This window comes from Ruditapes philippinarum, unplaced genomic scaffold (genome assembly GCF_026571515.1).
Source record: "Ruditapes philippinarum isolate M1 unplaced genomic scaffold, ASM2657151v2 ctg1752_1_1_1_1, whole genome shotgun sequence".
NCBI lineage: Eukaryota > Metazoa > Mollusca > Bivalvia > Venerida > Veneridae > Ruditapes > Ruditapes philippinarum.
Genome location: NW_026863776.1, coordinates 1 through 116220, shown reverse-complemented (window position 1 = coordinate 116220; position 116220 = coordinate 1). Strand labels below are relative to the sequence as shown.

General features: G+C 34.1%; 1 protein-coding gene and 2 long non-coding RNA genes across 5 annotated transcripts; 2 read left to right on the top strand and 1 right to left on the bottom strand.

Annotated features, from left to right (window-relative positions):
- Positions 1-24805: 24805 nt before the first annotated feature.
- LOC132723303 (trimeric intracellular cation channel type 1B.1-like) lies at positions 24806-102130 on the bottom strand. 2 transcript variants are annotated; one of them, XM_060707981.1, is made up of 6 exons: positions 101909-102130; positions 72911-73067; positions 62177-62361; positions 54718-54805; positions 51026-51355; positions 24806-27654 (listed from the first exon to the last, which is right to left on the bottom strand). In XM_060707981.1, the coding sequence occupies exons 1-5, from the start codon at positions 102039-102041 to the stop codon at positions 51052-51054; spliced, it is 867 nt and encodes a 288-aa protein (XP_060563964.1). In that variant the 5' UTR covers positions 102042-102130; the 3' UTR covers positions 24806-27654; positions 51026-51051. The 2 variants fall into 2 exon arrangements, with proteins under 2 accessions (XP_060563964.1, XP_060563963.1); XM_060707980.1 differs by lacking the exon at positions 24806-27654 and having other exon boundaries at positions 49801-51355.
- On the top strand, positions 73091-75931 carry LOC132723304 (uncharacterized). Its single transcript, XR_009624728.1, has 3 exons — positions 73091-73614; positions 73867-74027; positions 75402-75931. It is a non-coding gene; the product is annotated as an uncharacterized LOC132723304 (long non-coding RNA).
- Positions 77934-88973, top strand: LOC132723305 (uncharacterized). 2 transcript variants are annotated; one of them, XR_009624730.1, is made up of 4 exons: positions 77934-78755; positions 79535-80469; positions 80696-82387; positions 88123-88973. It is a non-coding gene; the product is annotated as an uncharacterized LOC132723305 (long non-coding RNA). The 2 variants fall into 2 exon arrangements; XR_009624729.1 differs by lacking the exon at positions 88123-88973 and having other exon boundaries at positions 80696-82810.
- Positions 102131-116220: the final 14090 nt, after the last annotated feature.

Here is a 116220-nt window from a genome sequence, read left to right as displayed (position 1 = left end):
AAGCAAAAATGGGAAGTGGAGAGCGACATACCTGACATCGAAGGCCATGGTATGTGACTACATATTAATGCTGTATACCAAATATTGTGACGAAAATAGCCTGATACCTATACTTATTATTCAGAGTTATTATGCCCATTTCGAAGAAAAGGGGGTATATTGCTTTGCACTTGTCGGTCCGTCGGTCCGTAGACCAAATGGTTTCCGAGTGATAACTAAAGAACCCTTAGGCCTAGGAACTTCAAACTTGGTATGGTGATTGGTCATGACCAGTAGATGACCCCTATTGATTTTGGGGTCAAGGGGTCAAAGGTCAAGGTCACATTGACCTTGTAAGCAAAAACGGTTTCCGATCAATAACTAAAGAACCTTAAGGCCTAGGAACTTCAAACTTGATATGGTGATTGGTCATGATCAGTAGATGATCCCTATTGATTTGGGGTCAAGGGGTCAAAGGTCAAGGTCACATTGACCTTGTAAGCAAAAACGGTTTCCGATCATATAACTAAAGAACTTTAAGGCTTAGGAACTTCAAACTTGGTATGGTGATTGGTCATGATCAGTAGATGACCCCTATTGATTTTGGGGTCAAGGGGTCAAAGGTCAAGGTCACATTGACCTTGTAAGCAATAATGGTTTCCGATCAATAATTAAAGAACTTTAAGGCCTAGGAACTTCAAACTTGGTATGGTGATTGGTCATGATCAGTAGATGACCCCTATTGATTTTAGGGTCAAGGGGTCAAAGGTCAAGGTCACATTGACCTCTTGGGTAAAAACGGTTTCTGATCAAGAACAAAAGAACCTTAGGCCTAGGAACTTCAAACTTGGTATGGTGATTGGCATGACCAGCAGATAACCCCTATTGATTTTGGGGTTAATGGGTCAAAGGTCAAGGTCACATTGACCTTGTAGGTAAAAACGATTTCCGATCAATAACGAAAGAACCCTTAGGCCTAGGAACTTCAAACTTGGTATGGTGATTGGTCATGACCAGCAGATGACCCTATTGATTTTGGGGTTAAGGGGTCAAAGGTCAAGGTCACATTGACTTTGTAGGTAAAAACGGTTTCCGATCAATAACTAAAGAACCCTTATGCCTAGGAACTTCAAACTTGGTATGGTGATTGGTCATGACCAGCAGATGACCCTATTGATTTTGGGGTTAAGGGGTCAAAGGTCAAGGTCACATTGACCTTGTAGGTAAAAACGGTTTCCGATCAATAACGAAAGAACCCTTAGGCCTAGGGACTTCAAACTTGATTTGGTGATTGGTCATGATCAGTAGATGACCCCTATTGACTTTGGGGTCAAGGGTCAAAGGTCAAAGGTCACATTGACCTCTTAGGTAAAAACGGTTTCCGATCAATAACTAAAGAACCCTTAGGCCTAGGAACTTCAAACTTGGTATGATTATTGGTCATGACCAGTAGATGACCCCTATTGATATTAGGGTTAAGGGGTCAAAGGGCAAGGTCACATTGACCTTGTAGGTAAAAATGCTTTCAAATCAATAACTTAAGAACCCTTTGGCCTAGGAACTTCAAACATGGTATGGTGATTGGTCATGACCAGCAGATGACCTATTGATTTTGGGGTCAAGGGGTCAAAGGTCAAGGTCACATTGACCTTGTATGTTAAAATGGTTTCCGATCAATTAACTAAAAACGCTTAGGCCTAGGAACTTCAAACTTTGTATGATGATTGGTCGTGACCAGCAGATGACCCCTATTGAGTTTTGGGTCAAGGGGTCAAAGGTTAAGGTCATGACCAGTAGATACTTGATAACCCTTATTAATTGTTTGATCACTGGGTCAGAAGTCATAATAACCTGATCACATGACTAATTGGCTGCTGATAGGGGGCATACATGTTTTACAAACATATCTTGTTTCCCTTTGTTTTAGAAACCCATTTGTATGGTTGACTGATATCATGACGTAATTTGCATAATAAAACATTAACATTTACATCGTTCAAATTGTTATCGACTTTCTTTTTCACTGTACTGTACACAATTTTTATGCTCCCCGAAAAATTTCGGGGGAGCATATAGTCGGCGCCTTGTCCGTCTGTCAGTCTGTCCGCACTCACAGGACAGTAATTATGTGGCTAGAGGGACAATAGGTAACTGTTTTTTCTCTTTGATGTCATTCATTCCGTAATGCTTTTATGTGGCTATTTTCTTTTGCGTGGCTAAAAAGAACAATAGGGAGAACAATAGATAAGCCACATAATTACTCTCCTGTTAGAACGTCCGTCTGTCCGTCCGTTTTCTTGTCCGGAGCATAACTTGAAAACCCTTGGAGATAATTTGTTAAAACTTTATACAGTGGTAGAGGGCATTGAGGGGAGTGCAGTGTCAAAGAACCATAACTCTATTTTGGCCGGTTTTTTAATTATCTCCCCTTATGGAAAAATCTTGTCCGGGGCATAACTCTAAAACTATAAGAGATATCAACATGAAACTTTGTAGGTGAATAGATCTCAATGGGTAGATGTGCAGTGCATAAGAACAATAACTCTTTTTGTCCTAATTTTGGAGTTATTGCCCTTTGTTAATTTCAACACTTTGAACTTTGTCCGGAACATAACTCTAAAACTATAAGAGATATCAAGATGAAACATTGTAGGTAGATAGATCTCATTGAGTAGAAGTGCAGTGCAAAAGAACCATAACTCTGTGAAGCCTCATTTTTGAATTATCTCCCCTTATAGAACAATCTTGTCTTGGGCATAAGTCTAAAACTATAAAGAGATATCAACATGAAACTTTGTAGGTAAATAGATCTTAATGGGTAAATGTGCAGTGCATAAGAAAATAACTCTTTTTGTCCTAATTTTGGAGTTATTGCCCTTTGTTAATTTTAACACTGAACTTTGTCCGGAACATAACTCTCAAATTATAAGAGATATCAAGATGAAACATTGTGGGTAGATAGATCTCATTGAATAGAAGTGCAGTGCAAAAAAACATAACTCTGTTGAGCCTCATTTTTGAATTATCTCCTCTTTTAGAAAAATGTTGTACTGGACATAACTGTAAAACTACAAGAGATATTAACATGAAACTTTGTAGGTAGATGTATCTCAATGGGTAGAAGTGCAGTGCACGAGAATTATAACTCTGCCTTGCCTAATTCTGGAGTTATTGCCCTTTGTTTAATTTTACTTTTTGAAGTTGTCCGGAACCTAACTCGGAAACCGTAAGAGATGTAAACAAGAAACTTTGTAAGTTGATAGAAACAGTGATTAGAAGTGCAGTGCAAAGAACAGTAACTCTGCCTTTCCTAATTTTGGAATTATTGCACTTTGAACTTTTTCCAGGGACATAACTCTGAAACTACAAGAGGTGTACTTTCCTGTGTCCAAAACCTGCTCCCCCCGGCTCAAACCGGGCTCTTTTTACTTTGTATATGTGATTCTATGTAGTATTTAATGAAGTATTGAACCTGCGCTCATTCAATATCCTTTCAGTTTAAACATATTTAATCACTTTTTCCAGGTAGCATTAAGAACTTAACTTAAAAATACATGTTTTAAAAGATTTTAACTTTTTGTTCTTAAAACTTACAAAACATAAATATGGTAAATATTTGTCCGTTTCAGATGACTGCATATCAAGACACGGGTAGTTTTTGGGGGGCTATGCCGACCCAATGTTAAAGGGATATTCAGGCAAAATAATGTCAAAATATTAAAATGATCTTATGTACTCAAATCACGCTAAAATGACTTTTCTTGAAATTTCAGCATGAACTTCTGGTTAAATTCTATTCATTTAGGGTTTGAAGCGTAAATATGTCTTTATAAGTTGAACAAAACATAGACGCCAATAGAATCACCAAATAGTTTTTGAAACAAGTCAGGTGACTTGAACAAACCCTTGAAGTTACAGTAACAGATATTGTGGATATTATATGATTGAAACAAGCCTAAGTCATTCATTTGACATGTTCTTTAACGTTTCCAGAGTTCACTTTGACAACTATTGTGAAATGTTAGCGCTCTAACCTGACCCACGCGGGTCAAGTTAGGAAACCACCATTTATTCTTTATATGGAGAAAAATTGTGTTCCTTTGACTGTCTAATATAATTATTTTGAGGGCATTTACATAATAATGAATGACAAATTCAAAACTAAGAAATGAAAATTTTGCCTGTGTATTTAACCGTCCGTCAAATCTTACTGCCGCGGTAATCAGGTCAAAAAATAGTACCTTGATTTTTTCTAAGCTGACTCATCACTCATCACAGACATTTACAATATGAACTTTTATTTCATATCTGCGATTTGTAAAGATAATAATTCTCTGAAAAATTCTTGATTTTTGTTTGTTATTTTTTCAAAATCAGTACTCCGTGACGTCATACTGCCGCGGTAATCAGGTTTAGGCATACGTACGTTGGAAATAAATAGTTCTGGTATGAAAACCCTTCTATATAATAACTTTATCAATATTTTTTAAACAAAAAGCATAAATGAAAATTTATAGGTAAATGCTTTAATTAGGTGGCAAAAATTCTTTATTATTTTTGATAACAATTTTCCAATTACTACGCAGCGACCAACTGTTTATGACGGGTCATTAACTAGAACGTTGCAACACCGTAGTCTCAAAATCATGCATGTTCTTTTGTTGTTATAAACCATTAATAGTCCTTAATATTTTTTTAAAGACAAATAATGGTAAACTGTCGCTTACATCAGAGACATGGATCATGCTTACGTGATAACTAAGGAAAACTAACTTATTAGTACACCTTAGGAGGCTGTACGCGGAAAACGCTCATAAACCGCTATATCATATAGCTGTTAGTAAATATTTTGCATACATTTAACTAAAAATTCACTAATGGTGATGAACATATAGTTTGAAAACATTATATTCTTAAACCATGTATCGCCGAAAAAAAAACTATTTAACTACAAAATCCGTAAGGACCCTCCGACAAAATTTCACCACAAGATTACATTTAATATTAGCAAAAAAACAAGCAATACTTATATTTTCATCTTACATAATTCATTAATCAAACTTTTAACATAAAAGTATCTTTTAAAAATATGTCTGGCAATTGACAGATCCCTACTCTGATCTTTTATTTGTAAAGGAATAAATTTAAACATGTGCTCTTTTGTTTAGGAATATTTTGTAGTGAAAGTCTTAATATATCCACTAATCTCATAATTAGAATTAGACAGGTCAGTGATTTATACAACCAGCAGTTTAGTTATCTACGCTCATTTTAATCCCAATAGAAACATTCAAATATTTGGGGTAAAAAACATGACCAAAGTACCTAGTAGTCGTTTACCCGGTGGTGATCCCATTAAACTGATCATAGATTCGAATAGAAAACACAAATAGAAACATGTGTTTCGGTACAACAAAAATCGGAAGTAAAGTGAACAGTTAAATGACAGAAATATGTGGTCAAATATGTTTTAACAAGGAAATAATTATTTCAGAGAAAGACGCAAAGATCAGTCTTCAATCAAATGAATGACCCCGTATTGTGTAATTAGAAAGTTTATTCAATTCTAGGGCAACGAATCATAATTTGATAGTTCGTGTGTGATAAAATTTTCAATACAGATTATGAGATACATAAAAATATTAAAGAATAAGAAACTTTAAAAAACAAAACATAAAAAACGCATATATATATACCAATGACTTACAATCGAGCATGGGAAATTCATCAACATACCTTACGAAATTTTAATTTGAAAATGATATTTGCGCGCGCTGAAGTGATTAATGTTTATTTGAATAAATCAAATAAAAAGAACTTATATGTTTGTGTTCTAAAAAGAATTGGCGGCATAAGACGAATTTCGTTTTCATTTTACAACACTTGAAAAATTACTACAGAAAATATGTTGTTGTTTTATTGTTTTGTTTTCAACAAGAGTGTGTGTTTTAAGTTCATTCATTCTCGGCACCGGAATAACCATATGTCCGAGATTATAGCATCGGGGACGTCTTTTTTCAAGCAGAATCTTCCTTGTAGCCCATTCTTCGTTCGTTAGTAATAAAGGAGACGACAGTATTGTCAAGGCATCAACTTCCTGACTGACGACAACAAAAACGGCATTCATTAGCGTCAAACCTCCAGAGTAAGTTACGACAGGTCAACCAATCACCTCTGGTACTTGAGATGACTTGACCTTGACCTGCCGTGTGCCTTCTCCGCGACGTGCATACCTCTGGAGGGATTTGGAGAAGTTTCAACAAAAACCTCCAAAACACGCTATTTATACACCATTCATAGCACTGACGCTTCGATGTTCTCATCTATTTGCGGGAAATGGTCGACAAGGAAAACCCAACGTAATAACCGCACACTCTGTTAACAACAGATTTTCCGCAGTAAATATTTCAAGCTAGTGAGGTTTCAAATCCATAAGTTGGTTGAGTGTTGGCGGTAAAAAAAGAAGATAAAAAAAAGAAGATATAACTTCCTGATCAATTTTTTGCGGTAAAAAAAGAAGATAAAAAAAAGAAGATATAACTTCCTGATCAATTTTCACTTAGGTTGATTCAATTTTGAATACGCTTTGCAGATATGTATTTTTTCAAGAAATATTTAGCTTTAATATTATCCGAAGCCGTCAAAGTCAGCGACGAGTAATGAAATGGGAATAATTTTCTGAAACGTGATTTTATTCGAGATTTGCTTCGGGAGAAGGCAACTTTCTGTCCGTATATATAGAGCATGAATATTAATACTCATCACAAGACAGTGTCTTATTGATCTCAATTATGGTACATGTAAATATGTATAATTTTTATGTTCAATTAAAATGTTGCTTAACTTGCAGTTGTTATTACCATTCAATGATATTAAAATGACATAAAGTATTTATGATGAACAGTCCTAGAATATTTTGATAAGGAACCGTCAGTTGTAAAATGGTATTATATGATCTTATAATGAACATATAGTCGTCATACCTGCTGGTATGTCATTTATAAATGGTTTTTAGGTTTTTCTTTAACAATCCGAATGCAGACCTCAATGAAATGTTCTGGAATATTAACAAAATGAATAGTCAACCATATTAACCATTTATATGAATGGCTGAACGATAAATGGCGCAATGTGCATATCTTCTTATTTAACAGCACATTTTAAGCAAAAAGAAAAGAAACTATAAGTCTGAAACATTCTGTCATAGCCTCCCCATCAGTACATTCAGTGCTTTGATTCTAATGTGTCGGGTACACCGATATAAAATATGATCAAGATCCATAATGTAATATATACGATATTGTATTTTAAGATACGACGAACCTCAAAAGTCAGATCGAAATTCTCACGAATGATGTTGAAAAAAGCATTGTCATGAAAATATTTTTGACTAAAGCTGAAAGAAGATATTGTGTGACCAGAAAAGAGCTTTTAGCTGTGGTTAATTTTGTAAAGTATTACAAACATTATTTATACGGTATAGAATTTGTTGTTAGGACAGACCATGCTTCCCTTAGGTGGTTGACAAATTTTAAAAACAACGAAGGGCAAGTTGCCCGTTGGATAGAAATATTATCTTTCTATTCAATTAAAATAGAACATAGGCCAGGTAAACAACATACTAATGCAGATGCTTTAAGTCGTATACCTTGTTAGCAATGTGGTCGAACAAATATGTCAAATGAAGAAGCAAAATCTGAAGAAAATACCTCAATTTCAAAACTGACCAAGAACAAGATACAGATATATCAGAGGTTAAAACGCGGTTGAAAAATGGAAAGCGGCCAGAATGGAAAGACATATCACACAGAGGTTATTTTCTTAAATCACTTTGGAGTCAAAGATGATATTGTTGTTCGACGTTGGGATGTTGGAAATAGTAAGGTTATATACTGGCAAGCTATAGTTCCATTAAAACAAAGAAGAATGGTTTTACAATTGTCTCAAGACATTAAAGCTTCTAGACATCTTGGAGTTACAAAAACATGAAATAAAATAAAACAGCGTTTCTACTGGCCAGGTTATCAAAACGATGTAAAACTATACATTTCAGGGTGTGAATTATGTTCAAAACGCAAAGGTCCCTTAAAAACAAAGAAGGCACCAATGAAAACAGAACAAAGTGGTTATTCTATGGAGAGAATAGCAACATATATTTTAGGTTCTCTTTGTAGAACAGATAGTGATAATAGGTATATTTTAGTAATTGGGGATTATTTTACTAAATGGACCGAGCGCTTTCCATTAGTAAATATGGAAGCAAGAAATGTGGCTAAAGTGCTGGTCGAAGAAGTTATAGCTAGATTTGGAATACCTGATTTAATTCACTCTGACCAAGGTAAACAGTTTGAGAGTAATTTGTTTCAAGAAATTTGTTATATGTTAGAAATGAACAAAACAAGAACTACAGCTTATCACCCAAAATCTGACGGAATGGTCGAGAGATTTAATAAAACGCTTTTAGCCATGCTTACCATGTTTGTAGATGAAAATCAGAGTAATCGGGATGAAATGCTTCCTTATTGTATGATGGCGTATAGAGCAACCCAACATGAGACAACGGGTATGTCTTCATATATTGCCATGCTAGCTAGAGAAGTAACAACTCCTTTAGATATTTCATATGAATGCCATCTTCAGTTAAACTAATTCCAATAAGTCAGTGGGTTTGGGAATTGCGAGAGAAATTAGAGTCTGTTCATACTTTTATTAGACCACATACGGGTCAAGCGATATGTAAGCAAAATAAACTACATGATCCTAAACTTTACTATGAAAAACTAAATCAAGGTGATAAAGTGTACATTTATTTTCCAGTTAAAAAGGTAGGTCTTTCTAGTAAACTTACATCTTTTTGGAAAGGGCAATTTAGAATAACAGAGAAATTATCAGATTTATTGTATAAGGTAGATTGCGGTTATGGAGGATCCATACAAATAATATATATAGATAGAATCAAGAAAGCTAAGGAACAAGTTTTGACAGGTGATTAAGAAATAGAATAAAATTAAAATATCCAAAATGTAGATGACAAGTATGGTGAAGAAGAGATAGATGAATGCTCTAGTACATGTACTTCTAATGAGGTATGTTTTTCGATACTGGAAAACGAATCATTCGAAAACCCATATGGATGAAAGATTATGTTATGTCTATTTTCAGATCAGAGATGCCTAAAGTAAAGAACACACCTAGAAAACCTATTTTGTGTCCTTTATGTGAGACTGCCATTAAAGCAAATGAAGACTTCCGACAACATGTTATACAATGTAAGGGAGTTGTGATTAAGTGTGAGGACTGTAATAAAACCTTCAAAAAGAAAGTTTATTTGCAAATGCATAAGCGGAAGTTTCATACAGAGAAGCAGCCGGACGTGACAAAGGTTTATACAACAGAAAATGTTGAAAATTCTGAGAAAGATTTTTCTGATAACAGTGAGGTCTCTGATCCAGATATAGAATTAGTTGAGGATACAAGGGTTCTAGATTATCTTACTCTGCTTGGTCGTACAATTAGAAAACAAACAAATCCAAGGGCTCTTATTACTCCAAAAGCTAGATCTCATATTCAGCAAATAACGGAGAATGAAGAGAAATCGTAAGATGATGAAAATGAAAGATCTGAGGATATAATGTGTGATCGTAATTTGTCTAATGAGAATAAAAATGAAGATGTAAAGAATGATACAGAAGAACAGAGTAAGGAGGAGAGTTTCAAAATTAAAGTGGCAGATGAACAGATAAATGACAAAAAGTTATATGATTCAGAAAATTCAGATGATGATTGTCAGGTTATTGAGATTATTGTGTGAGCAGGTAATTTTCCAATACGGAAGAAATTTACAATGATTCTGCTAAATGGAGATAAGTTAAGCCTTCAGATGTAGTACGAGGCAAAGAAATAAGTGGTGAAACAATAACGATGTTATGTTTTATTTTATATTGATTATTTTATCAAAAGGAAATATTAGTAGGTAACTGGTTGTATTAGGAACTCTTATTCTATAATAGTAACGTTTAAATCTGAAATATGTGTTCAGTTAAAGTGAATGATGAAACATTTATAGTTATTAAAAGTTAATATTTGTCTATAAATAAAAGTGAAATGTTGGTTTCGTTTTATTTGTTTAAAATATAAAAAAAAAGAAAATCATGCGGGACGCATGAGCCCGGGGGCGTGGGTAATGTGACGAAAATAGCCTGATACCTATACTTATTAACCCATTACTTCATGAGCATTTTGTGAAAAATGGCTGTTTACATTGAAAAGTCTCCCGTTACAAGTTCAAATTGCTATAAAACCATAAAAACTTCTTCAATACTAATCAAACTTGGCACAAATGTTGACTTGACCATTGCCTTTGCAACAACATGCTCAGGCTTAAATTTTCTGTTATCATGGCAACGAGGGGACATCTCAAAATTGCCAGAAATCACTACAGTCTAACTTGCCCATGCGACCACGTGTATTAAGCGACTTTTGTCTTAAACGACCACTTTAAATTCCCCCCGATCATTTTCTCTCTATATCTTTAATGTATTAAGCGACTTTTGCTCAACGCGACCAGCGACCGCTAATTAGTCACCTAATTGACATCAATCTTTTCATTAAACGACCACCTTTACCTGTCAAGTAATTGTATTTTTAGAGAACGCCACCTCGTTATGTCACAAGTGTCAGCAATCAAAACACAACAATAAACGTGTGAAAAACTCTATTTCCCATACCGTTTTAGCGTACGCAAGTGAAGTTAAGTATACGCGTGACGTGTATTATCCAATAATATCGGATAAACAATGCAACGCTCCGCCCATACTGAGATGGTGTATACGCTTCGCTTGTTGACATTTAGACTGCATTGAATTGACCTTGAACTTGATCAGCCATTAAATTAATCGTAACAAATACATGTAGTTTGTTTACTTTAAATGAAAAAATGCACAACAGAAAACATATTCACTAATAGGGTTTTCGTGTTGGAGACAAGGAAAAACAACGGAGAAGTTAAAAAATTCTGGAAAAAATGTCAAACATGTACGTAATGGATCAAAACTGTTTTGTCAATAAATATCAGAACGTTATTTTTACATTTGCATCCGTTTAGATTATCGGAGCGTACTTATTATTCAACATTTATATAAAAATGAAGTTGAAAAAACAATCCCATCGAATAAAAAAGATGTCATTTATAAATTTTGACTTTTATATCATGCTGACTGTCTTAAGAGACCGTTTCATTAAGCGACCGTTTTTGGTGTTTCCCTTGCCCGGTCGCTTAATACACGTTTGACTGTATTTTGCGTAATTTTTTCCATCAAAATTGATTTCAAAGTGCTGCAACTTCTCAGAGATAGAGTCAAATGCTTTTCAGCGTTGGTTACACGTTACCTTGGTCATTTATTCATTTATATCCTCTCACAAGTCCAAAATTTTCTTTGCGATGAGGGGGACTGCCGCCCTCCTTCTGGCAACCCCCTGTTGTATCTTTTGGTTGGGGGCCGCGCCGAAGAAGTGGTCACTTTTTTAGCATTTCTCAAACAAAAACAAGTGTTTGGGGCCTAAATTTTTTCATCATTAAGGCATTTTTTCACCATTTGAGACAACAAAAAAGGGGGGGGGGGTAAAAAAGGCGTTAAAAGGCGTGTATATCGCGTAATGGGTTAACAGAAAATAATGGAAATACTTGAAATTACCCAAAATCGCGTTTTTCCATGTTTAAACATGGCCTATCATATAAATTTGAAGAAAAATTGTTGTTTTGTAGACTTTTTGATTTTTTTCATTAACAGAGTTGTTTTAGAAACCATATTTGTATGGTTAAAAACAAACGTATCTGAAACGTAGGTAAATAGTATTCGCTTGATATATTGTGATTTGTTTATGTTTTAGATCTCTTTAAGACTTTAGAATTAGTTATTTAAGGATGATTATTGTTTATAAGTATTAGATTTTTTAGACACCTGTAAAGCAAGTAAATCGTTAAACTTTTAGTTGCTCTTGGAGCAAGAATAGTTCTTAGCCAGCCAATCAGAATACAATAAGGTATATGTAGATTGATTTCATTGGTTATCAGAGATCACGTGGTTATTGCATTAATATAAAAGCCGAGACACAGACAGGTTTGAGGAGGGGGCCTCCGTGGCCGAGTGGTTAAGGTCGCTGACTTGAGATCACAGGTCCCTCACCAGTGTAGGTTCGATCCTCACTAGGGTCGAAATCTTTCATGTGAGGAAGCCATCCAGCTGGCTTACGGAAGGTCGGTGGTTTTACCCAGGTGCCCGCTCGTGCCTGAAATAATGCCCGGAGGGGCACCTGGGGTCTCCCTCCACCAAAAAAGCTGGAAAAATCGACGAAAAATCTCGGCGGGACGCTCTAGGATGGTCCGACTTGAGTGTACGGTCGCCCATATGGGCTTTCCGGCGGCGACCTTAAATAAACGCATTAAAAAAAAAGGTGTCAGGAGTTGCAGCTGAGTCATCGTCTAGGAAGGTCAGACAAATATATAAGTATTTATTATTAGCTAATTAATATAATACTTGGGACTTTGTGCCGTAAATACAACATTATAAGATTGGCCCAGATATTTTGAGCATTGTGTTCTGATATCTTAACATGAAAGCATTGCGCTTTGTGTTAAGGGTTTAATCTTAGTTTTATTTTAGTTGTACGGGTCGCTAGTGATATTAGTGAAAAGCAGAACATAAAGAATGTAAAGTAATTCTTATAGGTTGATGTGTAAATTTACTTAGGAATATTGATAAAAAGCTAACCATAGGAGTGATATAGTATTTCCCATTGGTTGTGTTATAAATGTTTTTTTATTTTGTTTGTTTGTTTCATTTTACGCCTTTTCCCAACAGTATTTCAGTCATATAGGCGAGTAGTTTCCTAACCATCGTTCCTGGAGAGTTACACCAGTACTAGACTGCCTTCCTCCGTGCTAAACTACCAAAGCATCTCCCGGGGACCGAACCCACGCCAGAGAGGTAACTGGATTAGAAGTCATCGACTCTAATCTCTCGACCACGGAGGCGGTATTTGTGTTTCAAATAGAAGACATTGACTTGATAAAGTAAACTGTTTGAGCTATATTGAAATATCGTATCTTTATTAATTCCCATTAATTTTACTTTTATTTAAATCATTTGAGAATAATTTATTACCAATCAAAAGGCAAAGTAGCCCGAGGAAAATTACATATAATAGCCAAAGCTATAATTTTGCATAGGTCAAACGCTACCGAAATTATAAGACAGAAGCTCGGACACGTCGGACACGTTACAATATCAAGAGGCTGTGATAAGTAGTTGCTGAGAAAAAGTGTTACGAAAAATTCCTACCATTGACCATTATGAATTTAACTAAAGCAGTAAACATGAAGTGGATGAGCAAAAGACCTGAAATCGAATCCCACGTGTTAATGCAGTATACTAAATTATCATGAGTAGTTGCTGAGAAACCTGTTACGAAAAATGGCCCAACCATCGCCTGCCTGCCCGGAATCAAGTCTCAATACACGATGGTAAACAGTATTTGTTTTTTCATATATGTAAAAAATTTTGAAAACCAGTATTATAGTCGTAACAGATATCCCATAAGTGTTTAAATATTAAAATGTATTTTGATAGAGTGTTTACTCAGGAGGTATCATGTTGGGGGCAGGATCTGACCTCTAAGCATCTGTGGTTTATCATATTAGAAGACCCCTTTCTACAAAACCTTCTTTCTGTTAACATGAGTGGCTCTATACACAGGTTTAAATGTAAAATTAAATCTTGTAAAATGTTATAAAAAAACAACAAACAAACAGAAGGGATCTCAGTAAGGTCAGAATTTCACGTGGCAGACTGTTTGGCCAAAATTTTCATGAGTCAAATCAGTTTTTATTTGTTTGGGTCGTCAGACCAAACAAATAATGGTAGCGAAATTTCAGAGTCTAATGCTGTTAATTGCAAATGCCGAAAGTAGTCCACTTTTTTGAAGGGGTTACTTCCCTTTATATGTACACTAACGGTGAAAAATTCAGGGGAGATCACTGCGTAAAGATGGTCAAAGGCAGGCGCATTAATTTTCAAGCAAAATAATTCACGAATGGTCGAAGATTTCTAATATTGTTTTATTGTATTTTCTGATCGAAAAAAAGTAAATACAAAGCGGACATTCAATCTCTGACACAGAAGTTTCACGACAAACCTAACAACAAGTAGTTCTCAAAACAGCTTAAAACTAACGATTTAAAAGAAAGAAATATTTTTATTTTGTTACAAGTATCCAACAAATTACAACGCATTCAAAGTTTCAAAATAGCGTTGGCTTATAGAATTGTCAATAAATGCACAATCACAAATTACGCGGATGAATATGATTTTATCAATGAAAATACTATTTTTAGCGATGTCGATTACCGAATACTACACAAACCGAGTAGTGGAATATATAGATTCTAGCGATGTCGATTACCGAATACTTCACAAAGAAATCTGACTGCCGAGCAGTGGAATATATAGATTCTACATGTCGGACTGTTTGGGCGAGAAGATTTTCGCTAAATTATTTACTTCAATTTTAAACAACAGGTTTATCGTGAACAAAATACCTCGAAATTAATAAGGATTACAAACCTGAAATGCAATGGAAGTTCTTAATTTAGAATGGCTTGATTTTATTCAGGCATGGTACGTACAACTTCTCCGTGGTGCAGGGGTAACGCGCTCGCTTAGTGAGTAAGAGGTCTGGAGTTCAAATCCCAGTCGAGGAAACTTTTTTTTTTAAATTCTTTTTTAAGTGTCTTTGTTAAGGAAGTAGCCATGATATGCAAGGATAAAGTGTGGCTGTCATAAAAAATGAACATAAATGATTTTTTGATGCAACTCTAGTTATACAAAATTCCATATGTATCAAACTCTGGTGCCTTGCAAGATGAATTATAGTACATAAAAATAAACTTATACAGGAAAATACATACAGATATACAGCACGATTTAGATTGCAAAGATCAGAAAATACCACAGAGCTTGCAGCCCTTTGATTCTTTATAAATATACATGCTTATAGTAAGCTCCAGGATTATTTACATCTGTGTTAAACAACAGTTAAAGTCGTTACAAGTCCTAATTTAGAATAATATGGTTTTCTTCAGGCCGTTCACATATAAATTCACCGTGGCTGAGGGGTTTTCGCGCTCGCTTAGGAAGCGAGAGGTCTGGAGTTCAAATCCCAGTAAAGGCAACTCATTTTTTTCCAAATTGTTTAAGTCAAATAAACATTGGATTGAATATCAGTGCAATTAGTCTAATAGCCAATTTACTACAATTAAAACGCTTGAAAGCATTGGTGGCACTATACATATAATCTCACAACCTGTACCTTTCTTACATTCCGAGACCCAAACAAATTCAGCGCCTTCTGTGCTTTGATTTTCTTGTGTTATGAATCATTTTCATGTTGTTTGGGAAGTCATTTTGAGAAGATTTTCAAGTTTAAATTGATAATATTGTGAGGTTAGTGTAATATTTGGCACTTTGTATAGACAATAGTCTATAATATTCTAATGACATATAAGTCATAGTATAAACAACTAACACAAAGTGTGTCTTAACTGTTTAATTTACTAATTCCAAGTGCGCTGTAGCTGCATACAATTAGGCGGGAATACATGTTACAGAGAATCATGGGAAGTATAGACTTGCTATAGTGATAACATAAATGAATTACAAGTTCATAATTCTACATCTCCTTTGTTTTGAAATTAAAAATATTGAATTATTATGTATGCCTTAAATTTTCTTAACTTATAAAGTTAGATAAATCATAACAATAAAATGAAATTATTAAGAAGACAGAGTCATTATAATTATGAAGATATTAACAAGTATAAGGGTCTACATTTTTATAATGAAATCAAATACATATCATATAAACATTCTCAAAATAAAATATCGGTCAAGTTTAGTATATACTGTCCGAATTCTTTTCATTTTTCCGAACTCTCACACATTTTGTGATAAATAATTACTTTATTGCTCCGCGCCCACAGGCGCGGAGCTATTTGTGTGTACTATTTTTTTTGTCCATGGACCCGGATTTGAGCAATAAATCCTTTCGATTAACAGCTAAAAGTAAATCCGCATTCAAAAACTCCTTTCAATTTCTATATTGGTTTCCCCGTCGGTGATTCGCAGCATGTCATATTAATGAATGAGAACCGGAAAGCAGTTCTGCTGTTACATAAATTCGAAAGCTATAAATAGCTATAGATGTACTTTCGGTTATAAATTTGTTATTTCCCTTTTTTAGTAGTACATGAAATTATAATTTGTTACATTTTGAAATACATTTACACACAGCATATCAAGTATACTATAAGTGATTGAATTTGTCAATATAAACTAGATTTCAGGCGAAAGATTTTAACAATTTTGCTTTTGATAATTATTTGTAATTTATATTTATGAAATAAAATGTTTAATAATAATATGTTGATATATAAGTTGTTTTGAAATAATTAAACTTTAGTATATAACGTTACATTTCATTCGCGTGTTTGGAACAGCCTACCACTTTGTACAAAAAATGTAAGTGGTATGACTGGTGATATATATGATCGAGGGGTCCGTAGCGAGACTCTTTAAAAAGGATTTTGCCATTCATGAAATGTGCATAAAACTTTGCAACAGAATGTTTTTGGTCTTCAGTAAATGTAGCACATTCAAGGTAAATATTCTTATTGTTATCATTTTTATTTTTGTTTATAATTGTCCTTAAAATATAAACCTGGAAGTGTACTTTCAAATGGTTCATCATTTTACAATAATTAAGAGCTTTGTTGTTATATGAATTTGGCCTACTTTCACTTTGGACAGACTTTAGTGAAAACAAACATGGCTGACAAAGCGGAATCACCTTAAGCATAGGCTATAGATAGATATCATGACAACAACAGAAACTTTGATCTGCAGTTTGAACATGAAGTGTAATGTTTTTTATGAATAATTTTAAAGCAATTCAACAAAAAATATATATTGATCTCCCTAAAAATTAATTAACAATAGTTTATATATATATATATATTATCAATGTCAAATAGCTTTCATATCTTTGTCTCGCACGAATATATTAGTGAATTTCCTCACACCTACCTAAAATTCAGGTAACAATCTTCTCTTATATTGATAAATACTAAATCACCATGTAAGGCGTGTATAACAAACAAAAAAATCCTGAATTTGATCTTTTAGAAATTCATCCCATTTTTTCATTCCAGAGTGTGTTCTACTTTCAGTTTTGAAAGAAACCATTTTTTTAATTTGACATGAAAAATATGCATGTAATATTACTATATTATAATATTAGTCCCTTTTGTTACTATTTGTATATTTGTTGCAATTATAACAGACTAATGATATTTCTATCATCTTCTAGCTGTTAATGACTACAGTAGTGCACAGTACAGTCATGTCACATAACATTTACAAGTCTTGTTTGTATTCAATATAATGACTTTCCTTACCAGGTAGGCATCAGTGAAAGCATTTTTATATTAAAAATTTTTCCCCTCTTTTTAATTATGGACAGTGCATAAGATAAGTATAATTATGCAAAAAAATGGTTTACAAAACATTCGGAAAAAATCTACAATAGTACTTAATCTGAATATAATATGACCTGTGCGTAGGAATAATTTGGTAAGGTATCTGTAATGAGCACATTTTTTTGCGCGGAGCTTCTCAATTGCTGCATTGCAGCAACATTTGTACTTGTGTCATAATCAGTTTACACTTGCCACATGGGGTTGCTGAGGTATTTGTTTGGGATAACATTGCGACCTGATCTTGTGGTGTAGAGATTAACTGATTTTTCTGCTGGTAAACTTTTATCAGAACTTTGTGAGGCGACTTGTGGGGAAAATTGACCGGTTTATCCGATGGAGATTTTCAAGGGGTAAACAGGGGTCATCCTGATCTTTAGATTTATGTAAGAATTTTCTGTTTCGGCGGTAAATACCACTTACAACATATGATCTGTCAGTCTGTTTGTCAATTACTGTCCCTTTTTTCCATTGTTTGTCAAACTGTACTCTGACTGTGTCACCTGTCGTCAATGACTTTAAAGGTTTTGTCATAGTACATATGTTCTTGTTGAAGTTTCATACGTACATCTTTTATGTCAATTTTTTGTGGCATAAGTTGCTCACTGTTTATGGGCAAAACTGCCCGTAGTCGTCTGCTCATTAATAATTGTGATGGAGATTTACCACATTTCAAGGGGGTTGTTCTGTATTCTAAAATACTCATGTAAGGGTCTGTCTTACTGTCTTTGGCTTTTCTAAATAGCCGTTTAATTGTTTGGACTGTTTTCTCTACAAGTCCATTGCTTTGACTGTAAAGTGGACTGCTTGTCACATGACTGAAATTCCAGTCACTTTCAAATGACTTAAACGTTTCACTTACATAATAAGGAGCATTGTCTGATATCAACTTTTCAGGTATGCCATGCCTTGAAAAAATAACCTTGAGTTTTTTAATTATAGAAACACTTTTGCTCCTAGTCAGTAGGTCAACTTCAAAGAATCTACTGAAATAGTCAACTGTGACTAAATAGTCATCATTTTCCCATGTGAACACGTCTGTGCCCACTACCTGCCATGGTCTGTCGGGTATAGGGTGACTTTTTAAAGGCTCTTTAGTGTTTGAATTTCTGTGTTTCAAACAAATATCACATTTCAGTACATAGTCGGTAATGTCTGAACTCATTTTCGGCCAAAACATTATATCACGGGCTCGTTGTAAGCATTTATCAACGCCCATATGGCCTACATGAACAGCCTTTATCATTTCCTGCCTAAGTGAAAGAGGTATGAGTAATTTCTGACCTCTGAAAATTAGGTCTTTTCCCACGTACAATTCATCTCTGTGATTCCAGAAATCTAGGATTTTGGCGGGACAATTTGCTCTAGATTCCGGCCAACCACTTAAAATAGTATCTGTTAGCAACTGACATTGTGAATCATTGCTAATTGCTTGCTTGACCTGTTCTAATTTTTGGTCGCTCACAGCTATGCTTGATAGCACTGTGTGAATATGTAGGTCAAGATCTGCTGATAGCTGACAAAGATTTTCGAGACAAGAGGTCTCCTACAGGGATATCTTTGCCTGGGACATGGACAATATTCAAATAATATTTTTGCAACTGTAACAACATTCGTTGTAACCTTGGACTTGCATTGCATAATGATTTTTTCCTAATAGATGAGATAGGCTTGTGATCAGATTCTACAGTAATTACTTTACAATTACCGTAAATATACTGATGAAAACGCTTGCATGAAAAAACTATACTTAACATTTCTTTCTCAATTTGGGCATAGTTTATTTCAGCTTTTGTCAGGGTTTTTGAAGAATATGCTACGGGCTTTCCGTCCTGGAACAAAACACTACCTACCCCAGCCTTCGAAGCATCACACTGTATAGTAATTGGCTTTGTATGATCAAAGTACGCAAGAACTGGGCAGATGACAGAATAGTTTTGACTTCCTGAAATGCCTTATTTTGTGCATCTTTCCACTCAAATTCTACATCTTTCTTAAGTAATAGGGGCTGTGACCGTAGCTAATTTTGATGAAAATTTTGACATGTACGTGCACATTCCTAGGTATGTTTGTAGCTCAGTCTTATTATTGGGCGGTTGCATTTCAGTGATAGCACTGATTTTTTGAGGATCGGGCTTCACACCAGTTTCAGATAGAATATGACCAAAATAGGACACTTGTGTAACTCCAATTACACATTTGTCAGGATTGAATTTAACACCACACGTTTGTGCACGTTTTAAGACTTGTCTCAAATTTGAGTCATGTTCGTCCCTTGTCTGTCCGTATACCAAAATGTCGTCAACGATTCCAGTCACGCCTGGTAATCTTTCGAAGGCTTCGTCAAGTTTCTGTTGAAATATGTCCTGTGAACATATAAGTCCAAAAGGTAATCGCTTAAAACGATACCTACCAAATGGTGTGTTAAAGGTTTGTGTAATATGATGAAGTTTCATCCAATATCACGCTCCAGTAACCACTTGTGGCGTCCAGTACTGAGAAGTACTTTGCACCTGCTAGTTGCGAAGTGACTTCTTCGAAAGTTCTCACAGGGTAATGAGGTCTGTACAGGGCTTCATTGAGTTCCTTGGGGTCCAGACATACCCTAAGTTTTTTAGTTTTGGGTTTCTCTACAATCACTAGATTGTTAACCCATTCAGTTGGATTTTTGACCTTGTCAATGCCATCAAATACAGGTTTAAATTCATTGAGTATAGAGGGCTTGTAGCCAGTCTCAGGAGATATTTCCTGGCTATCTAATGAGTAAACAATCTTGATTAAATTTAGGTCAGTGGATGCCTGGAGGGATAACAGGTGTGAGGATGTAGTTTCTACCACATAAAATGTAATAGGCATAGTGACTTGTTTACAGGTTACTTGTAACCTAATTGTTCCTTTGACCTTAAGGCGATTGCCAGTATAATGAAAGCTTTGCACTTGAGGGTTCTAAGGGGTACTTAATACTAAGGTGTTTGAATTTTGATTCTGGCAAGATATTGACCTGACTACCTGTGTCAGTTTTAAATAAGATGTTGGTACATTTTGGACCTATGCTTAAAGTGGCAAATGCTTGATCTTTTTGAGATAAAAAATTATTTACCGTATTTACATAGAAATGAACATCAGAATTTTCGGAACTATCATAATCCGTATTTGCCTCAATGTCATGCACTGTTTTTGAACGGCATACACTCTTGAAATGATTTAATTTTCCACATTTGTCACATTTTTCCCTTTTGCTGGGCACTCTCTGTCATTATGTTCATAACCACATTTGTCACATTTTTTACCACTGACTGCCGACTTCTTGGGTTTTCCATTTCTAGACTGCTTCTGTCTACTTTTACCAACTTCTGCACGTGCGGCTGGTGCACGGTGTCTGTACTCACGTCTGTTTGTTACAGCATGTACGTCATCGCGGCTCATTTCTTTCATTTGCTCCCTGGAGAATTCATAATTTTGACAGATTTGAATAGCTTTTTCTAAGGTTAAGTCCTTTCCTTGATTTATTAATTTCTCTCTAATTTTGTTCGAATTTGTCCCAAATACAATCCTGTCACGTAACATTTCATTTAAATTTGGAAAATCACAATCTTTAGCTTTAAGTCTTAATCTTGTTACAAATGAGTCTATTGATTCGTCTTTTTGGATTTCGTTGAAGAACTGGTATCTGGCAAAAATTGGATTTAGAGTTGGTCTCAGATAGTTTCTAAATTTTTCATTAAATGTATATATCTAGCTTCTTTGCGTTTTCCTCTGTTATGTCTGTCCAAGAATGACGTATGTCGCGGCCTTTATCACCAAGCCACAAAAGTAGGTATGACACTTTTTCCTTTTCTGGTTTGTCTGCTAGAGGTCCACTAAATACTAAATTTGCATGTCGTACAAATTTTTCAAATGCCTCTGGTAAATTGGTGTCGTCCCATCTCATAGATGGCGGTACAATTCCTTCCATTTTTTTACTGTTAATTAATTAGTCCATAATTAATTATCCATCATAACATATATTGAACAGTATTTAAACCAATATATATTAAAACATAGTATTGTTTATGTCCAAATTACTTCTGACACCATGTAATATTTGGCACTTTGTATAGACAATAGTCTATAATATTCTAATGACATCTAAGTCATAGTATAAACAACTAACACAAAGTGTGTCTTAACTGTTTAATTTACTAATTCCAAGTGCGCTGTAGCTGCATACATTTAGGCGGGAATACATGTTACAGAGAATCATGGGAAGTATAGACTTGCTATAGTGATAACATAAATGAATTACAAGTACATAATTCTACAGTTAGGTAATTTTTATATTACGTAAGCTTCTTGCTTAGTTAACAAAATGAAAAAGATAATTAAGTATTACTAGCACCATGGATAATTACCAAAATTATTGTTCCATTTTCACTTACATTTATTGAGGTCAATATCACATGCGTATATGTATAATTACGGGAGGTGATATTTACATAAATACTGAATGTCATGCCTTAATACTTCACAAATAGTTAACAAAATACCTGTTTTAACGATGCACACCGATAATTGTATTCATCTTCACTTCTTTGTTATTCAATACGAGTTTATGTTACAAAAATTTTCAATTTTCGTGTGCATGGCGGGCATTTGGTCAGGGTTGTTATACTTTCGGTTTAGTTCTATTTGTAATCTCAACACGAGGTCAGACTGATACAGATGTTTTCTATGGCAAAGTTGTTGAATGGACTAATTGATATGCATTATTTATTGATTTGAATTGTATGTTTGTTCTTAGAATAAAATATTATGACATATTTATTTTATATTGTAACCTCGAACCACATAATTTGCATACCAAAATATTTTGGTACTTATTTGCATACGCAAAGCTAATACCAGCGTTCGTCTTTGCCTCTGTCCTTACTGTAGAATAGATGTACAAAATTTTGTCTCATCGAAATCTTTCATAAATTTCAATAAAAGTTTCATTCATTGAAAAAAATCATCTTGAAAAGGTATCTTTCCCGCAAACCGGAAGGATGTAAAAATAATATCCATACTGTAAATTAAACTTTTATCTTAATCAGCTAATTTTTGTGACAAAAATACAACATTTTTTGTTCACTTTCGTTTCTTTGTGAAATATTTTACACATAAAATGTGCAAGTCATTGTCAAGAACCGAAATATTTTACATTGTATTTCGGAAATGACACAGTCTCTTTTCTGATGGTGTTACGAAATTAATTGAAGAATCCATTATTGAATACGGAAATCAACGTCACTGTAGCTCTCAATTTGTGCTATTCTGATTGACTCTGTTCACATTCAACACCTTTTCATCTTTCTAATGCTTTAACAGAAAAATCTTTATAACAATGTCTGTTGAGACAAACAGACAAATACAAGATACAATATCTCAATTTATCCCTACAAAGAAAGTCTATATAACCTTGCAATAAAAAAAACCATATAACCCCCAAAACAGAGACCAATTTTCAACTCTAGACCATAATTTGAATATACTTTGTAGAAACCAACAAACTAATGCCTTGTGAGAAATATCTAAGCTCTAGCCCTTTCCATTTTGAAGTATAAGAACTTTTAAGTGTTTTCTTTTAGTTGCAATAGCAACCAAAGTTTAGCATGGAATGGAATTATTTGAACAATCTTGATAGAGCTTCATACCACAGATGTATAAACAATATCATATTTAACTCCATGTTCATACAAATAGTATTCCTGCCAAGTTTCATTAACATTGGCCTTGTGGTATCATAGAAGATGTCGTTTGAATAAAAATAGGACGGACGCCGGACGACGGACGCAAATGATGGGCCATCCTAATAGCTCACCTGCACTATGTGCAAGGTGAGCTAAAGGTCATTTAGCTTAAATCTAGGTCAGCTAATATTAATGTCCAATTCTGTATCTGAAACATTGTACAAATTCCATAGTTGTATCTAACAAAGGGGTCATTAGCCCAAAGCACTCACCTGAGGATAGACTTTTTTGTGTAGAAAGCAGTGAAAGTAAGTGTTCATTACAAGAATTTGAAACGATATTGGTCTCTAGACCATACTTCATGCAAAATATATTTTTCAATTATACTATATACCTGGCCCTAATTTCATAGCTGTACATCAGCAACTAGAAAGGAAGTAGGTTAATAGGTCAATATCTAGGTCATTTGATATCAAATTTAAACCCCTGAAATTATGATCATGGTCAAAATGTCATAGCTGTATATAACAAGATTGCATTTGAGAAAAATGCTATGCCACCGCATGGTTCAAATTTCATAGCTGTACATCAAAGGACAAGAAAGTAGGTCACATCATCAAAATCTAGGTCACCTGATATCAAAGTTCAATTTTACAACTAAAACTGTGCACATGGTCAAACTGTCATTACTGTACATCAAAGGACAAGAAAGTAGGTCACTGTCCCCTTGGGCAAGGCATAATTTTGACCCAAGGGTTTAATTCAAAACAATTTTGATACAGGTCCACAAAACAACATTTCAAGTCAAATATCTAAGCTATAGCTTTCTCCCATTCAGAAAACATTTGTTTTATTTTCTGTTTTTACTATGTGTACATAATGAGAATCACTGCCCCCGGGCAGGGCCAATTTTGACACCAGGGGAAATTTTTTGAACAACTTTGGTAGAGGACCTATAAATGATATTATATATCAAACATCAAAGCTCTATGCCTTGTACCTTCAGACAAAAATATTTTTTATTTTTTCACTATATGTACATAATGAAAATCAATGACCCCCGGGGCGGAACCAATTTTGACCCCAGGGCTATAATTTGAACAATCTTGCAAGAGGTTCACTACACAATGTTTCATGCAAAATATCTTAACTCTAGCCTTTGTAAATTTAGAGAAGATGATTTTTTAAGTTTTTACTATATACATTTAAGGAAAACCTATGGCCACTGGGGGCGGGGCTAATTTTGACACAAGAGGCAAAATTTAAATAACGTTTGTAGAGTACCTTTAGATGATATTATTTAACAAATATTAAAGCTCTAAGCCTTGTACCTTCAGACAATAAGATTTATTTATTTTTTACTATATGTATATATTGAAATCAATGACTCCAAGGGCGGAGCCGATTTTGACCCCAGGGCTATAATTTGAACAATCTTGCTAGAGGTTTACTACACAATGTTTCATGCAAAATATCTAACCTCTAGCATTTGTCAATTGCTAGAAGAATTTTTTTTAAAGTTTTTACTATAAGTTTTTACTATATACATATAAGGAAAACCAATGACCCCCGGGGCGGAGCCGATTTTGACCCCAGGGCTATAATTTGAACAATCTGGGTAGAGGTCTACCAGACAATGCTTTATGCAAAATATATAAGCTCTAGGCCTTTTGGGTCTTTACAAGAAGGTGTTTTAAGTTTTTACTATATGTACATATAGTGAAAATCAATGACCCCGGGGCGGGGCCGATTTTGACCCAAGGGCTATAATTTGAACAATCTTGGTAAGGGTCTACCAGACAATGCCTTATGCAAAATAACTAAGCTCTAGGCCTTTTGGGTTTTTACAAGAAGGTATTTTAAGTTTTTACTATATGTACATAGTGAAAATCAATGACCCCCAGGGCGGGGCCAATTTTGACCCAAGGGCTATAATTTGAACAATCTTGTCAGAGGTCTACCAGACAATGCCTTATGCAAAATATCTAAGTTCTAGGCCTTTTGGGTCTTTACAAGATTTTTTAAAATTTATTCTTATAATTCCTTTTGGTTGCCATGGCAACCAGATTTCTGCATGGAATGAAATTCTTTGAACAACTTTGGAAGCCCTTCACCCAAGGAACAATCCTGCCAAGTTTGGTTGAAATTGGACTAGTGGTTTTTCACAAGAAGATTTTTTAAGTTCACTATATAATCTATATAACACACACACAAACACACACACAAACACACGCACAAACACACACACACACACACACAGGTGAATCGCTATATGCCACCGCATCGCAGATGCTGCGGTGGCATAAAAAGGTCAATTACCTGATCAAAACAAAATTAATGCAAGTTGATTTTACATCTAAAACTGTGTGCATGGTGGAAATTTCACAGCTGTACATCAAAGGATAAGAAAGTAGGTCACTGGCAATATCTAGGTCAGCTGATATGAAAGTTCAGTTTTACATCTCAAACTGTGAACTTGGTCCAAATTTCATAGCTGTACATTAAAGGACAAGAGCAGGTCACCTTAGGTGGAGATTTATTGTCCCTAGGGACCTAAATTTGAACAATCTTTGTACATGTTCACAAATTTTTCATCACAAATGTTTCATGCCAAATATCTAAGCTCTAGCCTTTTAAGCTTCAGCATAAGATATTACTTTACTTGTTTGTCATGGCAACTGGATTTCTTCATGGAATCAAATGCTTTGAACAACTTTGGAAGCCCTTCACCCAAGGAACAATCCTGCCAAGGATGGTTGATAAGTTCACTATATATTCTATAACGCACGCACACACACACTTTATGCGACTGCATCACAGATTCTGCGGTGGCATAAAAAAGACTAGCATAATCTTCAGACTGCCATCTATCCATATATTTTAAGTTTCATAAAAATATTTTCAGTTCTTACAAAATGGTATTGATGCTATTTATCTTTTTATAGGCATGAAAGAATTTCGGCGTATATTGTTATGCACCTGGTTGTCCGTCTGCAGGTTTTCTTGTCCGGTCTGTATCTTTTGAACCGGTGGAAGAAAATTGAAACTACTTCGCAGAAATGTTAACCATAATTAAACAATGTGCAGAGCGCATATTAGACCTTTCTCAGGTAGAGGTCAAGGTCACACACAGTCATTTTGTATCAAGATTTAATTTGTGTCCGCTCTTTTGAACTGATAGAAAGAAATTGAAACTATTTCGCAGAAATATTACTTATATCAAGACAGTGCGCAGAACATAAGTTCGAACTTCCTAAGATCAAATTGGCGCCGCCCAGGGTATTAATTGATTGATATAGACTTATATAGTAGTTTTTTGTGTCCAGTATGTATCTTTTGAACCGGTGGAAAGAAATTGTTTACCATAACATACATTGGAATGATGTGCAGAGCGCAGGTTTGACCCTGCTCAGGTCAAGGTCACACCTAATCATTATGTAACAATTTCAAAATTTTGTGTCCACTCTGTTTCTTTCAAACCCATAGTATGAATGGCAGAAATATTTATATTACTAAGATGATGTGCAGAGCGCAGTTTTGGACCCTCAGGTAAAGGTCAAGGTCACACTGACTCATTCAAAATTCTAACATAAGTGTATATGTTACAAAAGGAGATTACAGTGTATGAATTTTTTAATATGTTTCCTTCCAATATACATGTATATGTATTTACCTCCCTTTAATTTCCAAAATCTATTACTTGATAATTATCAAACTTCATATTTTTAGATTTTTCCTGTAAAGATTGTAATAATTGAGGAGCTTTTATATGATTAAATTATTTTGTAATAAGACAATCTTATTAATTGATGCCGACGTTTTAATTTCTGATATGTAAATTCACTAAATAACAAGATTTGTGCTTTTGAATTTTTGGTATAATATTATTAATATGTTTCTTTGAATTTTAATCATTTAAAAACCAACATGATTGAAAGAAAATGTACCATTACCTATTTTTCTCTTAGTCACACAAGTGTAACCTCTGTGTTTGTATGGACAGATGGTAAACCTAGTCCCCACCCGTTAAACCAGAGGGGACTCATAAGGATAACAAACACATAATTTTGAACACAGGGGCAAATTTTATTTCTGTTTCATAATGGAAGGTAAAAAAAGTCAGCAATTAAAAAAACTGGTTACAACTCAAAAACTTTCCGATATCAACTTGCTTCTATAATCAAATATTCATGTACAAAAATAGAAATTCTTCCTCTCTTACTCATTCTTCCACTAAAAAAAGAACTTTCTCTTTAAGGATTCTAGGAAAAAATTTAATCACTTGTTTGCCATCAGAATGAATAAGCAAATATGATATGATGTATTCCACTGGCTCTGGTATATCCTTTGATATCAACTTAAAATGCAACTGTTCGATCCCTGAAATTTCAATATAAAATGTATAGCCTCATACGAGTTGGGCAGTTTTTATTGAAACGGCTGTATTAAAAAATATGAAATAAATAGCATAGCTAATGTGATCTTATACAGCCTAATAAACCATGTCTTATAATAATTGTGAAACAAAGTCGATAGCAGCATTTCCTTATGTCTCTAAAATGATTAGAGTAAACTTGGTTCAATAATACTCCTTTGTCTAATATCATTGCTGTGCCTCTGCAGTTAACAAAATTTTGATTGAATTTTGAAAAGCCAATAACTCCAAGATGCCTCAATGAAAGAAATAAGGTGATAAATTTGCTTTTGCGCAAATAGCCCATGCCTGAAATAATTGCTAAAATGGTTAAAACCTACACCATAATATTTTGTTCGGGAACATTTTAAAGCTGCAAGCTCATTTTCGTGTAAATTTTGAAAATCCATTTGAAAGTAATATGTTGTGAATTGAACAAGGAAAGTTATAAAGACATTGGAATCTAAATAAATTACCAAAGATGTAAAAATATGCAAAAGAAGCATGTACACACTTAGAAATATGGTGATAAATATTATGAAATGAGCCATCAATCCTACATAGCATGTAAATTACAACTTGAATCTTTTTACTTTTTTTAAAGTCATAGTACATTATTTTCAAGTTTGATTTTCTTGAAATATTTTGGCTCATCTGGAGGCATGCAGCTTTAATCTGTTTATGCACAGTTATCATGGATGCTTAATAACAGAAACATTCTGTAGAATGGACTAATCATTTTATGGAAATAACATCTATAAATTCAATAACATAAAGCCTTTTACCATAGATTAGCAATGAATAAACCATAAGTATCTAAACACTGTTAATATCAACTTCATTACAATAGTTCTCTTATTCACAAAAATTTTTAACATTTTTTAAAAGTAACAAAAAAGTAAGCAGTTCACAAATGCATAGAAAATACCATAAATCTTTCAAATACATGCACTATTGTTTCCTTAACCCTTTACCTCATATATACGCGAAACAACGCACTTTCGACCCCCCCCCCCCCCTTTAAGGCCTCAAATAGTGAAAAAAGGTCCTGTTTGGGCCCCAAACACATGTTTTTGTTTTGAGAAATGTTGTTAAAAAAATTGACTACTTTTTCGGCACGGCACCACAACCAAAAGATACATCAGGGGGTTGCCAGAAGGGGGATGTGCCCCCTTCTGTTTGGGGGGTTTGAAGGGGGGCAGAAGTCCCCCTCATTGCCAGAAAAATTTTGGACTTGTTAGAGGCTATAAATGACCCCAGATCGATCATAAGGTAACATGTAACCAACGCTGAAAAGCATTTGACTCTATCTCAAACCATTAAGAAGTTGCAGCACTTTGAAATCAATTTTGATGGAAAAAATCAGCGCAAAATAGTGATTTTTGGCAATTTTGAGATGTCTCCTCATTGCCATGTTAACAGGAAATTTAAGCCTGAGCATGTTGTTACAAGGGCAATGGTCCAGTCAACATTTGTGCCAAGTTTGATTAGTATTGAAGCAGTTTTCAAAGTTTTATAGCAATTTGAACTTGTAACAGGAGACTTTTCAATGAAAACAGACATGTTTCACAAAATGCTTATGAAGTAATGGGTTAAATTAAAAAAATCTAGAAACTTATCTTTAAAGCAGCAGGCCTCCAGAACAGAAAAACTACCATACTTATATTTGAAAATCCCTCCTAAAATTTTACATTATCTAGTTTAAAGAAATAGAAATAAAAATAAAAAGGAATAAACTGCTTTGGTTTGGATGTGTGTATTATTTTGTGGCATTAAAAATTATAATGAATTAATTTTATAATATATAAGATGACCAGTATATCGATTTAAACTTTAGCTTGAACTACTCATTGACGAAAATTGATATCTGAACCTGGGCGTACCGGATACCGTGATTTTTCTGAACCACTGTTGTTACACCTGACCATGTTGAATTATCTTCTATTTATATTGGCTACTGCTTTTTAATGTAGTAAATTATGCAAAGAAAAAACACTATATATTCATGCTTTTGTCAACATTTTTTCTTAATTAAGATGTTAGTAATAAAGGATTTACACAATTAACCTAACAAAATCATAATTAACCGTTTACTTGAAATTTCTTTTCATTTTACCATCTTGAGGCGAGTGGCTTTAATCACACAATTGAAAATAAATTGATTTCTAAGTAAACATGACATACATTGTATTTTACAATGACAAAACATATAGCAATGATGGTCAAAGTAAATCCATAATGCATTATTCACCTTTAAAAAAATGTATAACAACAAGTATAGCCTATTTATTCTTATATTAACAAGTGGGTCATGATGGCCGTTATATCGCTCACCTGATTATGAAGGCTCAATCCCATTTTATTTGGGCTGTGTGACCTAGTTTTTGACCACAGATGACCGATACTCGAACTTGACCAAGAAATCACCAAAACAACATTTCTGACCTATTTTCAGGATATTTGGATCACAATAGTAGCCTCTAGGGTGTAAACAATGTTTTCCCATATAAGGGCTGTGTGACCTAGTTTCTCAACACAACTGACCCATATTTGAACTACACCTGGAAATCATCATAATAAACTTTATCCCCTTAAGTGTTAAAAAGGTTTTCCAATATTTAGGCTGTGTGACCTTGTATTTGACCCCAGGGGAGCCATATTCAATCTTGACCAAGAAATCACCAAAAATTAACCCCTGGTCAAAATTATAAGTCTGTATTTCAAAAAAAAACAAAAAGAAGAAATTAGGTCAAATGGTGTCAAAAATATCAAAAGTAGGTCAGTTGATATCAAAATTCAATTCAACATAAAAAATTACACTCCTGGTCCAAATTTCAAGTCATTACATAAAAATGTAGGTCAATTGATATCAAAATTCAATTCACAGGCTGTCCAACGTCCCTAATATTCCTAAAAAAATCCTATTTTTTTCAATTTTGCTAAAATTCCTAAAGAAATAAAAAAATCAAAGGAAATTCCTAAAAATGCCCTATTTTTTCACTCAAATTCCTATATTATTTGTCTTTTGTTATTAAAGTACTTAACTTTAAAATGTTTTCATTCTAATTATGTTTTAATGTAGTTTTTCAGCTCTCCATATTCAGAGTAGACAGTTCCATTGTGAATCCATTTATTCAGGTTGTTTTTGGTTGTGACTGGGTGACAGAGATTTAATTTCTTAAAGGAGCAGCCAACAACTAAAGACTATGGAACACTGGCAGACATCTTTGCTATAAGCATTATTTATGAGTTAATTTTATGTCAAATATACAAAGGTAAGCCCATATCATGGTCTTTTTTGGGCCATTGTTTAGAAACAAAATTCCAAATTTTAGCCGGAAAATTTCTTTTATGTACCCTATAATTTCTAATTTTAGACCTAAAATTTCTCAAAAATTGCCCTAAAATTTGCCCTAATTTTTGTCAGAAGGTGCTGAACAGCCTTAATTCAGGATCAGAAATTACACCCAATGTCAAAATTTCAAGTCTGTACATCAAAAAACGAGAAACTAGGTCAAACCATATCATTAATATCAAAAGTAGGTCAGTTGATATAACAAGAGGGCCATGATGGCCCTAGATCGCTCACCTGACCCATCAAACTCATCCAAACAATTACATAGACAAGCATTCTGACCAAGTTTCATGACAGGTGAGTCAAAAATGTGACCACTACAGTGTTAACAAGGATCATCCATATTTGAGCAGTGTGACCTAGTTTTTTACCCAGGTGACACATATTCAAACTTGACCTAGAAATCATCAAAACAAACTTTCAGACCAATATCCAGGATACTTGGATCAAAACAGTAGCAACTAGAGTGTTAACAAGATTTTTCTATTTTTAGCTCCGGTGACCTAGTTTCAAATGCGATTTCAATTACCTAGACAAGCATCCTGACCAAGTTTGATGATAATTGAGTCAAAAATGGCTTTTCCATATTTGGGCGGTGTGACCTAGTTTTTCATTCAAGATGACCTATGTTCGAACTTGACTTAGAAATCATCAAAACAAACTTTCAGACCAATTAACAGGATATTTGGATCAAAACAGTAGCCACTAGAGTGTTAACAAGATTTTTCTATTTTTAGCTCCGGTGACCTAGTTTTTCATCCGAGATGACCCATGTTTGATTTAATCCCAGCAATGACCTAGACAAGTTTCCTGACCAAGTTTGATGACAATTGAGTCAAAATTGTGACCACTAGAGTGTTAACAAGGTTTTTCTATTTTTAGCTCCGGTGACCTAGTTTTTCATCCGAGATGACCCATGTTCGAACTCATCTGAGCAAGTACCTAGACAATCATCCTGATAAAGTTTGATGACACTTGTGTCAAAAATGTGACCGCTAGAGTGTTAACAATATTTTTCTATTTTTAGCTCCTGTGACCTTGTTTTTCATCTGAGATGACCCATGTTCGAACTCATCAAAGCTATCACCTAGACAAGCATCCTGACCAAGTTTGATGATGATTGATGCAAAAATGTGACCACTAGAGTGTTAACAAGGTTTTTCTATTTTTAGCTCCGGTGACCTACTTTTTCATCCGAGGTGACCCATGTTTAAACTCATCCAAGCTATCACCTAGACAAGCATCCTGACCAAGTTTGATGATGATTGAGGCAAAAATGTGACCGCTGGAGTGTTAACAAGGTTTTTCTATTTTTAGCTTCGGTGACCTAGTTTTTCATCCGAGATGACCCATGTTCGAACTCATCTGAGCTATCACCTAGACAAGCATCCTGACCAAGTTTGATGATGATTGATGCAAAAATGTGACCGCTAGAGTGTTAACAAGGTTTTTCTATTTTTAGCTCCGGTGACCTAGTTTTTCATCCGAGATAAGCCATGTTCGAACTCATTCTAGCTATCACCTAGACAAACATCCTGACCAAGTTAAATGATGATTGAGGCAAAATTGTGACCTCTAGTGTTAACAAGGTTTTTCTATTTTTAGCTCTTGTGACCTAGTTTTTCATCCGAGATGACCCATGTTCGAACTCATCCGAGCTATCAACTAGATAAGCATCCTGACCAAGTTTGATGATGATTGAGGCAAAAATGTGACTGCTGGAGTGTTAACAAGGTTTTTCTATTTTTAGCTCCGATGACCTAGTTTTTCATCCGAGATGACCCATATTCAAACTCATCCGAGCTATCACCTAGACAAACATCCTGACCAAGTTTGATGATGATTAATGCAATAATAAGACCGCTAGAGTGTTAACAAGGTTTTTCTATTTTTAGCTCCGGTGACCTACTTTTTCATCCGAGATGACCCATGTTCGAACTCATCCGAGCTATCACCTAGACAAACATCATGACCAAGTTTGATGATGATTGAGGCAAAATTGTGACCTCTAGAGTGTTAACAAGGTTTTTCTATTTTTAGCTCTTGTGACCTAGTTTTTCATTTGAGATGACCCATGTTCGAACTCATCCAAGCTATCAACTAGATAAGCATCCTGACCAAGTTTGATGATGATTGAGGCAAAAATGCGATCGCTAGAGTGTTAACAACTAAATGTGAACGGACGACAGCCGACGGACGACGGACAATCAGCTCACCCTGAGCATGCTCAGGTGAGCTAAAAATTCAATTCGGCATCAGAAATTACATTCCTGGTCCAAATTTCAAGTCTGTACATCAAAACACAAGAAATAAAGTCAAATGGTTTAAAAATATCAATAACAGCTCATTTGGTATCAAAATTAAATTACACACATGAAACAGATATCAGGTTCAAAAAGAAAAAAATACAATTTTTAACAAAATTCAATAAAAGAAAAATTGAGAATACAAACTCATCTTTGTAAGTAAGGTACAAGAAACAAATGTAATCTTTATTTAGGCCTAATTTCATATTTTAGGAGAATTTTCTTCACTGATCTACAACTGACCCTGCAGAAAGCTTAATGCTATGATGCAATAACGTCCAAAAGTCTTGAGCTTAAAGTTATTTACCCAAATAGAATATGATTTAATTTTTTTGTTACAAGTAATTGTGGTGTTATGCTACATACTAAATATCTTAGGTTTAGACATTATTTCTTGGCAGAAGATTTTTATATTTTATGATTTCCCTAGAGGGGAGATTTTTTTAAGTTTATACTTTATGAACGTAATGAAAATTAATGACCCCAGGGGCGGGGCCAATTTTGACCCCAGGGCTATAATTTGAACAATCTTGGTAGAGGACTACAAGACAATGTTTCATGCCTAATATCTAACCTCTAGCCAATCTTACTCTAGTCAAAACAAAAAAGATTTTTTTTTAGGTTTTAACTATATACATATAAGGAGAATCAATGACCCCCTGGGGTAAGACCAGTTTTGTCCCCAGTGCTATAATTGAACAATTTTTGAAGTTTCGTGAGACGATGCTACACACAAAATTTCTAATCTCTAGGCCTTGCATTTTCAGTAGATCTTTTAAGTTTTTACTATATGTATATAATGAAAATTAAAGACCCCCGGACATGGCCAATTTTGACTCAAGGGCTATAATTTGAACAAGTTTTGTAGGGTTTCATTAGATGATGCTACATACATAATATCTAAGCTCTAGGCCTTGCACAATCAGGAGAAGACTTTTAAGTTTTTACTAAATACATATAAGGAAAATCAATGACCCCCTGGGGTGAGGCCAATTTTGACCACAGGGCTATAATTTGAACAATTTTTGTAGAGTTTCATGGGACAATGCTACACACTTGATTTCTAAACTCTAGGCCTTGCACTTTCAGAGAAAAAGTTTTTTAAAGATTTCATTTCAAAAATCTATTTTTAGCCCTCGTGACCCAGATGTTCAATTGAGCAGAACCATTTGAGCAGTGTCATGCTATGAACATCCCTGGAAAATTTCATCAAATTTGGCCCAGTGGTTTCTTAGGAGAAGTTGTATGTATAAAAAGTTGACCACAAACACCAGACAAATTGTGATCACATGAGCTAAAAGTAAACAAAAATCTGATATGCTGTTAGTAGATGAAAGTTAAGCGCTGATTGCGTTATAAAATGAGGTAACAAATTTTGGCAAAATTCTTAGAATGAACAAGATTGCATTTGTGAAAAATGCTATGACACCGCATTAATACAACTCTAAATAGTAGTGTAGGAACAAATTCTTTTTTGTTTCTATATAATTGAAGATTGCCATAATGCATAGATCCCTGACCTATCTAATTCTTATTATCAGATTAGTGGTTAAATCTATTGTTATTCAAATAAAAGATCAGAGTAGGAATATATCAATGCAGTTGAGTCTAGTGAATTTGGTGGTGAAGGTCATATTTCACACAACCTAAATTTCATCACTGTACATCAAAGGACAACACAGTTAGACACAATCTAGGTCAGCTGATATCAAAGTTAACTTAACATTTTAATCTGTACACATGGTTCAAAATTCATAGCTGTACATCAAAGGACAAGAAAGTAGGTCACACCATCAAAATCTAGGTCACCTGATATCAAAGTTCAATTTTACAACTAAAACTGTGCACATGGTCAAAAATGGTCAAACGACAAGAAAGTAGGTCACTGTCTCAAAACAATCTTGATGCAGGTCCACCAAACAACGTTTCATGTCAAATATCTATGCTGTAGCTGTCTCCAATTCAGAAAACATTTATTTTAGTTTCTGTTTTTACTGTTTACATAATGAGAATCAATCCCCCCGGGCAAGGCCAATTTTGACCCCAGGGCTATAATTTGAACAAGAAACATGGCAATGCCATGAAACCAGGTTTTCAATTATCACCATTGTAGATAAATATGTTGTATTTGAAATACAAATACAAGCAACAAACAATGTAACTATGTGCAATGTAAAATATGAATAATGTAGGAGGAATTGCCATTGAAGAAGTCTTCATTATATATTCTGTATAAGGAAAAAAACAAAGGGCCATAATTAGGTCAAAAATTATCCAATCACAAAACCCCGACAATATGTGCCAGGGCGCTTGGTGACAAAGCTTCTGTGAAAGTTTGAACAAAATCCATTGAGAAATGTAGGATGAGTTCAGCACAGAAGAATTTGTTCACTATACATGTATATTGATAATTCTGTATAAGGAAAAAAACAAAGGGCCATAATTAGGTCAAATATTATCCAATCACAAAACCCAGACAATATGAGCCAGGGCACTTGATAACAAAGCTTCTGTGAAAGTTTGGTCAAAATCCTTCGAGAAATGTAGGAGAAGTTGCGCACGATAGAAATTGTTCACTATATATTCTGTATAAGGAAAAAAACAAAGGGTCATAATTAGGTCAAATATTATCCAATCACAAAACCCTGACAATATGTGCCAGGGCACATGATGACAAAGCTTCTGTGAAAGTTTGAACAAAATCCCTTGAGAATTGTAGAGGGAGTTCAGCACAGAAGAAATTGTTCACTATATATTCTATATAAGGAAAAAAAACAAAGGGCAATAATTAGGTCAAATATTATCCAATCACAAAACCCCGACAATATGCCCCAGGGAACTTGGTGACAAAGGTTCTGTGAAAGTTTGGTCAAAATCCGTGGAGAAATGTAGAAGGAGGTGCGCACAGAAGAAATTGTTCACTATATATTCTATATAAGGAAAAAAAACAAAGGGCAATAATTAGGTCAAATATTATCCAATCGCAAAACCCCGACAATATGCGCCAGGGCACTTGATGACAAAGCTTCTGTGAAAGTTTGGTCAAAATCCGTTGAGAAATGTAGAAGGAGTTGCGCACAGAAGAAATTGTTTACGCCCGCCCGTCCGCCCGCCCGCCCATCCGCCCGCCCGCCGACATACCTCAATCTAATAACCAGTTTTTTCCTTCGGAAAACCTGGTTAACAATCTTGGTAGAGGTTCACTACGCAAAGTCTCATGCCAAATATTTAACTTCTAGCCTTTGTCAATTCAGAGAAAAAGATTTTTCATGTTTTTACTTTATACATATAAGGAAAACTATCGTCTCTGGGGCAGGGCAATTTTAACACTAGGGGCAAAATTTAAGCAACTTTGGTAGAGGACCAATAGATGATATTATATACCAAATATCAAAGCTCTAATCCTTGTACATTCAGACAATAAGATTTTTTAATTTTGACCCCAGGGCTATAATTTGAACAATCTTGCTAGAGGTTCACTACACAATGTTTCATGCAAAATATCTAACCTCTAGCATTTGTCAGTTTCGAGGAGATAATTTTTTAAAGTTTTTACTATATACATATAAGGAAAACCTATGACCCGGGGCGGGGCTAATTTTGACACTAGAGGCAAAATTTGAACAACTTTGGTAGAATACCTATAGATGATATCATATACCAAATATCAAACCTCTAAGCCTTGTACCTCTTGACAAGAAGGTATTTTAAGTTTTTACTATATGTACATATAGTGAAAATCAATGACCACCTGGGGCGGGGCCAATTTTGACCCCAGGGCTATAATTTGAACAAGCTTGGTAGAGGTCTACCAGACAATGCCTTATGCAAAATATCTAAGCTCTAGGCCTTTTGGGTCTTTACAAGAAGATTTTTTTAATTTATTCTAATAATTCCTTTTGGTTGCCATGGCAACCATATTTCTGCATGGAATGAAATTCTTTGAACAAGTTTGGAAGCCCTTCACCCAAGGATCAATCCTGCCAAGTTTGGTTGAAATTGGACAAGTGCTTTTTCACAAGAAGATTTTTTAAGTTCACTATGTAATCTATATAACACATGCACGCACGCACACAAACAACCACACACACACAGGTGAATCACTATATGCCACCGCATCGCAGATGCTGCGGTGGCATAAAAATCATATATTTCTGAAAAGAAAATTATCAAAATCCCTTGATGCGTGGTAGAGTATTTGGTTTGAACAAAGGCCTGCACAATGGACAAGGGTATCACTTTATACCTTGCCATTATCATGGTGTAACTTAATGAGGACAAAAAAGTAAGTGCATTGTCTCAAACAACCATTACAATAATTCAGACATAACAATACAAGCCGCAATTTAGAAGATTGAATACAGGGGATCAACAAACAAGCTTTATAGAAACCTATACAAATACTGTAGGAGTAGGGTATGAGGTAACTAACACTTAGCATACAGAAACTAATACATGTCTAATAAATATCAAAATTCCATGTTCAGCAATATCTTTTAAGCAAAATTCAAACAATACTGCTTAATATGAATACCATTTGTAATTCTTACATGGTACAATACTTTTCTGAAAAAGACCAAGTCAATTTTCCATCACTGACAGGTTGAAAAAGTTCACAGGTGCCCCTATGTGTATTATTTCAGACAAAAGCCGACATTGGAGTAGAACAAGCAACCTCTGTAAGATAGCTCAATATCCTACTTGCATGAATGAATTGGAACCCATCTTGAGAGACTTGTGATTAGAAATTAGTGATCATACCAACATGCCCTCTATATAATACATCAAAAATTTGGATTTCTTTCCTATAAACTGAATACATTGCTTGTAAAGAAATAAATTCTTATAACTAGTAAGGTAATATTTCTTATTTTATGCTTTTGAGTGGATTTATCTGTAAAAATTTTATTTGATAATTTCAGTGAAAAATATCAAAATATAATTTCACAGACTACTTTTTAAAGAGTTTCCCAATGTGGTACCTCAATTTTATTTTAGCTTACAATTCAGACATTGTCAGTGCTGTTTAGAGAAAAACAAAACTGAAATTGATAAATTTCTTAAATTGTCAAACATAATAAACTTCAATCCATTCAATTTAACAATCACTAAATGTCATCTCTATTTTTTTATTTCATTTTAACTGTTTGAAAAATAAACTTCCACATGCAAAACTTCTCTTGATGACATACATGCAGATTTAAGTATCCTACAAGCAATTATAAACTGTATTTCAGTGTGTAAAAGCAATGCCAAAGGATAAGTTAACAACCAAGCATTATTCTACTTTTAAAAATATTCCATGTTTTCCAAATTCCTAGTCGCTTCTTGAATACACATCTGCCAACAATTATATATTTATCCTTAAGTAAGTTTCCTTTCTCTATGAATCAAATGTATTTTATTTCTTCCTTCCATTAAATGTACAACGTTTAAAAATGGCGGTCAATTACATTTCAAGGGACAGTCTAATATATAACCTTCCGCAATAAGCTTGGCGTGATGTCACATTTTCTTCTAGAATTGTTTTAATTATTAAAACAAACAATCATTTTTTGTATAAAGTAAATAGTACCATCACAATTTAACGTTGATTTTTGAACATATTTTGTAACCCAAGACTTCATGTATTTATAAGAAATTCGTCTGAAATTTGGGGATACAGGTTTTGATATGCAAGATTGAGGAAATTGCATTTAAACTTGTATTTAAGCATAAAATAAAAAGAAAATTTGTTTGTTTGTTGTGTTAAATGTAATTTATTTCATCTCCTGGACTTTAAAAACAGCATTCCTTCAGAATGCTGTTTTAAAAGCTCACTCGAAATAAAATTCCATCTGACACAAAAACAAACTTGGTAAGTTTTTGGGACTTGTGAAAACTCTTGAATCAGACTCCATTTAATGACAACTGAACTAGCTTATAGTATTAATATCATATGTGATTCTCACGCGACACCAGACCTTGGAAGATCTCAAACAAACTTATTCGTACTGTACTTTCAAATAAAATTACGACTATTAAAATAATAACAATTAAATCATATTCTCAAACATAGGCACACTAACAAAGGCTGTTAGAACACAAGGCTGTATAATTAGCACCTGTCACGTAAGTTAATCAGCAATCATCATCATGGCTAGAAAAGTTGTGAAAAATATCTCCAGATTGAAGGTGTCAAATTGATCAATACTGTATGTGTATTTGAATTTGCAGAAAGGTCCATTTTGCGGGTCTGCACTATTTTGAATTCGCAGAGGTGACTGCCGAAAATCATAAATTCATGTAGGTTAAAAAAATAAGAGTGATTTGACTGCTGTATAAACTGTACATGTAACATTCAGCTCTGTATATAAATCAGTTTGCTAGTGTATAGTTGTTTGACTGATATGCTTATCGGATTTCTTGAATGTGTACATACATGTTTGTACAGATGTACGGACATAATCCCCTTCGGACAAAATCCCCTTCGCATACCCAGACAAAATCCCCTCCATAGGTGGACATAATCCCCTTCATGTTTTTGCTAGGCTGGACAAAATCCCCTTGTTTCATAGGTTTCTAATGTATTATTATGCTCCATAAAAATTGATGAATAATGAACTTATAATTATGTATCAAGTTAACCTTTATAATTAAATAAGTTTGATAAGACATTTTTTTTTGTTTAGATCAATTATCAACCAAATTATCATTAAAAACAATTTAATTAGTTTAGCAGTGTTCATTATAATTGTGGTAAATTATCAACTGCATAACAAATATAATCAAAGTTGAATAATAAGACAAAGTGTGTTTTTCATTATTTTTGAAGTTTTAAAAGTCAAATCATCAATGCTTTAAAACAATTCTTATTATTTCAAAAACACTATTACAACTCGTCTATAAATTCTGAAAGATAGTGAGGAAAAAATGAATTGTGCAACACTGTCCATCTTGCACAGGCCTTAGCAGTATAGAACTGTCGAAACAAATTATATTCCCGAATAAAGTACTAGCAATCACCACACAGCATACCCACTTTATAAACAGAAAATTCACCCAAGGGGGATTTTGTCCTAGGTAGCAATTTTATTGAGGAGATTTTGTCCACTTCAAAATTTCACACATGAAGGGGATTATGTCCACCCATGGAGGGGATTATGTCCAGATATACAACAAGAGGGCCATGATGGCCCTGAAGTCGCTCACCTGTATATAGGCCCCCGGAGCGGGGCCAGTTTAAACCCCAGGGCTTTTATTTGAACAAACTTGGTAGACACCCATTAGAAGATGTTTCATGCTAACATCTAAGGTCCAGCTGGTCAAGTTTTTTCTTTACACATATAGTTAAAAACAATGACACACCTGGGGCAGGGCCAGTTTTGACCCAAGGGCTTTTATTTGAACAATCTTTGTAGACACTTACTAGAAAATGTTTCATGCTTAATATCTAAACTCTAGCTATTCGGGTTTTTTCAAAGAAGATTTTATAAGTTTTTGCTATACACATATAAGAAAAATCAATGTCCCCCGGGGCGGGGCCAATTTTGATCCCAGGGCTTTTATTTGAACAAACTTTGTAGACACTCACTAGAAGATTCTTCGTGTTTAATATCTAAACTCTAGCTATTAGAGTTTTTTCAAAGGAGATTTTTTTAAGTTTTTGTTATACACATATAAGGAAAATGAATGACCCCCGGGGCGGGGCCAATTTTGACCCCAGGGCTTTTATTACAACAAACTTGGCAGACACTCACTAGAAGATGTTTCATGCTTAGTATCTAAACTCTAGCTATTTGGTTTTTTTCAAAGAAGATTTTTTAAGTTTTTGTTACACACATATAAGTAAATTCAATGACCCCCGGGGCGGGGCCAATTTTGACCCCAGGGCTCTTATTTGAACAAACTTGGTAGACATCCATTAGAACATGTTTCATGCTAAATATCTTAGCTCTAGCTCTTTGGGTTCTTTAAAAGAAGATTTTTTAAGTTTTTACTATATGCATATAGGGAAAATCAATGACCCCCTGGGGCGGGGCCAATTTTGACCCCAGGGCTTTTATTTGAACAAACTTGGTAGACACCCATTAGAGGATGTTTCATGCTAAATATCTTAGCTCTAGCTCTTTGGGTTTTTTAAAAGAAGATTTTTTAAGTTTTTACTATATGCATATAGGGAAAATCAATGACCCCCTGGGGCGGGGCCAATTTTGACCCCAGGGCTTTTATTTGAACAAACTTGGTAGACACCCATTAGAGGATGTTTCATGTTAAATATCTTAGCTCTTGCTCTTTGGGTTCTTTAAAAGAAAATTTTTCAAGTTTTTACTATATGCATATAGGGAAAATCAATGACCCCCTGGGGCGGGGCAAATTTTGACCCCAGGACTTTTATTTGAACAAACTTGGTAGACACCCATTAGAGGATGTTTCATGCTAAATATCTTCGCTCTAGCCCTTTGGGTTCTTTAAAAGAAGATTTTTTGAAGTTTTTACTATATGCATATAGGGAAAATCAATGACCCCCCGGGGCAGGGCCAATTTTGACCCCAGGGCTTTTATTTGAACAAACTTGGTAGACACTCACTAGAAGATGTTTCATGCCAAATATCTAAGCTCCAGCTCTTTGGGTTTTTTAGAAGAAGATATTTAAAGTTTTTTCTTTTGGTTGCCATGGCAACCAGAGTTCTGCATGGAATTAAATTCTTTGAACAATTTTCAAAGGTGACCACCAAAGGAACATTCCTGTGAAGTTTGGATGAAATTGGCTTAGTGGTTTATGAGGAGATGTCATTTAAAGTAAAAGTTTACGGACGCCGGACGGACGGACGGACGCCGGACGAAAAGCGATCACAAAAGCTCACCCCGTCACTTTGTGACAGGTGAGCTAAAAATACATGAAAGGGATTTTGATCGAAGGGGATTTTGTCTGACATTCCTCTGTACAATACCATTGTACAGTGCCATCAATAAATACCGTTACACCTTTCGTAAATTACTAAATGTTTGATTTACAAAGATTTATACATTTCCGAGATACTTTGTTTTACATAATTTGAGTGTAATTGTCTAAAGACTTTATAAATGCATTATTATTTTTGGTCTATGAAAGAATTAACATGAAATTTATCCACAATTTTATATATTAACGGAAATCTACAGTATTTCAAAAATTGTTCACATTGGTTAACAGTTGTCCAATTAGAATTGTATGCACCTTTAGCATGAATAAAAATCTGGCATGTTCTAAATAAGCATTTGCCAAAGTTAAAAATTAATATTTGCGCAATATTATAGTTATTTGTTTCAAGATCTTGCAGGTTGTCCAGGGGTACATTGCTCTTAATGGTGTACTGAACATTTTTGAAGTGGCTGAAGCCTGATGACTCAAGTGGACATCTTAAACACACCATTACATGTCCCTCCCTTTATTGAGTGACTAGATTGATCCTGTAACACACTGTACCTGGTGCCATTACTTTTTGACTTGTTCAAACAAATGTGCTTACAAAATAGTCATGTCCCTCAAATTATCAATGAAAACAATGTTATGCACTCTTCCAGATACTTTCTGCAGTACACTTGTTGCCCTATACAACACTACATCAACACATCATCAAATTACCATCTTGGAACATGACTGTGTGCACCAGACTGTTGGGGACACTAATCTGACAAAGTCTTCATGCGACCTTCTACAACTTTAACTGGACAATCATAACTTGGTTTTGCTGTCAACACAGCATCTTATGACCCATACAATAGCAAAGTGTTAGGAAAAGCTGTAGCGTATTTGTAATGTCCAATTCAGTTGCCAGACCTAAACCTCTGCAACAATGTTGGTTATGCCAAAAACGCAATTTGAAAAACACACATCCTAGCAGATTGCAAGGTCTTAAAATGTACATTTGAGATTTTCTAAATAGACATTAGTGTTGTAAAAGGTCAGGGGCAAAACATGAACAAGCAAATGAAAGTACAATCTGTTGAATATTAGATAAAAGTTGCATCTGAGTGCATGATTTTTATCTAATTTCAGTTTCCTTGAAACGTGCAAATATGTATAAATTATTTTCTGAATTTTCAGTAAATTTCTTTTGTATTTATTATAGTAACAATTATTTATACTAAATTGATACCCAAAATATTTCTAAAATGGATTAATACTTTGTATATCAACAAAAATGTTTTTTACAAGGGGTGTAAAGGTATTTATGGACAGCACTGTATATGAAAAACTGGAAATAAATGTGTCGTCATGCCATGAATGCCCCCACATGATTTCAAATGTTTTAATAATATTTAGTTTCAAATTTGTTTGCACAAACCATTTTTTTCATTTTAAGTTCAAGGCCCTTAAACTATTCAATGTTAACACAAACCATTTTTATACGGAGTTCAAGGCCCTGAAACTATTCAGTGTTAACCTTTTGCATATTGCATATTTGTAGCCGAGATAATGATTAGAAATTGATAACTGTCAAAAAACATTTAACCATGACTAAATATGGAACTTGACTTGTTTTCTGGTAAAATACCAGCAATTTCTGGTAAAATACCAGTACATGCAATGTCAACCTCCGACATACATTCCCACTAAATTTAGAGTAGAAACTGAAAATTTCTTGTATATGTATTTTCTTGTTAAATACCTGCACATGTGATTTCAACCTTATACACAAAAGAGTGTGGAAATGCTCAAGAGGAATAAATAACTTTGTCCAAAATCACCGAACCATGACCAAATCCAAACTTAACCTGCTTATTCCTATGGTGTATCTATATACCAACTTTGAGTTGAATGGTTCGGAAGATAATGAACGGAAACTAAAAATTTCTTATTTTTTTCAAAGTTCAAGTAAAAAAATCACCAAACCACGACCAAATTCGAATTTGACATGTGAATTTCTATGACAAATCCATAAGTTAAATTTGAGTTGAATGTGTACAAATGAATGGAAACTGAAAATTTCTCTTTTTTTTTCAAAGTTAAAAGGACATAACTCTGCCAAAACTTACTGAACTTTTTCCTATGATATATCCATATATCAAATTTGAGTTGGATGTGTGCAACTGTAGCCAAGAAAATGAAGGGAAACTGATAATGACGGAATGACTGAACAGGGTAACACCGTGTAATGGTGGGGGCATAAAAACCTGTACTTTTATTTCATTCCGACACATCCAGAAAATCATGAATCGAAGTTCGACATATAGAAGTTCTACTGTAATATGAAATCAATTAAAACCTATACTACCTAAACCTATTAAAACATATCCAATCACTTATTTTAATGTTGTTTCTTTTCAAAAGTAGCAAATCTGTGAATCTTAACAGTCCACATATAATAACATAAAGTTTTCTTTTACTATTTGATAAATGTTTAATATGCTTTTCTGTAAACCTTTCAAAAAAAAATTCCGGTTTTAAGAGAAAGTATGTTTTTCAAATAAGAAATAGCAAACAAAGAATATGCAAACCAGCAAAACTTTCCCCGTGATAAAATATGCAGGGCTCACGCTGTCGGTCGCCATAATCGCCATTTGCGATTATTTTATAAGATTGGCGATTATTTTTAAATTTTGGCTACAAAATCTGGCGATTATTTTTTACTTCCAACAGTGTTTATTTAAGGTGTAAAAATCGATAAAGAATGCAGTAGACCCAATTAATTCCAGCGGTGTTTTAATTTTGAATTTTTTTTCTTTTAAGCTGCTTAACTAAAGCGCCAGTGGAAAACAATGATAAAATATCTAAAAAGTATTTACTTCCAAACAACTATTTGCAAAACAACCAAAATTGTGATTATTTTTCAGACAACAGAAAAAATCCGATTGTCACATATTTTCGCGACACTGATAATTTTGATATTTATTTAAAGGTGAAAATAAGCTATGTTCTGTTTAAAAATCTTTACTATAATGGCAGAAAATTTGTATTACATTGGTGATGATGACATTTTTCAGTAAGTTATTCAGAAAAAAAAGGCTGCATTCTGTGAATGAGTTTGCAAGTGTTATTTCTATAGGTTAATATGACCTAGCTGTGTGAAATGTGGAAATTGGCAGTGGTTATAGCTGACAAACAAACAACAGATATTGTCTGATAACAGCATTATGTGAAGTTATAATGAATTTTTAATATTATTTTTATACAGTAATTACACTATGTAACATTTTTATTTTGTTCTATAATAACAATTAAAGTTGTGGTTCTATGTAAAAAAAGGTAGTTATCAAGAATCCGGGTCAGCTCGGCCCTAAAACATACTCGGCCCCCGAGTCAGCTCGGCCCTATTCCAACTCGGCACGGGTCAACTCGGCCCACTTTTAAAAATGGGTAAAGGACATCAAAGGACTCCTATTTCACGGGCTATTATTATCAACCAATGTGTATGTTAAAGATACCGATTAATTAGGTGATAATTATGATTGACTCATTCATTCAAATTTGATTAGTGACCACCTGCAATTAATTAGAAGCTTATACTATTAAGTAAACACGTTTTATTTCATATTTTTTTGAAAATTACTTTACAAACAAAATGCATCTAAGGAAACACATTTTTATTATATCTATATTCACAGGCACAAGTATCGGACCTGGGAAGAAAAAATATGAAGTTATTTTATCAATCTGTTCATATTTTGTCTTCCCAGGTTCGATAATCGTGCCTGTGTCTATATTAATTTTATCGAATCTGCAAGACAAATAAATAACTTTTTTTTCTAAACTTACTTTATTTCAGCAGAGGTACAATGTATAATTATATAATAATAATAAGATATTTCTTATTATTCATTTACCTTAACGACATGCAAAGCAAAGTAAATACGTTATAGGTCTATATATTTTTGTAAAGTGGGCCGAGTTGACCCGTGCCGAGTTGGTATAGGGCCGAGTTGACTCTTTTCCGTTATCAATATACACAAATGTATCAGTTTATTTGAGAATCCTTATAAAACTGAATTTTTTTTATATGAAATGTTTATTTAATCAACTGCTTGTTGTTAATCGCTAAATCGTGAATAGTCCGCTGAACTTTTGACTATTATTTTTTTAAGTTAAAAATATTGGCTATTATTTTATTTGAGTCAGTGTTAGCCCTGAATATGACCATAATTATGATGTATAACAATATAAAAACTTGCTGTAAAATGACACGTTAAACAAATATGGTAGTAAAACATGGTATTCAACACATTGATTTTCTTAAAAGTGCATTATGCCTCAGAAACAAATAAATTTTTACTTTTTTAAAGGGTAAACATGAGTTTCATATCCTTTAATAATTGTTTTAGAGCATGTTAAATGTTCGTTACCTAAAGAAAATAGCACTAGATGTGAAATTATTGGTCATAAAAGTAGCAAAATGTAAACAAACTACCCTGTACAATACTAAAACTATACTATTAAGAATAAGTTCAGATAAATGGCCAATGAGTAACTTTTTGGAAACATCAAAATTGCTTGGAGAACTAAAAATAAAAAATTTTTTTTTTAGGCATAATGGGCCTTAAAGAATATTTAACACAACAAAATTTTCATTTTACCACAAAGAATACACAACATAAGTTACTCAACTAGATTATCATACATGTGTCTACATTTACATGAAAACAAACAAAACTAGAGCTATCACTAAAGGTGATTAATACCCTCACCCCTACAAACTTCGTTTATGGGGATATAAATAAGAAAATAATGCATGGAATGGAAAAGATTACTAAGTAATAGTATAAAAATATGAAACAAATATTACTAATATGTAGATAGGACAGTAAAAAAAGATTTCATTACAACTCAAAAAACTCCTGTTACAATTTTTTTTTAATTTTTAAATTCATTTAGTCTTATTTAGTAAAGTATCAGTAACAGATGTACCAATGTATACATAATTATTGCTGTTCATCAAAAAAAAAATTATGAACAATGAATAAAAAAATTTCAGATAAAAATCATGCACTTTATTAAAAACTTACTCAGACCCAGCTATATTTCAGATCTACACTTTAAAAATTCTAGTTTTAATATTGCAAATATGAAAATATTGAGCATATTGAAGCAATGTATAAATGAAGTAAATTTTTTTAGATAAGTGACATGCTCTTCCCAAATGTAAAGCCATTTTAGTGAATTCCTTATACATAGAGTATACTTTACAAGATTGAAATATATTTCACAGAGTGAACACCAGATGTAATATTTTCACAAGTGGAGTAGCCATGAATTATGGTGGTTTCGTTGAAGAGGTGCGAAAGTGGTTTTGTCAATCTTATGTTATATAGTAATTGAAGGCAAAGTAGACATGGTTCATATATATGTTATATAGTAATTGAAGGCAAAGTAGACATGGTTCATATATATGTTATATAGTAATTGAAGGCAAAGTAGACATGGTTCATATATATATATAAAGTGTTTGTATCATCAACATTTTGTTGTAATAAAATTATAACGCAAATGTCATTAATATGTATATAATATATTGTACAAGTATGCCTATATATTATACTTAATTTGATAATGATATGTTCGTTATTTGATTAATTAGTTTTGAGAAAAAAAAATGTTTAAATAAACAATATTATTTTGTTTGCAAAATAAATTGTTTATTTAGGGCTTGGTTTAAGAAACTAATCATTTGTTTATAATTGATCCCAGAGAAAGTATGCATGTCTTATCCGCCTATTAGTTAACACTAATTATATGACATAAAGGTGTTTATAGTGAGAAAAGATGACAGCGCCAAGCAGGTACCATTTATCAGCATCTCTTGACAAGACTTCATCCTTAAAGATACGCCTACATCCATGGAAACTTATTTGACGCCTGGGACAAGTACGAAGATGATGAGATGATCTTCCTAACTACTGAGATTATGTAGCCACATTTCAGGAATAGGATCCAACAACTTTAAGGACGGGATTTATGAGGACGATTTTTAAGTTTTATATAGAGTGATGAATAAAGAATAAACACAGATTGTTATTGCTTATTACGTAGAAATTATGCTGTATTATCTTTAATACTATGCATGCATCAATTGTTCATATAGAGATGAATAAAGTATCTAAAAAAGATGTGTTATTCATAACGTACAAAATCACGGTACAAATTGTTCTTATTTTGGATTTTTATATGTTTTTTGTATGTCTTGTTTTTGTGCATATATTATAAAATAGAATCTACATTGTTAATTCTTTCTCTTGCAGGTTTTATTTTTCTGTGTATATATGTCAATTTTATTACGATTAAAAATATAATTATATTGTTCCTTCTTTTCCAGCTTTTACCATTTGTAAATATAGTTTGACATAGATAATAAAAAAAAAGGTTTTCATATTTTACAGGCTTCACTTAATGAGTATATATATTTGTGTAAAATTTAAATTATTATTCTTTTTTTCAGGTTTTACTTATATACATATATATATATGATGTTGTTTGTTTACTGAGATCTTTTGTATTGCGTTATGCTTTTATGTAAATATAGCTAGATCTATTATACTAAAGAAAATAATAAATAATAGGTTTAAATTTTCAATATTGTCTTTAATTGCATGAAAATGTGTGATAAACCACACATTAAGATCTAGGATAATTGACGTGCCAATTATACAACAGATAATTTTTGCACTATTAAACTTAAGTTTGCCAAAATCACAACCTGTTTTATTATATAAGATTAGTTAGCCGAACCGGTAATTCGATGAAACCACTCTCACCCGTAGCCTTAAGTGAAAATGCAAAGTCGGTGTTCACAAGTGAAATATAATTTGATCTTCCATACAAAACAATTTTTCAATCTGTTTCTTGCTTTTTGTGGCTAACATTCATTTTTTTCACTATTTTTTGGCCACATAACAACATGTACTTTCATTCAATATATACATGTTGGCAAAACACATGCAACAAAATAACAAAATAATTTATCAAACACAATTAATTTAAAAGAATATTTCAAATCGAGTTCTATTCTGCATGAAGCAATTTATAATCAAATATCTTGTTCTATGGAATGATTTTATGATTTCAAGATGTGTACATAAACTCATGAAAGCACATGGAACTTTAAACTGAAAAAAAAGGAAAATAAATTCTCTCTGTACATATTAACCTTCATATAGACAAATGCAGAATGCTTTTGTCGTGTTGAAGATTTTTAACTTAGGTCAGCTTATCGCAAATGGGTTTTTCTTTTAATACAATTAACTTGCTAAATTTGTTATGGATTTTCCCAGCTTTGAATAGTCCATCAAAGTTTCAGGAATGTGTTTTAAAAATAAAAAATTTAGATATTAAAAGTGTAGAGCCTGGTTAGACAGCACACTTGTACAGGGAGGCCTTGCTCCATACTGGTGACAAAGACTGTCGGTTCCATCAAGTTAAACATTAAATGTGATTTAATGTTAGATGAAAATGTGCATAAATCTTTTCCCTATTAATAAAAACACAAAGTCTGTAATAGTATAGTATTCCTTTACCAATAATAAACATGCATTTTGAGTATTATGAAAGAAATCAACCTCATAATTAACTTAAAGCAGTTGTACTCCTACGGTAACAAGCAATTATCATAGTATTGGAAGCAATCCATAAGTCCCCTACCGTTACAACCCCAGCAACATTCTGAAGGGCCATTGGCCATTCAAATATGCCATTAATGAAGGACATGAATGAACTTAAAACTTTTGAGTTCTTAGTTTGTCTGTATCATAGTATTGTGTTAACTTTCCCTGACTAGTAAGGAAATTATGTTTATACAACAGATAATCAAAAGATCCAATTTTCTCAGGATAAATATGTATAACTAATGTTAAATTTTTCTCTATTTCAAATAAATTTGTTGGAAATACCAATTTCTTTAAATGTGACCTCAGGAAACAGTTAATAGGAACAGACAGACAGACAGACTGAAAGACAATCTGATATGATCACTTGTGATAAATTGCAACTGTGAAAAAAGGAAAAGTCTGTTTGATTTATGAAGGCAAAATCACTTGATTACGGATTAAATAACCCGAATTGAATTAACCACATGACAATTACATTTGTTTGTTGCAGAATATTAGCGGATAGATTTCGATTTTAACAATTTTCATATTCATGATGTCTTTTGAAATTCATAGGAAAAAAAGTTTGTGAACTGAAAAACTGCATGCAAGTTATTGGTTCAGTCCTACATCAAATGGTTCACACATCTCAAAAAAATATTCCAGGATCTTTTTTTCTCTTAGTATTTAAATTAATCTAACTGGGTCAAAACTGGTAAAAAAGCTGTCATTCTAAGTAGTTTTTAAATATCATTTCACTGAGAAGATCACTTAAAATATCTCTTTATATATCATTCCAATGTTGCTTACTGGCAACAACTTAAAATAGGTGAAAATTGTATGCCTCATGTCATAAATAATCAAACTGAATCATCATTTCTTCATTTCACTATAAAGCTATATCAAAATCTCATTTTTGAAATGTTTTGATTAAACACTCTCAACATTTGCCATTTTGATCTCAGATTTGAAATTCATATCTATAAGCTAACCCTTGATTATTATCATACCACAATCTCTTTTAATCATAAATGAAATCTGCTGAAAAACTTAATGCAGTAAAATAATCACATTATGGCATGCTTTTTTTAAATGTCAACAGTAAACAACCATTTACATGTAACACCATTTTCTTACAACATTTCTAGCATGGGAAAAGAATTCTAGTCTTTCTTCTTTTCTTCCTTGCTCTTCATTGGCATATCGTTCCTGTCGCTTGCATCTGCTGGCTTCTGCTCTCGTACCACAGCACGTCTCAAAGCGTCCCACATTCCACCCATAAATATTGCACAAAACAAGTTCTCAAATGGAGCAAATGGGTCGTGTATTCCAAGAAGTAAAGCTGACAGCTTGAAGTACACAAAGAAAATTACTACCCCAAAATAAATAATTGGATGTGGCGCTTGAATGTAGTTAAGGCGCTCCAACAAAAACACAATAGATGCAACCAGACAAGCTTTAGTAGCACTGAAAATATAAAAACAATATTTATAACATGAAAAAAATTACATGGATTTCTTTACAAGAGGTCCATAATGACTCTTATATCACTCACCTAACTATAAAGGCTGTATATGACAAGAAAGAATTAATATTATAGCATAAAATCGGCTATTTTTCCCTCTTTTGCCCATGTTATAATGGTACCAAAACCATGTGTTAACATAGTCATGCGCTCTTTATAGCCCGATTTTACCCGATTTTTATTTCAAAAGATTGAGGTATGGATCTCAGGACTTTCAGTCCAAAATTATGATCAATGCTAGATCTGCAAATGCAACAATAAATTTATTGAAGAAATAAAATGAAACACGGAATTTAAAAAAAATCTATCATGTTAACCTTAGATCTCTAAGTGTGACCTTGACCTTGGAGGTAGGGACCCATGTTTTGCGCCTGACATATCCTCTTATTACTGTGATAATTTGTGCCAAGTATTTTTAAAATCCCTACATCTATGAAAAAGTTATGGACTGGACACAAAATATACCCTATAACAGACTATCTAAATCTTTGACCTCTATGTGTGACATTGACCTTGGAGGTAGGGACACATGTGTTACGCATGACATATCATCTTATCATTGTGACTATTTGTGCCAAGTATTTTCAAATTTTTTTGATCCATGAAGAAGTTATGGACGGGACACAAAATATACCCTGTAACAGAGTATCTTTGACCTCCAAGTGTGACCTTGACCTTGGAGGTAGGTGACGCATGACACATCATCTCATTATTGTTAACAATTGTGGCAAGTATTTACAAAATCCCTTCAAAGATAAGAAAGTTATGGACTGGACACAACATATACCCTCAAATAGACAATGTTGACCTTGAATGAGCAAGTGCGACCTTGACCCTGGAGGTAGGGGTCTGGTTGTTGCGCATGACACATCGTCTTATTATAACAAACATTTGTGCCAAGTTATTTCAGATTCCTTTGATAAATGACAAAGTTATGGACCGGACACGAAAGTGTGACGGACAGACGTACTTATGTGACTTTTCCTTTGATCTTTTTGGCAATTTTTAGTCACACAAGGCTTAAAAAAAGACACACAAGTAAAAACAGAATGAATAGGATCAAAGAGAATTTACTGTTACCCATTGTTCTCCAAGTCACACAAGTACCTCTGGGTTCGTACAGACAGACGTACATACAGATGGACGGAGCCTATTTCTATAACCCCCTTTTTTCTTCGAAAAGGCGGGGGACAAAAAGTTGAAAATTGTAAATTTTTTACTAAATCAAGGGCAACAACTCTACAAATATTAAATAAATCCACAAGCAAACCCCCAGGTGTATAACTACACATGCTGACCAATATTCCTATAGTTTCATGATATGACTTTATGTTAAATACATTTGGACTTTCATCAACTTTCACCAGTTGCTTTCAAAGATGCGTTTGAATGCATTGGCCAATTGCACATTCATGACCCTTAAAGTTCATGACAAGTGAGCTAAAACTAGAACTCCGCGAGTGTTGCCTTGTGAACAGTATAGCTGTCAGTTAGGCATTTTTTTCTTAAATATAGGTTATTTATAAACACTGCTCTTACAATGTATATGACCTTTAACTTTAGTGACATTTGAACTGATTGTAACAATGTTGCCTCGGGATTAATAAAACTGTTATATTATCAAAAATAAAAGTACCATGGAAAAGTTTAACACTGACAGATCAAATGGAGGACTCTGTGATGGATTCTTAAGCACTGCACTTCAGGTCAATGAAAAAAGCTTACTGTTACATACAAAATTTGGGGTCAATCAAACTTAAAGTGAAAAGTTATGCTGTGGACAAGCATATTAAGTAGGAAAATTAACAAATGGCAATAACTCAAAAATCATGACGTGCAGGGTACAAATTATTGTGCACTGCACTTCTTCTCAATGAGATCTATCATCTTATGAAGTTTCAAGTCAATAGCTTTTAAAGTGTACGAGAATTGGGCCTGGACAAAAATAAAGTATTATAATTAACACTGGACAAAAATAAAGTATTATAATTAACAAAGGGCAATAACTCTAAAATCATGAAGTACAGATTACCGGTTCTTGGACACTGCACTTCTATTAATGGGATCTATCATCCTATGAATTTTTAAGTCCATAGCTTTTATAGTCAAGATGAAATGGCTGTGACAAAAATAAAATATGGCAATAACTAAAAAATCACGGAGTACCGGTTTTTGTGCACTATTTTAGGAGATGGCCCAGACAAAAATAGAATATGAAAATTAACATTAACAAAAGGCAATAACTCAAAAAAAATTAAAAAATGCCGAGTACTTGCCTTTGTGCACTGCACTTCTTCTTAATGAGATCTATCATCCTATAAAATTTCAAGTCCATAGCTTTTATAGTTTAGGAGAAATGGCAGGGACAAAAAAATAAAGTATGAAAAAAAACAAAGGGCAATTACTCAAAAAATAAAAAGTGCAGAGTAAGGGTTCTTGTGCACTGAACTTCTACTTAATGAGATCTATCATCATATGAAGTTTCCTGTCCATAGCTTTTATAGTTTAGGAGTAATGGCCCAGACAAAAATAAAGTATGAAAATGAACAAAGGGCAATAACTCAAAAAGTAAGAAGTGCAGAGTACATGTTCTTGTGCACTGCACTTCTTCTTTAAATGAGATCTATTATCCTATGAAGTTTCAAATCCACAAATTTTATAGTTTAGGAGAAATGGCCCTGACAAAAATAAAGTATGAAAATGAACAAAGGGCAATAACTCAAAAATTAAGAAGTGCAGAGAAATATTCTTGTGCACTGCACTTTAGGTCATTGAAAGAAGCAAGCATACAAAGTTTGGAGTCAATCTCACTTATATTGACTGAGTTATGCTCTGGACAATCCTAAGGGGATGCTGTTGCCAACACTGACACTGATGCCGCCGCCGACAAAAGTAATCCCTATGTCGCCTTTTTTAAGGCAACACGAAAATACAATCAACTTGGGATTTTTTTTAAAATAGCTTTATAGACCAATTATCTGCAACAAATAGGACATAAAGCATATATACATGCCCCTAACTTCTAAATCTGATGTCTGTAGACCCAACAGTACATGTTGAGCTTGGTAAGTAAAACATTCGTAGTGTTATATACAACTGTGACAGGCCATTAAATGCAAAATCATTGATTATGTTTTTACAGTACTTTCATGTGTTTTCAAATCTTTCTGTTTGTTTCTGTGTCAAGCAACTTTAAAATAGTGTTGCTGTCATAAAGTTTAGATCCTAAATTTTGACAAAATTAAAAGCTTCAAGGAAGACTTGATAAAAAATAGTTTTTACAAAACATGTAGGAATAGCATACAAAGATGGTTGAAGTATTTCGTTGGACCCTGGCATCCATACTCCACGAATCAATCTCTCGAAGTTCTTCATCAAATAACTACCAGCTCCTGTAGGGTAAAAAACATACATAATGATAAAACTTTATGGCAAAATAAATCCCATGTCAATTAACGTAACATTCCTTACCAAGAAATTTAACCAGCTTCTCTTAGTGACCTAAGAGATTTACTATTGTCTGCAACTGTTTTAACCCATTACTTTATAATTATATTCTTTCATGTAAGGAAGCTATCCAGCTACCTTACAGAACGTCGGTGGTTCTACTCAGGTGCCTGTTCGTGTCGAAATAATGCACGGAAGGGCACCTGAGGTCTTCCTCCACCAGTAAAGCTGGAACGTCGCGATATGACCTATACTGTGTCGATGTGACGTAAAACCCAAAACAAACAAACAAACTTCATATACACTAGACCATATAAGCCAGTTATTACCATATGTATCCAGTTAAACCACTACTGTATTAACACATTGTATACACTATCTATACAGGTGGCACGATAGCTCAGTTGGTTAGACATACATACATCCATCCCTAACTCTGGGAAAGTCCCGGACATAAGGTGTCTGCCACAGAGGCATCCCGGAGATGATTTATATTCCAGTAAAAATAACTAGAGCTATCACTAAATGTGATAAATACCCCCGCAAGACTGATTCAGAAATGAGGAAGTTACTAGTAACAGAATACCTTGTAAAAGAATTGAAATAGAGTTATGGTTGTGGGCAACTTAAGATAACTGTGGTTCTTGTACATTGCATTTCCTTTCACTGTGGTTGACCACTGATGCAGATTTAGTTTCTTTTCAAGTTATCTTTCAGAAAAAAAACTATGAAACGGCAATAACTCTGTAATTAGTCAAGATGAAGTCATGGTTCTTGTGCACTGCACTTCCTCTCAATGTGCTTGACCATTGTATGAATTTGTATTGACTTCCAACAAGTGGTTTTCAAGTTATGCTCCGGACAAGAAAAAAGCAATGGAAAAGTAACAAAGGGCAATAACTCTGTAATTACTTTAGATAGAGTTATGGTTCTTGTGCACTACACTTCCTGTTATTGTGCTTGACCATTTTATGAAGTTGTTTTGAATTCCAACCAGAAGTTTTCAAGTTATGTTCCGGACAAGGAAAAGTATCAAAGGGCAATAACTCTGTAATTAGTCAAGATGGAGTTATAGTACTTGTGCACTGCACTTCCTTTCAATGTGTTTGACCATTGTATGAAGTTGTATTGAATTCCAACCATTAGTCTTCAAGTTATGCTCTAGACAAGGAAAATGCAACGGACTGCTGGACCGACCGACCACAGGGTGACACCTATATACCCCCCCAAAACTTCGTTTCGGGAGTATAAAAATCACTAGAACTATCGCTGAATGCAATTTATACCCCCACCAATGTCCTTGACAGAAGATGACTTGGAAAGGTGGTTTAGGGAATAACTTTAGTGGCACATATACATAAAAAGAAATTATCTCTGGTGAAAAAAAGACAAATTGTACAGGTAATAGTATAAATATATATTGTCATATCATGTTCGAAACAGTTACAAATAACCTTTCATTTTCCAAATGTACTAAAACAAACTAAAGCAGTGAAGTTAAAAAAATGGCACAATTATGTGAAAATGTAATTAAGAGTGGAAAAACTTTGCATAGAGCGGGTGCGGATATTGTCGAACACGTTTGTTTTTCCGATCATTTTAAAAAAAATTTCTTTAGCCATTTCTAACACTGAGTTGTATGTTGATGACATCAGACTTATGACACAACTCTTTTTTCCTATCAATCGCCATTTTTTCAAGACAACAGCGTGCTTACTAGACGATCTACATTGAAAAATTCAAATCAGCTCCACCAGCAAGTCACTTTTTACTCGATTTTAATTTTTAGCTTATGATGTACAGCCTAAGGTCTAGTATTCCGTGTTTTCGATTTTCTATTTTAAATTTGATATTTGTTTAGTTCGTGATGATGTTTAACAACGGGAAACAATTCCTGACTAAGCTTATTTGAAATATAGCAGAGTTAACTGGATGTTCGGAATTACAAACAATGCTAAAAATTTTGTGCTCATATTTCTGAACACTCACAATTCTGTTGAGATATTTAACAATTTGTTTTTCTGTTTCAGAAATGAGTAGACAGATTGGTGTGAAACGCCAAAAGTATGCTCCAAGATATTGGCTGAGCTTGTACGCTCAAAATCCATAACCTTAAACCAAGCTTCGAAGAAATATTCTGTGTCCAAAACAACACTTCAAAATGCAGTTCATCACAAGTATGACAGACACAAAGTTGGACATAAGACTGTCCTCAGTGATCTAGAAGAAACAAGATTGCATTTGTGAAAAATGCTATGCCACCGCATTAATACAACACTAAATAGTAATGTAGGAACAGAATTTTTTTTAGATTAGTGGTTAAATCTATTGTTATTCAAATAAAAGATCAGAGTAGGAATCTATCAATGCAGTTCAGTCTAGTGAATTTGGTGGTAAAAGTCATATTTCACATGGCCAAAATTCCATAACTGTACATCAAAGGACAACACAGTAACACACATTGTCAAATTTTAGGCCAGCTGATATCAAAGTTCACTTTACATCTTAAATCTGTGCACATGGTTCAAATTTCATAGCTGCACATTAAAGGACAAAAAAGTAGGTCACATCATCAAAATCTTGGTCACCTGTTATCAAAGTTCAATTTTACAACTAAAACTGTGCACATAGTCCAAATTTCATGGCTGTACATCAAAGGACAAGAAAGTAGGTCACTGTCCCCTTGGGCAAGGCAAAATTTTGACCCAAGGGTTTAATTCAAACAATCTTGATACAGGTCCACCAAACAACATTTCATGTCAAATATCTAAGCTGTAGCTTTCTCCAATTCAGAAAACATTTGTTTTAGTTTCTGTTTTTACTATGTGTACATAATGAAAATCAATGCCCCCGGGCAGGGCCAATTTTGACACCAGGGGCAAAATTTGAACAACTTTGGTAGAGGACCTATGGATGATATTATAAAGCAAACATCAAAGCTCTAAGCCTTGTACCTTCAGACAATAAGATTTTTTAATTTTTTACTATATGTACATAGTGAAAATCAATGACCCCCGGGCAGGGGCCAATTTTGACCCCAGGGCTATAATTTGAACAATCTTGGTAGAGGTTCACTACACATTATGTTTCATGCAAAATATCTAACATCTAGCCTTTGTCAATTTAGAGAAGATGATTTTTTAAGTTTTTACTATATACATTAAAGAAAAACCTATGATCCCTGGGGTGGGGCTAATTTTGACACTAGAGGCAAAATTTGAACAACTTTAGTAGGGTACCTATAGATGATATCATATACCAAATATAAAAGCTCTTAGCCTTGTACCTTCAGACAATAAGATTATTTAATTTTTTACTATATGTACATAGTGAAAATCAATGACCCCCGGGCAGGGGCCAATTTTGACCCCAGGGCTATAATTGAACAATCTTGGTAGAGGTGTACCAGACAATGTCTTATGCAAAATATCTCTAGGCCTTGTGGGTCTTTACAAGAAGATTTTTTTAATTTATTCTTATAATTCCTTTTGGTTGCCATGACAACCAGATTTCTGCATGGAATGAAATTCTTTGAACAACTTTGGAAGCCCTTCACCCAAGGATCAATCCTGCCAAGTTTGGTTGAAATTGGACTAGTGGTTTTTCACAAGAAGATTTTTTAAGTTCACTATATAATCTATATAACACACATACGTACAAACACTCACACACATAGGTGAATCGCTATATGCCACCGCATCGCATAGCTGACTCCAAGTGCCCCTTCCAACAAACAATTATCAGTGATAATTTTGATCAATTAAAAGATTAATTGATCCAAATATCCTGGAAATTGATCAAGAAGGTTGTTTTGATGATTTCTAGGTCAAGTTTGATTATGGATCACCTGGGGTCTAAAACTAGGTCACACTGCCCAAATATTGAAAAACCTTGTTAACACTCTTATGATAACATTTTGACTCAATTCTCATCAAACTCGGTCAGGATGCTTGTCTAGTTAATTGCTTGGAGGAGTTCGATATGGGTATCTCTCATGAAAAACTAGGTCACAGGAGCTTAAAATTAGAAAATCTTGTGAACTCTGTAGTGGCTACTGATGTTATCCAAATATCCTGGAAATTGGTCTGCAAGGTTGTTTTGATGATTTCTAGGTCAAGTTTGAATATGGGTCTCCTTGGGTCATCTAACTTGGTCAGGATGCTTGTCTAAGACATTGCTCCGATGTGATTGATGAGTCAAAGGAGCGATATAGGGCCATCTTGGCCCTCTTGTTTAATTCACCTTTTACTGCATTGACCTTGTTCACAGACACCAGGGTAACAATCCCAAGTTGCAACCCACATACTAAATTTGGTGTCAATAGGCCAAAGCAAACTCAAGTTTGAAAAATTCAGAGACTGAAATTCTATTTTTAGCAATCATGGAATTGACCTTGATCACAGACATTTGGGTAGAAATTTCGAGTTGGGTCTTGATTTAAGCTACCCTGACACCAAATTTGCTGTAAATAGATCACAGCTTACTCAAGTAATGATTGTGGAAACTGAATTTCTAAATTTCTATTTTTAGTAACAGTGATCTTAACCTTAATCAGTCACCTGAGTAGTTATCTCAAGTAGCATCTTGATGTTAGCTATCCACATACTAGTTTGGTGTCAGAAGGTCAAAGGAAAATGAAGATATTGAGCAAAAACTTATTTTATAATTTAGCAACAGTGACCATAACCTTGATCAAACACATTAATTTTGGGTAGCAATCCAAAGCTGCCTCTTGATATAGGCTACCAATACATCTAGTTAAGCATCAATAGGCCAATGTAAACTTAAGTTTTTGAGCAGAAACAGAATTTCTATTTTTAGCAACTTTGACCTTGACCACAGACACCTGGGTAGCAATCTCGAGTAGGGTCTTGATATCAGCTTAGTAACCCACACACAAAGTTTGGTGTCAATAGGTCTCAGCAAACTTAAGTAATAAGGTTGAAACTGAATTTCTACTTTTAGATACAGTGACCATGATCACAGACATCTGGATAGCAATCCCAAGCTGCCTCTTGATATAAGCTACCTAAATACAAAATTTGGCATCAATAGGCAAAATTAAACTTTAGTTATTGAGCTGAAACTGAATTTCTATTTTTAGCAACAGTGACCTTGACCTTGATCACAGACACCTTGGTAGCTATCAGAAGCTGCATCTTGATATAAATATAAGCTACCCATACATCAAGTTTAGTGTCAATAGGCCTAAACAAACTAAAGTTATTGAGTGGAAACTTAATTTCTATTTTTAGCTTCAGTGACCTTGACCTTGATCACAGATGCCTGGGTAGCAAACCCAAGCTGCCTCTTGATATAAGCAGTCCATGCAGCAAGTTTTGTGTCAATAGGCCAAAGCAAACTCAAGTTATTGAGTAGAAATTTAATTTCTATTTTTAGCTTCAGTGACCTTGACCTTGATCACAGACGCCTGGGTAGCAAACCCAAGCTGCCTCTTGGTATAAGCAGCCCATACAGCAAGTTTAGTGTCAATAGGCCAAAGCAAACTCAAGTTATTGAGCAGAAACTTAATTTCTATTTTTAGCTACAGTGACCTTGAAACCTGGGTAGCAATCCAAAGTTACATCTTGAAATGACTTTCCCACACACAAAGTTTGCTGTCAATAAGCCAGAGCAAACTCAAGTTGAGCGGAAACCAAAAGTTGACGCCCGCCTGCCCGCCAACTTCAGCATTTCAATAACCGGTTTTCGTTGAAAAACCTGGTTAAAAATTATTGTATGGAGAACTATAAATGAACAAGCAATTATCATAGTATTGCAAGCAATCCATAAGTCCCCTACCGGTTAGAACCCCATCAACATTCTGAAGGGCCATTGGCCATTCACTTATGTTTCAATTTTTCTCTATTTTAAGTAAACTTGTTGGAAAAGTTCTTTAAAAGTGATCACAGGAAACAGTTTTTATGAACAGACAGACGGACTGAAGGACACTCTAAAGTTAATATTTGAAACATCCCTGTTACCAAAATATAACATTTTAAAAGCAAAATTCTTAAAGAGGAGATAACTCTTGAAATAAAGATGCAATTTCATAAAAATTTTCAGCTCTTTTTGACTAATCACAAATATTGTTATATTTGCCATGTTTTAAGCCTATTTGTTGCCAAGGCAACTGATATTTTTTCAAAATAGGAAGAACAGATAAGACATGTATAATCTCAACACTGCTATCTACCCATATGTCAAGTTTCATAAAAATATTTCCAGTACTTTTTGAGATATCACTGGATTCAGTTTATGTGTAAAATTTGCCATATTTTCAGTCTATGTGTTGCCATAGCAACCAGAATTTTCAACATAGGAAGAAAAGAAAAAGACGTGCATAATCTCAAGACTGCCATCTACCCATATGTCAAGTTTCATAAAAATATTTCCAGGACTTTTTGCTTTATCACTGGATCCAGTTTATGTGTAAAATTTATCATATTTTCAGCCTATTTGTTGCCATAGCAACCAGAATTTCAACATAGGAAGAAAAGAAAAAGACGTGCATAATTCCAAGACTGCCATCTACCCATATGTCAAGTTTCATAAAAATATTTCCAGTACTTTTTGCGTTATTTATGTGTAAAATTTGCCATATTTTCAGCCTATTTGTTGCCATAGCAACCAGAATTTTCAACATAGGAAGAAAAGAAAAAGACGTGCATAATTCCAAGACTGCCATCTACCCATATGTCAAGTTTCATAAAAATATTTACAGTACTTTTTGCGTTATCACTGGATCCAGTTTATGTGTAAAATTTGCCATATTTTTAGCCTATTTGTTGCCATAGCAACCAGAATTTTCAACATAGGAAGAAAAAAAAAAGACGTGCATAATTCCAAGACTGCCATCTATCCATATACCAAGTTTCATAAAAATATTTTCAGTACTTTTCAAGTTATCGCGGGATCCAGTTTTGTGGACGGACGGACTGACGGACGGACGTTCTCACAGGACAGTAATTATGTGGCTACTCTATTGTTCTCTCTATTGTTCTTTTAGCCACGCAAAAGAAAATAGCCACATAAAAGCATTACGGAATGAATGACATCAAAGAGAACCTATTGTCCCTCTAGCCACATAATTACTCTCCTGTGAGTGCGGACGGACAGACGGACGGACAGACGGACGGACAGACGGACGGAGGGTAAACCTAAAGTCCCCTCCAGTAAACCGGTAGGGGACTAATAAAAATACGGATGTGGCGTATTGCAATATATTGCAATACGCTTTTTACCGTATTGTTACAGCCCTAATTTTGTTTATTACTTACATGTTTTATAAAACTAGTAAGTTATTGTACATGTACCTTTTATAGTTCCTACCAATACAATGATTAGATAAGCATTAGGGTAGAGCTTAGCAGTGTGGTTGACAGCTGCATAAATTTTACTCGCCCTCTGCACCTCTTTGAAACCACAGATTACCATCTTGAATGGAAGTAGCCTAGCCAGTTTGTACACCACATCAAATGGAGAATAAAACACAAGGTACCTGAAATGTCAATATAAACACACCAAATGGAAAGTTGAACAAGCAATTATCATAGTATTGCAAGCAATCCATAAGTCCCCTACCGGTTAGAACCCCAGCAACATTCTGATGGGCCATTGGCCATTCAATTTTACTAGTGAATGAATGACATGAATGAACTTAAATCTTTTTGAGTTCTAAGTTTGTCTATATCACAGTAATGTGTTAAGTTTCCCTGCCTAGTAAGGAAATTATGTTTATACAACCTTGTCATATTATTACGATGTGGGATTTTAAAGTAAATCCTATAAGGAATGAAGAAGTTGGAGTGAAAAATACCAATTTCTCGAAAAAAATCTAAGTTCAAGGGGAACTCGATTCTGGAAATAGTCTTGCTAGAGTATTTAACCTTCTCAAAAATGTTGAGTGATAATAAGAAAAAGAAATGAAGTAGATACATTAGGAAATAAAGAAGTTATTTAAAAAAGACAACATTTTTTTCATAAAAATTCTAAGTTCAAGGGAGGTAATACTGATAATTTTTGTGCTAGAGTTGTAAACCTTGTCACATATGATGTGGTTGATGACCAGAAACTTATATTTAAAGTTTGAAGTAAACACCTTAAGAAATTAAGAACTTAAAGTGAAAAAGCTGAAAAATTTAAATCAGAAATCTTGCAATTCAGGCTATTTGTTGCCATAGCAACCAGAATTTTCAACATAGGAAGAAAAAAGAAAAGACGTGCATAATCTCCATACTGCCATCTATCCATATATCAAGTTTCATAAAAATATTTTCAGTACTTTTTGCGTTATCGCGGGATCCAGTTTTGTGGACTGACGGACAGACGGACTGACAGACAGACAGATAGACAGACAGACGGACGGAGGGTAAACCTAAAGTCCCCTCCGGTTAAACCGGTAGGGGACTAATAAGAAATAAAGGACCTGAAAAAATATCAAATGTACACCGAATGGATTTAACAAGAGCTGGGTTTGAACCGGGTGATGCTCCCAAACAGGAAAGTACTTTTCTTGTAGTTTCAGAGTTATGTCCCTGGACAAAGTTAAAAGTGAGATAGTTCCTGAATAAGGTAAGGCAGAGTTACTGTTCTTTGCACTGGACTTCTAATAAATAAGATCTATCTACCTACGAAGATTCTTATTCATACCACTTATGGTTTCCGAGTAATATGTCCCGTACAAAGTTTAAAATGTAAAAATGAACTCCAAAATAAGCCAAGGCAGGGTAACATTCCTTGTGCACTGCATATCTACCCATTAAGATCTATCTACCTACAAAGTTTCATGTTTAACAGTTATGTCCCTGACAAGATTTTTCTATTAGGGTAGATAATTCAAAAACACGGCTTAATAGAGTTATGTTTCTTTTACACTGCACTTCTACCCTTGAGATCTATCTACCTACATAGTTTCATGTTGATATCTCTTAAAATTTTAGAGTTATGTCCTGGACAAGATTTTTCTAAAAGGGGAAATAATTCAAAATAGGGCAAAACAAAGTTATGAATCTTTTGCACTGCACTTCTACTCAATGAGATCTATCTACCTACAAAATTCCATGTTGATATCTCTTATAATATTAGAGTTATGTTTTTGACAATGTTCAAAGTGTAAAAATAAACAAAGGATAATTACTCCAAAATTAGGCAAAGCAGAGTTACGGTTCTTATGCACTGCACATCTACTCATTGAGATCTATCTACCTACAAAGTTTCATGTTGTGATATCTCTTATAATTTTAGAGTTATGTTCCGGACAAAGTTCAAAATGTAAAAATAAACAGAGAGCAATAACTCCAAAATAAGGCAAAACAGAGTTACAGTTCTTGTGCACTGCACAGCTACCAATTGAGATCTAACTACCTACAAAGTTTCATGTTGATATCTCTTATACTTTTAGAGTTATACTACAGCCTCATTACAACGTCATGTTGGGGTCCAATGTCTCAACACAGCGTTCTAACGAGGCTCTCGTTAGAATGCTCATTGAGAAATTACCGCATTACCCCACCCACCGCCTATATATATATAACGCTGACGATTTCTACTTACTGTTCAATGAATATCTCCATTATCTTTTTCTAAAACAATTCAATGATGTAAACATATATTATATTCACAAAAAATGCTAATTTAATTTAAAAGAAACAAAACACTTGCGAAAGAAAAACATATATCAGGAATGTAGTGTAAACAGTTAGCCATTACTGTAATGGCGTTTGATTAACTAGGGGACACAACTAAAGCTGGACTGTAAATTACAGTGTAATTTACAGTCCAGCTTTAGTTGTGACCCCTAGTTAATCAAACGCCATATACTTCCTGTCTCGGCCGTTCTATTTACAGTGCAGGATTTTAAATTGATTTTGGGCTTGAGTGGGTTATTTAATTCACTGACTGGTTTACATGTCACAGATATGTGTGTGAATTTTAGTTTATTTATACTCACCACCAGTTGCCCATGTCACAGAACTTTATGATATGAATTTGAGATTTTGGAAACAATTTGATGCCTGACTGCAGTTTTACACACCTTTGGCACTCATAAATGTCCTAATTACAATTGTTAATTGTACTTGACTGTCAAATTGAACAAGCGTTATAGCGCACTATAAATCTAGATCTACTTAATTTCTTTTCTTTCCTTTTTTTTGGGGGGGGGGGGGGGGGGGGGGGGAGTTTTTTTTGTTTGTTTTTTTTGTTTTTTTTGGGAGCCAAGGTCTATGAGCGCTTAGCTGAGATTAACTTTATAACGGAGAGCGAAAATGGTGTAAAATAGAGTTATGGTTCTTTGACACTGCACTCTGCCTTCATGCCCTCTACCACTGTGTAAAGTTTAAACAAATTACCTCCAAGGGTTTTCAAGTTATGCTCCGGACAAGACAACGGACGGACAGACGGAAAGACGGACAAGGTGGCAACTATATTATGCTCTCCCTTCGGGGAGCATAAAAAAACCAATCATAATGTATTTTAAATATGACCACATATGAATAGGGTTAACATAAACAGGAAACTTTTGATAACCTTGACTTTCACAGGTAGGGGTGTCAAGGCAAGCAAAAACATATTGTGACAAATGTCTCCCAAAACTATGTATGGTTCTGATCACTCCTATGAATTTTGGTCGAAATCCCGCCAGCAGCTTGACCTGTAATAGCTGGAAAGGATTTTTCTATTTTAAGCTCTGGCAGCCATTTTGTTCAGCAAAACAGAAAATGCAGCCGATATGCACAACAAGGGATGGTACTAGTGATGGTCCGATTGTCGCCGCTATCCGATTATAGATCGGTATGTTGATAATGTTGCCGACATCGATTGTGTTCGAACAGAATCGATTGTCGCTTAGTGTTAATTTTTGTTCCTTTGTGGTAGTTATTTTTCGTAGTTTTTTAGCTTTGCGCTATTTAATTTGAATACTCTTCAATCTTCACGAAAACGTCATGGCGGAGGAAAAAACCCAGACCGATTTGAATAATAATTCTAAACAGGTTGTATTTCCCTATCCAGGGAAAACATCATCAAATGTCTGTAAGGATTTTGGTTTCCACAAGCTGAATATTGAAGGACCCGCTACCATTGATAACTTGGACATGGCTAAAGTTGTGTGCAAGCTTTGTGGTAAAGGATATGCAAATAAAGGTACCCCACCCGTTTAAAATAAAATCGGATTCTGATACTGTATTTTACTGTAACAATCTTTGTTACTCTGTCCATTTATAATGTAAAATAATCAATTTAAAAGGCTTCTAAACATATATTTACCATGACACCGTTTATGGTACGGCGATTCTGTTATTAAAAATGAAATAAAATAATTAAATTTTTTATGTGAAATGGTAATTTACATTTTTATTCCTGATCATGCATATTAAATTAATTTATTAATCACATAGATACATTTTATCAATTATTGGTAGCAGTTATTAATTTATTATAATTTATATGACCATGAATAGTTCCTACAGGAATGGGAACCCTGAATCTAAAAATTTCCTTAGTTTAACCATATTTATTTTAGCTCGATTGTGAAATAGGCACTTAAATAAAAACTTTTATTTTTGATTAAATAAGTAAATGCTGGCAACAGGGACACATTGATTTTTCTGAATATGAATATCGAAAATCATTACATGTATGTAAACTGTGTCCTGACTGAAGAATTTGTATTTTGTAATATGTTAAACAGACAATTAGATAAAAACATAAATTTATATTAAATAAAAGTTATAATGATTTCTATTTTCTAGATAGTTATGCTGGAAAACATTCAGTTCGATTATTCCGATTAATTGATCGGAGAGCCTGTCCGATTGTTCCGATTAATCGATTATGAGTTTGTCTACCGATTCCCAACACTAGATGGTACTATTCACTCCTGTGAAGTTTCATTGAAATCCCACTAGCAGTAGACCGGTGAAAACTGGACAAGATTTTTCTATTTATAGCTCTTCAGAGACCATTTTGTGCATCAAAGCTGAACATGCCAGTGATATGCACAACTAGGGATGGTACTGATCACTCCTGTGAAGTTTTCATTGAAATCATAACAGCAGCTTGACATGTAAAAGCCAAAAAAAAGATTTTTCTATTTATAGCTTTGACGGCCATTTAGTGCTGCAAAGCAAACGTGCCAGTGATATGCACAACTAGGTATGGTACTGTACACTCTGTTAAGTATCATTGAAACCCCACCATCAATTTGACCTGTTGAAGTTGGACAACATTTTTCTATTTACAGCTCTGGCAGCCATTTTGTTCAGGGAAACGGAACATGCTGGAGATATGCACAACTTGGGATGGTACTGATCACTCCTGTGAAGTTTGGTTGAAATCCCACCAGCAGTTTGACCTGTGAAAGCTGGAGAAGACTTTTCTATAGATAGCTCTGGCGGACATTTTGTGCAGTGAAGCAAAATGTGCCAGCGATATGGACAACTAGGGATGGTAGTGATCAATCCAGTGAAGTTCATTGAAATCCCACCAGCAGTTTGACCTATGAAAGCGGGACAATTTTTTTCTTTTTTTTTAGCTCTGGCAGCCATTTTGTGCAGCGAGGCGGAACGTCCGGTGATGTGCACAACTATGGATGGTACTGATCACTCTTGTTAAGTTTGGTTGAAATCCCACCAGCAGTTTGACCTGTGAAAGCTGGACAAGATTTTTCTATTGTAATTTTGTACTCAGAACCCTGCTTAGATGGAAACAGAGTATACTGTATAAGTGACATGAAGTGTATTTGATCATGATTTGAACAATAGACATACTATTAGCTAACTATTAGTAAACACGTCAGTGACTACACACAGGTTCACTCTAACGCGAGTATACACCTGATTACACATTTCAACTTTTATCTATATCAATGCCTAAGAAACGGGAGCAAACAAAATCTTCCCTTTGTGAGCAAACTAAACAAGATTGCATTTGTGAACAAGAACTGTCGGAGGACAGCAATGCTCGACTATTTGAAAAAGTTGTCACAAGTGTTTCATTGTGTATAATTATGCTTACCTATATGAATACATAAAATTGTCCAAAAAGGGGCTTGTTATTAAGATGTTTTATAGAGTAAATCACTGCTTTATTATTATGAATGCATAAAATTGTCCCAAACAAGAACCGGTTGAACAGGGTGATGCTCCCCGAATAGGTTTTGCACACAGGAAAGTATACCTATTGTAGTGTGAGAATTAAGTTCAGTTTAAGAATGAACAAAGGGCAATAACTCCAAAATTAGGCAAGGCAGAGTTAAGGTTCTTTTCCACTGCACTTCTATTTAACGAGATCAATCTACCTACAAAGTTTCATGTTGATACCTCTAATGGTTTCAGATTTATGTCCCATACAAAGTTCAAAGCTGCAGAAAGTAAAAAAAGGTATTATTCATTGGAAACTAGAACTCCCCAAGTCGGATGTGTCGCCTTGTGAACAATATAGTTTAGGAGAAATGGCCAGGACAAAAATGAAATATGAAAACTAACAAAGGGCAATAACTAAAACAAGAGGGCCATGATGGCAAGAGGGCCATAATGGCCCTGAGGTCTCTCACCTGTATATAGGCCCCCCGGAGCTGCAACAGTTTAAACCCCAGGGCTTTAATTTGAACAAACTTGGAAGACACCCATTAGAAGATGTTTCATGGTGTTAAGTTTTTACTACACATATATAATGAAAAACAATGATCTCCCTCCCCTTGCCCCCCCCCCCCCCCCCGGCAGGGCCAATTTTAACCCAAGGGCTTTTATTTGAACAAACTTGGTAGACACCCATAAGAAGATGTTTCATGCTAAACATCTAAGCTTTAGCTCATTTGGTTTTTTCAAAGAAGATTTTTTAAGTTTTTACTGTACACATATAGTTAAAAACAATGACACCCCTGGGGCGGGGCCAGTTTTGACTCCAGGGCTTTTATTTGAACAAACTTTGTAGACACTTAATAGAAGATGTTTCATGCCTAATATCTAAACTCTAGCTATTTGGGTTTTTTCAAAGAAGATTTTTTAAGTTTTTACTATATGCATATAGGGAAAATCAATGACCCCCTGGGGCGGGGCCAATTTGACCCAAGGGCTTTTATTTGAACAAACTTTGTAGACACTCACTAGATGATGTTTCATGCTTAATATCTAAACTCTAGCTCTTTGGGTTTTTTAAAAGAAGATTTTTTAAGTTTTTGCTACACACATATAAGGAAAATCAATGACCCCTAGGGCGGGGCCAATTTTGACCCCAGGCTTTTATTTTCTATATGCATACTGCATAACTAATCAAGGGCCATAACTCTGAGTTAAAGTGTCTGACTGGAACAAGCCGACGATATGCGCATCTCCTCTTGATATTGATGATTCCCATAATGTTTCGTTGAATTCCAGCCAGTAGTTGCAGAGAACTAGTCCGGAAACGAATATTTTTCTATATGCATACTGCATAACTAATCAAGGGCCATAGCTCTGAGTTAAAGTGTCTGACCGCAACAAGGCAATGATATGCGCATCTTCTCTTGGTATTGAAGGTTCCCATAAAGTTTCATTGAATTCCAGCCAGTAGTTGCAGAGAAGTAGCGCGGTAACGACTTTTGCTCTACATGCATACTGCATAACTAATCAAGGGGCATAACTCTGAGTTAAAGTGTCTGACCACAACAAGCCGACGATATGTGGATCTCCTCTTGGTATTGAAGGTTCCTATAAAGTTTCGTTGAATTCCAGCCAGTAGTTGCAGAGAAGTAGCGCGGTAACGATTTTTGCTCTATATGCATACTGCATAACTAATCAAGGGCCATAACTCTGAGTTAAAGTGTCTGACCGGAACAAGCCGACGATATGTGCATCTCCTCTTGGTATTGAAGGTTCCTATAAAGTTTCGTTGAATTCCAGCCAGTAGTTGCAGAGAAGTTGCGCGGAAACGATTTTTTCTCTATATGCATACTGCATAACTAATCAAGGGCCATAACTCTGAGTTAAAGTGTCTGACCGGAACAAGCAGACGATATGCGCATCTCCTCTTGGTATTGAAGGTTCCCATAAAGTTTCGTTGAATTCCAGCCAGCAGTTGCAGAGAAGTAGTGCGGAAACGATTTTTACTCTATTATGCATACTACATAACTGCAAGGGCCATAACTCTGAGTTAAAGGGTCTGACCGGAACAAGCCGACAATATGCGCATCTCCTCTTGATATTGATGATTCCCATAAAGTTTCGTTGAATTCCAGCCAGTAGTTGCAAAGAACTAGTCCGGAAACGAAATTCGGACGGACGGATAGACGGACGGACAACGCCAAAACTATATCCCCCTCCCGATTCCATCGGCGGGGGATAACAAAAACAATAGTCTTTAAAAGGAGATTAGATACGGGTTTCCTTTTAAAAATTTTTTTTTAAAAATGCACTTACGATTAATAATTTACATGTCAGTTATTGACCCGCTAATTTTCCGATAGAAATATTTTTCAACTTGGGCAATAATTTAACATGTGTTATCTTTTTACTGACAGGTTTTTAAACTTCTGTTATATAAATAAATGAGTGCAAGTCAGTTGAGTTTCGGCACCTTTGATGATTAGGATTAAATAACTGGGACTACATGTGTGTGAACATCAAAGATTTACCGACTCTTTTGAAGGGGCGGCGAGGTCATCTTGTGTGTAGATCAATTTGTGGATGCTATTTTGTTTTCACACATGTATTTATAAGCACTGTGGAATTTAGACAGTCGGTCATTTAATTTCTCTAGTAAGTACTATGTACGCATCACATTTATCAGAATGGGGATGGACTAATCATAAGAGAAGGGATACTTACAAAGTACAGTCAAACTTGCCATAGCGACTCACTGATTTAAACGACTTCCTGTCGTATACGACCTTATTTTAGACCGCCCAACGTAAATCACTATATAAAGTCATTGAATTAAACGACTCCCTGTCTGACGCGACTAACGACCTTAAATTTAGCGTCCCGTTACATTTCTATGACCGAATTAAACGACTTTTTCATTTTCACAAGAATTATGTTTTTCACACTTCTCGCTTTCAATTGACATTTGTCCGTCAAAAATGAGCGCCATAGTCTCGAATGTTTATCACCATTGAAAAAGGTGTTAATTGATAATTACGAAGCTATTAGTCATTATAACTTTCAAAGTTTGAAAATAAATAATCTAATGATTACATCGACATGACCAAGCAGTAAATAACAACCGTCTGATAACGTGCGGATAGAAACTGATAGAAAGTGCGGATAGAAACATGTACAAACATCCGGGCACTTCAGATCATACAAATATGGCTGACAAAGCACGTAAAAAAAGAATTGTCCTGACTCTTGAAAAAGAATTCAGGCAATCAAAAAGCTTGCTGAGGAAATGGGCGTCGGCAAAACCCAGATACAGACGCTCCGGAAGCGAAAAGCCGACATTTTGAGTGACTTTGAAAACAACATGCCCAATTCTTCAAAATGTCGTCGTTATCTCACAGGTATTTTTTTTGGTTATTCGTTCTCATCGTATTTTTTCACTAAATTGATAGGAAAAATAAAGCAAAGATTTACAAGACAACAATGCCTGTTTATACACTACACCCCCCAAACTTAAACTTTAAAATGTCTGAACTTTGCATGTATGAGCAGAAAATTCATTCCTCCTTCTTTTTCCAGGGAATGAAGAAGTCAACGACCTTACATTGGCATGGTGTTGTGATGTAGCGGGAAGAAACATCAACCTTACAGGTCCAATGATACAGACAAAAGCAATTGAATTTGCCCAACAGCTGGAAAAGTTTAAGGCCTCAAATGGTTGGCTTGACTCTTTCAAATTAAGAAACAGTATATCATATGGAACCATGAGTGGCGAAAGAGGAGATGTGAATGTTAAAACTGTAAAAGACTGGAAATCAAAATTAAAAACTCTTCTTTTAAAATTTTATATCTGTAATACATTGTATTTGTATAATCATGCATGTAAACATTTTTATTTTTAAAAACATTTTAACCTAAATAAAGTATTTAAATAAAAATTATCTTATATCTTCAACAAGCCATATTTAAATATTACATAATATGTAACACAAAGAAAACACAATCAAAGAAAAAACAAACAAGTAAAAATAGCATTTTGAAACAACTGATGATTTTTTTGGGAACCTGGATTAAAAGACTCCCTGTCATATGTGACCTTTTTGATATTGTCCCATGGAAAGTCACATATGACAAGTTTTACTAAGTATGTTCTGTTATAATATGAAGTTGATTCCTTTAATAATAGCAAAGTTACAGCCAGTTACAGCCAAAACAATGAAAATTTCAATAATTTGAACTTCAAAGTCAAGGTCATTAATGAGTGAAGGTCAAGGTCTGTCTGATTATTTTTAAGGGTTATCCTTGAAGATTATTATGTTCAAGTTTGAAGACAATCCATTCAAAAATAACAAAGTTACAGCCAATAATAGCCAAAAAAAAGGAAAATTTCAATAATTTGACCTTCAAAGTCAAGGTCATTTATGAGTGAAAGTCAAGGTCTGTCTGGTTATTTTTAAGGGATATCCTTGAAGATTATTATGTTCAAGTTTGAAGACAATCCATTCAAAAATAACAAAGTTACAGCCAATAACAGCATGAACAAGCAAAATTTGGACTTTTAACCTTGAAGGTCAAGGTCATTTATGGATGAAGGTCAAGGTTAGTGTGGTCTACTGAAAGGTCTTGTCCCAAGGGTTGTTGTGGCCAAGTATGAAGACAATACACCAAGAAATAAAAAAGTTATGATCCAGGTACAAGTTTGCGGACAGCAACGGCGCCGCGACCATAGCAATACCTCTACTTTTTTTTTCAAAAAAAAAAAAGTCAAGCTAAAAATGCAAATTTTTACTAAGTCAAGGGCAATAACTCTATAAATACTGAATAAATCTGTAAGCAAAACACCATTATCATAATTATAAAGACACTAAAAGCCTATATCCATGCTCACCAGGCACCAGAGGCAATAAATTCTTATAGTTCAAGTTAGGCAAAAGAATATTATTGAAAATAGAAATTATTATTAACACGTACCATACTGCAGTAGATGTGAGGACACTTCTATGATCCTTGAATGGTGTTATGGCTGGTTCACCCAGTAATATATTGGCTATTATACTTCCTGCGAAACATAGCAACATGCTTGACAACCATGTAGACAGTGGATGTCGCCTATAAAATGGTTGAGTGCCTAAAAGTATAAAACATAACCTAAGTATACAAAGAGAATATCAAAGTTGCCTACATTTTCGCCAAGTGCTTGAAAGTATAAACATTGGCCCAAAAGCCTTCACCTGAGGACAGACTGTTAGGCCAAAATTAAAAATAGCTTTGTTTGCTGTCTCCCGACCGACCCTAAAAAAACACTGCGCTCCGAAAAATTTTATTTGCTCTCGCCGACCATTTTTTTTGTTTTTTTGGTGCCGCATATTTTTACCGATATCCGTTCAATAACGGCGTGTAGTATTCTGGTTCCCGCGTATTATTAGTCACGTGTATAGACTATCAAGTACCGCCGGGTAAAAGTCGAGTGTGTACACTTCCGATACAATTTTGCAAAACGAAAGTTAGAAGATCTTCAAGAAGACGAGTATTTTATCATCTCGTCAACATTTATTATTACGTTTATTCAACTTTGTTGAAAAATAACCTCCACGAGAATGAATTGGTCTGAGCATGGGCCGATTTGTTGAATGACGTCGAGGATTTTTACCCGAAAAAAATCGGACGTTCTTACGGTATGCTTAAATACTGGTTTGGGTTAAAAACTTACTGATTGCTCATGTAATCGACTTAAAATAAAGTTTTTGTAAATAAATAAAGTTTCTTGTATGTATTCATTCATTTATAAGTACCAGTATTTATTTAATAATCATTTTCTTCAACCAGCAAATGCACTTATCTTATTGTTTTCAGTACCACCTGTCTTAGTACTTGAACAGTGTTGAACCATTTCAGCACTCATTTATCACATTTTCTCATTATTGCAGGGCTTTAAGAATAGTCTTCTAGTGGCTCAAAATGCAAGGCACTGAATGCGGATAAACCAAGGTGTATTTACTCCAAGAATAAATTGACAGGGAAACATGATCTCTAAAACACAACCTTGAGAAATTTGATTACAGCTGTGTTTCAGTCATTACAGTTGATGGTTAGTATTGGTATTGCATATTGTTGTGCTTATTTTCTTGAAATAGTGATGTCAAAATGTTTTTACATAATCAACTGAAAGTAGAAACCTGATTTTCTTCTATCTTACATATTTCCCATGGTGTTTGTATAATTAACAAGAGGGCCATGATGGCCCTGAGGTCGCTCACCTGTATATAGCACCCCCCCCCCCCCCCCAATAAGAAGATGTTTCATGCTAAACATCTAAGCTCTACCTCATTGGGCTTTTTAAAAGAAGATTTTTTAAAGTTTTTACTATACACATTAAAGTTAAAAACAATGACACCCCTGGGGCGGGGCCAGTCTTGACCCCAGGGCTTTTATTTGAACAAACTTTGTAGACACTTACTAGAAGATGTTTCATGCTTAAAATCTAAACTCTAGCTATTTGGGTTTTTTCAAAGAAGATTTTAAGTTTTTGCTATACACATATAAGGAAAATCAATGACACCCTGGGCGGGTCCAATTTTGACCCCAGCGCTTTTATTTGAACAAACTTTGTAGACACTCACTAGAAGATGTTTCATGCTTAATATCTAAACTCTAGCTATTTGGGTTTTTTCAAAGAAGATTTTTTAAGTTTTTGCTATACACATATAAGGAAAATGACCCCCGGGGCGGGGCCAATTTTGACCCCAGGGCTTTTATTTGAACAAACTTGGTAGACACCTATTAGAACATGTTTGATGCTAAATATCTTAGCTCTAGCTCTTTGAGTTCTTTAAAAGAAGATTTTTTAAGTTTTTACTATATGCATATAGGGAAAATCAATGACCCCCTGGGGCGGGGCCAATTTTGACCCCAGGGCTTTTATTTGAACAAACTTGGTAGACACTCATTAGAACATGTTTCATGCTATATATCTTAGCTCTAGCTCTTTTGGTTCTTTAAAAGAAGATTTTTTAAGTTTTTACTATATGCATATAGGGAAAATCAATGACCCTCTGGGGCGGGGCCAATTTTGACCCCAGGGCTTTTATTTGAACAAACTTGGTAGACACTCACTAAAAGATGTTTCATGCCAAATATCTTAGGGTTTTTTAAAAGAAGATATTTAAAGTTTTTTCTTTCGGTTGCCATGGCAACCAGAGTTCTGAATTCTTTGAACAATTTTTAAAGGTGACCACCAAAGGAACATTCCTGTGAAGTTTGGATGAAATTGGCCTAGTGGTTTATGAGGAGATGTCATTTAAAGTAAAAGTTTACGGACGACGGACGGACGACGGACGGACGAAAAGCGATCACAAAAGCTCACCCTGTCACTTTGTGACAGGTGAGCTAAAAATGTTAAAATAATTGCATTTTTGGCAAAATCTGTATTGCATAAAGTCTAGCCTTCTGTCTGTTTTCATAGGAGATGCTCTGCAAGGGTGTTTGTATGACTGCAGATGTCATGCCAATCTCACATGGAGTTCCCTTACTGTGCCTCCAACATTGGACGACCAGATATTTGTGCCCATTGTGATGAGCCAGAAGCACAGAGAAATCCAGAACTGTTAACAAAGTTTAGGATTGTACTTCCAGTTTATGAGCAATGCATCAATGTCCACAATAAAGACATTCCCCATAGATGTCCTATAAAAAATGAATACTGTGAACCTAAATTTTGTTGGTATACTGTGGCTTAACTGTTTAATTGTCTGAAGTTGCATAGTGTTTGAAGTTGGTTTTCTGGTTGTGTTACTAACTATTCATTTCAGTGAAAATAAAATGTAAGCAAACTTTAAACTGTTGATGTATAATGATGCCTTTTGTTGTTCAGTAGTTATTTTGCATAATATATTTGAGTATATTTGTGTGTTTTAGTCATCCTCTCACATGTTGGGTAAATGTTCGAAATTTTGCTTTTGTTACATGTATTTTTATTAAAAAGAACTATACTTCTTGTATTGACTAATTGAAAGATATACAAACTGAAATAAAAAGTAAGATATATCTAATTTTAAAAATTTTTATTCACATTTTATTAAACCGTTTTTTCCAACAAACAGAATCAAACCAAAAACATTTATGTATTTCCAAAAAAAAACAAACAAGCAAATTCTTTGAATTTATATCCCCCGCCGAGTACTGGTTATTATTAACACAACAACTGAAGACATAAGGCTTTATTTATATATTAATCATGACATAAACTGTAATATTCTTTGAACTTGAAGCCTTGTACCTTCAAACAAGAAGAATTTTTAAGTTTTCACTATATACATATAAGGAAAATCTATGACCTCCTGGAGTGGGGCCAATTTTGACCCCAGGGCTAAAATTTGAACAATTTTGGTAGAGGACCTATAGGTTATATCATATACCAAATATCAAAGCTCTAGGCCTTGTACTTTCAGACAAGATTTTTTAATTTTGCATTTTTGAAACTCCTTTTCTGGCCCTGTGACCTACTTATGCAACAGACCGGAACCATTTGATCAACTTTGGCAGGGGACCACCCTAGGATCATTCCTGTAAAGTTTGGTTGCTGTGCAGTCATTTGTTTCTGAGGAGATGTTGTTTAAAGAAATTGCTGACGACGCACGACGACGGACGGTAGGGGATCACAATAGCTCACCTAGATGTAAAAACATCTTAATCTCAAGACTTCATTGCCATTTTCAAGGCATCAAGAAGGGATCTCACAATTTTCAAATATTTTTAAATGTTATTGTAACAAATCATTTTAATTCTTCTTTAATAAAAACTAGAAATGTGTCCATAGGACACGGGTGCCACCACCGCGCCACTGTTCTGTCAATCTTATGACTCTAGGCCAAATATTTTTTGAAAACTAAAAATCTTTTTACTAAGTAAAGGGCAAGAACTTTACAAATACTGAATAAATCCCCAAGCAAACCCCAAGTTGAAAATTGCAAATTTATACTACTGTAATTCAAGGGCAATAACTCTAACAAAACTGAAAAAAATCCACATGCAAAGTCCCAGGTTCATAGCTTCACAGTGAGGTGAATCATTATTCCTGTAATTTAGTGATGTTGATCATTATTCCTGTTAAGTTGGTCGATTCTAACTCAAGCACTCAAGGATCAAATAACAACATAATGAAACAGTTTTTACTAAGTCAAGGGAAATAACTCTTCAATACTGGATAAATCCACAAGCGAAACCCAAGGAACAAACTAAATATGCTGAGCAACTTTCCAATAAGGTTTAATGACTCTATGTCAAATCCTTTTTGAGTTACATGTGTGATGTGACACATGTTGAAAATTGCAAACATTTTCTAAGTCAAGGGCAATAACTCTAAAAATACTAAAAATATCCAGACGAAAATACCCAGGTGCACAACTACACATACTGATCAACATTCCTGTAAAGTTTCATAACTCTAGGTCAAATACTTTTTGAGTTACATGCGACACAAGTTGAAAATGACAAAATTTTACTAAGTCAAGGGCAATAACTCTAAAAATACTAAAAATATCCAGACGAAAATACCCAAGTGCACAACTACACATACTGATCAACATTCCTGTAAAGTTTCATGACTCTAGGTCAAATACTTTTTGAGTTACATGCGACAAGTTGAAAATTACAAAATTTTACTAAGTCAAGGGCAATAACTCTAAAAAAACTAAAAATATCCAGACGAAAATACCCAGGTGCACAACTTCACATGCTGATCAACATTCCCATAAAGTTTCGTTGAATTCTAGCCATTAGTTGCAGAGAACTACTCCGGAAACGAAATTCTAAGTCAAGGGCAATAACTCTAAAAATACTAAAAATATCCAGACGAAAATACCCAGGTGCACAACTTCACATGCTGATCAACATTCCCATAAAGTTTCATTGAATTCCAGCCATTAGTTGCAGAGAACTACTCCGGAAACGAAATTCGGACGGACGGATGGACGGACATACTTAGCAGACGTGTTTGTGGGGTTATTCCTTTGATCTCTTAACCCCACAAGAGCAAATTTTTTTAACCCCATAAGAGCATTTTTAACCACATAATACATGTCTCTACGGAATGAACCCCATACAGAGTGCCTGTACATAAACCTAAACCTCATAATGTAGCTCTCGTCTGCTCAGACGGACAACGCCAAAACTATATCCCCCTCCCGATTCCATCGGCGGGGGATAAAAAAATCCCTACCTACCTACCCAACTCTAAAAAGTAGGGTCGGGAGACAGCAAACAAAGACTTTTTTAAATGTGGCCTTATTTGTGTAAAAGCAGTGAAAGCTACAAGAATTTAAACAAGAGCACCGCTAGGCGGCGCATTATTGCCCGAAAAGTGTTTTTTTTTAGTAAGGATGAAGCATTTGTAAGGCGTGGGAATATTTCATATGAATATCATATTATGAATAATTGTGGAAAACGAAGTAGAGATAAAAGATACCATTCAGAATGCTCCTTCAAAAAGCATTCCTCCTTTATAGCTGAAGAACCTTCATATATATTATGATTAATATGAATAATTGTGGAAAACTAAGTAGAGATCAAAGATACCATTCAGAATGCTCCATCAAAAAGCAATCCTCCTTTATAGCTGAAGAACCTTCATATATATATATGAGCACCGTCATGCAATTTGGGGTCTTAATGACATAATGCGCAAACGTCATAAATGACGTCAAAAGTCATACCAGAAGATCATTGCGAAACTACACATGTTAATCTAGAAGTTTTGTTTACGATTATTATCGACAGGTTACACGTATTTTCTTTGCGTAAAATGGCCGAAGAGCTAGAGGTAAGTTTCTTTATTCGTGTTTTTTAACAATCTACTGTATGTTTATGTTTTAAATCTGATTTTATTTGAATCAATAATGTTTTGAAGGTTAGTCGGTATTTGAAAACGAAAGTAGAATACATTCGTGAATCTCTTTTCACACCAGGTGCCTATTTAAACGCTCGAAAAAAGTTTATCATGGTTTACAGACTAGCATGAATGTTTCGACATTTATCTTTTTCTCTAGAGCTATTTTTATTTTCATCTAGAACTAGAATCTAATAAATAAAAAGAAAAATATTTGCCGCTTTGCGAGACTAATCCTAGATGTAGTCTACATGAATATAGATTCTATTTACACATGAATATATTTACACATAACGAATAAACACTTTAAACTTTGGTATATGGATCGTACATGTACATGATCTTACAACTAATTTGTTAAATAGCTGGAATTAGTGTGTAACTGTCGTCTGGAACCGCGCTGTTTCAGTTTAAACACCGCCATTGTATAAATAAAATATTTCTTTGCTGATAAATGTAAATGCCTCTGTAGCTAAACGGGTACGCCGTTCGCTTTTCGTGCGGGCGGTTGAGGTTCAAAACCTGCCTCTCTCTTATTTTTTTAGGCATTTTTTTAATCACATGCTGATTAAACAAATAGCAAAGAGTTAAACAGTAAAATGTTATATTTTTAGATTTTGCATTTAATTTTTCTATTTATTAGTCATTTATGTTTGATTTTAGATTTTGCATAAAGAGGTATGATTAATATATTATTTGTATTTTATTTTCAGGAACTAGAGAGCCTTTTATCGGAGCATTTTGGCAGAACACCGTTGACTACACCCTGTAATACCCAGGAAGATGTTAGTAGCGACAGCGGTTCTGACCAAGACATCAGGGAAAATAGTATAGTGGAGAGCCGTGTGCGAGACTTCCTTTACCAGGATAGAGGTGCAAGATTATGTTGAACCAGATTCTGACCGCAAGCAGGTTGAACTTTATAAATCTAGTAAATGTTGTAGGTTAGCATGTAGCGGAAAATTCACTAAAGATCAAATATATCAGTACCTACTTAATATGAAAGAAATGGAAAAAGAAACAAAGGAAAAATAACATTATGGGTCTGATAAATGATGAAAGATCTACAGAAAAAACACAACGTGGTAAAAAACGTCAAAGAATGAGAAGAAAGTATACGTTACATGGTACTGAAGTATGTAAAAAGACATTTCTACTTTGTCATGGCATAGGGAAGAAAACACTAAGTAGCTTAAGTAAGCAAGTTTTTCAGGAAGGTATTGCTCCACGTATACATGGAAATACTGGCAGAAAACCACATAATGCTATTACCTTTGACGACGTTACAAGAGTAATACATTTTATAAGTAACTTTGCTGATGAAAGAGGAATACACCAGCCTGCCGCACCTAGGGGACGAGATGATATTCCACCAATTTATTTACCGTCCGAAACAACAAAGGTCCAGATGCACAAGGATTACTGTATTTCTTGTACATAAGCCGTTCCACAAATCAAGCACGTCTCGCTTTCTATGTTTAAAACTCTCTGGTCTACGTGTATGCCTCACATCAGAATAGCAACATCAAGAGATGACGTCTGCGCTACGTGTGAGCGAATGAGAAAGATGATATCAGACGCAGTGTCAGAGGAAGACAAGCTGGAGGCCTTAGCTAACATGCGACAACACATTCTTTTAGCTCAAAGGGTATGTACTAGTTTACTATACATTAAGAAATATTTATAATTAAACATGTGAATGAGTCAAAATTTATATACAAGATTAATAATTTAATGTTTATCTCCTTTTTCTTGATTTTTAGTTATGTTTATGAAATATAACGTTTAAAATCTATGGAATTTGATACTATTCCAGTTTACAGGAAAGTTTGATAAACCTTTAGTTGTGAAATTGCTAACTTTTTACATTTAAGGAGAGGGACACGTACAACACATGTTTAAGAAGAAGTGCTGATGAAGATGAATACTTTCATTTTACCTTTGATTTTTGTCAAAACGTGAGTTTGCCACATCACGCAAGACAAATGGGACCGTTGTATTTTCTTACATTGCGAAAAGTACAGATTTTTGGTTTCCGTATAGACGGTATCCCTAAGCAACTGAATTTTTTTATTGATGAAAACGAGACAGTAGGAGAGGATGGATCCAAAACACATGGCCCTGATGCAGTTATTTCCATGGTTGATTGGGCACTACAGGAACATTGTGTTAGAGCAAGAAAGTTTTCAATCCATGCTGATAATTGTCCAGGTAAATTATACACATTTCATTTTGTTTAAAGGCACATTTATACATCGGAAATCAATATTTTATTTTAATTCTTTAGAAAAATATAAAACGTATTTAATAATTCTAATTTATATATTTAGAGCATGTGGAATGTTGAACAACTGAAAAAAATAGTGCAAAGTGTACAGTACGTACGTAATGTGTTGTAAAAGTAAAACAAGAGGGCCATGATGGCCCTATATCGCTCACCTTAGGAATAGATCTTATAAAGTATTTTTCTTTTTAAAAAAAAAAACAACAGGTTTATAAAATTCTTTAATGTCATTTAAAGGTTAGTGTCAAATGTAATGTATTTTTGGCCGACATTAACAGGAATGCAAACATTAAGTGTATAGAAATACCTCTTTTTTCTTTTCTTTAATGTACAGGTTGCTAAAAAATACACTCCCTGTGGCGTGTTTACATGTTGAAAATTTTAACAATGACATCATCATAAACAAGACGAAGTACAAATTTGGATCATACTTCAATAAAAATGGGTCAAAGACAAAAATGGCCGGGTTGCATTTGTATACCAAATAACATGACTCCTGAGGCTGTGATGTTACAAAAATTTCCTACCATTGACCATTCATATCGAACATTTAACTAAGTCGGTAAACAGGAAGAAGATAAGCGATTATAAGACCTGAACTTTGCAGTCACAATACCAAATTTCAAGAGGCTGTGATATGTAGTTGCTAAGAAAACTGTTACGGAAATTTTCTTTCATTTACAATTAATGCTGAAAATTTCACTAGGTCAGAAAAACTGAAAGTGGATGAGCCACATACCTGAAATCATATCAATGTTGTATACCAAACATCAAGAGGCTGTAATAAGTAGTTGCTGAGAAAATTGTTACAAAAAATTCATACCATTGACCATTATTATGAATTAAACTAATGAGAAAATTGTTACGAAATATTCATACCATTGACCATTATTATGAATTTAACTAAGTCAGTAAACATGAAGTGGATGAACGACAGACCTTAAATCGAATCTCATGGTATTGGACAATGTGTTAATGCTGCAAACTAAATATCATGAGGCCCTGATCAGTAGTTGCTGAGAAAACTGTTACGAAAAATAGCCCAACCAATTCGCCTGCCTGCCCGGAATCAAGTCTCAATACAGGATGGTAAACAGTATTTTTTTTTTCATATATGATTTTTTTTTCGAGATATCCCATTAGTGTTTAAATATCAAAATATTTTTTGATAGTGTTTACTCAGGGGTATCATGTTGGCCCAAGCATCTGTGGTTTATCGTAATTTAGAACACCCTTTCTAAAAAAAAGAACAACAACAACAAACAGCAGGGATCTCAGGAAGGTAAGAATTTCAATTGGCAGACTGTTTGACCAGAATTTTCATGAGTCAATTCAGTTTTTTCTTCTCTTATTTCTCTACATGAACCATTTTCATGTTTCAAAAATGAATTCAAAAATTACTGTTTGGAAAGTCATTTTGAGAAGATTTTCAAGTATAAATTGATAATATTGTGAGGTTAAGTTATTTTAAAATTACGTATTTTTCTTGCTTAGTTAACCCTTTACCACATATATACGCGAAACAACGCACTTTCGACCCCCCCCCCCTTTTTGGGCCTCAAATAGTGAAAAAATGTCCTATTTGGGCCCCAAACATAAGTTTTCGTTTGAGAAATGTTGCTAAAAAAATTGAGCACTTTTTCGGCGCCGCCCCCCATCCAAAAGATACATCAGGGGGTTGCCAGAAGGGGGATGTGCCCCCTTCTGTTAGGGGGGTTTGAAGGGGGGCGGAGTCCCCCTCATCGCCAAGAAAATTTTGGACTTGTGAGAGGCTAAAAATGACCCCAGGTCGATCATAATGTAACGTTTAACCAACGCTGAAAAGCCTTTGACTCTATCTCAATCCCTTGAGAAGTTGCAGCCCTTTGAAATAAATTTTGATGGAAAAAATCGAGGCAAAATAGTGATTTTTGGCAATTTTGAGATGTCCCCTCGTTGCCATGGTAACAGGAAATTTGAGACTGAGCATGTCGTTACAAAGGCAATGGTCCAGTCAACATTTGTGCCAAGTTTGATTAGTATTGAAGCATTTTTCATAGTTTCATAGCAGTTTGAACTTGTAACAGGAGGCTTTTCAGTGAAAACGGCCATTTTTCACAATATGCTCATGGGGGAAAGGGTTAACTAAAAAAAATATAAATGTTACAAAACAACAATTTTTCACCAAAATTAGGTGAAAGACCACATGTTAACATGGAAAAACTAGTTTTTAGGTGATTCCAAAGTTTTTCATCATTTTTTGTTAACCCTTTACCACATATATACGCGAAACAACGCACTTTCGACCCCCCCCCCTTTTTTGGGCCTCAAATAGGAAAAAAATGTCCTATTTGGGCCCCAAACATAAGTTTTCGTTTGAGAAATGTTGCTAAAAAAATTGAGCACTTTTTCGGCGCCGCCCCCCATCCAAAAGATACATCAGGGGGTTGCCAGAAGGGGGATGTGCCCCCTTCTGTTAGGGGTGTTTGAAGGGGGGCGGAGTCCCCCTCATCGCCAAGAAAATTTTGGACTTGTGAGAGGCTAAAAATGACCCCAGGTCGATCATAATGTAACGTGTAACCAACGCTGAAAAGCCTTTGACTCTATCTCAATCCCTTGAGAAGTTGCAGCACTTTGAAATAAATTTTGATGGAAAAAATCGAGGCAAAATAGTGATTTTTGGCAATTTTGAGATGTCCCCTCGTTGCCATGGTAACAGGAAATTTGAGACTGAGCATGTCGTTACAAAGGCAATGGTCCAGTCAACATTTGTGCCAAGTTTGATTAGTATTGAAGCATTTTTCATAGTTTCATAGCAGTTTGAACTTGTAACAGGAGGCTTTTCAGTGAAAACGGCCATTTTTCACAATATGCTCATGGGGGAAACAAAATAAATAAATACTACTTAGAAATACTTACAAAAAAATCTTATTGATAACATTTGGCCTTATTAACAGCCAAATTAACAAAACACTTACTTAGTGGTAAATGTTATCTAAATGAATCTCAATTTTTACTATTTTTCACTCGTTACCATGGAAACAAGAAATTTCATAAAATATCTAAAGTTCACCAAAGTTCATATTTTAACAATAATATAATTTGAAAGAGTCTAATAACATTTTAACATTGATTCTCACTAAAATAGTTAAGTTAATATCCATATGTAATAATAGGAAGCAGACGGCGGCCATTTTGGACGCCATCTTGGATAAAAATGTTGTGACACCGGTTAGCACAGTGCAACATGCAGTTTCATAAACTACATTTCCTAACGTTTAATTTGATATATAGAAACCCTTGTTTACTAACGTAGACCGGTTAGGTGCACAAAGCCAGGTCAAGTTTGCAGCATTAAAAGGGTTAACAAAATGATAAAGATAATTAAGTATTACTAGCACCATGGATAATTACCATAATTATTTGTCCATTTTCACTAACATTTATTGAGGTCAATAGCACATGTGTACATGACTGTATAATTTTATAAATCATAACACGGGACGTCGGGAGGTGATATTTACATAAATACAGAATGTCATGCCTTAATACTTAACAAATAGTTAACAAAATACCTGTTTCAACGAAGCACACATATAATTGTATTCATCTTCACTTCTTTGTTGTGAAATACGAGTTTATGTTACAAAATTTCTCAATTTTCTTGATCGGCGGACGTTTCGTCATGTACTTCCGGTTTAGTATAATTTATAATCTCAACTCGAGGTCAGATTGATACAGATGTTTTCGGAGGCAAAATTGTTGGTTTGATTTGATTTGATATGCATTATTTGATGATTCGAATTGTATGTTTGTTCTCAGAATGAAATATTATGACATAATTCGTTCATCAGTAGGTGCGGTGTAGCTAGCTGCTATATGATTTTTCCCGCAAACCGGAAGGATATAAAATGTAATATCCGTACTGTAAATTAAACTTTTATCTTAATCAACTAATTTTTGTGGAAAAAAACAACATTTTTTGTTCACTTTCGTTTCTTTGTGCAATTTCATACACAATAAAATGTGCAAGTCATTGTCAAGAACCGAAATATTTTACAATTGTATTTCGAAAATGACACAGTCTTCCTTTCTGATGATATTACGAAATTAATATTGAATGGGGAAATCAACTTCACTGTAGCTCTCAAATTTGTGCTATTCTGATTGACTCTGTTTTGAATTAACATTCACATTCAACAAACTTTTCATCCTTCTTATGCTTTAAAAGAAAAATCTTCATAACAATGTCTGTTGAGACAAAAAATACAAGATACACTGTCTCAATTTATCCCTACAAAGAAAGTCTATATAACTTTGCAATAAAAAAAACCTTTAACTCCCAAAATAGAGACCAATTTTCAGCTTTAGACCATAATTTGAATATACTTTGTAGGAACTTACAAGCTAATGCCTTGTGAGAAATATCTAAGCTCTAGCCCTTTCCATTTTGAAGTATAAGAACTTTTAAGTTTTTTCTTTTAGTTGCCATAGCAACCAGAGTTTAGCATGTAATGGCATTCTTGGAACAATCTTGATAGAGCTTCATACAATGAGTATTCCTGCCAAGTTTCATTAATATTGGCCAAGTGGTATTATAGAAGATGTCGTCTGAATAAAATATGGACGGACACCGGACGACGGACGCCATTTGGTTGGCCATCCTAAAAGCTCACCTGCACTTTGTGCAAGGTGAGCTAAAAATGTTAAAGTGTAGTATTTTGACTTCCATGCAAATACTAATTCTAATAGAGCAAAATAAGTTAAAGAAAGTTAACCTTTATAGCAAATGAGTTTTTTGTAGAAAATGGAACTTGATGCCGACAAAATGTTTTTTGAGAAATAAAATAGATAGCATATATGAGGCATAATATGGGCCTTTAAGAATGTAACAGTACTGAAATAACTAACTTCTCTTAGTATCATTACAACTTTATAATGGATATTTTTGGTTTATAAAGATCTTATTTTATATACAAGCGTTAGTTTGCATTTGATTAAAACTACATAAAAATATAGTTAATTAATCTGCGGGATGATAAATTTGTTTTATTGTTATAAATGAAAAATACCCCGATAATACTGTTATATTCATTCTCGCTTTTCAGGGCAGAACAAAAATAAGTATGTGCTTGCTTATTTTATGTGGAGAGTAAAATATTCTTTACACGCTAGTGATTCTACGTGCACCGTTTTTAAAAAGAATAAAAAAAAACTATCATTTAATTTTGATTTACTCAATAAAAAGAAAATAGGAACAGATTACGATACATTATCAGGCTGAAAATCGCTTTTACGTACGCAGTTATTAAATTGCAATCCATGATGACACATGATAGCCTGCGGAAAGCGGTTTTTATAAATAAAGACACGTGCTATGTTCTCTTGATCGAGACATCACGATAATACCGCTAATAAATAAAAACAAGATTGCATTTGAGAAAAATGCTATGCCACCGTAATAATACAACACTAAATAGTAGTGTAGGAACAGATTTTTTTGTTTCTATACAATTGAAGATTGTCATAATGCATATCTAATTCTTATTATCAGATTAGTGGTTAAATCTATTGTTAACTCAATAAAAGATCAGAGTAGGAATATATCAATGCACTTGAGTCTAGTGAATTTGGTGGTGAAGGTCATATTTCACACAGCCTAAAATTTCATGACTGCATCAAAGGACAACATGTAATACACTTTGTCAAAATCTAGGTCAGCTGATATCAAAGTTCACTTTTAATTTTGACACTAGAGGCAAAATTTGAACAACTTTGGTAGAGTACCTATAGATGATATCATTTAACAAATATTAAAGCTCTAAGCCTTGTACCTTCAGACAATAAGATTTTTTAAATTTTTTACTATATGTATATATTGAAAATCAATGACTCCGGGGCGGGGGCAATTTTGACCCCAGGGCTATTATTTGAACATTCTTGCTAGAGGTTCACTTCACAATGTTTCATGCAAAGTATCTAACCTCTAGCATTTGTCAATTGCTAGAAGAATTTTTTTTTAAAGTTTTTACTATAAGTTTTTACTATGTAAATATGAGGAAAATCAATGACCCCCGGGGCCGGGCCAATTTTGACCCCAGGGCTATAATTTGAACAATCTGGGTAGAGGTCTATCAGACAATGCCTTATGCAAAATATCTAAGCTCTAGGCCTTTTGGGTCTTTACAAGAAGGTATTTTAAATTTTTACTATATGTACATATAGTGAAAATCCATGACCCCCGGGGCAGGGCTGATTTTGACCCCAGGGCTATAATTTGAACAATATTGGTAGAGGTCTACCAGACAATGCCTTATGCAAAATATCTAAGCTCTAGGCCTATGGGTCATTACAAAAAGGTATTTTAAGTTTTTACTATATGTACATATAGTGAAAATCAATGACCCCCGGGGCGGGGCCGATTTTGACCCCAGGGCTATAATTTGAACAATCTTGGTAGAGGTCTACCAGACAATGCCTTATGCAAAATATCTAAGCTCTAGGCCTATGGGTCTTTACAAAAAGGTATTTTAAGTTTTTACTATATGTACATATAGTGAAAATCAATTCCTTTTGGTTGCCATGGCAACCAGATTTCTGCATGGAATTAAATTCTTTGAACAACTTTGGAAGCCCTTCACCCAAGGATCAATCCTGCCAAGTTTGGTTGAAATTGGACTAGTGGTTTTTCACAAGAAGATTTTTTAAGTTCACTATATAATCTATATAACACACACACACACAAACAAACAAACAAACGCACACACACACACACACACACACAGGTGAATCGCTATATGCCACCGCATCGCAGATGCTGCGGTGGCATAAAAACAGACATTCTGCTTGATATGTTTATGTATTTCGGAATGTTAAAACATTCATTGTTAGTTTTACTCAAAATGCTTTGTGTCTAAATGACATGCAAGAAATTGTTGTTTCTTCCTGGCATAGATTTTTTAGTATGGAAATAATGTGCAGCAATTTACAACTTTACATTAGCATGCTAAAATTTTCAGCCTTGTTATATTGAAACAGGACACGCCCGGTGTTTAGTAGATTCCGGCTTCGCCCACATCAAGCGAGTATATAGACGAACAGATGTAGAGACGCTTGAACAGCTTGAAAATGTTGTAAACAAATCATCAAAAACAAATGTTGCTGTCCGTTTTCCACAATGGGCATGGAAAAATTGGAAGTCGTTCTTAGAGGGAAAATTTAAAGCAGTGAAAGGAATAAGGTAGTTTACAGATGCAACATACAGAAACTGCTTTAATAATAATAATAATAATAATAATAAAAATAATAATAATAATGATAATAAAAATAACAAGCAAATTCGTTCAATTTATATCCCCCGCCGAGTACTGGTTATTATTAACACAACAACTGAAGACATAAGGCTTTTTTTATATATTAATCATGGCATAAACAGTAATATTCTTTGAACTTGATAAATATTCAGGGAAATAACAGAGCCATAACTTTGTGTTAAATAGTAAAATCTGGAAATGCCAATGAGATGTATGCATACTACATAACTAATCAAGGGCCATAAATCTGAGTTATAAGTATCTGACTGGAACAAGGCGACTATTCCCTTACGGAGTTCACTTATAAGTCACTTATAGGCTATTTTATATGTAGATTATACTTCACTTAGTCAATTCACCTATAAGTCAAGTATATGTATTTTAAATGCAAATTAGATGTAAGTGCAGTATATGTCTGGCATTTTGACAAATAAGTGAAGTATAAGTTATATGTAAGTCACATATATGTGACATGTAAGTCAAAGATATGCTCAACTTATAAGTAACATATAAGTGACTTATATTTTACATATAAGTGACTCATATGTTACATATAAGTGACTTAATACAAGTCACTTATAAGTAACATATAAGTCACATGTAAGTCGCATATATGTTGCTTGATGTCAAAAAAGCTTGAAATAAAATAAAAGTTTAGTAATTTAATTTCAAAAATGTTTATTAATTTATATTCATAGTCATATAAATGAGCAAAATACAAAATTCAACATACATATCCTTCAGTTCAATCATCTTACATTCACTATAACAAAAAACAATATTCATTTGTAACAGCAAGTTTTTGTTTTTTACTGGTTTTCTTGGAATCAAACACATTTTATTTTATACAATTATTTTGCTGGAAGTCTGTCAGTGAGGAACTGTTCAAATCATAAATTTGTTCAAATGTTTCTGATTATTCAAACTACTATTTCTTTTATTGATGTCTGTTTCTGTGCTCTGATTTTGTTTCCTCGGAGAACTTCATGTGGCTGTGTTCACCTTTAAAGATAAAATTCATAATTAATTTAAAAAAATGTAGAATAAATTCCGACCATTGTATATGCAGTTATATTTCATATTTTGTATATCATCAAACTATATTAGCTATTTATGCTTATGCATATACAAATATACTAAAGTTACACAGTATCTCATTTTAGTGCATAAGTCAACAGTGTTGTTTAAGAATTGCTTAAAGTCTCTATATAAGAATTGATTAATTGCACTATTTGCAACAACATTTATTATGCTCTTTTCTGGGAAAGATTTAGAGCAGTAAGTATAGAGATTAAAAAAATATACCTTTTCAGGCTCAATACTGCATATCATTCTTCACCTGGCATCTCAAAGTAACAATTGGTCCCACTAGCCTGCAATGTATGTAAAATGTAATATCAGATTTCTCCATTGAAAACAACAATAAAATGATAAATGATTATGATGACCCAGTCTTATTCAGCTGCATAAATCTACTGATTGTACTATTTAGTTCTAAAAATTCAATTAATTTAACTATTAAATCTAGATTTAAATCAATTACAAGTATTAGTAAATCTAATGTATGAAGCTTAGAAATAAAAACAGCCTTGATCTCTCAAGTTACAAATTTTAGTTTGCTGCCATCTTACTTTGATTGTTTAATATATAACCTGTATCAATTCTGCATAAATGTAACTCAAAGGTATTTACCTGATTTTGTTGTATATCTTCTTGTCCAAGGTGATTCTTCTTGTCATTATTATTTACCATAACTATACTTAAACATCTTAAACAAAACAATATCTCTAAAATTCCTAAAACATCAAGTAGATTCTCTGTGATTTCCACCAGCTTGCTAACCTAAATGTTTCAGCCTTACAACTGTGTACCTGGGCAGGTCCAATGTTATGGGTAAAAACAGGGTAAATCCAAAAATCAAAGCACTCATCAGTTCTATCTTACAATCATTGAATGTGAAAAAAAAAATCAAATAACTAATAGATATGTAAAGTTTAAAAAATCATTATACATTTTTGAAAAAAAGAAAATGCAATGTCCTTTTTTACAAATTCAGGATAGGAAATGTTATCGTTCCCCAAAATAATCACATGGAACAGTCTGATTTGTAGGAATGACCAGTCAAAAAAATTAGTCATGCACATATGGTGGCAAAGGCAGGTGGCCAGTTTTATCAGACCTCTGATCTAATGTGGGTGTATCAGTGGAAGCAATCTTCAGGGCATATTGGTTCCTTGATTTTATATAGATTAAAAGGGCAATATAAACTGTTTATTTCAAGCACTGTTTTTTTTTATTGTTTAAATATCTAAAATACACTAGGCCTAAATGTCTTAAAAATAACACTTGTACAGTACTGGACACGCGAAACCCGCACAATTCGCGTATTCGCGGCGAACTCTCATGCTTTATAACGCGAGCGAATTCGCGGCAACTTGAGACAATCGCCGCGAATTCAACTCGCGGCGTTTTGCCGTGAACATTTGCCGCGATTCGCGGGGAATAATACATGTTCATTTGTATAATAAATGTAGATCTATTTATAAGTGTAGTCTGTGAACTTGAAACCAGATATACATGTACAAGTAACGAAAATTAAATTTTAGTAATCTACATGAAGTTGTATCAAGAAAATCTTGTTAATTTCTAAAATGCCCTTCTCTATTTATCTTTGATGCCAACAGCAATATAAATAACCACGGCGAAATCAAATAACACCGTTAAAAAAACTTTCCGTGAATGGCGGAATCATGACCTCAATGTATAAATGCGACGCAGTACAAGTATGCGGCTTCCATCTGCAGGTAAATAGTGGTGCATGTACACGTGTAAACTATTTTTAGGGGGGGGGGGGTACATATTGAGTTTAAAGTAGAGATATAAATATAATATATGTGTAAAAAGAGATATTTAGTTACATAAAAAGATACATAATTGATACGACATTAACTTGTTCATTTCTAAAATGTAGTGGATTCCCTGGGACACAATTTCGTCATTCCTTCGGGTGATCATTACTCAATTATTACACGTTTGTAAAAAATAAAACGACACGCAAGGATTTGTCTGCTAATAATTTTCTGAATGGCGGATATTTGCACCCCTGTTTTTAAAATGTTTAAAATAAATTTAATTTGTTAGTTACCGAAAATTATCGCCGATTGTTGAAATTCCATAGCGCTAAAAAGACACAAAAACAACTCGCGCAAAAAAGAAGCATCCATAAATAAAAGGAATATAAAATGTTTTCCATTGTTAAATAATAAATACAAAAATTTACACACGAAAATGACCTCTGACAAAAATGACTGGTCGGCTGCTTCTGAAGAATCTGTGAATCTTTTGATGTTTACACACTGTAGTTGTTGCCGCCGATCATCAAAGAAAATGCCGACACTCGATTTGACTTTCACCTCTTTTTTTTAATATATCAGAAAAAAACTGTCATTTCTTTTTTGTCATGGAATGATTAACAATGTTTAATTATTGCTCAAAGTAAAAAAAAAAATGTTGGGATATTGATTGTGTCAATTATTGACATATTATTAATCGTAAGTGCATTTTGATTTGTGAATTTTTATTTACATTTCTCATCACCTACTCATGCACCTGGCATTTTTACTCGTGAAATTGAAGGTAAAGAATGTCAATTTAAAAGTGATAAAACTTTTTAACAATTTTCAACAATCATAATTAGCGTATTAAAGACGTAAATAATTAGTTACACCTGTGAATCGGTGCTAAATGTCGCTTTGCATTGTTTCTAAAAATAGAATATGTGCGAAAGTAAACAATGGATTTTAATTACATTTGTATTATTATCAAAATAACAATTGGACAATTTGTTATCGTGCGTTCTTTGATGTAGTACCAATTACCTTTTTTAATTTCAATCTCGTTTTATTGTTAACTAATTTTCACCAGCACCTGATTGCTTTTTTTAATATACAAAATGTAAACGCTGTACATGTTCAAATGCTAAATATTTATAAATATAAGCAAGACGTTTACAAGATTTTTTTAAAAGTTTTCAAAATTAAAGATCACGGGAATTAAAGGACCAAGTAGTACTTTCTAATACAAATTATTGCTGAAGATTCGCCGTAAATTACGGCGATACATCGCGGCGATTTTTCGTGACCCGCCACGAAATTCGGCGAACTTGCACGCGGCGATGTTTTACCGCGAAGTGTCCCGTCGCGACATAGACTACACTCGCGGCATAACGCGACTTTTGCGGGTTTCGCGTGTCCAGTACTGTATATTAAAAAAAAATACACCTCTTTTTCTTGTATAGGTACAGAGACATAGAGTTATCTATGTCTCTGATAGGTATATTAGGTCTGTAAGAAGTACAGTAGGTAAAAACATATAGATTTCAATGTCTGTTTCAAGTTAGAAAAAAAACAAGAGTAGAATTATGCCTTGGGTGACTTTTATGTGAAATATTTTCCTTGTGAGAAGAAATGACATGGAATTGCATTTCTGTCCATGGTAGCCTAGAAATCACTGATTGAATGCCATTTCTGTCCCAATTCCGCACAGAATATGTACCAAAATTTTTTACAGGTAATATACTTAATAGATAATCATTTTTCCTATTATCTTATTTAAAAAACCCCAGCTGTGTTCTAAAATTAATAAGCAACATTTAAAAAAAATCTTAATTGTTTGTGATTAAGGTCTAAGATTATAGTATTTTAAATTCTGAGTTTTTTGATACCTATTGTGTTAAAGCAAAGAATTACAAATCAACTTCAATAAATTTTACCAATTTTCTCATGTTTTTGTACTTAGTAATTTTTTCAGCTTTGCTCAGTAATAAATAGTCTCGCAAAAGTTCTAAGTTTTCACTTATATCTAACATAGAAACTGGTTACTTCAAACTTCACCAGTACAAGGCACTTATAGGTGACTTGTATGTGACTTATATGTTGGGTAAAAAATGGCCAAAAGTGACTTATATGTAGCATATACCTATAACTGACTTAGACAGGTTTTTAGGTGATTTATAAGTGACTTATATGTAACTTATAGTTCTCTTATAGGTCAAGTATAAGTTGCATATAAGAAACATATAAGTCACTTAAAGTCATTTTGGTAAGGGTATGCACATCTCCTCTTAAGGCCTCAACAGACGGTAGGATTTAGTTGTACAGCACTAATTAGAGATAAGATGTACAATTTTCAAAGCAATACAACACTTGCATTCAGACGGTAATTCTACACTGTAAGAATCATCTGAGGTTTTCCCTAAAAAGGATCCCTTTACATTGATCCTTTTACATACTTTACTCACTAAATACTTTTTCTCCAATGAGTAATGATGAAACACTCCATTAAAAAAAAAAAAAAAAAAAAAAAAAAAAAAAATATAATATATATATATATATATATATATATATATATATATATATATATAATATATATATATATTTAATGTGAGGCATGACCGAGACTCAAAATCTTGGACCCTCAGATTACCGTACTGTGGCTCTACTGACTAAGCTATCTGGCTGCCTACAAACTACCTCCCTCCCTTAAATTAGAGAACAATTCAATACCGTGACATAATCATTTTTTCGGAATAATTTTGGTATTCGAACATATTTTAACACAACTTTGGGTCTCCTGAAGAGTTTTTCAACATCATTTTTACCCCATCTTACTACTATGTTTACCTTTTAGCCCTAATTGTTCTGGAATTTCATTCATTACACCCATTATCAGGAGAAAATTTGGTTATCTGTTACTTGTCATTGTGGGAGGTCTATAAAAATCGGTACGACAAGATTTTCAAAATAGAACATGTCCTATCCCTTACATCTAGACATAAGGTTTCCGAAATCAAGAAATAGTAGCCTCCACACATTAAGATTTGTCTGTACATCTTAGTTTTAATTGGTGTTGTACTTCAAAATCCTACCGTCTGTTGAGGCCTTTAGTATCCCATAAAGTTTCATTGAATTCCAGCCGGTGGTAGCAGAGAAGTAGCGAGGAAACAAATATTTTTCTATATGGATACTGCATAACTAATCAAGGGCCATAACTCTGAGTTAAAGTGTCTGACCCGAACAAGCCGATGATATGCGCATCTCCTCTTGGTATTGAAGGTTCCCATAAAGTTTTGTTGAATTCCAGCCAGTAGTTGCAGAGAACTACTCCAGAAATGATTTTTACTCCATATGCATATTGCATAACTAATCAAGGGCCATAACTCTGAGTTAAAGTGTCTTTGACGCCGAACAAGCCGACGACATGCGCATCTCCTTTCTTCGTATTGAAGATTCCTATAAAGTTTCGTTGAATTCCAGCCAGTAGTTGCAGAGAAATAGCGCGGAAACGATTTTTACTCCATATGCATACTGCATAACTAATCAAGGGCCATAACTCTGAGTTAAAGTGTCTGACCGGAACAAGCCGATGATATGCGCATCTCCTCTTGGTATTGATGATTCCCATAAAGTTTCGTTGAATTCCAGCCAGTAGTTGCAGAGAATTAGTGCGGAAACGAAATTCGGACGGACGGACGGATGGACGGACGGTCAGATGCACATCTCCTCTTGATATTGATGATTCCCATAAAGTTTCGTTGAATTCCAGCCAGTAGTTGCAGAGAACTACTCCGGAAACGAAATTCGGACGGACGGATGGACGGACGGAAGGACGAACGGACGGCCGGACAACGCCAAAACTATATCCCCCTCCCGATTCCATCGGCGAGGGATAATAATCATCATCATAATCATAATAATAATATCCTTATAATACTAAAATAGTGGTGGTAATGATGTTACGAATAAATAATAGAAATAATTATGATAAGAATAATATAATTAGGATAGAAGTTCTCGTAACTGAAATAAAAAATATGATTTTTAATCAGTAATAACTTTCATAATAAAACTTATTATTTGTGAGCTTAGCAGAAATGAGATGATGAGTTTTAATTTCAGGAAAATATCAGTACTTCCGGTTTACTGCAGACGAACCAGGTATTGTTACCAGTTGCGAATTTCATCTGATGATCAAAATGAGGAAAAGATTTGTATTTTAAAAGCATCAGTCTTCGCGTTTTGAAAAGCGGCTGTAAGACCATTTATAACCATTTCAACCAAGTGGGCTTAGTCAACGGCGGCAAACCTACCTGAACAACTCCGTACCGTCCATACGTCCCGGTATATGCGTCAGACGTGAGTGTATCAAGCAGCGTACAGAGACGAGTTTTGCGGTGTACACATTTGAAGCAAATGTTAAAATAGAGAAATAAAAAATATTGATTGATAAAACTTAATTCTTTTTTTGTTTCAAGAATCTTATATCCGTTTCATGTTTTAACAGACAGCTCCATTAAATTAACATTTCGAAAAATGTTACTCAGAAAAAAATATATTTGGCCATGATAATAACATCATATAAAATGTACCACTACCATACCATTTACTTATTCATTATTTCAAGTTAATAGGGCCTAATATGTTTTTCCCTCGCCAAAAAATAGTATAATCATTTGAACACACCTAATGCAAGAAAAGCGGGAAACGATGACGTGATAAATGGGAAACATTGACGTCAATTTAGCGACGACAACAACAACGTCAAGAAGTTTCAACATGACGTTGTGAAATAAGTCATATTGAAAAAAATAATAATTTCTTTTGCATATGAATTATATCACTAGAAAGCATATTTCATGAGCTTTAATTTGATGTGAAAATCTCAAAATCGATAAAAATGTCATTAAGACCCCAAATCGCATGACTGTGCCCATATATATATATATATATTACATAGTTTGAACTTTATAGCAAGTTAACTATTGGAAGTTTTCCACAATTTAATTTGAAGATTTTGGCCCATCTATCCTTCCATACTTGCATTTTTGGGGATTACCGTGATACCATATTTACCTGAATCAGGGTCAGCTCGGCCCTATTCCAACTCGGCACGGATCAACTCAGCCCATAATTATATATTACTGGTAATGATTACTTTTATTACTTTTTATATGTTTTCATCATAACTTTCATTATTTAAAATTTTCACAGTCAAGGTTATTGAAAAGTTTTATAGATAAGTACCAATTTGTATGTGAATTTGTAGAGATGGTAAGAATTTACGATTTATATGCACGTTTTGCCTACTTCAGATGTTTTTTGTACAATATTGTTCAAACAGCATTGGTTGGTATAGAAAAAACAGTGTTAAATACAATTACATTTATTGTCATTAAAAATCAATTGAAAGATCAATATATTTAACATTTATTGTCTTCTTAACAAAGATAATTTCAAATAATACGTACATGTTTTATTATGTACACTACCAACTTTTTCAATTTCTGTTTGTTAGTGATCATACCTCTGAATACTTTTATAGTAAATTTACTCCTTAATTTTTTTTTATAAACAAAACAATCTATATCCCTAATAGGATTTTTAATAGAGGGCTAAAATCTTAATTTTTTGTTTATATATCAAAAACTCAAAAAATTATTAAAACTAGAAATGTGGTCAATACAAATGGGCCCCCAACGGAATGCCCCACATGCAAGCCAAAATTTCAAAAATGTTTATAAATTTAGTTCCAAAATTTGTTTGCACAAAAATTTTTTTAATTCTAAGGTTCAAGCCCTTAAAAATTTTCAAAATGTTTTTAACCAAACCATATTTATAAATGTTTCAAGGCACTGAAATTAAATTCAGTCTTAAAACCTTTTAAAAAATAGCATATTGCTATTGTACATTCAGGAAAGATAAGTTTGTCTAAAGTCATTGAACCAACGACAAATTCAAACTTAAACTGCTTATTTAATTCCTAAGATGTATCTATATTATTTTCAAAGTAAAAGGGACATAACTCTGCCAAAAAAATCATCGAACCATGACCAAATTCCAACTTTTGACCTGCGCATTTTCTTTGACATATCCATATGTCAATTTTGAGTTGAATATGTAACACTGTTGGGTTGATAATGAACAGAAACTGTAAATTTCATATCATTTCCAAAGTGAAAGCGGCATTACTCTGCCAAAAATCATTGAACCATGACCAGATTCGAACTTGGTCTGCGCATTCCAAAAACATATCCATATGTCAAATTTGAGTTGAATGTGTTGTACCATTGGGGAGATAATAAACCGAAACTTGAAAATTTCATATTATTTTTTTAAAGTGAAAGGGGCATAACTCTGCCAAAAATCATCGAAACCATGACCAAATTTGAAATTGACCTGCGCATTCCTTTGACGTATCAATATGTCAAATTTGAGTTGAATGTTTAATACTGTTGGGGGAGATAATAAACAGAAACTGAAAATTTCATATTATTTTCAAAGTAAAAGGGGCATAACTCTGCCAAAAATCATCGAACCATGGCCAAATTTGAGCTTGACCTGTATTTTTCTCATGACATATCAATATGTCAAGTTTGAGTTGAATGTGTTGTACCGTTGGGGAGATAATGAACGGAAACTGAAAAATTTCATTATTATTTTCAAGTAAAAGGGGGCATAACTCTGCCAAAAATCATCGAACCATGACCAATTTCGAACTTGACCTGTATTTTCTCAATGACATATCCATATGTCAATTTTGAATTGAATGTTTTGAACCGTTTTGGGAGATAATGAACGGAAACTGAAAATTTCATATTATTTTCAATGTAAAAGGGGCATAACTCTGCCAAAAAATCATCGAACCATGACCAATTTCGAACTTGACCTGTATTTTCTCATGACATATCCATATGTCAAATTTGAGTTCAATATGTGCAAGGGTTATTAAGATAATGAACGGAAACTGATGATGACGGAAGGACGGAATGACGGAATGACGGAACAGGGTAACACTATATGCCCTGCCATTATATGGCGGGGGCATAAAAAAGAACTGAAGAGGCGCCGTGATTTCTTACCGATTTTATAAGTTCGCTTTCCAAAGCAACACCTTTTATATTTGGGGCAGTAACAATCTGTATCATATTATTGTTTAAAATGAGTAAATGTGTTGCATAACCCTTAAATCTCAGGGCTCAAGCTAGGTTCAAAATTTAGGGAGAAGTCACTTCTCCCTCCAGCTGCTTTAGGGAGAAGTGGGGAGACTTTAGGGAGAAGTGAGGAGATTCATTTATCGATGTTTGTTGTATCGCAATTATGTTGACTCACTGTACATATCTTATTAAATGAATTGGATTTGTGTTACAACAGAATATTCAATTTTAATTTAAAAGTAGTTTGAAACAAGTAATAAGAATGAGTATAATGTAATGCAACCATTGCATTAAATGAAGATAAAAAAGCCATAGTTGATTCCTATCATGGATCATATCATGGGTGGATTAACAGTTATTCCCTTCTGATTTACTATTAAAAAGCTTGCGCCGGACATTATATTCATATTCACTTATGTTGTAAAGAAAATGAAAGTAGATAACGAAAGAAACGATCTTTAATTTAACTTCATTTGTAATAAATACAGTTTAATACGCCGTCAATTTTATCAAATTTAACTCGTCGACAAAAAAGCTTTCATTTAAAATTACCGTTACTGTTATATGTCGAGCGGTCCTCTTAATTCTGACAATCATTCGATAGTGAAAATTTAATTGACGTTTGATCCGTCCATCATAAATAATTGTTACGGGTAGTTGTATGTTAGCGATTTAATGATTGGTTTAATAATGTCGCCTCGATTAAAACGTGAATTACGATTGGTTTCTCGCACGTATCGGTAATCTCGCCGTGGGCGGAGTCTAATTGTTCCTCGAGTGTCTGTTAATTAGACTTTTATGACATGTTGGTAAACAAACGGATTAATGACATTTCGCGTTGATTGAGATGCATGACAGTCCCTTTTTCCGGCGGCGTGGGTAAACACACACAACATGTTATTCACAGTTATTGTTATTGTTGGTAATTTTCAATAATGGATCAATAAAATCGGGCGACTTCATCTTCGCTTTCATGTAGGATGTCGGCGAAGTCAGACGGACTTCGGCGACTATTTCGCCCGAATCGCCCACTAGCTCGAGCCCTGAATCTTATAAGATAAAATAATATAATATAAAAACTGATTGGAAAAGAATTAAAGACATCACAGATACATTTTATTTGGATTTTAAAGGCGTTTTGAGCTCCACACCCCAAGTGTCTGTGAAAGAAATTAGTGGCGCAGCATTTTGTTTATGAAACATTGTAAAATAACCGCGTTGATTCTCACCATGCATGTATTTTATAAAAGAAAATAATTTCTTAGACGGCATAAAGGGAAATATATAGAACAAGCAATTATCATAGTATTGCAAGCAATCCATAAGTCCCCTACCGGTAAGAGCCCAAGCAGCATTCTGAAGGGCCATTGGCCATTCACTTAGGTTCCTATTTTAAGTAAATTTGTTGAAAAAGTTCTTTAAAAGTGATCACAGGAAACAGTTTTTATGTACAGACAGACGGACTGAAGGACACTCTAAAGTTATTTTTTAAACATCCCTGTTATCAAAATATAACATTTTTAAAATCCTATCATGATTGAAGAAGTTGGAGTAAAAATTACCAATTTCTCAAAAAAAAGTCTAAGTTCAAAAGGGGCATAATTCTGGAAATAGTCTTGCTAGAGTATTGAACACTCACAAATGTTGAGTGATAATAAGAAACATTTATATGAAGTTTGAAGTAGATACATTCAGAAAAAGAAGTTATTAAAAAAAAAACAATGTTTTTTTCATGAAAATTTTAAGTTCAAGGGAGGTAATTCTGATAAATTTTGTGCTAGAGTTGTGAACCTTGTCACATATGATGTGGTTGATGACAAGCAACTTATATTTAAAGTTTGAAGAAAATACCTTAAGAAATAAAGAACTTATAGTGAAAAAACTTAAAAACTAGAATCAGAAATCTTGAAATTCAGTCTATTTGTTGCCATAGCAACCAGAATTTTCAACATAGGAAGATAAGAAAAGGATGTGCATAATTTCCATACTGCCATCTACCCATATGTCAAGTTTAATAAACATATTTTCAGTACTTTTTGTGTTATCACTGGATCCAGGTTATGTGTAAAATTTGCCATATTTTCAATCTATTTGTTGCCATAGCAACCAGAATTTTCAACATAGGAAGAAAAGAAAAAGACGTGCATAATCTCCATACTGCCATCTATCCATATATCAAGTTTCATAAAAATATTTTCAGTACTTTTTGCGTTATCGCGGGATCCAGGTTATGTGTAAAATTTGCCATATTTTCAGTCTATTTGTTGCCATAGCAACCAGAATTTTTAACATAGGAAGAAAAGAAAAAGACGTGCATAATCTCCATACTGCCATATATCCATATACCAAGTTTCATTAAAATATTTTAAGTACTTTTTGCGTTATCGCGGGATCCAGTTTTGTGGACGGACGGACTGACGGACGGACAGACGGACTGACGGACGGAGGGTAAACCTAAAGTCCCCTCCGGTAAACCGGTAGGGGACTAATAAAGCTTTACTGCATACCAAATTAATGAAAGTCTTTCGCAAAACAAAAAAAAACAACAACAAAAAAATGAAGCGGGCACCTGTTTCATGAAATAAATTTCTGAGTATTTTTTTCCCTGCTACCACGATCATTTTAAAACAATCTTCATACCTACGTGTGTGTGTGTTTTTCTTTCTATAAACATCTTAAGAAAGCTTTTTGGAGTAAACTATTCAGAATTATGAACCTGCGTGGATAAGAAATTAAAAAAAAAATAATAAAAAAATAAAGAAATTTACATGGGATGTTGTTTTCGCACATGTATACATGTATAATGTCGAGGCAACGCGTTGGACAATTATTCGTTTTATTATTGATAAAAAATATTTTGAACATAGAAAGTATCGTTTAATAGTTAATCAACCTGATATACATGTATTAGTCTATGTTTCCTGATAGATATTTCATGAACGGGAAGGGCTAGAGACTTGGGGTCGGTCTCATTTGGAATCTTAATACAAACGTAAAATAGTGATAAAAGTTTTTTTAATTGTCTGGCCAATTGTTTTCACAACGGCCCGGGAAATATATCCCTTGCTCGTAGGCTCGAATCTGGAGTTTCTGGCCTTCTCTTAACTTATTGTATATTTTTAAAGGGGGTCATTATTTACATTTTTTTGTTGTTTTTTTGACACATTTAAGATGAACACAGAATTTTTTATCAATCTGGTCATATTTTTTCTTCCCAATTCCGATACTCGTGCCTGTGATTTATATTTGAATATTTTTCGAAAAACGTTAAGTAGATTCTAATATCAAGTATCATAGAACCGTTAAACAGTTAAAATTTCCTTTGGAATGGAAATAATTGTTATTTTTATCAAAAAATGGTAGCTTCTACAGTAAATAACCATTTTATCCTACATTTTTTCTGTACTATATGATGGTTGGCCAAATAAGGCTTATATTCTCGGTAGATGGTACAACCAGCAGGAAAAGCCAGGATACCTTAAATTACAATCAATTACAAGGGGAGACAATTCAACCCTACCTGCCGGTTGATTCAGTGGTAAATCATCTCTTACAGACATGCACATGAGCGTGTAATGAGCTATATCGAAATATGGATACATCTTTAACTTTGTGACTTTCGTCGCGATGTCCATAAATGTCTGTGGATCCATTTTTTAAAGGCAAATTAAGTCACAGAAGGTGATGATGCTGGTGATTCTGGCTTCTTCCAGTGTGCGCACGCGCGAAGGACACTTCCGACTACTTATAAGAACGGCCGCAACTTCTCGGACCTTTCCGTCAAACTTCGGCTTTGTACAAGTGCCAACATTAAAACCACAGACACTTGGGGTGTGGAGCTTAAAACCTTTAAAATCAAAATAAAATGTATATTTGTCAATCCCAGCACATATACTGATCGCGGATAGCTCAGTTGGTTAGACCACTGACTGTCACTCCTGAGGTTCCGGGTTCGATCCTGGGTAACACCCTTGGGATTTTTCAGAGACACTTTCAGTGTTTCCCACCTACCTAGACGTTTACTGGTAAGAAACCCAGGTAATCCTCGCATGTATCAGTGCTATACACTGGGCATGTAAAAGAACCAAGGGATCTATTCAATAAGAGCTAGGGACTGGTTCCCGCGGACTCCCTTGTATCTCATAGCTGTCTCTAGAGTCTGCTGAGGTAAGGACCCTACTGGAAATAAGTGCTTGCACTTTCGTAGGTTATCCTTGCCCGCCGGGTCTAAAGAAAATCAATCAATCAGATCATATATATATATAAAAAAAACTTAATATAAGCCGTTTTGAAAAAAATTCACATTTCAACGTCTATAATAATACACTGATCTACTAGTGTACATATCAAAGGGCATCCAAGCCGGCCGTTCATCATGAACTTTGGTAGGCTTGCTAGAGATAAGAATTTTGAATGCATTTTCAATGGAACGTACAAAACAGTAGTCAAAATGTCAAAATGTTTTATTATTATTATGATTGTAACAAATATACAACAGAATATTAAAATAGCAATAAAAGGGACTAATATAGAAATATCACATGCATTTTTTCACGTCAAATTAAGAAAATGGTTTCTTTTAATATCTGGGAGTTAAGATACAGTAGCTATATTCTAAGTCCCAGATAAATACTGGAAGAAGTACACACAATGGAATGAAAAAATTGTGATGAATTTCAAAAATAATTGTACGTTAAAGCTGGGACATAAGCTTATCTTATGTCCCAGGTTAAAGATCCTGTATGTTTTGATCAAAGTGGTAAACCGCACTAAGTGAAATTATATATATGTACATAATTATGCAAAATAAAACAATTTTCAAACATCGAGAATATGTAAAATATCAGAGACATAGATAACAGAGATAGGCAACTTCATATCACGCGTGCTTGCTAAACTTAAAACTTATAGCAAGTAAAACTTATTAACCAGATGTCAAAATCAGTAAAATAATATATTTTCTGAAAGCTTATGCATTTGTCTATGGCTGCAGGTGAAAATATTTACAGTTCCCATTTAAATAAATGATACATCAAGTTACTAGGTCGTGGCCACGAGATAGCTAAGTCGTGGCCAAGAGATACTATGTCATGGCCACGAGTTACTAAGTCGCGGCCACGAGGTACTATGTCGTTGCCATGAGATACTATGTCGTGGCCACGAGTTACTAAGTCGTGGCCACGAGATAGCTAAGTCGTGGCCACGAGATACTATGTCTAGGCAACGAGTTACTAAGTCGTGGTCAATAGATAGCTAAGTCGTGGTCACGAGATACTATGTCGTGGCTACGAGATAGTTAAGTCGTGGCCACTAGAGAGCTAAGTCGTGGCCACGAGATACTATGTCGTGGCCACGAGTTACTAAGTCGTGGCCACGAGATAGCTAAGTCGTGGCCACGAGATAAATAACCAATCAAAAAACACTATACATATTATGAATATTTTAACCTTAACAACTTACTTTTACATCCAACATTAATTTTTGAAAATACTGAAGATATTCACTTTGAACTTATGTCACGGGGGAGAATCACGCCGTTCGTTACCCAAACAAACAAGATGGCGGATGCAGCAAAAAATTAGGTTTTCCCCTTTTTTTCTCTGAAATTTGTGATGTTCTTGTTTAAATGTATATAATATTATAACCTTCTCCACAATTTTCCTGGCGCAGAGAATTTTATTTTATGATGTTTCGTCCCGTACTTCATCTGAAATGCGCGTCACGAGATTCGAAGCACCGCTTTGATCGTGGTAACGTACGGCTTCTTCTCTAAGATTCAATGTTTCGTTTACAGATATTATATTAACTGTACCCACTGACTTTAAAAAGTTATAGTATGTCATCATCTAAGCATTCATGCCCATTCTGGCTAGAATAACCACTGAAAATATTAATATCGGCGCATTTTCCGGAAATGATAACGTATGGCGCACAAAATATGTATGATAACGTACGGCGCATTTTTTTCTGCCTTCTTGATTTTCTATATAATAGTAAAGTTATGTTTACCAGACATATAAGGATGTGTAGAACCAAATGAAGAAAGTGAAATAAATAATATTAGTGTCCAGCTTTATTTGTCATCCAATGAAAACGCTGTATTTCCTTAAAAATTCTTTGTGTTAATTTCCATAGAAAAACAAAATTCGATAATATATCAAAGTCCGTTCATATATTAACCTTCTTTTTTCATAGTGCTTCATAGAAGCGCGTTCGTAAAAGATGGACAGGTACTTAATTGACACTAAGTATGTTGAATTCATCCGCAGCTGTTCTACGCAGTAAGAAATATTTTCCGATCGCTATCACTCCCGTCGAAGTTTCTTAGAACAGCAAGGATGAAAACTAACATATCCTTCGTAAATACTATTTTAATAGTAGCGTAATAATTTTTACAATCGTTCTTTCATAAAGATAATGACGTCATCTGAGCGCATGAGCAGTCTGGCATTAAAGGTTTCAGATGGGTTTTCGGTATTGATGAAAATATCGAAATCCAAATCCGATTTGAAACTTTATATTTCATTGTCGGTGAAATGTTTACCACTAGAAAATTATAAGAAAATTTCAATGTCACTCTTTTATTGCTAATACCTGCAATACTTTTTTTAAGAAATTGATTTTTTTGTTGAGGCGTTTGTGGGAAAAATCGCCAGAATATGATAGACAAATTCATGAATTGCATGTAATTGTTTTGATCAAATTATTGCGTTCCTTTCATTTATAATAAAAAAGCTGTAGGCTATGTCGTTTTATATCTGACGTCATAGTGGCACAAAATGGTAGCGTTTCAATATTAACCGCCCTCAAATAAACAGGAAATTTCTTATTTACTAAATTTATTGAACTTTTTCGCATACATTATTTACTAAATCATTCAATAAATTCAATATAGAACTTACACATACGCATTATTCTCTGTTATGTATTTTTCTTTCAATGAGCGACCAGATTGAATAAACAGGGGCTGGTCTCATCTGGGTGTAAGCTAGTTGCAATCGCTTTTCGTTTTGTTTATGTTTGATCCTTATCAGGAATTTGTAAGGAACAATTTTAGACTTTTTCTTTGGTAAAGAAAATATATCAAGCCGTCCGTACCTTTATAACATTTTTGCTCCGCTGAATGCGTTTCTTCTTTCTGATAAGGGGATAAGAATCATAAGACCATAATTATCGCACAATACTGGCGAAATTTAATGTGGAGACAACAATACACAAATGTTTCCTGAAGTGGAGGCTTTTCATTCCACTGTGCATTTTATAAAAATATTCTCAAACTATACACGTGTATACCAGTTTTAATTGGTATATTAACAACAATATCTATTATGCCACCAGCTAGAAAGATATTATACCGATGGTGCAGCATTGTTCAATAAATTATTTCTGACCTGACAAACATTTTTTTCAGATATATATCATTCCCTGCGGTCTGGACCGCAGGGTATTGGTACGCGTTTAACTTTTGAGGCATGGAGGAGCACGTGACCTGTTTTCGGTACATGGAGGAGCATGTGATCTGTAAACCGTACATGATTGGTTAATTGACCTTTTCGAAAACCTGGCTAAATACCGTTTGCCGGTACGTTATTGATTTACCTCTAGGGAATTAGTCAGAGTTACACCTAATATTTTCTATTAATTACTCTGTGTATGCCATTGTTACTCAACCAAATAGAAATTAATATTATACCTCATTTGCATATGCCCTTCTATATTTAATATGACGTCATCCGGTCAATAAACCGCATACAGACCGGGGCGGTCCATAATTCTTATTTAGTGTCCAGCTTTATTTGTCATCCAATGAAAACCCTGTATTTCTTAAAAATTGTGAGTGTTAATTTTCATAGAAGAACAGAAGTCGATACTATATCGAATTTCGTTCATAGTCGCCTACTATTTTTCATAGTACTTCATAGAACCGCGTAGTGACGAAATTAAGTGAAAAATAATGAGGCCAAATAAAGCTTGACACTAAGTATGTTAGTATTTATCCGTAGCTGTTCTACAGAAATTAGAAACATTCTCCTGTCGCTATCGCTCCCATCGAAGTTTCTAATTTCTGTAGAACAGCACGGATAAACACTAACATATACATGGACTGGATGACGTCATATTAAATATGAAAGGGCGTATGTAAATGAGGTATATTTTATTTTGTTGTTAAATGATTATTTTTACTGAATTTATTGTTTTGTTTCACATGTTGATCAAAAGTCATGATTTGTCTTTTATTTATTATAAATTTAATTTATACAGTTTGTGAAAATCTTTTAAATTGCCTGTTTAATTTGATTAACTAAAATTGAATAACAAAAGAAGAGTATGATTATTTTTGCTGTATCGCTTGAAAATAATAATAAAAAATCCAACTAGGGTTTGAGACACACACTGAACAAATTAATTAGTATTTGAAAGCAAATAATAGTAAAAATGACAGCAACAAAAGGGATGAAAGGACTTAGATTCGGTATAATATAACAAATAAAACATGGCATGGGTAAAACTCACGGAAACGCCAGTCTGCTATGCAAGAAACTTGTTATTAGTCCCCGGTAGAAACCGGCGACTATATTTGTAACAGTTTAATATTATTTCTTGCATAGCAGACTGGCGTTTCCGTGAGTTTTACCCATGCCGGAAATTTCATCTGGCATGGGGGTGCCAGATGAGTCGCGTGCCAAACAACAACATCATTTTAGCGCACTTTATGAATGAACCGCGCTAAAATGACGTCGTTTTTGAAGGGAAATATGTGCTTAGGATGACGTCACTTCGCCGTTGTTATTTGAGTTGTAAGTTTATACGCTATTGTAAGAAAATAGTTATGGATGAAATGACTTTAATTTCCATGAACATATATCATGTTGAGGTAAATCATTTTAAATATGAAAAAAATATGGCAGAATATGCAAGAAAAAATATCTGACATATGTTTGCGGTTCGGATCCCTCGGGAACCCGCCCATGGGCAGTAACTCGGCAAGCCTCGTTACCGCCCAATGGGCGGGTCCCCTCGGGACGGATATTCCGGTCCGGACCGCAACATATGACAGATATTATTAATCTATGGTAGGAGAAGGCCTTAAAATCTGAATATAAAAGCAAATCCATTACTGAACAATTAAGGACCACAATTATTTTTCATAATCTTGTTATTCAAAATTAAAGTAACGTTGCTAAATGAAATGAAATATACAAATAATGACATCTTTAAAAGCAACATTACAATTTTCATAAAATGAATTAATAACGTATCCCTATGGACCAGTCATTGAATTTAGGGGTACTTTTTTTCTAAGTGTCAAGCGTTGCTATTTTATGATTGATAAATCATGAATGATATTTGAAATGACACATTTAAATTATTTGGTTGTTTATATCTTATGAGACCTATTATATTTCATTATTTTATCTAATTATAAACAGATTCTCCCTGTTCTTTTGTAAGAATCACGTGACAACACGTTGTATGTTAGTGTTATAAAATCTATTAATAGTAACAGATTGCTGATAAGACATACAAGTAACTTATGAATAGTTGGAAAAGGGTATGGCTGCTGATTAGATGCAAATGCATAAATAATAGGGAACGATCTGAGATAAGCATCGTATACGTCACTGATAAGAGACCTGTTCTAAAAATAGCCACATATCGATAACTTTCGGACAAGGAAACTGGTTAATCTACATGTAGATTATACAACATGTAATGGTTACGAATACTTTTATTCACATTTGTCTCAATGAAAATGATGTTCCTGGAGTTAAACTTGCATAAAGCATGATTGAGATGGTTTAAAACCATCAGGAAAATAAAGCTGATATGGTGAAAAAGAAATAACTTTCGGAGCAATACTTTCCCTGCATGTCAATTTGAGAAAAATGCCGGCGCTTGGCATTGTTTTTGTGTCACTGTTTATCAAAATTAGAAATGGTGATATGATATGGAATGATTTTAGGAAACTGGGACTAAAAATGAAAGAGTATCTTTCTGTCCCAGATATACCGTACAAAATTTTGTTTCTATGTAAAATACGTAGATTGGAGAAGTCATGAATATATCCACCAAAGTGCTACGAGTATTAGATTAATGATTTATATCTTAATTCTTTAATAATTTTAGAATAAGCAAAACTCTGCATTTTCCTATTTTACCTAATAAAAAATGCCGATTCTAGTATTTATTTTATCAGAAATAATGTATACGTACATGCATGCTTGCATGTATAAGTAAGTAAGTAAATTCTTTATTATAGTGACATGTGTTATACGTATATACATACACATAAATACACAAAGATGAACACCCGGCCCATAGGACCTATAAGTCACCTTAACAAAAGATCATATTCTGAGCATGTGTTATAGTTTTTAACATGTTATTAACATAATAGTAAATTCATATCAATACATGTTATGCATTTAGGGACAGTTCAATTTTAATTAATCATGATCTATTATACAATAAATCTCTCCTTAACAGATATGCTTGTACAATAAATTTAATAACTTTATTTTGATGGTTGTATATTTAAACTGAATTGACAATTGAGGTCCGTGATTTAACATACGCTGTTTACGTATAGACAATAAAATATATTTGTTTTTTTATTTTATGTCTCACACAAAATATTTTTTGTTAAAATCATCGCCAATTACTGGTGCATTTTTTAAACTTTGTTTGTAAAGATGTATAAAGAGGCCAGAGCAGATTGTGAGATATGTTTAAATTTAACTTTAAAAACGTACAGCGTGTAGTTGTCCCTTTTCTTTTCACACTAAATTCCATTTCCAACTTGTTTGCATTCTACAATTTCTTAAAATATTGCATGTAAACAAAGTAAATATACGCTGATTAACATCATGTGTAATGTGTACTCCCTAATCCCTTGTCCGAAAGTCAGTACAGGTGATGTAGTGGTGATTAGGTAAAATCTATTTTTAGAACAGTGTTACCTTCAGATCGAAGGCTATTACATGGAGTTGAATAGATGTATATCTGTGATAATTACAAAGTTATCTTTCATTAATCAGTTTCATATTTTATATCATTAGAAAGGTCTGTATACTCATAATTTACACATTAAAGAATAAGTTTTCAAAACCTTTCATTTTTTCTTGGTAAAGGGTTAAACTTGGCCCTTTCTGTCAACGTTCAATAGTTTAGTTTAGGTTGAACATCACAAAATAGATTTATGCTAAAGAGGCACATTTATTGAAATAAATAGTGGTAATCGTCGTCTTCGTTATATTCCGTCGATTTCCGTCGCGCAGGTTACCAAAACGGTATGACGGTAGGGATCCGGAATCGTATTAGATACATAATAAAGAAAACTAATAAAATATCTTTTTGTTAATATTTTATCGAACGGAAAGGCAATTAAACGTTTACTATATCGTATGTAACGACAGGAATATTGATTTCAACTAAATAATTTATTTTTTCGATAGCGCATAAAATATTTTTTATGCTGATATCACTTTTACGGTAGAATTGCATTGTTTCATGCAACAATTAAAACATATATATTTTCAAATATTCGATGACCGTTACTTATTTGGCGGTAATTATCGAATTCTGAAGTATACAAAACGGATTTCGATGTCTGGTATAACGGTTTATTACCCTTCCAGATTTTTTCCGCCTTTTTGATTGGATATTGATCACCCGAAAGAAATTGATATAACCGAGCCAGACGGGTAATATACACACTAAATTTCCCCGTTTGGTACCCAACGTTGTAAACAACATGCGCTGAGGTGATGCGCGTACGGTTCGATTTTACGCGGTGTACATTCCGATTTAAAAGCACTTTTTAACTGTCAAATGATAAATATTTACCAAAGTAGAGTAATGATACATATTACCATCAGTATAAAAAACAAATATGACATTGTGAAAGCTTGATATTAATTACAAAAAAGTGCGTTCAATAGACTACTCCTTTTCTCTTGTTTACATTCGTTAAGTACGGGGAAAATACGTCATGTATTTATGTGACGTCATGTTGTGACGAAGAGGTACCCTAAAGGGAATCTTATTTCGACGTTTCATTTGAAACAGCAATGATTTTTTAAAAAATCGTCTAAACTCGGCAGGGGAAGGGTAATAAAATTATTATTTTGGTTTTGGAGTGATATATGTGGATATATTACCTGCCAAGATAAAATATCACCCTCGCCTAACGGCTCGGGTGATATAAAATCTTAACAGGTAATATATCCACATATATCACTCCAAAACCAAAATAACATATAATATGTATAAGGTAGAATTACAAGAATTTATTACATGCTTTTCGGTGGTTTATAGAAATATATCAGTGATATAAAAATGGTAATTTCACTGTTTGAAACAGTGAAATTACCACTTTGATAATTTCACTGTTTTGAATTTAAACCCCTTACGTTGTTTCAGTGAAATACCAGCGTGCACAGAACTAGGTACCAACTTAATGACGTGACGTCGTAAATGACGTCACGTTGTATTATTATTTGGCGCGCTTTTCATTCAGTATTAGGTTTAATGTCTTTTTAAAACGTTTCTTCGCATATAATAAAAAGAAAATTTGTTTAGTTTAGTGTAAGATCGAAATATATTTCACCTTGTGAACACCAAAAGTTCATATTTCACTCGTGGCTGCGCCACTCGAGAAATATACCTTTTTGTGCTCACTCGGTGAAATATATTCAGATCTTACACTGAACTAAACAAATATCTGCTTTATCACTCGCCTTTCAAAATTAATCAATATGATAAAATAAAAAAAAATGCTAGAAATGAAACCTGTAGGACATCGAGCAATATTAATTGATTTAATATCGAAATCTTTACTATCAATAAAATCTTTAGCATTAATCATAAGTTACGTTACGAAACACCTCCCAAAAATTAATGAGTCTCAGGTCAATATTGCCAGAAAATACTTGCTTATTTGATTATGGAACGCCATAGCTGCCTCATGTTGTTACATTTCGTTTTATTTTTCCCTAAAAGCATCTTATTATGTATAATAGAAGTGTTGGCTTGCCAACGTTTTATGAGAACCTGTCTTAACGAAGTCTCGTTAGGTCAAATATTCATTTTCTCTTGCCAAAACGTAGTGCTGTCTTATTATTTGAAAACGTCATGTTATCATGTGCAAATCCGATGTTAACATGCCGAATGGAAGTCTTACTATGTCTAACATGCACGCCATCTTTTCGAATTAAGATTTCAATATGTCTGGACACAGACTTGTTTAAATGTTGTGTTGAATTGTCTTGAAATTGTCTTATCATGTGGAGCAGTAGTGTTATCTTGTCGAAAGTTGGTGTCATCTTGTCCAAATAAGATCCTGTTATGGTATGGCACTATTGTATTATGTTATACTGTCGTTTTGTCTTGTCCAAATGTGGTATTGACTTGTTTAAACACCGTCACATTTTGTCAGACTACCATGTCATCGTGTTCAAATTCGGTGTTATCTTGCTAAGAAAATGTCTCTTATGTCAAAATAGCACGCTGTCTTGTCCAACTGTGGTGGTAATTTGTCTAGAAATTGTCTTATTATGTGAAACAGCAGTGTTATCTTGTTGGAACTTGGTGTCAACTTGTCAAACTCATGTCTTATTATGTCGGCTAGTAGTGATATCTTGTTCAACCGTTATATTGACCTGGCTGAGTGCTGTCCTGTTTTGTCAAACTGTTATGTTGCTTTGTATGAGGTGGTGTTATTCTGTCTTATTGTGCCAGAACATCATGCTTACTTGTCTAAAACTGTTGTAATCATGTCTATAAAATACTTATTATGTGAAATATTTGTGTTGACTTGCCAATAATTTGTTTGTTTGTGTAAAAGTTATTTTTTTATGTCAAACAGTATTGTTGACTTGTCGAAAGATGGTATTGACATGTCTAAGCACTTCCTTATTATCTCAGATCGCCATGCTATTTTATCCAAACTTTATGTTAACCGGCCTAAACACCGTTTTATTATGTGAAATAATGATGGTATCTTTACAAATTATGGTTATGCACTGTTAAAACGCTATTTTAATTTGTTAAACTGTCATGCAATTGTGTCCAAATGCAGATTCAACTTGTCTATATTCGTCTTATTATGTCAAATAGTCATATCATCTTGTCGAAACGTGGTGATGACTTTTCTAAAATTACTAACTTTTTGTCAAAGTGTCATTTTATTTTGTCAAGGTTCAGTGTTAATTTTACTAAACATCGTCCTTTTATGGCGAAGTATCATTTTTCCTTTTCAAATGTGGTGTTGTTGAAACACAGTATCATTATGTAGTACAGTGGCGTTAACTTGCCAGTATATGACGTCAACGTGTCTACACGCCGTCTCATTATGTCAGATAATCGTGTTATCATGTCCAGATGTGATGTTGTCAAAATTTAGTATCACGTGACCAGAGCCCGCGCTGAGCGTGAAAAGATAGAGCAAAAAAGGTAACGGGACAGTTTAGCAAAATCAGACAGCGCTTTCTCAAGACGGAACTAAATTTGAACAAATTATCACAATTATTAGACATAATAAGACTGTTTCTGTGCTTTACAAGAAAAACATCAAGTTTCGAAAATATAACAATTCTGTTTTACATTATAAGAAAGAGTTTAGACAAGTCATTACCACATTCGGCAAGATACCGCAATTTTTTGACTTTATAAGACTGAGTTTTAACCAGTCAAAACCGCTTTTTGACAAAATAGCATACAGTATATCATAATAAGGCATGATTTAGCCCAGTCAACACCCCATTTCGGCAAGATAATTCGAATATTTGATAATTATAAAAAGACAACTCAGTATTGTACGTTGGCAAATTAACACAGTTGTTTGACACAATAAGACAATGTTAAGGCATTTAAACACCGTATTTTGAGGAAATTCCATGGCAGTTTGATAAAATAAAGCTGTGCTTTTACAAGTCAACACCAAGTTACGACAAGAGAACATTACTGTTTCAAGTTGACAAAACAGCTCCACAATTTGACCAAATATCGCGACTAGTTGACATAATATGACACATTTCAGACAAGCCAAAACGACATTTTGACATGATAACACTACTGTTTGAAAAAATAAACAATGTTAACTCAAGTCAACATCACATTTTAAAGAGATAAGACTACTGTTACGCATAATAATGCAATGTTTAGACAAGTCGTCACATTACAATGGCATTACAACGCTTATATTTGACATAATAACACGCTTTCTGGGCAAGATCAAAAGAAATGTAATACCATGAGGCAGCTATGGCGTTCCATATTTAATAATCATAGCAGTTCCTTGACAATATTGCTAAGCAAGTTTGCTCCATATATAATGTTTTATTGTGAATAAACAGTTACTCAACATATTGTTCCTCTTTTCTTTATACTTAAACCATTAATTAAACTGATATTTTCTTATATCTATGATAATACAATCATTTTCTATCCGGCGACTTGATGCTTTAATAGCATCAAACTCTCTACTTGTACTATTAGTGTAAGTTTATTTGAGATTGTTGAGCGAGAGTATTAATAAATATACAGTAAAAACCCTCAATTAAGACCACCGTCAGGACTGGACCAAAGTGGTCTTAATTGCGGGGTGGTCTTAATTGTGGAATTTCTTATCATTGCTAACATACTTTATGACCATGGTCTATTTTAGTCATTTTGTATGAACAACTAAATATGTATCTTAATCTGCAAATACAATATAAAAGTATGTTATAATGTTACATCTAATGGGAAGAAAACATATTTCTGAAGAAATTTAATATTAAATTCTCGTTGTTCTGATTTCAATATTAATTATTATATGATGTATATTTTTCACATATCATATATGACATTATTCTTTCACAAAATAAATGTGCTAAAATCAACATTACACCACTCTAAAATATACTTTCTCACCTTATCTCATTTAATATCCCTTAAATAACAGTTTTTGACACCTTGTGTAATCAAGTGTCATGCCTAAGAGCAATCAAGCATATAATAACAACATAACAACAAATTGAAGATCTAGGAAGGTGTTGATTTTAATATCAGTGGTCTCATGATTTTAATATCAGTGGTCTCAATAGTGAGGTCAAATAAAGAACATAACAAAGAATTGGGACTGAATTTGGTGGTCTTAAAAGTGGATAAGCGAGGTGGTCTTAATTCTGAATCATGTAACCATTGACATAAAGAACAGAAAATTCCGTTCTTTTAAAAACTGGTCTTAATAGCGGGGTGGTCTTAATTCCGGGGTGGTCTTAAGTAGGGTTTCTACTGTATTTAAGTTTAAACTTGGCAAGTTTGTTAGTATAGCAAGTATAATGTAATCGTACATAGAGGATATTGAATGAGTGTAAGTTCAATACTGAATTTATTGCACGAGTTGAATAAAATTATATTATGCGAGCCTCTGGCGAGCATAATATTATTTTATCCAACGAGTGCAATAAATTCAGTAATGAACTTACACGAATTTAATATTCTATTTATCACATACCCAAAATAAAGACCGTTTAAAGTGAAATAAGAGTCATTTTTCATTGACGCGCCTATAGTATAACGCTAACATTTAGCGCGTCTTTACACTATGTTTGTATAACGCTAATGACGTCACGTCAAAATATATGCACGGCCGTGCAATACCATATTTACGGAGTCGCAAAATCGGCACGGGTGTGTGATAAATGTATATACGAGGGATGATCAAAAATTAACCGGACTTTGTATATGATTCATTAACGTTTTAATGCATTTCATAATTAAAAATCACAACATAAGGCGGAATCTATCCGCTACATGATACAAAAATAATTAATATAAAACATTAACATTTCACAAAGTTATGCTGTCTCTAGCATGAAGAGTGATCCGGCGCACCGGATATTACAATAGTTTGACGTTAACGACGTCATAAGTCTTCTCAACTGGGTCAGGCGGTAGAGAGCTCGTGTAACGACGTGAATTTCTGTCCTTTCGACTGTTATTTAATTTCTGGAAAAATTGCGAAGTCGAAAGGAGCGAGATCTGGCGAGTAAGGTGGGTGGGCAACTCTACCGAAACCTAACACGGCTGTATGGGAGGATGCGATATCCATATGTAGGATGAAATGTTCGAGTGGCACACCGGGTCGCTTCTTCTCAAGAGCATATACGATATCACGTCTGAGCACCTGCAGAATGATAGATTCATTTTTTATTCATTAAGTAAAGTGCATTTTACATCAGCCGTGATTTGTGATTTATTGTATACGACTGTCTATGTATTTTAAATATTCTATTAATCAGTTTACTCTTCTTCGGAATATAAAATTATATAAGGAAGATTTACGCATTTTGTTAGACATGATTTATTTACATTAAATTTAATTAAATAATAAAATACCCTGCATTTATCATTGATGTAATGTAATGTAATTATAATTCGATAAATTAACAAACCTTGCAAAAATATTTGGCGTTAACAGTGGTATTCTTCGAGACGGCGTGTTGTAGGATCATTCCGTGCATATCTGCAAACATGATAAACATGTATTTCCCGCCGCTTTTTGACACGGGGGCCTTCTTTGGTGGTGGTGAAGTACTCCTTTTCCAATCAGCTGACTGCGACTTGGTTTCCGGATCATAAAACCACAGCATGGTTTCGTCTGTTGTAATTATGCGACCTAGAAAATCATCACCCTCTCGATTTACCCGGCGCAGAAACTCCCGGGAATCTTGCACACGGCGAGCCTTCTCGTGGTCTTGAGAAGTCTCGGGACCCAGAGGCGTGTACCTGCAAAAAATTATGATTGTTTTTATAATTTACGTTTTGCGAATAATATGTATCATA

Bases quoted from the DNA above. Each gene is read 5' to 3' on its own strand.
- LOC132723303 (XM_060707981.1), bottom strand. From the start codon at position 102,041: ATGGATCCACAGACATTTATGGACATCGCGACGAAAGTCACAAAGTTA. The intron at 73,068-101,908 runs GTAGGGTTGAAT...TTATACTTTTAG, and splicing joins ACCACTGAATCAACCGGCAG to GCACTCAACCATTTTATAGG. The intron at 51,356-54,717 runs GTATGCTATTCC...TTATATTTTCAG, and splicing joins GAAATACTTCAACCATCTTT to TGCTACTAAAGCTTGTCTGG.